Below are 144179 nucleotides of genomic sequence, written 5' to 3' on the forward strand. Positions count from 1 at the left end.
CAATTGTAATTACCCCACTGGGCCTCATTGTAATACATAGATGTAATATTCATATCAGAGTGTGCACATATAATGGAAACATCAAATAAAGAGTAGCGTATTAACTTTATAAATGTACTTAAAATATCTTGTTCAAAGCATCTTGAATATGTGTCACTTTCGATAGGTCATCTGTCCTTTGTGTCCTGGGTATGGCTGTAGGGAGACATTAGTTTGGTCGTTAGAAGTTTTGATAACATTAAGAACTATTCATTACTTACGGTATAAACTTTACGAACATTACTGTAACGGTATGAATAAATAGCTACATACGTGACTAAATCAGTTAACATATACATTATATTGCGCAGTGTGCCATATACAGATCGAAACACTGACTGGTCCCCAGGTCAGCGAAATGAGACTATAAATAGAAGCGTTCTTTGTGGACTCTACTCCATCTTGTTTTATCCATCTTTCGTCGGTAAAGGGAAACGACAACCTTCCGTATGAATCCCAATGATACCCATCAAAATGGAAAGGGTCTAGAGCAGCAGGTATATTGTGTGGACATATTTTGTCGAATCTTTTACAAAATTATTTTGTTAAAACGCGATATTTACCTAAATTAGTGTCGTTCTGTTTTGTGCTCTGAAATGGCATGGCGATCTCGCAGACCACGTGAAGAGAGCGTGAACAGGGATTTCGCTGGGCCTAGATATTTCACCACCATTGTTTTGTCTATCCATTTGAAAAGCTTTTTATTTGTTTTCAAATCATAAATTCATCGACAATAAGACTTTTTCGATGTGAATATGCCGTCTCACGATTCTTGTTTCGGTTGGAACAAATTCCTTTGAACAAAATTTTCCATGGTTCGCGGATGGGGTCGCGTGGCCCTTGACTGAAGACGAGACCGCATGGTATCGGACAATGTGGATTTCATGTTCTTATGGACTTCCTTGATCTATGATAATCTGTAAAAAATCTGTGTGATTTCAAATAGATTTATCCGATTTATGAATAGTTTATATTCATACTTTAAATTCTACCATTTTCCTTAAGTGCAGGAGGCATTCTTACAGAACCATGTTAAAGATCCCTGAGAAGAACAGTTTCAAGTTAAACATGAAGCTTAATTTGAAAAAAAGTTAATTCTTGTGAATTCAAAAGTTACTACTGAAGTCAGAATTTGCTGTGTTCAAAACCATGCTTGAATCAAGGGTAAATTTCCTTATGACATCCTTTCCTCCCTCTCTTTTTGTTAAAAATAACTCTGATTCACAATAAATTAGTGGCAAGTTGATAACATGTGTGGCTAGTTTTTTTAGGTAATCTTTCTTTTGTTATGTTGAAGCCCATTTCTGGTGTCCCCTGGCGTGATATTGCTAAAAGTGGCGTAAAAAAGATACTCGATTACTCTTTTGTTATGACCACTTTTTACATTTCTGTATCTGTTTAGATTAGTGCCCAGAGAGAGGCATTTCATATTATTAACTAGTGTAATTATCTGCATTTAGGTTAATATAAAAAAAGTGTAAGTTCATGAGCAAGCAGTATTCTCGTTATGGGTTTATAGATGATTATTAATCATTGTCATTTAACATCGTACTAGCTAATACCGGCTATATTATCTTAATCACAAGCCATCATCCGAGTATTTACAGTGCCACCATACCTCGTTATTGAGCAATATATAACTGCCACCTGAAAACACATGTCCACAGACCCATAATCCAGCAACAATTTCATTTTCTGGGGGGCGGTGAGGAGATAGCCTAGTGGTTAAAGTGTTTACTCATCTGAGAACCCGGGTTTGATTCCCCCACATGAGTACAATGTGTGAAACCCATTTCCAGTGTCCCCTGCTGTGATGTTGCTGGAACATTGCTAAAAACAAACTCACTCCTCACTATTTCATATTCCGCAATCACTGATGAGTAAGATGTGATCTTGCACATTTGAACACATAGGGCTTCAATGTGGTAGAGAGTAATCCAGCAAATTCCCAGACCAGAGGAAACTGGTTACAGTTAACAAGAAAAATATTTCTCTTGACATTTGCTAAATAGAATTGTTATCAGGGCTTGATTTAACAGATGTTAACGTAATTTCACCAGGTGCAACTTTAGATAAAACATACTTGCACCAGCCAAATTCCATCTGCACTTCTCTTATTGCAATATGTAATGAAAGAAATATGCTATTGAATTGTTCAGAGTTTAGAAGAAACTTTGGGCTGACATAATTATGCTTATCATGTTATATTTATTGTTGATTTATTTCTCAAAAATTGACTTGCACCTGGTGCAAGTTAGACAAATAATTGGTTGCAGTTTGTAACACTGGGTTGCACCAGTGCAAGGAACAAAACACTAAATTGAGCCCTGGTTATCTTCAGCATTTTACATTGCTTCAATATCTGGCAGTGTTTGTGCTTAAGCGAAGTGAATACAAAAACTGGTGTTCTTGGGAAGTAATGTTAAAAACCTCAGAATGTAATACGCTATGAATTTTAATACATTTGATAGACAGATTCTTCCAGATTGCATGCCAAAGGCACTTACATTGACTTAGTTGAAAACATAGTTAAACATAAGTTGTACATAAATAAATCTAGAGAGGGCACGAAAACTTATTTTGATGGGATATTTTGATTTCCAGAAGTTATATTGTCTGGTTTTATTCACTCACAAAAAATATATGCATCTAGTCGACTGCAAAGCATAATGCAAAAGTGTGTTCTTGGCTGATGGAAAAATGCACCGCAGAACTATGACAAACCAGTGATATGTTGATATGTTGAACTTGTTACAAAATGACAAGTGCGGCCTTAGATACTATAGACCATGAGAAGCTTGTCACTCGTTTGTGTGTGTGGATCAGCCCTGAATTGGATAAAGTCGTATCTGACAGATAAGACTCAGCAAGTTTCAGTAAATGGGGTATCTTCATCAGCTACTCATCTACACTGGCGTACCCCAAGGGTCTGTCCTCGGACCGATTCTGTTTACCCTGTATACCAAGCCCATCGGCGGTATTACTGAGAGACACAAACTGTCACACCATATGTATGCTGTACAGGTTGTGAATTCATTCAAATGAAGCCCCTCTGTTGCCCATGAATCAGCCAAACAAACCTCTACTTCTTGTCAAGATATCAAGTCATGGATGACTCAGAACAAACTTCACCTCAACGATGAGAAGACTGAGTCGGTGCTCATAGGCCCAGCTAGTAGACGCAGCAAATGTCGGCTTGATACCATCCAAAAAGGAGAGGCGTTAGTTCCTATCTTCACCAGCGTGAAGGACCTTGGCATAGTTATAGACTCAAATCTTGATTTGAACAAACAAGTTAGCCAGTTGTCTCGATCTTGTCACCTACAGCTAAGAAACATTGGGAAAATTAGAGCATGTCTGACCAAGGATGCTACAAAAACACTGACCCTTTCATTAATAATTTCAAGGATAGATTATTGCAACAGCCTCCTAGCTGGTTCTCCAAAAACTGTCATCAGATGATTACAATCAATCCAGAACAAAGCAGCCAGACTTGTTTCACTCTCCCCAAAATCAGACCATATCACCCCGATCCTCAAAGAGCTTCATTGGCTTCCTGTTCAACAGTCAATTTTGAAACTTCTCTAGCTTTTCAGTGTCATTCTCATATTGCTCCATCTTATCTCTGTGACCTCCTCCAGCCCTACATTCCATCCAGATCGCTCCGCTCAGAATCTCAACAGCTATTCATTGTGCCTAAAGTCTGTGCAGTTATGGACAACGGGCATTTTCCCATTCAGCAGCTTGTCAGTGGAACATTCTCCCTCAAGAACTACGAACTTTTCCAACCTATTCTTCCTTCCGGACATCTCAAGACTCGCTTGTTCCGTCAAGCATTTGCCTGAACACTCCTTTTCCTTCTTAGCGCTTTGAGCAAGATATTCATCCTGGAATGTCGCTATATAAGTGGACTATTATTATTATTATTATAATAATATTTTTAATGTCTATTCTTTTTTATCCTTGACCAATTTGAAAACTTGACCCAGAGCTCTGGATAAGTTTCTTCCAGTTGGGTATTTTACACATGGCTTCTGTTATAAATGGGTACTACTGATCTTCAATGGGTACTCAAATTTTCTGATACCCACTCTTCTTTTCAAATGTATGTATTTTCTGCATCTGTAATTTAAAAAATGTTTAGAAAGATCTCTATAGCCAATTGTTTGTACATTAGACACTTACATAGTCGTTTAAAGAGAAATACATGTTATGTCTGATCAGGTTAGACAACTGAATACTTGGCGTACCATCACTCGCCCACAGTGACAAATGGTGACAAATGCCGAAATCTTACTTTTAGATGATGTTTTAGGTGATGAATGCACACATTAAAATGAGTGTAATGAACATAACGAGCTGCGTTTGTTTCTTTCTGTAGTTCATAAAGTGTACAGTCACATAGCGAAATATAATGAATAATCTACCTGACCCACTCGTAACATTTGACAGTTAGCTACTTTCTGTTATGCATTTGTTTTTACCTTTAAATCAGGGTAAGCAAGTCAACAACTAACCAAAATGTTTCTGTAATTGCCTTTGCATATTTAGGACACTACAGGTATATTTCAGTGGGTATTTTGAAAATTTCAAAGCATATTTTACGCTGATACGCAGCTCGTCTAGATGGTCTACTCCCAGTTGTGAGAACTCCCAGTTGTGAGACTCCCAGTTGAGACAGTGGAGTAGGTAATTAGCAAAGAAAACACACCTTACTCCCCTATCTGATAGAATGGATTAACCCCAGCTAATTATGGATTAACTGAATCTTGTGGAGGTAACTTAACGAAACTTTAAAAGATAAAGTAATTAACCTACTCAGATAAATGGCTTTAAAAACTAAACACTTTGTGTAGGTAACTTCGTGATCATTTGAAAGAGAAATTAATTTACCTACTCAGATTTATGTGTTTGAAAAATCTAGCAATAACTGTTGTAACTAGAATTAATCCAAATGTATTTATTAACCTTTGACTGCTCTTTCCGATCACCATTAAGGCAGGCCTTCAACAAGTAGAATATATCACCAGTTCACGATAATCTTTTTCAGTATTTCAGTATCTATTGAAAACAATAAATGCTCTTCAACGAACAATGTCTTCTGTGTTAATTAACTCATTAATAAACTATGCCTCCTGCGGGTACTCTTCAGCAACAGGGCTGTTCCCACTGTCATCATAGGGATGGGGAAGCACCATCTGTGTGCACTGAACCATTAATTAATGTGTCTCACAACTGGGAATTCTCACAAATGGGAGGACACTGTCTAGACGTCTGTTGACCAATTGGAGCACATTCAAATTAACAAAACTTGCCACAAAGTACTTCTGGACCATGAAAACTGAACAGATTGCTTTGGTTGATATTGAGTAATTAAAGTCAGACATGCACCTTCTGTTTAAGAGATGTTAGCCTGATGCCAAAATCAGCAATGATTTGGTAACGGGATAAAGCTTTAAGCCAGTCTGCCCACAAGCATTTAAGTATGCTTGCCCAAATCTGACACTGGATCAAGAATATCATTTAGGAAATAATCAAATGCTATTGTATTTGGGATTATACTTCCTCTGTAAAGTACAGATTCTATTATTTGTTAGGGTTTAACCCCCATCAAGGATATGAACCCACAGTCAGTGATTTGACATAAGCAAATATGACATTGCTGAATCTATGCAGTTGTATATCTGGTTTTATGTTAACAGTTTGCTGGGCTAGACTTGAACGGCGCTAGCCGAGGCCGTGGTCGCGGTGACTGGACTGCCCAGGCTTTCCCTGCTGGGCCACCTAACAGTGAGTAGTTGTTGTCGCAGGTTGGCAACAGGTATTTCCGGGTAGCACCACCTGCTCAGCTGTATTTTGAAATGTTGGTTGGGAGATTTGGTTTTATTTCTACAGGCCTGCCATTGATCTTTGCTATGTACAATATAACAAAAAGTACCACATGTAACAGGAAATTACTTTTCATAATTTCTTTTCAATGAGGTTCTCATTTGGATCTTAATTAAGAAACATTTCATCTTCATGATATAGTATTTTCTGAGCCATTTTGTGAAAAAATATTAGTGAAATATTAGTTTGATGGTCGACCTGTGATCTTAGTGCTGTATAGAAATGTTTACAAGTGCATGCTTTCATAATATAAGGGATACACTACATACCGTAGATACTATGTAAAAGCAAAATTAGAATTCTCTGTACCTGCATTGGGAAGGGTGTGAGGGAAACAGAAATGTCATTTGAATGTGTTAAAAATATCTCCTTTGTGATACTTTACTATTCAGACTATTAGATTACATATTTTCATCAAGCTTCTTTCTGCCAAATGTCTGATTCCAGTCATCTTGTCTTGGGTTATTGCAATGTTGGTAATGGTATTACCATTAACTTGTGAGGATATTAGTAGTGATTCTCAGGTGGGTCCGTCTTGAAAATCAGTGCCTTATGGAAGTGTAGGAAATAGACAAAATACCATTTGATAGAAATATTTTGAAATGTATTTTTGCAGCTGAAATAGAACCTGCGTTGTATCAGTTATGGAAGAAGTCAGTCTTAGTAAACTTATGCTGTTTTTAGGAGAAGTGGAATGTATTTCTTTCCATTTTGAGTATTTTACGACTTACTGAGGTGCATGTGAGCTCCCGCTTGACCAGTTAACGTTGACTTGTGCGTTCCTCGCCTCTTGTCATTACCATCACTCTGTGTCGCTGTAAATGCTGGTGGTATTTATTGTTTTGATTTGAAATAAAACTTACACTACACCTGTTTGTCTTAATTTAAGATTTATTGTGAAGTGGAGGTATATATTTTTGCTGTGAATATAAATTTTTTCTTCACGTTTAGCTGTTGAATAATATTAAATGCTTTTAACAAGTTGATACTGTACATCAAATTGCAATGATTGTGGAAGTGATCTTGCACTTACTTCTGTTTTATATGATCCACAAGAAGTGTCAATTTGTCGACCGTGTTTTGAGACAAGATTGAAGTCTGGGCTCACATTCTTTTCCTGATCTTCAAGTGTGAATGATTTACTTGTCTTGGGTTTCACTTGGGAAATTGTTTGTATACAGACTACAGTAAACAATGCATTCTTATTCAAATGTCATGTAGTGATCAAGAGCAGCTTTTGAATTAATTTGATGGTGATCTGGAAAGTTGTGTTTCTTAGAGTTTGCTAATAACTAGTATCCAAATGTGCAAGAGCACTTCCATTTACTGCTTGTTACTGTGTTTTGTAGATGGCCAATTCCGACCAAACAACCGATATCCACCTGAGCAAATCGTATTCTACGGGCAAGGTTTTGTATCATATTTGATACTCATGCTCTGTGCTATCATTTAATAATTAGCCCAAGCTTGTATTTTGCTTTTGTTATCTTTCCTCAATATTTTAAGTTAGATTACGTAGTATTTCTCATCTTTTGAATGATGTAGTGAGCTATTGTTTTCAAACAGACAGAATATGTCCAGTATTACTGTTTTGGGATTGGTGCATGACATTTGACATTTCAGACTTTAGAGTGTAGATGTTTTGGTTTTTTTACTTCTATCTAAAATATGAAGTTAGTTCAGCATGCTTTTTTGTAAGGATGTGTGACGAGTTTGAATAAATAGTGCAACACTTACTGTTGGTCAGCATGCCAGTGTTGGTGAAGATAGCCAAGTGTGGATATGATCTTGCTATATATATATTTTTTTTCGTTTTCCCTTCTTCTTTTTTTGGTGAACACTGTTTCTTTATCCTCAAGGATTAGGCGAGGAAACCATTTTTTAATCTATTCAACAATTTGAAGCAAGCCAGTTCAGTTTCTGAATTTTTATAAAATATATTATTTTGTTTATTTTAAGGAATGTTAAGCTAGCCAAGTGCAAGTGAATTTTTTTTCTCATTTTGGTTAAGGTCATATCCATTCTGGGAGTAAACAAAAGGCATTTTAAAGATGTTTGAAAGATTACAAAATATACCTATATGATGGCTTGAAATTGCGTTTCATGTGTGATGGACCTCTTCTGTATTTGTATTTATTTTTGTCAAAAGTATCAACCTTTATTGATGGAAAGCAGTGTGAACAGTTTTGAAAAATCTGTTTGTTTTCCATCACAGTTTGATAGTTCATGGCTGTTATTCTTTGACAGTCCATTTGGCCGCTTGAACACTTGGGACATGAGGGCAACAGGCTGATTCCTACTAAAGTAGTCGGAAATAGAAAAAAAAACTGTTCTTTCGCATTGATATCTACAATTTATGTAGTTAGTATGTGTAAGTTTGAAATATCTGTTAAACTAAGTTCAGCCTAACTACAGTCTCAGTGGTAGGGAGATAGGAAACGTAGGAAAAGGACATTACTGAAGAGAGATTAGTGCAGAAATGAGCAATGCAGGGTTTTTTAAAGTCCAAAGCGACTTATTTGGAACAGGCCATGGCTTTATGCAAATTAGTGTGCGATGATATATTACAAAGGGCAATTTTTAAATGTCCATTTTGAAATTAAACTTAGCTTCATTATAGACGATAGCTGGCGTAAAAAATAATAACTTTAATACTGAAACTATGAAGGATGGAGCTGCCATGGAGTCTCACTATCACTATAAAAAGAAACAGGTAGGAGGGGTTGTCTCAAAAGCAAATCCAGGAAGGGTGTCGCTGATGGTGGTTTAGGTCGGGCTGGGGGGGTAGAGATATAAGCTGAGATAAAATTATCCTTTAGGGGAATTAAACTGGGAAGCGAACAGCATGTCATAACAATTTACAAATAATATCCAGTCCTGTCGATCTTCGGATGGTCATGCCATCTATATATTTTGAGACATTTAATACGATGGCTGATTTAAGCTTTTCCATGGGTATCATACCCTTTTATGTATCTCAACATAAACTTTATGATGAATAGATGAGACATATTCAACACACATGAAAAAGCATAAAATATCTTTGAGATGACCCATTGGGCTTGTAGGCAGGACGTGCATTTCATGCCAGGTGAGTCGACGGTCAGTCGTCAAACCTGGCTGAGCGACCTAGTTGCCATCTATAGTCCGATCTATTGTTTTGAGCACCTACTCGTATTTTTTTTTATAAGTTTTGCCCGATTTTATGAGTATACATGCTTTTCTGGATATACTTTTACGCATCCCACTGAATGCCCAGTTAAGCAGATGTTGGTAATTTCAGTATATGCTATTCGTAAATTTGTCAATTTTAAAGATACAGAGTAACAGCCTAAAACAGTTTTTTCTATTTCCGACAGTACTTTAGTGTAGTCAGGAGGAGGCTATATTTGAACACTCCATTGACCATTATTTTTGCAAGAGTAATAATCCAACTCAACAGTGCCTTGTTGGTGTTACTGCAGAGATGTTATGCAACTAGAACATTCATTATCCCATTTTAACTAACAAAGTTCTGACAAGTTCTGTTGGCTCAGAATGTCACACTAAGCCAACTTTTAGCAAGTAGGGCCTGTATTCTCAAGAGTATATATATTCATGTACTACCTGTTGACATATCGGTTGTTTCAGATTTAACAATAACTGTAACATAGTTCTTGTTTCTTGTTGCATTTGTGGGTAGTCCTATAGACATTGTCTCTTTATTAGCATGTGTGAAGGTACTTCTGAAAGTTGGAATTGAAGCAAACCAGCATTCCTTTTGTAAAACTCGTCTCAAGGTACTTATATATTCCAGAAATGTGATATATATACGTGGCCTTAAAGCATGAAGAATTAAATTTCTACCATGTCAGTATTTTGACCGTGACGGTGGTAAGTCAGCCAGAAATTTATATCTTGGAAGTTATTCGGAGTCATAGACATCCTTTCATAGACTTCTGAATTCTAAAATTTTGTATAGAGCAAAGGTTGACACATCAGGTCTTTTACCATGAAAACATTTAACACGCAAGTTAGTTTGTACCCTTGTCAGCCTGGGGAAAAAAATGTTCAAAGGCATCAAATCTGTTTTGGTCTTCGAGTCGGAGTACATTTAGATCTGACTTAGTGTGGTTATCTTGTAGTGTAGCAGTGATGATGGTGTTTCCATGATTTCAGCCAGTTTTATGCCAACAGCTCTCAACTTGATTACTGAAAATTTCATCTGGACATTTTGTGTGTTAGTTGCTAATTGTTTCTAGGAAAATGAACTCATCTGAAAAAAACTGAACTAGCATATGAATGAGAACATATGGGTGTCCCTAACAAGTGACATATTGTAGTCCTTTTGGTAAATTAAGTTATATGTTTATTGTCCTTAACCTATTTAATCCACTGATGGAAGCAGTCTTGTGTGTATCTGTCTGTGAACAAGATGAACTTGTATCTACCAGCATGACGAACAAGTGAATCTAGAAACACGAACTATGTTGTGGTTGTGTAAACATTGTATTCCTTTTCTGTATTAATAAGCATTATATTCTTAGACAAATGTTAAACTTGTTTGGTTTACTTTTGCACCTATCACAATTTTTTGGTTTCTTTTTGCTATATCAATATTGTTTGTGTGCACTGTCCAATATTTGTCACCTTGAGACAGCAAATATGCTTTTTATACCGTGAATTAAAATGATCAACATCCACATGTCCAGTTTGACTATTTGACCAATTGGTTTACCATCCCTACATATCAGGTTTTGATCCATCTGGCTTCAACTGTCTTTTATCAGTAATATCTGTGAAAAAGCAAATATTTTGTTAAAAATGTTTTTTGTATATTTTGTGGGATGGAAGATTTTTTTTCACTAAACTTTACTTCAAAATTTACTAAGTAATGTGTAAGCGAAATCCTATAATCATCTTGAACATGTGTTTGCTCCCTCTTGTGACAAATTGGTTTATCTCTTGCAGGTGCCCCTCCTCAGGCTGGGCGCTATGTGCCTCCTCATATGCGAGGGGGACCCCAAGGGATAATGACGACTCCCCAGGTTCCCCCACCAATGCCACCCCCACAACCACAACAGCAGAGAGGTTGGGGTGGCGGTCGAGAATATGGTCAGCAAGGGGGTGATGGAAGAGGTTAGTTGTCTTTTGTTAAGCATGGTCTTAATTACTAACCTGGATGTGTTGATTATTGCCATGTCAATTTGGGACTAGTAATTTAACTGTCAGACATCATGTGACCTGAATTTCAGTGTGGAAATATCATAATACTGATTTGAATGGGGAGGCATTTCTAAGTTTAATCATATCTTTCATTCTGTAGTATAATGTTTTGTAAAACCATAAACCAAATAGAATTTGTAAATGGCTAGTTCAGAGATAATAGTGGTCTCAATATCTATTTCACTGTAATGATAAAAAAGTCTAGGCTGTCTGCAATGCTTATACCATCTCTCAGAATGACCTGTTAGGTGTGTAAATGTCACATTGAATCCATTTACGGTGTTGACAAATAGTGGGAGGTCACTCTAACATTTTTAACTGTTCTCTGAAAGCAGGCAGAAGACAACATGGTTTTTGTGTACCGTGTATATTTTTAATATACGTTTGTTGAAACTATTGCCAGTGGATTGGTATTTGATCCGTTGTAGCTGCACATGAATGATTGTTTATAGTTTTGACACTGCAACATTGGTGATATTACTTTTCAGACGGTAGCTATCGTGGAGGTTACAACAGCAGCCCGGGAGGTTACCGAGGAGGTTACAGTGCTCCCATGCCTGGCCCCCAGGGTATATGATTCCCTTGTGCTTTATTTTCAGTCTATAGGTACAATGTGTGAAGCTCATTTCTGGAGTCCACTGCCGTGGTATTGCTGGAATATTGCTAAAAGCGGCATAATACTAAAGTCATTAACACACACATGTTCAGTCTAAGTCAAGCTGATAAACCAAACAGCAACACTAAAATCTGTCAAAGTTATGCTTGTTGGTCCAAATTGGATGTTCGGGCTAGTAAGCACAAAAGTATATCACAGCAGTCAGAATATCGGTGCCTGCCAGTGCGGATTCATTGGAAGTCTTGAGATAATTGTTAGGGAAAACTTTTGAAAATTGGATCAAGCTATTGTCATAGTCAATGTTTTTAGAAAGATTTCATTGATTATGAAAAGTTTGCAACAACAATGGTCATGATTGAAACTGTAACATGTTTGCTACATATTGAGGCCTTGATGTCAAATCTGACCCTCAAGGTTAAGGCCCATCGGTTGCAACTTAATTTATTGTAAATATCCTTTGGTCTGTCCAGACTTATTTCACCTACGCTCCCCCATTCCCCTCTTCCTTCCCCTCCATGTGTATGCAGGTTAAATAAATATTCCAGTTTTGATTTCTGGTTTTACTTTCAGGAATGCCGGACCAGGGAGGCTACAACACCTTCAACAGAGGCGGAAGACAGGGTGGCAACTTCAGCAACTTCAGTAACCGACGAGGAAGTGGTGGAAACTTCCCAAGGAATGACAGGTAGCACCCTTGTACTTCATGCACTTCTAAAAGTCAAGCTTTCTGAATAGTTACATTTTGTAAATATGTGAAGTATAACTATTTTGTACAGTATTGAGAATTTGGAAACAGAAACATACCATTTTATTATGAGTAAGTCATTTTGTTTATACAGACCAGACAACAGATGGGGTGGTGATCAGTATGACCGCCAGGGGAGCCTCCCCCCACAGCCCGTGGGAAGCAGCAGATGGGATGCCCTGGCCGAGGATCGCACCCCACGTAAACGAGAGTGGGGACACAACAAGTGGGACAACAGAACTGACGGAGACGCATGGGCTGGCCGTAATGGGAACCAGGATATCCGCAATGAAGACTGGTCTATCCCTTTGCCGAAAAACGAGAGACTTGAACAGTGAGTACATCTGTCAGATTTCAGTTAACATTTCACATGTTGAGAGAACTGTAAATTACATCGAACACAAAAATGCTTTACATAGTTAATGTACCAGTGATGTAGTTCCAAGATAAAACTGGACATTAATTGTAATAACTTTCTTTCAGGGAGCTGTTTGGATCAAGCAGCACCGGTATCAACTTTGAGAAATACGATGATATTCCTGTTGATGCTAGTGGTGAGAACATTCCAAGAGCTGCTGACAGTGTAAGATTTCTTTACTATCATACAAGAAAATATCATCTATGTAAGTTGTTGCTGGTTCATGATTACACCTTAATTTACCATTTCGTCTCATTTTGGTAATCACTATGATGCAGTGGAAAATAGATTCCTAATATTCAATGCCTTTCAGCATTTTAAGTCAATATTGGGTGGTTTGTAGACAACTAATGTTTAATTTAGTACCCATCCTATCCCTTGATCATCTTTTAACATCTTGCCATTAATATTTTTTTAGTTGCATTTCACAAGCTGTATGTTTATATATCTAAATCGCCAAATTGGAAGGCCTTGGAACCTTTGGGGTGAATGATATATTTGCAACTATCCCTAACATTATTGTTAAATGGTTTCAGTTTGAAGACTGTGAACTTGGTGAGATCATCAGGAACAACATTGCCCTGAGCAAGTACACAAAGCCGACACCTGTCCAGAAGTACTCAATCCCAATTGTGCTAGGCCACAGAGACTTGATGGCATGTGCACAAACAGGCTCTGGCAAAACTGCTGCTTTCCTTGTGCCCATCCTTAACCAGATCTATGATAAAGGACAAGGTCAAGTCCCTCAACAGGTATTGTTGGAATTATTGTTAAATTTGTTTCTTCAGTATAAAGTCGTAAGTGTCCAGGCAACTAAGACAAACTATATATGATAATTGTCCATATTTTCTTATGTATTTTGCACACTTATTACAGACAAGTGTGATATATGTAGTAGTTATATCATAGCCTAATAACTGCAGTAAAGTTACTCTAACATTTGAACAAATTTTAACAACTGCTCATTCTCTGCAAACTGTATGGGGAGGTGGGGTAGCCTAGTGGTTAAAGTGTTTGCTCGTCATGCTGAAGACTCGGGTTCGATTCCCCACGTATGTACTCTGTGTGAAGCCCATTTCTGGTGTCCCCGCTGTGATATTGCTGGAATATCGCTAAAAGCAGCGTAAAACTAAACTCGCTCGCTCACTGCAAACAGTATATGGTTTAAATTATACCATCACACCTCGTCACACAAAAGACACACACACATTGTCAATGTGGCCATGGAAATTAGATGATTTGTGAGGTCCTTACATAAAATAAACAGTGTTGTCAAATCTTTAATTCCACAACAGTTAGTAGATGACTTGCCAATACTGGGGTCTACGAGGATGACCATTGTGATCTGTTTGTGAGTAATACTGTTTTGTGTTTCACCCTGTAGCAAAGGCAGTATGGAAAGCGTACTAAGCAGTACCCGATTGCCTTGGTTCTTGCCCCCACAAGAGAACTGGCCTCTCAGATCTATGATGAAGCAAGAAAGGTAAGCTTATAATACAATGATGGTTCAAAATTAAATTGTGCTTTTTAAGCACAGGACACTACCAAGCATTAACCTGTGCAGATCCACTTTAGAATTGGTCTTGAGCAGCCTGTTCTATTCCCCAGGTGGAGGGTGGATGCATACTGTTGTATCCTGTTTGTATAGATTAATTCCCATGTCAATCACTGGATTGTCTGATCCAGATTTGAATATTTACAGACTGATGTATTACACCTAGAATATTGCTGAGTGTGTCTTTTAACTTAAAATTATCAAACAATTTCCAAAATGTAATCGACATACTAAGCTCATTTACAGGCCGACGGAAGATTTTAATGGCTATTACCAATGCCAAACACTGTAAAGAAATAGAAATCTCTAAAGAAATCAGAAGAATTTCAATCACATGCAAGGAGGCACTAGTCGTCATTGTTCAGAAGTGTCCATTAGTGATAAATTTATGATGGTGGGTTTGAAAGTTCTTCAGAGTTGTTTCTAGGCTGTGCTTGTATAAAGCTGATTTGCCATGATATGACTGCAATACTGTGGCATTGACCGCAACTCACTGTCGCTCGCATACAGCTGACCGTTAATATTGGTCTTTGTTTAGTTTGCTTACAGATCCCGAGTTCGGCCATGTGTGGTGTATGGAGGTGCAGATATTGGTGCACAGATGAGAGATCTAGATCGTGGATGCCACATGCTCGTGGCCACCCCTGGTCGTCTTGTCGACATGGTGGAGAGAGGCAAGATTGGGCTTGACTACTGCAAGTAAGTGCATTTACAGTTATGTTGAGGTTTGATTTGTTATAGTTCGGAAGTATAGGAAAACTGACTGATCTACAAATTGAGACTGCAAGGCTATTTTCCTTAACTGATTAACACAAAGTCCTAGCCCAAGTGATGTTTGAATTCCTCGTATTGAAATCCTCTTTGGAATTGAAACGATTTTCATTGTCTGATGGGCGTGTCAATATGAATTCTGATAGTGAGGTTTGGGCCTACTTATCATTCCTATTAGATCACAGCAACAAAATGCAACTCATAAAAGACATGACACAATATCCAGTTGCCTGTGTTCATTTAGGATGTGTGAATGTTGTAATCTGGTTTGCTATGTTGGTAGGTTGACCGACACTGTACAGTTTTTGTTTGTTGTTTTTTTATATATATTTTTTATTCCATTTCAAGTCTCACATTAAATACATATGGCAAAGAGGACAACATCCAAATATATATATGTATATAGCTTCAGTGATGTTTTGCAAGGTTATATATGACATAAGACAGTATTGCATACATATACGCACACACACACACACACACGCGCACACACATACATATATGCACATGCATATATACATATACATACATATGCACATACATACACACATGTATACATATATATAAATATAACGTGATTACAACAATTATATAGACACATAAGATGTCATTAAAGATTCTGTGGAGGGAATATGAAATTGGAGGGGTAAGGTTGAATAGTATGGTTGTAGTGAGTAGGGTCTGGAAGTCTCAGCTGATATTATAAGTAGAATTTAATGTTTAGCACATAGTAAGGTATATAAATGTTTCCATTTCCTTATAAAGGGATCTAAGATATTGTTTTTCCTAGCTATATATTTGTCAGTTGTATATTTATCTTTTAATAACTTAAGAAATCCCTCAAGGGAAAGTGTTTGTTGTTTTATACTTGAAACATAAATGAATCTTTTGGCAAGAAGTATAATATGGTTTAGTATTTTATTGTTTGAGAACATTCCAAACATGATAGTGAATTTTGTAAATGTGACATCACACTGGAGGTGGGCATTTAGAAATTGTTCTACATTTCGCCAAAAGTTTTTTAACTAAATGACAGTAAAAAAACAAACATGCAATATGTCTTCTGAGGTATTTTTACAAAAAGTACAAGTATCATTATCAACTAGCTTCATCTTCAATAGTTCTTTCTTTGTATAGATTATTCTGTAAATAAATCTGTACTGAAAATCTAACAGCTTACAATCATTTGTGCATTTCCTGTAATATCTGAATACATTACTCCACATTATATCCTGCTGAAAGACAGTTTTCCAATACTCTAGTACTTTAGGGGTATCGTTGTTCTTAATCAATTTATCATAGAATATCCTTGAACCTTTAATATTTGAGATCATATCTAGGTAAACTCTATTAATGTTAATTGATTTAAGCAGAGAGTTCTGTTTCCTACAAGTTGTCTTCAGTTCATTGGAATGTTATTTAACAAATGATGATAGTCTAAGAAGGTTCTGCTTATTTTGTACCTCTGTTTTACATCTTCAAAACTGAGAAATCCATTTTCATTACAAACATCGCTGACATAATGTATACCGCACTTAAACCAATTTCTTATGTATGAAGATTTAAAGAAATGGTTTAACCAGAGTGGCTGAGCTAAGATTTGGTCTAAGTCATCGCTGTCAAAGGTGTGTTTCTCATAAATTATTCTCCAAGCAGATAAAACATCTCTCCAATAGGGATTATCTTTGCCAGATAAGCAATCAACAGCATTAGAACATAGAAAGTACAGTTGACTTAAGGGAAAAATGCTATTAAAATTTGAAGGTTTTTTTAAGTGACATTTCAGTGATGATAATTTCGAAGCGTTAATGAAACATTCAATGACAATCATTCTGAGGCCTCCATCTTCGTAAGTTCTACTGATATTAGACCTTTTAATCTTATCATTTTTATTATTCCATATGAATCTATAGATTATTTTATTGAGTTCATCGATGAATGTTTTTGGCGGGTTAGGAAGTGCTGAGAAAATATGTACTAGAGTGGAAATTGCTAGAGTTTTGATAACAGTGATTTTCCCAATTAGAGTCAGGTTTCTTCTTCGCCAACTAGCAAGTAATCTATTAATATGTTCTAGGCATTTTCTTGTGTTAATTACCCAGAGGTCTTTAAGAGAAGCATTAAGTGTTATTCCTAAGATTTCAAAGTCTCCACTGTGCCAGTCAAGATAAGTCATTGACTAAAGTTATATTACTACCTGTCATTGAGCCTATCCAGATAGCTTTTGTCTTGTTTATGTTCATTTTGAGTCCAGACATTTGATAGAATTTATTCAGTGTTTCAATTGCAACATTGAGACTTGTTTCAGAACCATCTAGAAATAGCATATTGTCCGAGTTTCTGTTCTGTATCATTAAGTGTTATACCCTTTATACTAGGATTCGACCTTATCATAAAACCTAATATTTCAACAGCAAGAATAAATAAATACGGTGAGACTGGATCTCCCTGTCTACACCCTCGTTCCTGGTGGAAAAAGGAAGAGATGTGCCCGTTTTGTATCACAGCTGCTGTATTATTACCAGTTGGAATTTGAATCCATTTGATAATATTGGGCCCAAACCCAAACGCTTTCATTACCTGTATTATAAATGTTTTGGAGATAGTGTCAAAGGCATTTTCAAAATCTATTAGTAATAATAGGCGGGGTTTATTTAACCTTCTTGTTTCAAAGACAATATCATATAGAAGTCTTATATTTTCACTCATACATCTCCCAAGTATAAAACCTGTTTGATTTTCATGTACAATTGTATCTAATATTGATTTAAACCTGTTTGCAATATATATGCTTATTATTTTGTAAAGGGAATTTAGTAATGAAATAGGTTGCCAGTTCTTTAAGAATTTTCTGTCTCTATTTGGTTTAGGTAAACAAGTAATAATTCCCCTGTCAATTGTAATAGTTAATTCATTATTTGTAAAGGCTATTTTCCTTAACTGATTAACACAAAATCCTAGCCCAAGTGATGTTTGAATTCCTCGTATTGAAATCCTCTTTGGAATTGAAACGATTTTCATTGTCTGATGGGCGTCAATATGAATTCTGATAGTGAGGTTTGGGCCTACTTATCATTCCTATTAGATCACAGCAACAAAATGCAACTCATAAAAGACATGACACAATATCCAGTTGCCTGTGTCAGAGGTACAATTAAGGTGCGTATCGGCGTAAATTACGCAAACATTTATGTGAAAACCCAATTCCTATTAAGTCTATTGCGTACAAGTACGCTTGAAGTTTTGTAAATACTCAATAAATGTGATCTTACATGCGTACACACAAAAAATGTCAAGTAGTAGCTTGCGTACCGGTGGTTACATAAAATAGCTGACGTATATTGAGAGGCTCTATTTTAGGACATGAACTTGACATCTTGCAATCTTTCTTATCGTTTCTCATATTAGAGATCAAAGGTAAATCACAAACACTAACATTTAAGCTATATTATATTTTTAAAATTAATGGAAAATGGCAAAATACCCAAATGAGTTTGATTGAGGTGAGTACAATTTATTTGGTTACTCAAAGGAATATTAGGATACCCAATTGAGATGAACACAAGGGAGTACATAACTCAATGACCCAAAAAGTTATCTGTAGCTCTGCTGTGTTCATTTAGGATGTGTGAATGTTGTAATCTGGTTTGCTATGTTGGTATGTTGACGGACACTGTACAGTTGCTATATTAGATAATAGAGTTAGACTGATCAGACTTTGGTTTTGATCTTACTAAGAGTAACATAACTTCTCAAAGGTTTCAGTAGGTAAGTTAACTTCGACTGAAATTGGTGTTGATGTTCTTTTCCGGAGCTGAGCTTTAAAACTGTTCAATGTTTCTTCAAACTTAGCACACCGATAGGTCTGGTGGTGAAACCTTTCAATTCTCTCCTTCCACTTTGTGGGTATTCAAGAACCAACTAGTCGGCATATTCATGAAGAGTATTTTACCATTGGGGGGGGGAGGATATTGATGACTTTGTCTTGTTGAAATGGACACAAATTTCATTGGCTGAGTTACTAAGGAAATTTTTGTCAGTTTCATCCACTTCAGAAGTTTATTGAGGATGAAAATGTCTTTCAGGTTCTTGGTTCTTGATGAAGCTGATCGTATGTTGGACATGGGTTTTGAGCCCCAGATTCGTCTGATTGTGGAGAAAAATGGCATGCCTGCATCAGGAGAACGACAGACTCTCATGTTCAGTGCCACCTTCCCCAAGGAGATCCAGGTGGGTGTGGCCTTGCAAAAGCCAAGATAACTTTAGAAAGAATATTTCTTGATCAGATTTGTATGTTTGTAAAGCATGTTACATTTTAAAGTAGTGCCTGCATTTATATTATCTTCAACCTTTCTTCTGATGCAGACTCATCTACTTTCTATGGTTGATTCAGATCGAACTAATGATTGTGATTTGATTAAATTAATGTGGGTCAGGGAACCGTGAAGACCTACTTCAGCTCCCTTCAAAACAATCAGCTTTTTAGTGTCCCCTGTGGTGTTGATTGGATCATTACTAAAAGTGTTGCTGCACTAAGTACTCATTAATCTTCCATACAAAACTACAAAAACAAACTTTACATAAGTCTTTTCCTTTCAGATCCTAGCACGTGATTTCCTGGAGAACTATGTGTTCTTGGCTGTGGGCCGTGTCGGCAGTACCAGCGAGAACATCACACAGAAAGTGGTATGGGTGGAGGAGAATGAGAAGAGATCCTTCCTCCTTGACCTTATCAACGCATCAGGTAGCCTTGCAGAACACCACCATACTTCAACTGTGCTTTGTTTGTCGGAGCATGGCATCAATCATTTGTTTGTTCATGACTGGGGTTATGGGTAATTGATTGGTTATTGGCTTTTGTGTTGTCAATGTCTGCAAATAATTAGCTCAGTTCTGTTTTTAACTCTATCGACGGGTAAAAATCCTTTCGCTTGGTTGGTTATTGGCTTTTGGGTTATATGCAAACAAATCTGTCAAGTATGTTTTTAACTGTGTATTTAAGTTTCAGAATGCTTGAGCCTATTAATCACCAAACAAGCTCCTCTGTATTTCTTTTGGTGTATTTGCCATTATATTAGTGTTATGTTAAACTACTTGAACATTGTGTTATACATAAGTGAGATAAATTGTCCAAGAAGAGTAATCTCTTGTAGAAAACTATTTTAAGAACTGTAATGTTATACTCTAGTGTTGCAGGTATATGCCTTTCATGTCCACTGGGTGTATGTGATTCGTTTGCCAAACAATCTTGTGATTTATCCTAACCGTCATGCCTACTGTCAGCAAATACTGGTTATGAACTAATTTAAGAAATTTATTTTCTTGATAACCATTATCATGGCTCAACCTCATAAAGGTTTAGGGTATGTAGTTATAGCAAGGAATTCTGTCTGTACAAGGACATTTTTGTTCTATCAATAACGTATGAGATAGTTTGAATTTGGCATTTTGATTATTTAAGAATCGTAATTTAAAAATCTGTTCAACCAATAACATTAAAACTATTGGTAGGGTTGTTCTGAAGTTTGGGCATAACCTTGTCTAACGGGAAGGTGCAGTGCGAAGGATGAGCCTTTACCTGTGACACTATCGTACATAATTCTCCTTGAAACTTGCTGCCTCCTTTATAAACGCCTATTATTACCTACTCCTGCTGTTGGGCTTTGGCAACACAACTTAAATCCCTTTGGCTTTTTTCTGCAAACTTTTCCCTTTCTCATATATATTTTAATAACATCTCTGGTAAGTAATTCTAAACTGGAAATACAGTGGTGAAAAATGGCTTTCAGGTATTAGCCCAAATGATGTGTGAATTCCTCGTATTGAAATCCCTTGTGGATTTGAAACAATTTTCATTGTCTGATGGGCTTATATGTGCATGCTGACACTGGAGTGAGGTCACCCAGGGGTATCTTTCATACTTAAGCAGAAGTCTAATGTCCTCTCCATGTCTGAAAGGCATGTTTTCTTCAGGTCCAGAATCATTGACCTTGACCTTCGTGGAGACAAAGAAGGGTGCTGATGCTCTGGAAGAGTTCTTGCAGAAGGAAGGTTATCCTGCAACCAGTATCCATGGTGATCGGTCACAGCGTGAGAGAGAAGATGCACTGAAGGTGTTCCGTTCAGGAGACCGACCTATCCTTGTAGCAACTGCAGTATGTATTGGTTCTGTTTGTTTTTTTAAAGTAATATTTGAAAGCTGTTACTGTCAAAGATTGTTTATCCATGGAGTAGTTTTTTTATAGCAGCAATAGTGTCTGCCTTTGTTGGTCATGTTCAGAATTGTCCTACATTGTACAGTGCAGTTTTAAGCCATGTGTTATGAGTTCATAGTAACTGCTACTTGTTCAATACTTTCAGGTTGCTGCAAGAGGTCTTGATATTCCTAATGTTCGTCACGTCATCAACTTTGATCTGCCAAGTGACATTGAAGAGTATGTCCATAGAATTGGGCGTACTGGACGTGTTGGCAATCTTGGTGAGTTTAATCTTCTTGAGGATGGCAGTAATATTTGAGTGAATATGTTCATAATTGGTAAATAGTATTCTGGGATACAGGGAAGGCGGGCTAGTCAGAAACTGCAGCCTTGGAGATATGGTTTTTTTTTTTTTTTTTTAATAGCACTGTTGAAACAATTTTTCAGTTGTCTGTAACTAGTCCTGCTTGAACAAGACACTATTACTGTGTTATTCAATTCCTATTTATACAAATGGAAATATTGAAAACTGTTTCAGAATCATAAGTTCCTTGAATATAAAACATTCAAAGTCCCAATGTTTGATCTGTGCTGCTTCTCTGCACAATTTAGTTGTCTCTGGGAAGCATGAATTTAGGAGGCTGTGTTACGATGAGTGCAATGTTACGATGAGTGCAATGTTACGATAGATTCTTTTGTTGTTCCTGCTTGACAACGGTACAAGAATATGTATTATCGCTCACAAAATAAAAAGTATTTATCCATAAAGTTAGTTATTGTATGTTCCAACTTCTAAAATCAATTGTGATAAAACTTGATTCACACATCTATGCCACAGCCACTCTGGTATAAATATTTGACAACTGATGTGATGTTTTTTTATAGTCCAAATTATAATTGAATTCCAGAAATTGAATGCTTTTAACATTTTTAGCACTTCATTTAACAAGTTTCATGAACTTGATAAGACTTACTTTGTTACTTCTTGTGTGTATGGTTATAACTATATTTCTATGTTTCCAGGTCTTGCCACGTCTTTCTTCAATGAGAAGAATAAAAACATTATCCGTGATCTGCTGGACTTGCTAGTGGAAGCCAATCAGGAAGTTCCAACTTGGCTCGAGTCCATGGCTCACGAGGCTCGTTCATCTGGCGGAACAAGCAGACGTGGTGGTGGAAGACGGTATGTTGTTGAATGTACTCATCGTTACTGTTTGAAATGAATGAAACCCAACCAGACAAAATTAATGCATACAACAATATGGAGCCACAAGGGCAGTTTTATGTCCACTGCAGATGTTCTTTCAGACTTTCTCTTACATTTCATTAGAGGCGTTGGGGTAGCCTAGTGGTTACAGCGTTCGCTTGCCATGCCGAAAACACGGGTTTGATTCCCTATATGGTACTATGTGTGAAGCCCATTTTTGGTGTCCCTGCCGTGATATTGCTGAAAGCTGCATTAAACCAAACTCACTAACTGACTCACATTTCATTATTAATGTTTGAACCTGAGGCCATGAGTCACTGTCAAGGTGGCAGAGTAGTGTTGCAAGTCTAGCCATGATCCTGCAAGCATTAGGTTTGAATACTGTTATTCCTTGGTCAGCTTTCTTGGCTTCACTGTTAACGCATGATTTTCCTTTGCTCAGGGCTTTCTGACTCTTAATCTGTGTGAAGGTGTGTAATTTGTCGTACATTACTGTGTGCGAATGGTACAATTCTTGATTGTTTACATCATAATAGCGAGTATGGAGATGCTTTATAATCATTACTATATATCCCATATTGAAAGACTCCTTCATTAATTCTTATTTGGGGTCAAGTCAACATATATTCAGTTTACTGATTTCCCTTGCAGCTATGGATCTGGTGGATTTGGAGCCCGTGATTATCGTCAACAGAATAAGCAGAGTAAATCAGGTGGTTTTGCAACCCCTGGGTTCCAGCAGCAAGGCTTCAACCACTACAATCAGTACAACCAGTACAGCAACTACGGAGGAGCGTACAACCAACAACCAGCTGCTAACGACTGGTGGGGCAACTAAATCACTGCTGACCTCCATGTGCTGGAATAGGAGACAAATGCTGCAGTTGTCTCCCTTAAACACCAGTTTGGCTTTGTCAGTGCAGTTACCTCCCCTTCTCACATATTGCTTGGAAACGGTGCACTTTGTTATTTTGACTGGCAAACAGTTGATGGAACCAGTAACAATTATTTGACTGTATATTTTGCATGATCAAGACTCTTGTGTGGTCTTGACTCGTGCCTACATAAACCTTGCAAGGCATGATACCGCCTTGCACTGTTCAACAGTATCACAACGTACCTCTGTGACAGGATTCTGTTACACACTGAAGTTACAGATGAAGAAAAAAAACAGTCGATTTTTTTTGCAAATTTTACGTGAAAATGGCTGGATTTGTTCAGCCTCAGTTTAGACAGTTGTGCTGTCTTTCAAAATATCACTTGTTGGGTGACATGTCTTCACTCACATAACACAGATGAGCAAATTGTATTATTTTATAATGCAGAAATACTGACTGTTGATGGAACGATGTGTCCATCCAACAATACTGGAAGACTTTTATGAACCTTGTTTTAAATGTAATCGTTCATCTGTTACAACTGATAAATTATCGAAACAATTTGTAACCCTAACATGTTTATACTGGTTCTTCACCTGTTTCCATCTAAAGAGCCAGGCTTTTTATTATCATCATTTTTAAAACAATTTTCTTGGTGTTATATTTTAGATTAGTTTTTGTGTATAAGATGCCGTCCTGTGATAAATTCAGATTTGGTCGTGTATGTGCAAATCCAAGTCCACTGACAGATCACTAATGAGGAAAGTATTAGTGATACTTAGATAGATGATTGGTTGTAATGTGGTACAATGTTATGGCTGATCATAGTTAGTTGACTGTGTTCGACAGAGGGATGATTTCCTGAGCCTCATAGCACATACGAACAGAAAACAGAAGCACAGGGTTTTATATGTATTGCAACTCCCTACCAGAATAGGGCATTGTCAAACTGAAGTGCCATATTTCTACAAAAATGTAATTGTACTTGTCTTGTTCATCTCTTAATCTGTGTGAAGGTGCGTACTGAGTTGTACCTTACTGCGTGTGACCAGTACATTTCACACTTGTCGGCACTTCTTGGAGACTCTATATGTTAACACGTCTTACCCTCAATGCCCGGCCTGATGAACATCTTGTTCATCCTCAAGAAATGCATTTATTCAAGAAGTGTTAACATATTTGTTTGAATCAAAACATTTGCCAAATTTTGTCAGACGGTGTAACAAAGACATGTTCTGGAACTGTGCAGGCCAGGTTAGGCTGTTCTGATTTCCAGAGGTCTCGAGGTCACTGAGCATCATTGAAATTGAGAATGGTCCCTCTTTGCATGTTCACTACTTAAACCCTGTGCGTCGATTGTGAAACTCTTTCCTTTAGCTTTAAAAGTTGCGTATAAGTAATCTATGAACTATATTATATGTATTTAATATGGTGTTAGGAAAATACAAGTATCCATTATTAAATCGGGGGATAGCTCGAAATATCTGCTCCCAAATTTTCAGCTAATGCACCAAAGCATGATTACAGGGATAGGTTACGAGATCAGTTGAGTAGTTTAATATGTGGGACCATTTTTGCTGACACAGCTAAATGATCTTCAAGAATGTTCAATATTTCTTTAATGTTTCACAACAAATATATGCCGTACATTTATTCACTTATAAAGGAACCGTCAGTTGAAATATTATGCTTTGTTATAGTTAGAACTTAACATGACACTCATTTGTCGTTCTCCATTGTCATGCGATGTATATAGTATAACTGTCTGATTTAACTTTGAAATTCCACTACCCATTTTACGAATGATCGAAGCCTATTTATTTGCATTTCAAGTGCCAACTTCCTGTACTCCAAAGTTAGTGCAATGTTAAGAAGTGATGATGACTAGTGTTTTGTCATGTATGGTAGAATATGGTACACTATACAACAGTATTTATGTCTATAGAGGATCAATCTGTATCTATAGGCTGGTCCCATTTAGCTGCAGAGAAACCCTATAGCTAGTGATAGGACGTTTCAAGTCCGCTACAGTCAAATTGATCATGACATGATAATACAACATTCCATGTTATGTACAACCTCATAATACAGCATAAGTGATTTTCATCCAGTATCATGTTATTTTAATCAGCCTCCATTCAAACTCTTGCCCATATAGTCATTGAAGTTCTTACATATAGAACCGAGACCATCTAGCACATATAGGTGCCTCGATCTGTGCGACATCTCAGGCTTGCCTTGGTGAACCTTTTTCATTCAGAATGGTTCAAATATCACATATTTCATAGCCCAATATCTGTGATAGATCTTGTTCATGACATGAGATAGCCTTGTGTTTAGTTCCCTGTATAAAGATCCATCAGTTAATTGGCCTTGCTACAAGCAGATATGGGGAGTTTTGGCATGAGTTTAGGGTATGGTATGTTCGTTCATTAGGCAAGCCTGATTAGTGGAACTTAATGTCTCGGAGACTTTGGTGCTTACGTCTTTTCCCTACCCACTGACTTGTGAAGAATGCTCCCATATTTGTGAGAGTGGGTGCCTGCCTGCCTGCCTGCCTGCCTGCCTGCCTGCCTGAAGTGTGCGTGTGTGAACGCGTGTGCGAGAGAGGCTGCAATTGACTTGTTGGCAGCTGGCAAGTCTGTCTGGTCCTGCTCAGGGTCGAGCATTGTTGATGTCTGAAGTACTTGCATACTTGTGTTGATATCGCCAGGGACCACATTGAACAATCTGTGATGACTATGAGGGCGTATTGCGTCATTCATTTCTAGCCAACTGCAGATTATGGGGTATTGTGCATTTTGAAGAGGTACCCATTCTTTTATGTGAGCATTTTACTTGTTGGTATGATCTTGATATGCTGTTAATGTTAACTTATGATCACATAGTGAAAAGATTCACTGTTCCTTCCACTCAAATTTGGACTGTGTAACAGTCGCCCATCGTGTAGATGAAACTCGCTGGCATTGGTGAGCCTAACATATCATGTCTTTTTATCAATACTCGACATTACTTACTTTACAGGGACGTAGTCTCCACTGTTTGACATGATCAGAGTACTTACTTGAAGGATCTCTGAATTTTCTTTCTGATCATGTATCATAAAAGTTATCATGGATTTTATGATAATCAAACTACATTATTTTTTTTTACATGTTATTTTTTAAAATAATGTTGCCCTCTTAACTGCGCAAAGATATAACATGTTGATCCATATGTAAAGTTTAAGCTCAGGGAAGCCCTGACCGGGAGATAGAGCAGGGATTTTATTATTGATTAGTATTATTTGTATTGTCCTGAACTAGTCATGTACAAATGACATGTATTCCTCCCAACTTAGATCTGACTGTTACACAGCTCTTGATTTGCAATTAGGCTGTTGGTTGCTATGTGATCAGCCCCTTTTGAAACCAGTATAATCCAGTGGCATTCAGTCTCCAAGCCAGACCTGTGGTTGATAGCACAAGGTAGGAGGTTAGACCTTGGCAAAACACAGGTCTTGATTCTTGGGCAGCCATGTCAGTCCTGCGGAATATCTGATCAAGCTGAATGAACAACGGAAACTGAACAAGCTTTCTCCAATTTTTTTTGTAACTATTTCTTGCCCACCTTTTGTTGATCCAAAACATGGTTATTTGCCCAAGAACTCCCAAGAATGTTTTGCCATGTATGTGAACAAAGGGTTCTCTGCACAAACAATGGGATTGCAGGTTGTTTTTTTTCTATACAGCAATACTCTGTAGTATTTGTTTTGCATTGTTTTGTGATACTTCAGCTATTATATTATACATGTACCATTTCATGGTTTTAAAGGGTTGAATTAAGAACCACGAGGCATATTTCTAAAGCACTAAGGAGAGAGTTGATTTTTATATGGGACGGCATTTTTCTCATATTGACAAACTTATTTAGTTGTGTAAAAGTCTGGCTAACCGAGATGTTACATTTGGTCACCTCCGTGCAAAATGGAGTGATGTGTCGACTTAACGTATGCCATGATGTTTGTGCTGTATGTCATTCTACACAAACTCTTTGACTCCATTGTACTGGTGAGTCCAGATTTTGTGTTTCAATCTGTTTGTCAAAATAATTACTGAACTTGTCAGAATGGACTTGCATGACAGGTTCAGTTTTTGAAGATTTTTTAAACAGCACAAAATGTTTGTGGTTTGACACCTGAGGTCAGAGATATGAGAATGATTGAAGAGTTGTGGAATGAGTTGTGAAGCACAGTTCAATGTTTGTTCACATGAACATTTTGTTATTGATAGATCTGAGGTGCAGTATTTTTATGATGTCCTCAAGAAGTGTCTTGAGGTCGGTCAGTCCACATGAATATCAAAATGTGATATCATTAGAAAACAATTTATTTCATCTACTTTAGATCTTAGATATGTATAGAGCCATTTTGAAGGCCTTCATATTTTTTATTGCTTGCCATCATTCAAAGAGGATGGTACTAAGATTTTGTTGTAATGATTAAAGAGGCTAATTGCCTTCTTGAACAGTGCCTACATGCTAGTCACTTCCAGGGTATGTGAAGATACTTAGTCCTGAGAGTATTCCTACTATGAGAGGGGTGCTGTATCGGCACAGTCACAGATGTCTTTCACAGCATAAGCATATGAACCATTTTGATAGTTTCTGATACATATGCTATGTAATTTATTTCCAAAAATAAGTTCGATTAGTGAATAATATGTGTGCAACTATTGCCATGGATATTCCAAATGCCTAAGTATAAATCACTCATATTGAGATGGTTCATGTTTTGTGTAATGAGTATAATGTACAGCATTGGGGGTATTCATGGTGATGACTGCACACTCCTAGTATTACCTTCAAATGGCTCTTCCATGGTGAATATCTGTTAAGTGAGCAAACTACATTACCATGACCTATTCTCTCTGGAGCAAGCCAAAGTTGTCTACATGACCAAGTGTTACATCTGGGCATTTTGAACGTTTATAGTTGAATGCAATAAAGATGATAAAAACAATTCACTTATCTTTTGTTTTAAGTTGGAATAGGATTGATTTCTTGTGGATTTCTTCCTGCAATGTCTGGATTGAAGCGGACATTAAATTAAGGGGACAGATGAAGTGATAGCCGCCTGGATGTTTGGCACCTTCTCTATGGAATATTGTAGTATTTACTATCTGCATCAAATCTGTTATTTTGCACTCCATTAAAATCAGTTGTTTAAAGGCTGGACCATTCAACAATGAGAAACAATCGATGTTCCTAAAGTTCACATATGAAACTACATAAGCGATTGGCAATAAGTCACATGTTTTGTTATTAAACTAAACACGTGCAATAACATAGTAACAATGTCAACTGTATTAGCCGACTTGATGTTCTATGTAAGTGGGCGGTGGGGTAGCCTAGTGGTCAAAGCGTTCGCTCCTCACGTCAAAGACCCGGGTTCGATCCCCAAAAATGGGTACAATGTGTGAAGCCCATTTCTGGTGTCCACCTGTGATATTGCTGGAATATTGCTAAAAGCAGCGTAAAACCATACTCAATCCTCTATGGTTTAAATGTGTTTGGAAATAAGTCGGGATGTGAATTTTGGTTTAGGAAATGTAAATTCACTCCGATAAATGATCACTCAAATAATGCACGAACTATCACTCAGCGTGCTATCTGTGCTGCTCCCTGCGAGTTATGTATATAACTTTCTAGTTTATGAAAACGTTTTACTGCTGAGAATTTTACAGAAGTATATTTAAATGTTTGATTGAGATCTGTGTGTAATCTCCAATTCGAAGCTTAAGAAATGAACGTGTTGGTACCCAGGATTATCCAGATTGTGCAACACAAACAAAACGTGTTATAACTGGCAACGTGTATGCTACAGGGGTCACTTGTGGATTGATATTTTATATATACAACATCACTATGTGCCAGGTCAGCATAGTAACCCACGAGTTCCGGGTATGGTTTTCGTACATATCCCTGCTTTAAGTGTGATCGAAATCGCAAGTAAGCACATCTTCTAAATTGGTCTTAACGTGAAAGCATGATATCTCGACAGGATTCCAAGGAAGATTTTACGTGTGATTACATCGATAGGGCAAATTATCTAGACTTCAAGTAAGGGCTGAACTCGATTACGGATAGGACATATTACCAAAGACTTAGCAAGGGCTGAAGTACTTTTGCACGTTTTCAATGTTCTGGGATTACACTTTCTACTAAAGTACCTTCTAGTTATGTCCAATGTGCCCACGAATTCCTTTGTTTAGTTAGACAAATACATAGATAGACATATATCCCCTATTGGCATACTCGGGCTTCTGCTAATAATAATGGCATCAAAACTAATCTTACCTTATTAACACTATCACACACCCTCTCCCGATCCCTGCTTAATTTCATATAGTCCTAAATTACTAAGGGACCGTTCATAATTTATGGCTAGGGGGGTGATGATAATTTTAAGGGGGGGTACATAAAAATATTTAAAAATTATGCTTTAAAAAATATTGGAAGGGGTGGTGGGTGGGCGGGTGTCATTGATTTTGTACATGACATACAGGGTGGGGTGGGAGGGTTAACTTACTTTGTACATAAATTTTAGGGGGGTCATTCACATTGTACATGCTTCTCCATAAAAATCATCATCACCCCACCTGGCCATAAATTATGAACGGTCCCTAATTCCGCCTCCCTATACGCACACTCGCCGTCTACTAAGGTGACCAAAATGTCAAACGTTTATCCCACTTCTGTCCGAATTTCGCTCGCGATGGTGTCAAACCGACATTAAAGTTGAAGTTCAAACACATAATAACCATCCGCATCCACTTTCCAAAATGGTGCGCAAATTTGTATTCCGCGAAAAAGCAATTGATCACTATTTCGACGCTTTCAAAGTTGGAGTTTTGTTTCTGCGTTCAGAACATCCCAAACTATACCGGTTGAAACAACAGGGGATACCATTAAATGAAAGCAAATGCTCACTTTGTCAATTGTGGACATAGACAATGAATTTCAGTATCTGTTTAGGCGCCTTTCAACTGAAAGAGGGAAAACAACTCATTCATAAATACCAGTACATTGACCCCCAACATGTATATGTAATGTAGAGGTCTCGTTCATTTCTGTCAGTGAGACATTGCTTGTGAGTTTCGCCATATAGTATGTATGCAGTATAGTATATAATGTCTATATAGATTAACGTATATGTTAACGTATGTCTGCTGTACTGCATACAACAGGTACGACCTGGTGAATCTCACGAACACTGTCTTACCAGGGAGACTATATAACGTAGATTATCCCTGGTCTTACAGACCGAAATGAACGAGACCTAGTTCATTATGTACAAACAAAATGAGTATATAATTCAATAGCTGAGTAGGAACATTAAGAAAAGTATATGTAGGTTATGAAAAATAATCATGATAAAGTTCACACCTGGAAAAAATATTTTATAAACGTACATTAATCCTCATATCGGTTCTGGACCTGAAAGTGTTTTGTACTGCTCGGGAGAAGTATTTACAACCCTGTAATATTGTTTTCATCTACATACCATTTTGCACAATGTACTTGAATTGAAATTTACTTGTAGCTATCGACCTGAGTGTAATAAACTTCAGTTCTGGGACTGCGAGACGATAATCACATTTGATTCGAATATTCAACTTTTAAGAAAAATGTATATATAACGATGTACAATTGCCTTTATTTTGAATGCACAGTGCCATTCAGAAAGCTGTCGGATATAGCGTAGACTGTAATTTCTCAGTAAAATACAGATTCCAAGTGAAATACATTCTAGTGCTGTTTGGGGGGGTTCAGTCCCATCCCCGATTCGAACCCATGCACACTCTCAGAGCCAGGCACCAAATCGCCCGTAAGTTTACAAGCCAGCGAGCTAAGTGACCGTTCATAATTTATGCCCCCGAGATGATTTTCATGGCGAAGCATGTACAATGTGAATGACCCCCACTAAAATTTATGTACAAGGTTAGTGACCCCGACCTGCATGTTATGTACTAATCAATGAACCCCCACCCCCACCCCTTTCCACTTTTTTAAGCATAACTTTTTAATATTTCTATGTACATAGTTGCTGACCTCCCTAGTACATGTGTACAAAATTGATGAACCCCTCTGCCTCCCAAGAACAAAATGGGTGAAACCCTCCCCCTTAAAATCATCATCACCCCCCTAGCCATAAATTATGAACGATCCCTAACCTTTCACTTTAGCGTATACGATTTCGCACTAGATTCTATCAGTACACTTTTTACGTTGATCTGCATGAGGTTGCAGAGCTCATCGTTTAGATGTTGCATTACAGCGTAGATGTAGATGTAGTTGCAATGGGAGAAACACAATTTGGATCGATCTATGTTTTTTTTTCCCTGTGCTATTCACTGCATCTAACAATAATCTACGAAGCAGGGAAATACAGCAAAAATTTTATTTCTTAACGCACAGTTTGCATGTAGTTTCAAACTTTCAAAATCTCAAACTGTGCGCTGTTTTTGTACAAACGTAAGATGTTTCGTGACTCGTGCGACGTTTTGTGTCCTTTATGTACTGTCATACACAGTAACAAAACCAGTTTGAGAAATGTCGCAATAGTTATATGATATTTCATTAGCTATTATTACACGAATATGTTTATGATTGAATGAAGTATACAACTTCACAGAAGCCGTATTTGTAAATTTTTACAAAGGATTCGGATGTTTGCAAATAGCACATCGATGTCGTAAAGTTAACATCCGGGCACTGTCTCTTACCCCTTTACGGCCTTATAGGTGAGGACGTGAGCCATATTCATCTTGTGTGAATCCACGAAAATCGTAATAAATATACGAACATCAATTATATTTATACAGAAAAATAAATATTCTTTAGTCTGATTTGTAATTTGGGAGTAATATTTTTATGGATGGCATCATGGATATTGAAGTTCAACTGGTTAATATGATATCATCCCTGTTTACCTCACATGTACACACTTGGCAGCAGTACACTATGAACTGTGCTTGAATATTACTTGCGTCAGTGGGTGAAGTTGTATTTGAGACCAGGTCTGATTATATCTTCAACATACATATCTGATTTACAGGAAAAGTAACTGGGTGAAAATAGTGTAATGGATTGATATTGATAACACTTCAGATGTTTTGCTTCAGCATAGAATCCCAGAAGCTCATAACAAATGGTGTTTCTTATACGGGACTATTAAATGTGTCAGTTTAAGTTTGATATAAACATTATATGATACTTGATTGTTGTATGCTTTTATAATTTTGTCACTAGGTGAATGTAAAGAACCCATTTTTGGGGAGCCATAATCCTCATTTAGTTATCCATCTTGCTAGTTGTTTGTTGTTCTTACATGTAGATATATATGCTCTCTGCCTCTCTTGTATTATTCATTCACCTGATGAAGGAGTAAGGATATACAGTCAAACCCCGATGAGTCGAAACTCTGGGGACCAAGTAATAAATTCGACTTATCGATGTATTCGAGACATAGGTATGTCTATGAGGGTTGAAAAAAATATGATCCAGTCCTAATTCCTCCGCCTAAGCATGTGTTTATCTAATGATTTCCCTATCACTAATAGGGGCACCTTATCAGTTCAGTTTGATTACCACAGACAGTGATTTCCGTAAAATCACTAATCTGTCTTTTGAACTCACCCGTCAAAAGCGGAAAGGTGTGAGCCGCGCGCTGGTTTGTTAATTTGATCAGTTTGCTACACCAATCAACTTCTCATTGACTGACTTCGGCTTATGTATACAAGATTGCTGTTGTTTAAATCTCATGGGACCAAATTTCCTTCTCGAGTCATCGTGTGTATTTATGAGACGAATTCGTGTAACCGGAAATCAAATGATGACAACTATAACAGGGAATGGTCGGGACCAACAGGTACTTCGAGTTATGCATAATATTCGAGACACCGGCATTCGACTCATCGGGATTTGACTGTACTTAGAAACGTCATGTTCATCATAATAAAGAAGTTGATATCCATAAAAAACAACACAAAACTCTCCATTATGTCTATCACTTCTAAATGCCATTCAAAGACCTTCCAGTTTGTGTAATGCTTTGTCACAGGATACGTAGTTACATGTTAAATAATTGGTGAAGTCACTATAGTCATTATGTTATTTTCTGTGAATATCGTAACATGTTTACATTTGGTTTGTTGAAATTGCTTTACATCACGTTTGACTTCAAGATCAATCATGAAGCTGCCTATCTATCGATAACGTGTATAGTTGTATTATTGTGACTCTTCACTTTGGTTGGGCAGAAGAGCATATTTGTCTTGCTGGAGAAAAAGCAATAATGAATTTTTCTTCTGTATTTCTTGCAGTCATCATGGGACGTGTTATCCGTTCCCAGAGAAAGGGTCCAGGAAGTGTGTTCAAGGCCCACACAAAACACAGGAAAGGGGCGGCCAAACTTCGAGCCGTTGACTATGCTGAAAGACATGGCTACATCAAGGGCATCATTAAGGTGGGTTTGCCATTGTCTCTTGCTGCAGTATCATGTCATACACAGTAACAAAACATTGAGGTTAAATCAGCAGCTGGAGACGACCGACACCAAAATGGTTGTGTACGTTTGTCTAGTTTTCATTGCAGAACTGTGTTATGGAGGAATTTCATAGTTAATTAAAAATTGAGAGATGTTTCAAATGGCATATTTTTGGGTATTGTCAAATTTGAAGTTAAAATGTCCACCTCACATTTGGGGACTGTGGGTTAAGTCAGATGTTGGAGTGTCAATTTGAATTGTGGGATATATTTTTGTAAATATTTTACATCAGTGTCCTTTACATTTATGCAAGTTGCATATGTTACACAGGCATTGAAATTGTATTGCACCTCTTCCTACTGAGCAAATATTTCGTGAACTAATGAAGCAATTTTAGTGTTTAGTTACAGAACAAAGTTCGCTATTCTGATCACTGGTGACAAAGGTTCATTGATAAGCATCATAAATAATGTGAGAGATTTCAAGCTATGTTGTTGTTACAACATAAGTACAATGTGATTAAATGTATACTAGGCACATGAAGAAACTGTGCATACAAAAATTTAAAATCTAAATTTATCAAACCTTTGTAGACACATAAGGATTTAAACTCAGAGATTAGTGACATGTATCCAACATGCATGCACGTGCCACATTCCGTTACGTCAGTGGGTTCGTCCTTGAGACGTGCAATACGTTGTTGCACATGCATTCCCGGAAAGAGAAACAGCAAATGAATGCCACACAATACTGTCACTTTGGAAAGCTCAACCCCTGACCTTGCGATCGTTCAAAAAATTAAATGGCTATTGAAATGCATAGCATGCCAAGGCTCACGTCTGCACAACGGCATGAGGCCATAGGGATGGTCCGTGGGGGGAATGTCTCAACGACAAGTGGCTGCACATTTCCACTGCCACCGGAACACCATTTCTGCACTGGTGAGACGCTACCAGAACACAAATGACGTCATTGATCGGCCACGTTCTGGACGTCCACGTGTAACAACGCCAAGACAGGACAGATGGATAAGGGTGACCCATCTGCGCCACAGGTGTCAGACTGCAGCGATGACTGCCCGAACCATCCCAGAAATGCGCCGTATCCACCCCAACACAGTTCGACAACGTTTACGTCATCACGGGATCAGACCACGATGTCCCGCCATACGGCCTATCCTGACACAACGTCATCGACAAGCTCGCTGACGGCAAGGGTTGCTATGGATTTCTTTGCAACACAACGTTGACTTACTGCCTTGGCCTGCAAATTCACCGGATCTCTCCCCGATAGAGCATGTTTGGGACGAGATGGATCTTCCTCATCCGCCAGATAACGTCCTTGACCTTGCAACAGAACTTGAGAGAATCTGGCGTGACATCCCACAAGCCTTCCTTGCACGTTTGATAGGCTCTATGCATCGTCTATGCACTGCTGTTCTCAATGCCGATGGTGGACATAGCCGTTATTGAGCTTGTGACATGGTTGTTTGACCCCTGTCCTGCTTGTGGACTCGTGACGTCATTGTGATTGACTTTTCAATTGAAATTCTCCCGACTTGTTATGGTCTCATGATCCCTCCATTAAAGTTGATATGTACCTTTGACATTGTTATTGTACTTATCAACTGGGATAATATTTTGTCAATGCAGTTTTTTTATGTGGCTAGTATATATTGCTGTCAAGTGGCACATGTGTGTACTTGAGGTTCCCAAAATATACTTGATAATATATTCCCAAGTTGATTAATTGTCTTTCACATGTTACATGCACCAGGTGAGACTTTCCCCTCCTCAGGCTAACAGGCTGTGAAATATTAAATTGAAAATTTAGGTTTCGTCCATCTTGCTCACGAATTACCTCCTTTGCAACAGGATATCATCCATGACCCTGGCCGTGGAGCCCCCCTGTGCAAAGTTGTATTCCGTGATCCATACAGATACAAGATGAAGAATGAGACCTTCATTGCTGCCGAGGGCATGTATACCGGACAGTTTGTATACTGCGGAAAGAAAGGTGAGTTTCAGTCATAAGCTTTTACAGACATGACAATGTCAAGTATTGAATCAGCTGCTCGTCTGAAGGATGAGGTATAATCACATAACTTCTGCTGTGTGTGATAGTTTTGATACCATTTGATAACAGATTATGACTTAAGGCCTAATGTCGAGCTCACACTGTGTACAGTATTGTATTGAAGGTAGCACTCCTTCACAAACAAGATTGTTTGTTTTCTGAAATTCTGAGCTTATATGTATATTAGTTTTATAACACAGAACAGACTGTCTTGAACACGGCACTTTATCCATAGCTATTATGATAAAAATGGTAACATCGATGATGAGCTAAAAATCATTCTTCACTTTGACCTGAATAATTATGTTGAGAATTTGAGCTCTGAGCTGTTAACATGGTAAAGATTGCTGTTAACCCCCTTTCTAAATGGGTGTAGTATTTCAGTCACATGGAATTATTTGATGATCAGTCACTGTCGTCCTGAGTCCAACGAGGTATGGATGATAATTCTTCTGATATTTTAGGATGTTTAGGAAAGACTTGCCCATGCACCTGTTTCCCATTACAGGGGTGGAAATAACCCATTGCCGGATGTCCGAGTCCAGTGTTTTTTTCTGTCGGGCAAGCAAATTTGTATATCACACTGTTCCGGTGTCCAGTTGACTTTCCAATGCTTATTATGCTGTTTATTTAAAAAATCAACAAGAAAACGGCCGGTATAGTGGAAAAATTACCAGGGCAAGTGATTTTACATGTGCCACTGAACCGGAGTACACTAGCAATTTTAAAGTTATTTCCACCCCTGCATTAGAGAGATCAGTACAAACTAGAAATTAGTGGAGACAAGCACAGAGGCCGACATTTGTAAAAAACTTCCCAAATAGGCAAGGGAAGTGTCTAAATTCATGTGAAGATAATTATTATGATGTACATAAATGTTTTGGCTTTGTCAAGGTAACTTGTGTTTTCCTGATACCAGGGCCAATAGGGGAACACGTCTTACTGCTTAGTGTTAAATTAATGGATTTAAATGTTGATTTCATAACCTGAAAGGGGTGCGGTCAAGTAGCCAAGTGGTTAAAGTGTTCGCTTGTCGATTCCCCACATTGGTACAACGTGTGAAGCCCATTTCTGGTGTCTCTAGGGTAGCCTAGTGGTGAAAGCATTTTTTGGTCACGCCGACGACCCAGGTTCGATTCCCCATATGGGGACAAAGTGTGAAGCCCATTTCTGGAATGCTGGAATATTGCTAAAAGCCATTACACTAAATCTGAAAAATGATCTGAGGGCCTGATCATATTCAAATAATATTACCTCATATCTGACATTATATCCATTGGAATACACAGAGACACACATTAGCAATAGTAGGTGTGTAAAATAGACACAGTAACAACGATGATGAGCTAAACAATAATTCTTCACTTTGACCTGAATAATTATGTTGAGAATTTGAGCTCTGAGCTGTTCTGATTCCAATTGTCCTCCAATTTTCCTGGCTGCAGTTATACCTGGTGGCCATCTGTGAAAATACTCAAAACGTGGACCATCATGTCATTTGATGTGTTTATGAAGATTTCTTATAGCTTTGTGTAGGTGATCGGGGTAGATTTAATTAAGGTGAATACAGTATGTGATGGCAGCATGTAAATAGTACACTGTAGAGATGAAATGTTTTAATTATGTTGCCACATGGCTAAAACATTAGGGATATGATGTCGACAAACCTTATAACATTACCAGGGCTTATCGGCAATACAAATTTGCATTGAGTTTGTTATATAACAACACTTTACACTACTAATTTTGGGTAATTCTGGTGAATATGTTAGCTGCCATATTGAGTAGTGCTGATCCTATACAACAAAAAAAAACAATCTGTGACCGCTTCCAACATGTTTCAGCCAACCTCCAAGTTGGCAATGTGCTGCCAGTTGGCTCCATGCCTGAAGGTACCATCATCTGCAGTCTGGAGGAGAAGACCGGGGACCGTGGCAAGCTTGCACGTGCCTCAGGCAACTATGCCACAGTCATCTCCCATAACCCAGACACACGCAGGACACGTGTGAAGCTTCCATCTGGTTCCAAGAAAGCCATTCCCTCAACAAACAGGGCTATGGTTGGTGAGTAATGAAGACATTGTTTGGCATCTTTAAAAACGCTTGACAGATTATCAGTGCTTATTCAAAATTTCAGTTCTAACTTGCCCAAAAATATTTCAGTGTTTTGACCATCTTATGTCGATGTTCAAGTATGAGAGTTAAGTCACTGTTGAACGATTTCAGATTTTGTGTCTTGAAATGTCTGTATATGTGCAGTGTTGAAGTTGTATCCATATTGAAAACAACCGAAAAAGGCTCTAGCCATCTTACATAAAGTGTGTGTACTTGTAGACTGAATTGTGGACATGTCCAATGTGATGTTTCAAATATTTTATCAAAATTAACAAAACATCTGCAACCTTTAGGTTCTTGACAGAGAACTAAAGCTGACTTTCGCTTGTTGATGATCTTGTGTAACGAGTTGGGCATCGACTGTTTACACGCCTGAAAGTTCACCAAATGTACTTGTAGGTATTGTTGCTGGTGGTGGTCGTATTGACAAACCCATGCTGAAGGCTGGACGTGCCTACCACAAGTACAAGGCCAAGAGAAACTGCTGGCCTAAAGTCAGAGGTGTTGCCATGAACGTGAGTATAGCACCCAACTTTCTTCTGCTGATGCGATTGGAAACATTTGTGTTCAGTATCTCTAACCAAATATAGTATAATCAATTATTTATCTAATATTCCATCTTTACACTTCAAGAATCCATAAATATGTGTCCCATAGGTTTGGATTGAAAACAGTTGTCAGTTACTGTTTGGTGTTGTGTTTTGCTGTCCCCGACTACACAGTCACAATGATAGATATGAATGAGGGGCAGACTCATATGACTGTGGAGGCTTATGGTTAAGGGTTGTCCTGACTAACTGGGCTTTGATACCTTACACATGCTTCTTAGTGCCTGGCTGTGACGTGACATGCCCCTTGCTCTGACGTGACATGTCCCTTGCTGTGAGACGTGACATGCCCCTTGCTGTGAGACGTGACATGCCCCTTGCTGTGAGACGTGACATGCCCCTTGCTGTGAGACGTGACATGTCCCTTGCTGTGACGTGACATGCCCCTTGATGTGACGTGTGACATGCCCCTTTCTGTGATGTGACATGCCCCTTGCTGTGACGTGACATGCCCCTTGCTGTGACGTGACATGCCCCTTGCTGTGAGACGTGACATGCCCCTTGCTGTGAGACGTGACATGCCCCTTGCTGTGAGACGTGACATGTCCCTTGCTGTGACGTGACATGCCCCTTGATGTGACGTGTGACATGCCCCTTGCTGTGACGTGACATGCCCCTTGCTGTGACGTGACATGCCCCTTGCTGTGATCTCACTGGAATAGTGCTTTACACACGGATGTAAAGTTTCAGGCACCAAAAGTGACAGATTCACTGTTGATATTTGTTTGCTCCTCCGGTGTCTCTGAAGTATGTTCGTGCCTCACGGTCCATGTTGTTTTTCAGCCCGTTGAGCATCCCCACGGTGGTGGTAACCATCAACATATTGGAAAGGCTTCGACCGTCAGGAGGGACACCTCTGCTGGTAGAAAGGTAGGCTGGTGTTATTTAGTCTTTCATCGAGTTTGTAGAATGTATGCTTGTTTTCTGATAATACAAATAGTTCTTTTTGTAACCTATTCACATGCTAAATCCATGTTCACACTGAACTTCTGTTAGGTTGTAGGAAGCTTTGAAAAATTCAAAGTTACAACATTGTAAATATTTGTAATGAAGTATGAGAAAACAGTAATGTTTAGAGGAGGACTTTTTGTTGTTGTTGTTGAAGTCTTGTATTCCTCTTCTAGGTCGGTCTTATCGCTGCCAGACGTACCGGTCGTCTTCGTGGTACAAAGCAGCTCACAGGAAAGTCGGACAAAGAGTAAATGCAGTTGTACAAACAAGAATAAAACATGTCCAGGGAATACTTTCTTTTTGTATTTTATTTAACCAGACATACTCCATTTATATGATGGTCTTGACAAAATTGGGACACCATGAGCAGTGATCTAGGCAATTAGGATACAATGATGTCTGCAAGTCTGACCAGCCTGACCTGGTATGTTGCTGCATGGTATCTGAACACTGGGATCTTCCAGTGAATAATCAGCATGTGCTTGTGAAACATAGGCTCTCTGGAATGGACATAAATGCTAGTCGGCAGTTTTTTGTGCGAGGTATTATTTTATGGAACAAGTGGATATGAATACATTATGGCAGGTTTGAAGGTATCTCCTACAAAAAAGTTAATACATCAGCAAGTGATTTGAGGTCCTGGAGATCATTTCATATGTGTGCATGCACATGAGTGATAGCCTGGACTTGACAGGTTAATGCTGCTTGACAACTGAGATAACATACCACAGATAGCAAACACGTGCTGAAGGTCAAGAGTACCGTCCATTTTGGTATGACTGTCAAAAGCTGCAATCCCATTATCGAGGCAGATGCTGTATCCATGAAACTAGAGGTTGTCTTTGGACTAAGTGAATAGTAATGCCAAACTAGCTGGTACTTGGTGGGAAGTATTGTTTGAGAGTGAATAATTGTGCGCTAGGAGATTCATCCCAGCTTAGACAACTGCCAACTTCATGGATTATTCATATTTATCGAGTGCATGAAACAACTTCTGACCACAAAATGCAAACATTTGAATCACGGATCTGGGGAAACGTGTAGACTCTTGACACTTGTCACATAGGTGATCTCCAGTTACAACCGAACTGAGTACACAGTCCACCGATATGTTCAACCCAACACTTCTCTGAATGCCCAGAACTTCCTGCAGATCAGCCCTGCCACCAAGACAACGGTTATATCATTTGCTTTCTTTTAAATACCACTATGGGCCTAGGATGAATAAGAGCTACAGTCAAGAAATAGGAAATCCTGAACTAAATAATTATTAATGAACATAGCTGCATGTGTGCTCGTACTTAAAAATTAAAGAAAAGTCATTTTGTCAATGAAGAACAGGAATAAGCATACAATAAAGCTGGAATGGATTGTTTTTAATTATTAGGACACGTTATGAAATATATATGCAGGTATCTTTGTTAAACATTAATAACAATATTTCATGATTGTTTAAGTGGCAAGGTCTCTTTGTAGGTTTGTCAGCAACATGCGTGCACAGAGCGTGGTCCGAGACCTGCATCACTTCCAGCATCTACTCCAACATTCCGCTGACTCAGGCTTCACTTTCCAGTTATATCACTCAACTCTCACTCACATTACAAGTCATATTGTTTTTTGTTTTGTGCATTCATCTGTAAATAGTAAATTTGGCATCTTTAAAAAGAAATAGTCTAAACTAACCCCACGAGCAGTGAAACCCGTGAAGGTCCTGGTTAGAATGAACCTTCAGTAACCCATGCTTGTCGTAAGAGGCGACTAACAGGATCGGGTGGTCAGGCTTGCTGGCTTGGTTGACACGTCATCGGTTCCCAATTCCGCAGGTCGATGCTCATGCTGTTGATCACTGGATTGTCTGGTCCAGACTCGATTATTTACAGACCACCGCCATATAGCTGGAAAGTGCGGCTTAAATATAAACTCACTCACTGAAATAAAGTACAGTCTTTGTCCTGAACTATTATATTAATAAAGTTAAAACTACTTTATTACACTGTACATGGGGCTAGAGCAAACTATTTCTTGAATACAAGATTTTGAGGTACCACAGAGAGCAGGGATGAGGTCTTTTAAAACAAGTAGCAACAGAACACTAAAAATGATTTCAGTGAGAAGCCCAATCAGGCTTTGCATAATTCACAAGATTGCTGCAGAATCCCGGGTTTACCCTTTGCATTATCTAGTTTCTAAATATTTTTCATTTCAATCCCTAATCACTTATTTCAGACACCATAAAAAGGGAGTAGAATTGACAGTGCTTGGACCACATGGGTTCATGTCTTTACATTTCCTGTTGTAAAGCAGTATTCATAAATACCGATCCTGTCTGAAGGAGTTTCCTCCCCTTCATTACACTGACTGACTGACTGACTGAGTTTAGTTTTACGCCGCTTTTAGCAATATTCCAGCAATATCACGGCGGGGGACACCAGAAATGGGCTTAACACATTGTGCCCATGTGGGGAATCGAACCCGGGTCTTCGGCGTGACGAACCAACGCTTTAACCACTAGGCTACCCCTCCCCAAGTTTGGGAGGGTTATAATGAAACTGCAAGATCAGATTCTAATGTGTGTGTGATTTGATAACAAGAAGTTTCCTTTTTATCCCACCGGCATGTAATGCGGTGGGATATAGTCGTCGCCTCGTCCCTCTGTCCGTCCGTCCGTCCGTCCGTAATCATTTTGTTTCCGGAGCATAACTCAAAGACCGTTCGATATTTTTCAACCAAAATTGGTAGATATGTCAAACATAACCTAAGGTGGTGCCTTTTGCTATTTACAGATTATTGTCATTTTTATTTTTCTCGGTTTCCATGGAAACGTTTTGGACTTAGTCTTAAAGAAGGGTAGGCTTCGTTTCCGGAGCATAACTCAAGAACCGTTCAGTATATTTCAACAAAACTTGGTAGATGTATGAAACAGAACCTTAAGTGGTGCCTTTTGCTATTTGCAGATTTTTGGCATTTTTATTTTTTCCGGTTTCCATGGAAACATTTTGAACTTAGTCTCAAAAAGTAAGGATTGCTTTCGTTTCCGGAGCACAACTCAAGAACCATTCAATATTTTTCAACAAAACTTGGTAGATATATCAAACAGATCCTAAAGTTGTGCCTTTTGCTATTTGCAGATTTTGGGCATTTTAATTTTTCCCGGTTTCCATGGAAACGATTCGGACTTAGTCCCAAAAGTGAGGGGTGGGCTTCGTTTCCGGAGCATAACTCAAGAACCGTTCAGTATTTTTCAACAAAACTTGGTAGATGTATGAAACAGAACCTTAAGTGGTGCCTTTTGCTATTTGCAGATTTTTGGCATTTTTATTTTTACCGGTTTCCCCGGAAACATTTTGAACTTAGTCTAAAAAAGTAAGGATTGCTTTCGTTTCCGGAGCACAACTCAAAAACCATATAATATTTTTCAACAAAACCTGGTCGATATATCAAACAGATCCTAAAGTTGTGCCTTTTGCTATTTGCAGATTTTTGGCATTTTTATTTTTCCCGGTTTCCATGGAAACGATTCAGACTTAATCCCAAAAGTGAGGGGTGGGCTTTGTTTCCGGAGCACAACTCAAAAACCTCTCTATATCTTTCAGCAAAACTTGGCAGATATGTGAGGCAGATGCCAAAGTGGTGCCTTTTGCTATTTGCAGATATTTGTGATTTATTATTTTCTCAGTTTCCATGGAAACAATTTGGACTTAGTCTCAAAAGGGAGGGGTAGGTTTTGTTTCCGGAGCACAACGCGAAAACTTCTTAATATCTTTCAGCAAAACTTGGCAGATATGTGAGGCAGATCCCAAAGTGGTGCCTTTTGCTATTTGCAGATATTTGTGATTTATTATTTTCTCAGTTTCCATGGAAACAATTTGGACTTAGTCTCAAAAGGGAGGGTAGGTTTTGTTTCGAACTGTAGAAAAAACTTCTTAATATCTTTCAGCAAAACTTGGCAGATATGTGAGGCAGATCCCAAAGTGGTGCCTTTGCTATTTGCAGATATTTGTGATTTATTATTTTCTCAGTTTCCATGGAAACAATTTGGACTTAGTCTCAAAAGGGAGGGGTAGGTTTTGTTTCCGGAGCACAACGCGAAAACTTCTTAATATCTTTCAGCAAAACTTGGCAGATATGTGAGGCAGATCCCAAAGTGGTGCCTTTTGCTATTTGCAGATTTTTGTCATTTATTTTTTTCATGATTTCCATGGAAACGATTTGCACTAAGTCTAAAATCAAGCTGGATTTTAAGTAACTGTCAGACGATTTGTTCTTTCAAAGATGTGGGGGCCGGGGGGATATGTCATCTTCTGATGACTCTTGTCCTTGAAATGAAATAACATGAAAAACAAATTGCACGTATGTGGTAGGTAATCTTGTATATTTGCTCTCTCCAATGGACATATATCTGAAAACTTTGGAAGTTCCATCATATTCTCTTCATGGCCAAGTTTGTGACTTAAAGTGTAGAAACACCCTGCTCATGTTTCCAATGCTTTCTCCACACTCCTCTCGTCACACTCATCATGACCATTGCAGTTTTCATCTTGGGCAGTTCCTCAACTTTGACAACACGGTTTTCTAGTCTGGAAACTTGGAAGACAACCTGAGTTTACTGACAATGTTTATCTGTGTTAACAGTTCTCCCTATCAACCGTTGACTGTCGGCTCCACAACAATAATCTCAGCCGCTAACCACACACCCTCCTCCACATATGTCCATATTGGTAATGCCAAGCTGTGGTTGATGGGAAGTTGTCAGTCCAGCACAGACTTGGTAATGAAAATACTGTCCCCTTCCTTTCAGTCACTTGCATCCATCTCAACCTCATCTATTGCTAGGCTGGTGTCCGCTAGACTGTCGTTAGGGGGTGTGGCAGTTGGTGACGTGTCTTCGGCAACAGACATTGCTGTAGGTGTGGCCACCAGTTTGAATTTTGGGTTGTCAAACTTTGGCACTTCCTCTTCACTACCTGAAATGAAACAATTTTAAGATAAAGTGACTTATTGATGGCTTAAATAGAGATGAGACCCCAGTTAGTAACATTTGGGTTGAAATATCAAATAGCAGCATAAGTATGATTGATTTTACTGTTGATATATATCAAAATTGTTTTGCACTGCTTTGCCCAAACTCTTCAAAATGTTTTTTAATTTGCTAAAAATATGTGTTTATGTTAATTTCCATACACTATTATGAAAGAAAAAAAGTATCATATCCATGTCATTGAACTGTTTTCAGGAACTAACATGATTTCTACAGACGCTTTAACAACCTTGGCTGCCTCTAACTCAGTAACCAGCAACATCATCTGCAATGTCTTATAAATGTGCCATATAAATCACAAATGTCATGCAACAAATATTAAATTTCTGTGCATAACATACTGAACACAACCAATATTGGCCACACTGAGTTACCTTCACACGGTGACATATCCATCATCAGGGCCTCGATCACATGACCCAGCATGGTGGTGGAGAATGCATCGTCTCTGCGGATCCCGAGTGCGCGGTGGAAGCAGTCGACGGCCTTCATGTTGTCGCCCATGAGGGAGTAGACGTAGCCAATGGCTGAGTACGTGGAGGGGTTCTGTGGACAGATCATCTCTGCTTGCTTGTGGTATTCTAGGGCGTCTTCGTACTTCCTGTTAATAGACAAGAAAACAACAACATTTAGGAGGTGGTCGTGTGTTCGAAGGAGTACTGTGTGCAGAGCTGCACATTATGAATCTTAGTGACACGCTGACGGACAACTTCATCAACTGAATCATCGAGGAGAAAAAGGAAGAGTGACCTACTTCCTCTTGCGGCAGACATGGCCGAGGTTGTTGAGGAGTGGTTCCCACTTCTCCGCCATGGTCTGTTTGCTGATGGCCTTCACCTTCTTCAGCGCCTCCATGAAATACTGCTCTGCCTCCACCAGGCTGCAGGGGAGACAACCACATGTCAGGGGAGTTAACTGCATGTCAGTATATAGTATATAACTACATGACAGTAGATTACTGTATTTTAGGTTTTAGGAAAGCTGCAAGTTTACTTCAAGAAATTGATGTGTTAACACACATGCACACACGCACACACATGGAATTAAGACATTAAGGATATAAATACTTGCCATTTTTTGGGCAAAAAAGAACTTTTTTTCTACTGTGACTGTCAGTTAAGAATCCTAGATAAATCTGTTGACTTTATGAGCATACAGTACTATCATTCATTATTGATATTTATATAGCGCACATATACTCCCACTAGTGCATGCTCAAGGCGCTTGTATTTTTTCCCTCAATCTCAACGGCACATCTTATTATCTATCTTAGGTCCCTGGGGAACAAACAACTCTTGCTGCCACAAGGCGCACTGAGTTTTGCGGCTTTCCCATCCTTACGAGGTACCCATTCACAGCTGGGTGGACTGGGACACATTGCCACAGTTCTTTGTCCAAGTTTACTGCGCGTTGCTGTACCCGCAACTAGGTGTTTGCACATATTCATGTGGCCACCATCTGGTCATATACCAACTGATTCGTGGGTTCATTCAAGTGCACAGGGTTGTGTACTGTACACTAGGGGTTGTGACAACACTGAAAGAGTTTGCACACAAAGTTGACTCCAAGGTTTTTTACACCTGGTCACAGGTGGGCTCGATCCCGGTACCTCATGCTCGCTGGATCACTAGCCTGGCGCCTTAGCCAGTTCGCCCACCACGCACGCACTATGGTATCATTCTGTATGTGTGTGTGAACTGACTCACTCGTTGTTCTGGTAGGCTATGACGCCCATCTCATGAAGGACAAAAGGATCCTCGGGTGCGATACTGAGAGCCTGGCTGAAGAACTTCTCGGCCAGCTTGGCATTGTTGGTGAGTCCGTACTCCAGGCCAATATACAACACTGGCAGGTGACACCTTCAAGCAACAGACATGTAAATAGTGTAATCATCATTTTGTTTTATTTCTTGTTTAACACCACACTCAGCAATATTCCAGCTATAGTATGACCAGAAATTATTGAGAATTGTAGGAATATGTTTAATTGGATTTCTAGTATAAACAACCTTGACCAGCTATCAAGTGCTTGGTTTCATTCAAGAGAGACAACTCCGTTAATCCTTTTTCATTAGTTTGTGAAGAGTTATCCCCATCTGTTTACTTGCTAGCAGACGACATTTTCAGTGATTTAGAGAAGAGGAAGTTGATTTTAGAGTATTATAACAAGGATATCTGATCAGCTTAAGTGATTTCAAGTAGAACAGGCATCCCTTTCTCCACTGTTTATCGTGTTTTGAAAAAATATTGCAAATGGATATGGCATTGAGCACCAGGGAGGCGCAGGTAGGCCCAGAAAATTGACTGTCGGTGACAGGAGGCGGCTTGGTATTCTTGTTTCTAAAAACAAACGAAGGAGTTTAGAAAACTTAAGGCTGGATATGATTGATAGAGGAACTGTGGCTGTCTGTAAGGAGACAATTAGAACTGAACTGCATGCAATGGGTTGGCAGAAAAGTCGAGGAATTCTGTCTTCGATCATGAAACCTGAACAAAAAGAGCGAAGGTTGAACTGGTGCTTACAGCATAGAAATTTTAACTGGGACAATGTGATTTTCTCAGATGAAAGTTCGGTGTGGCTGTTTCCTAATACACTAAAATTCTGGACCAAACAAACTGAAAAACCTTTGTATCAGCGCCCAAAGTACAGTCCGAAATTGAACGTGTGGGGTGGCATATCTGTGTTTGGGGCAACGCCCCTGTGTGTATTTGAAGGGAATATGAACAGTGAGCGGTACACAGATATCCTCGAGGGACATTTACTTCCATCTGCTCACGTGTTCTATGGAAATTTTTGGATTTTCCAGCAGGACAACGACCCAAAACATCGTTCAAAGCATTCACAGGCCTGGTGTCGGACCCAAAATATGACATTATTAGATTGGCCAAGCTATAGCCCTGACCTAAATCCAATAGAAAATGTTTGGGGACTTATGAAGGAAAGTGTCAATAAGATAAATGTGACAAATATTGCTGAAATGAAAGAAGAGGTGGGTCCGATATTGGGACAGCATGGACCACGACTTTCTAACTTCTTTGATCAGTAGTATGCCCCGCTGCATTGAAGCCTGCATTGCTGCCCATGGTGACTTGACAAAATACTAACTGTCCACCTGTCTTTGAATCTGGAATTATGTTCTGCTAATATTCACATTTAATACGTGAGTAATGAGTGAAAATTTAAAAAAAAATTACAATCTTAAATTCTCAATAATTTCTGGTTGTACTATATATCTGTTTCTTGTTGAACAAAACTTCACTTCGGACTTTGGATTTACTTCTATAGAACTAAAATTACTACAGAAATTGAGACTAAACCTTTCCTACAAATTCTGAATTAAATGAAAGCTAAACTTCACTAAAGGACTGATATTGATCAATGTTTACCAAGCCATATTCCACAGAGCAAACTTAGAGCTTAAATTATTATAGTTCCAGTCCCATAACAAAGGCTGACTATCTTGTCGTAAGAGGCGACTAACGGGATCGGGTGGTCAGTTTCGCTGACTTGGTTGACAAATGTAATCGGTTCCCAATTGCGCAGATCGATGCTCATGCTGTTGATCACTGGATTGTCTGGTCCAGACTCGATTATTTACAGACGGCCGCCATATAGCTGGAATATTGCTGAGTGCGGCGTAAAACTAAACTCACTCACTCACTCTTAGAGCGAAGACAGTCGTAAGTTAATGTTGATGTATGGCACTTACGGCCATCTTAACACCAGGAGACCTTAAAAAATAGGGTGAGAAACTGTAGAGGGAGATAACTCTGCTCACCCTTTCATGATCTGAGAGGCAGTGAAGTAAGCAGCCATGGCTTGATCATGCTCGTTGTCTGCCTCAAACGAATGTCCGAACGCCAGCCACGCAGGTCCATATGCTCGATCTAATGTTGTGGCTTTAATGTTGTGGCTTGAATACTCCTGCCCAACATTGAAACATTTTGTGTGGCACAGTGTTGTCTTCTTAGGCAATAAAGAAGTTGTTCATCCATAAATTGTTATTCTTCCTTACTGCTCCAACTTCTAAGTGCCTCTGAAAGAAGTCCTCCTTCGGCAAGTGACATTTATATGCCTCTGTTCTCCCAGCAGTAAATGGGTACCAGGTAGGAAGAGATGGTAATCTGCCTGTTCACCTGGTAGTGCATCACAATCAGATTTAGTTGTATACTCCCCAGCCTACAGCCAAACCAGGCCACCTGTAGAACACACAGAGATGGGTGTTAGGCTATCATCTTATGTAGTATGCTGTTGCAGATGAGGATATGTACAATCACAAGAAAGTTGGGATGCACATTCCAAAATATACCTGCTTCAAGATCGATAGCAATTGTCTGTGCACTTTGAGCTAGACACATTATATTCATTAGGCTGACTGACTGAAATATTTAGTTTGGTTTCTACGCTTTAGACCATTGAGCAAATATTCCAGGAACATCATGGGGTTAAATGGATGAGTTTTAAATGTTAAATTACCCAGCAGGGCTTCATAATATTCATTAGGGGTGGGTATTGCAGAGAATTTTCATATTGCGATGCGAAAGCATATATTGCGATATGAATTGCAATTTATTGCAAGAAGTATTTTTAAACATAAAACTACTTATAGTCGAGTTAATGCTTGATTTATAAAGCAAAAACAGAACAAAATAACTATGCTTGATTAAGCTTTAACAACAACCGTTAATCATGACAAAATAAAAATTTAAATAATATTAGGCACAAATGAAACAAGGAAATATCTGAAGATTTTCGAGTGTTACGAAGTTTTTCGAATGCAAGTCGAAATACCGCTTTTTGATCAGCGTATCGCAATATGTATCGTTTTCATGTCAGAACCAGTAAATACCGGTAAACCGGTTATATTGCACAGCCCTAATATTCATCATGGAAAAGTGGAGTTCAGTCAGAGTTTCATTGCTATTACTTACTCTGAAGTTATTGAGAAACATTCTCTGAAATCACAGTTGTAGTAGTGGCGTTCAGACAGGTTGACGACCATGTCAAGGTTGTCGTTGAGACATGCTAGAGAGGAAGGTAGGTTAATATCGCCCGGCTTGTTGTACTGAAACAAGACAGATCGTGGTGAGAGGCATCAAAGTCACAACATTTAGGACACAAGAACATGTCCTATCTCGCAGACAGCAATATTCCAGCTATTGTACCCATGTGAGGAATCTAACACGGGGCTTCAGCGTGACATGCGGACACTTTACCCATTAGGCTACCCCTAAATAAAGTCAGCCCCATAATAAATGTAGCTGTCAGTGTAATATTTTCTGTATACACTGAGGACTTAAGTAAGGGATTGCCCATGGCTCCCAAATATGGGAGTCATCTCGACTCCGTCTCTGTCTTCAAGGGAGTCACACACACACAACTGGGGGACATTTCTTAAATAAGAGTGAGTGAGTGAGTGAGTGAGTTTAGTTTTACACCGCACTCAGCAATATTCCAGCTATATGGTGGCGGTCTGTAAATAATCGAGCCTGGACCAGACAATCCAGTGATCATCATCATGAGCATCATTCTACGCAATTGGCCATGGGATACGATGACATGTGTCAGCCAAGTCAGGTGAACACTCAAACAGTTCTAGTATCGAGAACAGCCACCATACATGTGGATCGGGCTGGGTTCCACTACAGCTTAGAAGTGATGTTTTATTGTCCTCTGACAAACAGGATATGTGCTACAAAAGAGAAATTATAAAGTATTTTTTCATATGTTATAGTTAATCTGTCTAGGATGGTGGGTATTACAACACAGTCTGGCTTCCCGAACACAGTGACTTCCCCTTGCACACAGAAACTAGGCAGCCATATCCTCACCTTCTTCAGCTTGTTCTCATACAGGAACTTCACCAGATCCACCTCTTCCTCTGGACACTGGGACTGGAAGGGGAGACAATCCAGTAGGCTTCGCTCTGGAAACACACACAAAAAATTCAGTTGTTCATAGTAGAATAGTAGTCCAGACAAGTGACACAGCTGACAGTTACTGCTAAAGAGTCCCAGGCACAGTAACAACAAGTACCATATTCTAACGTCGTTTGGTACGATGTGGGTGGGGGTTCAACCACCATCCTCCCTAGGTCATTGCTGAGACTAGACCAAAAATGTTGGTCCAGAGAGAATCTAGGATTCCTGATGTGTGGATCCTTGCAACACTAAGATATGCAAAACTGAGTGTACATGACATTAACAGCGCTATTCTGTTGAAAAAGACTGACTGACTGACTGAGTTTGGTTTTACGCCGCTTTTAGCAATATTCCAGCAACATCACGGCGGGGGACACCAGAAATGGGCTTCACACAATGTACCCATGTGGGGATTCAAACCTGGGTCTTCGGCGTGACGAGCCAACGCTTTAACCCTTAGGCTACCCCACCGCCCCTGTTGAAAAAGAAACCTAGTTACACATCCCAATGAGTGGAAACTTAAATGTTGCTGATGGTAACGAATTAAAACAGTTTTCTAGAATGGCTGTCTGAAGTGAATACATCGATTCTGACACAAATCGCTGTAAACTGCCATTGCTTAATGTTTCAAAATATTCCATTTCTAAGCCATAGAAGTTGCTATATGCCTGAAATAAAGCTGATGCAACATAAAATCTTAACTCTCTAAGCTGCACAATAACCATAAGATATATCACATGAAGAGCCTCCACAAACTTGAAAAAAACATTTTGAATATGGAAAAGTTACCTTCCACAAGACATGAGGACCTTTGCAGTTGCCATATTTACCATAGTTATTGTTATACACAATCAAGCAGGCTTTAGGTTTTGTTTTTAACAAAATTCAGGAATCTTTACATATCATGGCTCATCTGACAACAATGATATTGTTATTGCATTAACTAAACTGCCGTCAAATATGTACTGCGACAATTACTGCCTCCATCATCGTCATGATCATGACTGGAAGATATTATATATCAATTATAAATATATATGTAAATTATTACAAATATGATAAATATCCTCAACAAGCATAGTTTACAGGATTGGAGATCACAAATAGCGCGTTAACAATTCAATGTTAAAGGTTCAAAAAGATTCCCAGGAAGGCACTCTTAGACTTTCTATTTCAACAAACAAACCTTGAGGAAATGTTTATAATGTAAAAAACACAAACACACATGACAAACACTTTGAAAATGATTAACATGTGAAAATTGATACACAATTATAAATTTAGGTATAATCTCGATGAATTCCTTGAGATTAATGGCAAGTTTTACTTATTCTATCGCTTTATTACCAAAGAGCACACCTAAACATTTCTATGAATGCCCTGTGACATGCTTGAAAACCCTCCGCAGTTCCACATTTGTTATAAACCATTGTATTGTTTTACTGTGAAAGATCATATGTTGATCAACTCCTTAAAACACAGATATAACATCACATCTGCAGATATAAATGAAATCATACACCAGGCATTAATTCTGAGCACATGTTTTACAAATGTATTGGCTACCATGATCAACACAACATGCATGTTCAGTAGGAATGTAACGGGTTCAAAGGCTGCAGACAGTGAAGCTCGGACACAGTTATGTCGTGTACTCCACCAAATTTCTGAAACTATCTTTCATTTTAACTTTCAGGTTGTCTTACAAATCTGATTATGAAGTAATCCCTTACATTGATGCTGTATTTTGATGTACATCAACTGTAGGAAATGTCACCTGGATGTGACGATACAGTAAGTGATCAAACGCTGATCAAAGTTGATCCTAATCTGCAGCTTGAACATCCCAATTATCCGGGACGGTGGGGTAGCCTAGTGGTATGCAAGCAATGTTGATAATCCATCCATAATAAGCCCAAGTAGAGAGGTCAGACAGTGCAGATTAGCAGTGCTTATATCTGATAGCTATTACACATCAAGCATGAGAATATCTGGATATCTTGGAATCATTTAGCGGTTTCTTAACACTAATGTCTTGAGCTCCCTCTAATAACATTCTCGCCTGATGGGAACTGTGAGACCATGATTCTCTCACCTGATTCGAGCTGTGAGACCATGATTCTCTCACCTGATGGGAACTGTGAGACCATGATTCTCTCACCTGATTCGAGCTGTGAGACCATGATTCTCTCACCTGATGGGAGCTGTGAGACCATCATTCTCTCACCTGATGGGAGCTGTGAGACCATGATTCTCTCACCTGATGGGAACTGTGAGACTATGATTCTCTCACCTGATTCGAGCTGTGAGACCATGATTCTCTCACCTGATGGGAGCTGTGAGACCATCATTCTCTCACCTGATGGGAGCTGTGAGACCATGATTCTCTCACCTGATGGGAGCTGTGAGACCATCATTCTCTCACCTGATGGGAGCTGTGAGACCATGATTCTCTCACCTGATGGGAGCTGTGAGACCATGATTCTCTCACCTGATGGGAACTGTGAGACCATGATTCTCTCACCTGATTCGAGCTGTGAGACCATGATTCTCTCACCTGATGGGAGCTGTGAGACCATCATTCTCTCACCTGATGGGAGCTGTGAGACCATGATTCTCTCACCTGATGGGAACTGTGAGACCATCATTCTCTCACCTGATGGGAGCTGTGAGACCATGATTCTCTCACCTGATGGGAACTGTGAGACCATCATTCTCTCACCTGATGGGAACTGTGAGACCATGATTCTCTCACCTGATGGGAGCTGTGAGACCATGATTCTCTCACCTGATGGGAACTGTGAGACCATCATTCTCTTACCTGATGGGAGCTGTGAGACCATGATTCTCTCACCTGAGGGAAACTGTGAGAGCATGATTCTCTCACCTGATGGGAGCTGTGAGACCATCATTCTCTCACCTGATGGGAGCTGTGAGACCATGATTCTCTCACCTGATGGGAATTCTGACACCATGATTCTCTCACCTGATGGGAACTGTGAGACCATGATTCTCTCACTGATGGGAGCTGTGAGACCATGGTTATCTCACCTGATGGGAACTGTGAGACCATGATTCTCTCACCTGATGGGAGCTGTGAGACCATGGTTATCTCACCTGATGGGAGCTGTGAGACCATGATTCTCTCACTGATGGGAACTGTGAGACCATCATTCTCTCACCTGATGGGAACTGTGAGACCATCATTCTCTCACCTGATTGGAACTATGAGACCATGATTCTCTCACCTGATGGGAGCTGTGAGACCATGGTTCTCTCACCTGATGGGAGCTGTGAGACCATGGTTATCTCACCTGATGGGAGCTGTGAGACCATGATTCTCTCACCTGATGGGAGCTGTGAGACCATGGTTATCTCACCTGATGGGAGCTGTGAGACCATGATTCTCTCACTGATGGGAACTCTGAGACCATGATTCTCTCACCTCATGGGAACTGTGAGACCATCATTCTCTCACCTGATGGGAACTGTGAGACCATCATTCTCTTACCTGATGGGAACTGTGAGACCATCATTCTCTCACCACATGGAAGCTGTGAGACCATCATTCTCTCACCTGCATGTCCAGGTTTCCCTACACTGTTCTGTTAAAGTCATTTCATAAAAACTGGTAGTTTGGTCACTGACGGTCCTCAATAACCCATGGTAGCTTGTCAAAACACAAGTCAGACATTTATGAGAGACCTACTGAACTCCATTGGAACACAAGTCAAACATTTATGTGAGACCTTCTGAACTCCATGGGAACACAAGTCAAACATTTATGTGAGACCAACTGAACTCCATTGGAACACAAGTCAAACATTAATGTGGGACCTACTGAACTCAATTGGAACACAAGTCAAACATTTATGAAGGACCTACACAAACCCACTGGACAAGTGTATCAAACCTGAATTTAACATAAACATCAGGTTAAAATGAGGGTCCTTTAGACAACTATTATGGCAAATTTCAAAGTTTATTATATATATCTTTTCTTTAATACCCCAAAATATGAAAACAAATCACCAAAATAACTGTAACATATTCTTAATCAGTCTATACAGGAATATATGTCATCAAATGAGACTTGGCAGGCAGCCCCAGGTTGCCCAAACAACAAATATACCGTTCAAAAACATTCTGACAGCTGACCTAAGTGTTATTTACATTAGGAAGTATTCCATATCTCATGTCCGAAACATGTTTCAAAAGTATAACCTCCCATAAATCTGATTTATTCAACACAATCTTGTAACATGCAGTTTGATGAATTATAAAGCTCTGGTTTGTTCTGACGGACTGCAATGAAGGAAGGAATCAGATAAGACTGCTTGGGGAAGTGCCATTCTACCAGAAAATGTCGACAGCTGACCTTGTTTGTGAACAAATCATCAAGCTGTTTCTGACAAGGATACTGGCTTCTTGTTGGGAAACAAGGCTGAGTAGAGTCTTAAAACAAGTGCAGGGTATATATGCAGTGATGTAGACTTGATTATTAATACCACCTACAGCAGCTAAAACAAGCACCTTGTAGATGGTCGGACACAGTTCTAATACTCTTTCTACATCAAAGGGCAAGGAAATGTTCATGTGTGGGTGGATGTGAATGAGCTGAGCTGAGCTGAGTTGAGCTGAGTGAGTGAGTTGTTAGTGAGTGAGTGACTGAGTGAGTGAGTGAGTGAGTGAGCAGGGTGGAGTGGAGCGGGGTGAGTGAGCTGAGCTCAGCTGAGCTGAGCTGAGTGAGTGAGTTGTTAGTGAGTGAGTGAGTGAGTGAATGGGTGGCTAAGTGGAGTGGAATGGAGTTGCTGAGTTTGGTTTTACGCCGCTTTTAGCAATATTCCAGTAACATCACGGTGGGGAACACCAGAAATGGGCTTCACACATTGTACCCATGTAGGGATTCGAACCCGGGTCTTCGGCGTGACGAGCCAACACTTTAACCACTAGGCTACCCCACCACCACTGGAGATAAGTGGAGTGGAACAAGTGTGTGAGTGTATGATAGTGAATAAGTGAGTGAGTGAGTATGGTTTTACGCTGCTTTTAGCAATATTCCAGCAATATCACATGGGAGACACCAGTAATGGGTTTCACACATATACCCATGTGGGGAAACGAATCTGGGTCTTCAGCGTGATGAGTCGATGCTTTAACCACTAGGCTTCCCCACCGTCCCCCAGTGAGTGATACTGTATGACAATGAGTGAGTGAAAATGTGGGTGGGCGAGTGAGTGAGTGAGTGAGTGAGTGAGTGACACTAATTTGCCCTAGCAGCCATATGACTTGGCCTATATTTTATATATTGGGGGCATATGCACCCACTTCAGCTTCCTATTGATGCAATAAAAGACTTATTGTCCCTTACGACTTGCCTGAAATGGATAATTGAAACTTCGAGGCAAAGAGCTTCCAACCAGATAACACCTTCCATACATGGAAAGTAAACGATTGCTCTGTACATCGAAAACTGTCGCATGCGGTGTTGTCGGTGTTTGCTGAACTGGCCTCAATTACATGTTTCAACCTTTCGAACATCGCTAAAGACCCACCTTTTCCAAAAAGCCTTTTCGTCCTGACATCAACGCTTTGAGCATGCATTGAGCATGGAAATATGCGCTTTATAAATGAACTATTATTATTATTATTATGTTGCGTTATAGGATATTCGTAAAGAGCGCTCCAAGGGACATAACTCTATGGGGATCGCTTGAAGTAATGTTCGTCTGGTAGATGGCGCAAGAGTCGATTTAATGCAACTTTGCATTAATTCATTCAAACTTTATAAATTTAATATTGTAATCTAAATACGTAATTATTTTTGGAATAAACTATAAGTTAGCTTCCCTAATGGCTGATAGTTAGTATTATTGAGAAAATGCATTATGTATTTTTAGAGAAGTGTGGTGTGACATTGTGCCTTTAGGCTGAAGTACCATATATATACCAGCTATAACTGGGTCAGTATAATAATGAAATAACATGGCCTCTTGTACAGAGCACTAACCTTCACACCTAAATATACTCAGAGCTTACCAAAGTCAGTACACATAAACATTTTATATTTCAACTATACTGGTCTTTAATTAATTATGATGAGATACACAGAGAAGAAAAGCAAATACGTTCAACGGAAATTAGTTCAGAACTGGAGAAAGGCAGCATTTGTGTTTAGTTTCAAAATGTGTTCTATACTCACAGCATTTCAGGGAAAACGTTTTCAGCCAGGCTACAGATCAAACAATCACCCACAAATCAAACTATGGAAAAATACTTGCTAGTTTCATCGTCGTTCTTTAAATAAGCTTTCCATGAAAGTGCTTAATGCCAGTTGTCAAACTGCCCCCATTCCCACTGTGAGGATTTATTACATATACTATTGGAGTGGCATATCTTGAAACTACCTATAACAAATTAAGAATTGATGTAGCAAGACTAATTTCCTAACAACAAGTTGGGAAAAATCCACCTGCGGCTGATGGCAACAAGCTGAGTGATGCTCCACAGGCAGCAGGCTGCTTCTGAATCTCAATGAGAATAAGTCCTCCTGACGCTAGTATCAGCCAGAATGTACTGGCTGGCATACAACTAGTTTCCACCTGACCATACGGCAGGTAATGAAAGGATATTACCAAGCAGGAACGAGACATGTTTTGCATTCCATCTGTCTACCTGTGTTCTAGCTGCTTGGTGAAATATCTAATTCATTCACCATATGTCCAATCAAAACTTCCTACATAACTACAGGGGATATAGAGAGTGTACATGATTCAACATTAAGATACTATCACCTTCTCAGAATGTATCAAGATGTGCCAATGACATTATTACTGTGTCATATATGTAATATCCTCTTCTGTTTGAAACAGTGGAGCTATGAACTGTTCATAATGTCTTTCAGAAACCATTACATTCAAGAACACGGCCTACATAGTACTTGGGATATGTTGTAGGAATATAGAAGGAATGTGCACATTAAAATGTATTTTGGGTTCTCTTGAACAACTTGTCAAATGTCTTTGGAATATATTATATGATAATTATATAGCGCACATTTCCGCGTAACTAGTACATGCTCAAGGCGCTGGTATTTCCCTCGATCACTGGATGCCAATCTCAACGGCACATCGTATTATCAATCTCAACTCCCCAGCGAGTATACAACTCTTGCAGCCACTAGACGCGCACCGAGTTTTACGGCTTTCTCATCCTAACGAGGTTCCCATTCACAGCTGGGTGGACTGGGACACATGGTCACAGTACTTTGTCCAAGTCTACTGCATGTTGTTGTACCCATTTATTGGGAATACAGTCAACAGAAAACACACCAAAATATTCTGATTGACAACTCTGTACATGTGCCGAACTCACATGATTGACATATTAGTGTAAAATACTGAAGGTGTAATTTTAGCTGTACCCAGTGTACAAATATGGAAGAAAATATTAAAAAACTACATAATATAACAACATCGCCTTGCTAACCATCGACCACAGTGTGGCAGTTCCATCTTGTCTGCTTCTTATAACACCTGTATTTTCTGACTGAATTATGGCATCCGTTACATCACAACTCAGCTGCAGTGTCTGATGTGCAGAAGTGTGACTATTGATTATCTTGCGGATCACATTAAATATCACTGTTGTGAGCAGATACACAGTTTAGTGAGTGAGTGAGTGAGTTGTGTTTTACACCGCTTTTAGCAATAGTCCAGCAATATCACGGCAGGGGACACCAGAAATGGGCTTCACATAGTACCCGTGTGGGGAATTGAACCTGGGTCTTCAGCATGACGAGTCAACGCTTTAACCACAAGGCTACTTCACTGCCCCAGATACACAGTTTAAGATTCACCTGCAACAGCACTAAATAGCGATTTATTGGGTTAAAGAGACCCTACACACTAGACCCCGGAGGTAAAATAGATATTCAATACTAAAAGTTAAATACTCAGTGAGAACAATTCCTGTGGGTGAAAACTCAAAACTATCTGTAGCAGTCTGTGTGTATTACTTACCACTGAAAATAACCCCTGTAATGAGAGATTTATATTGTCCTCTGAAGACATCCAACATATTTTACATATTTTGCAAGTCGATTTCAAAGAGCTTGCACATAGCTGTAGATAAAGCAGGTTTGTGTTCACATCAACACTATGAAGTTATACAATATCCTGGGGCCTATATAACACAAAGCACAACGATCATAAAAGGTTTCAGAGAATTTGAATAATGACATAAATGTGTGTAAGTAGACTGTTTGGTTAACTCCCCCTGTGTAGGTCTTTTAATGATGTTGTCTTAAACAAGTATTTAGTGTTGCTGGAACAAAGGACTCAGTGTGTTGCCTTCCCATAGCGAGTAGGTAACATACCGCCACAAGAAGCTTGTTGTCACAGAAAACACTGACCTTTCTCTCACCCTCCACTCAGCCTTTAACATTCAGTACTTGCTGGGTAGCATCTCTATACAGTATTCGGGTTGGAGAAGTCAGACAGGAAATATTGTTGTCAAGTATTCTGTATTTCTTGGTAATATTCGCGACTTGAAATAGTTGAACAGTATACACTGTAGAGAACTATTGTAGTCTTACCTTTCATTGCAGTCGAACCTGATTAATCTGGGCAGTAGTGAAACCAGACAGTACTGATCACACTGAACCAGCCAGAACCAACCACACTGAACCAACCAGTACTGACTACACTGAACTGGCCAGTAACGACCATATTGAACCGGCCAGTACCGACCACACTGAACTGGACAGTACTGACCACACTGAACCAGCCAGTATCGACCACACTGAACTGGCCAGTACCGACCGCACTGAACAAACCAGTACTGACTACACTGAACTGGCCAGTACCGACCATATTGAACAGGCCAGTACCGACCACACTGAACCGGACAGTACTGACCACACTGAACCGGACAGTATTGACCACACTGAACCAGCCAGTATCAACCACACTGAACCGGACAGTACTGACCACACTGAACCAGACAGTACCGACTTGACTGAATTTGCCAGTATCAACCGCACTGAAAAGGACAGTACCGACTACAGTGAACTGGTCAGTACCGACCACACTGAACCAGCCAGTATCAACCACACTGAACCGGACAGTACTGACTACACTGAACTGGCCAGTACCGACCACACTGAACCAGCCAGTTCCCACCAAACTGATCCACAGGGCAGTACCGACCAGACTGGACTGGACATTACTGACTACTCAGATCAGGGTTAGAATTACTAGATTTTTATTAGACTATACATAGATAGATTAGTCCAGCTAAAGCAAAACCAACCATATTGACCATATTGAACCAGCCAGTACCGACCACACTGAACCGGACAGTACTCACAGACCACACTGAACCGGCCAGTATCAACCATATTGAACCGTCCAGCAGCGACCACACTGAACCGGCCAGTACTGACCACACTGAACCAGACAGTACCGACTTGACTAAATTGGCCAGTATCAACCGCACTGAAAAGGACAGTACCGATTACAGTGAACTGGTCAGTACCGACCATACTGAACCAGCCAGTATCAACCACACTGAACCGGACAGTACTGACTACACTGAACCGGCCCGTCCAGTACCGACCACACTGAACCAGCCAGTATCAACCACACTGAACCGGACAGTACTGACCACACTGAACTGGCCAGTACTGACCACACTGAACTGGCCAGTACCGACCATATTGAACCGGTCAGTAGCGATCACACTGAACCGGACAGTACTGACCACACTGAACTGGCCAGTACTGACCACACTGAACCTGACAGTACTGACCACACTGAACCGGACAGTACTGACCACACTGATCCGGACAATACTGACCACATTAAACCGGACAGTACTGACCACACTTAACCTGACAGTACTGACCACACTGAACCGGCCAGTACTGACCACACTGAACTGGACAGTACAGACCACACTGAACCGGACAGTACAGACCACACTTAACCTGACAGTACTGACCACACTGAACCGGACAGTACTGACCCCACTGAACCACCCAGTACTGACCACACTGAACCAGACAGTACTGACCACACTGAACCGGACAGTACTGACCACACTGAACCGGACAGTACTGACCACACTGAACCAGCCAGTACTGACCACACTGAACCGGACAGTACTGACCACACTGAACCTGACAGTACTGACCACACTGAACCTGACAGTACTGACGACACTAGAACCTGACAGTACCGACCACACTGAACCCTGACAGTACTGACCATATTGAACCGGCCAGTTCCGACCACACTGAACCGGACAGTACTGACCACACTGAACAGGAGAGTACTGACTACACTGAACTGGCCAGTACCGACCACTCTGAACCAGACAGTACCGACTTGACTGAATTGGTCAGTATAAACCACACTGAACTGGCCAGTACCGACCACACTGAACCAGACAGTACCGACTTGACTGAATTGGCCAGTATCAACCACACTGAACCAGACAGTACTGACCACACTGAACCGGACAGTACCGACCACACTGAACCAGCCAGTTCCCACCAAACTGATCCACAGGGCAGTACCGACAAGACTGGACTGGACATTACTGACTACTCAGATAGATCAGGGTTAGAATTACTAGATTTTGATTAGACTATACTTAGATAGATTAGTCCAGCTAAAGCAAAACCAACCATATTGACCATATTGAACCTGACAGTACCGACCACACTGAACCTGACAGTACTCACAGACCACACTGAACCGGACAGTACTGACCACACTGAACCGGACCGTACTGACCACACTGAACCCGACAGTACTGACCACACTGAACCGGACAGTACTGACCACACTGAACCTGACAGTATCAACCACACTGAACCGGACAGTACTGACCACACTGAACCGGACTGTACTGACTACACTGAACCTGACAGTACTGACCACACTGAACCGGACAGTATTGACCATATTGAACCGGCCAGTTCCGACCACACTGAACCGGACAGTACTGACCACACTGAACCGGAGAGTACTGACCACACTGAACTGGCCAGTACCGACCACTCTGAACCAAACAGTACCGACTTGACTGAATTGGCCAGTATAAACCACACTGAACCAGACAGTACCGACCACACTGAACCAGACAGTACCGACTTGACTGAATTGGCTAGTATCAACCACACTGAACCAGACAGTACTGACCACACTGAACCGGACAGTACCGACCACACTGAACCAGCCAGTTCCCACCAAACTGATCCACAGGGCAGTACCGACCAGACTGGACTGGACATTACTGACTACTCAGATCAGGGTTAGAATTACTAGATTTTGATTAGACTATACATAGATAGATTAGTCCAGCTAAAGCAAAACCAACCATATTGACCATATTGAACCGGACAGTACCAACCACACTAAACCGGACAGTACTCACAGACCACACTGAACCAGCCAGTATCAACCATATTGAACCGGCCAGTACTGACCACACTGAACCAGCCAGTATCAACCACACTAAACCGGACAGTACTGACCCCACTGAACCAGACAGTACCGACTTGACTGAATTGGCCAGTATCAACTACACTAAACCGGACAGTACTGACCACACTGAACCGGACAGTACTGACCACACTGAACCGGACAGTACTGACCACACTGAACCGGACAGTATCAACCACACTGAACCAGACTGTACTGACCACACTGAACCAGCAAGTTCCGACCACACTGAACCGGACAGTACTGACCACACTGAACTGGCCAGTACCGACCACTCTGAACCAGACAGTACCGACTTGACTGAATTGGCCAGTATAAACCACACTGAACTGGCCAGTACCGACCACACTGAACCAGACAGTACCGACTTGACTGAATTGGCCAGTATCAACCACACTGAACCAGACAGTACTGACCACACTGAACCGGACAGTACCGACCACACTGAACCAGCCAGTTCCCACCAAACTGATCCACAGGGCAGTACCGACCAGACTGGACTGGACATTACTGACTACTCAGATCAGGGTTAGAATTACTAGATTTTGATTAGACTATACATAGATAGATTAGTCCAGCTAAAGCAAAACTCAGAACAACAGAACAGTTCAATACAGGTGGAAACTTTACGTATATAGTCCGTAACGCCCTTCCTTGGGAAGATGAACTGGAGGAAATAAAAACAGTCTATCAGTACATGCAGTACATTAAACAGCCAGAGAGAGAGAGAGAAGCTTCTGATGACCACAGACAAATTTATCATGACTGAATGTTTTCAGCTTGTCCATAAACCAAGAAGCTGGAAACACAATGCCAACCACAAACGAAACTAGTCAGGATCTGATGTCTGACGCTGGACACATTTAATCCCTTGTACTGTAACTTGTGGAGGATATTATGCTCTAAACACTGGTGTTAACATTAGATCAAAGGGATGAAGCTGAGGTACAAGCTTCACAAAACACATAAAACTGACCATAAAATGCATCTTACATTTCAATCTCAAACTATAGCTGGCTAAACACAGGGACTCCCTCAGCATTGGATGTTTACAGATTATTTATTTTTAAAGGAAAAAGAAAAACAAGGTGGAATTTTTTCAAATGTGTGATTGCAGGAAGCAGAATCGAGGTATTGTAAATCAGGTGACCAGATTTTTTATTACTATCATTTTCAATTTGTTTGAAAATTAGGGATACTTGTTATTTGCATGTGTGTATTTTTCATAATAAATGACATACATAATACCAATATTGTAAAAATGCCCCTAATATAATCTCAGCTATCATGGGTATAACAATAGAACACTGGAAACATATTGAAGTTTTAATAACTGTTTTGTAATGTTTCATATCCTGTACTTAACATGGCGTGATTTGTAATAAATTGCTCTACAACTTCACAGTAAAGTTGCCGTGCTGTGACCTCCGTTATATTTTTTGTGATAACCCTGTGAAAAGGAGAATTAACATCGGTGCCATTTACAAACTCATGAATGAGACTGAACCAAATTAATTAAATATGATTATTTAATATTAATATATTCTTCATCACCATCCCTCTAACCTGATATTTTCACAATTGTTCAAAAACACATGGTTGAATTAATCAATTGTGTCTTTCAAGTTATCAGAGTTATTTATGATTTATTTCATAATTAAATAAGAAAAGAAAATTGCTTTTTGTATGAATATAACACAATAGAGAGATTTTCACCTTTGGACATCATTATTGGGGAACAGAAATGATAATTTCTGTATATTATACCAGGTGTTCCAGATATTTCCAGCAAATAACAGTAGGAGAAAATGGAACCTAATCTTCAAAATTGCAATTTTTACAAAATAAAGATCAGGATGATATTTTTTGTTGTGGTCATTCAGTTTCATGTATTATGTATACATTTTCCTGACAATAGCAAGCTGAAACAAAATATTAAGGCACACATCACTGCTCATAATCGTTGTTACACTTTGCCAATGACAACTTTCTGTCTCCAAACAGTTTAAAGGCTCTCCTTCACTTAAAGTAACAATGGCTTTCATTCTTGTTATTGTAAATTGCTATAGTATTGCAGAAAATGCTAAGAAAAGATTTAACCACCTGTTTTTGGAGTGTTCTTCAGTATAATACATGCTAAATCTGCCATGTTTGTTTGACAGTGGAGACCGCCATTGTGCAATCATTGCCTGGCTAAGTGTAACACTTGCGCAACATACACAGGGACCTAACCTCCAAGCAATCTTACATGTCCTTTAAAACAGTTTTGATGTGAACCCCCCCCCCCAATGATTTACCTCTTCTTGACCAATCATAACTATGCATTCTTCAGTGTCATGGTAGAACAGTTTTTAGTGAAAAGGTTTAAGTAAAATGTGGTGTCTGTGTGATAAAAAGCAATCATCTTCTTGACCATGTAACATATGTATATTTGGGATAACACTTTCCGTGCCTACTGTGTATTCATCTTCTTGACCAGTCAGAATCTGGCATTCTTAGATATCATTGAAGAATGTTAAAGAGCAGGAATATTGCTGAGTGCAGAATTTCACAATACAGTGGAATCTGTCAAATCCGGACTGTGTAATCCAGTTTTCTCCATAATCTGTACTACTCTCTGAGTTCCGACAAAATTGTTCTTAATTTATCATTAAAGCTTGCTTTATAATCTGGACTCTCTCAATTACGGATTACGGACTAAAATAACAGTTCCGACCATCAACTTGCTGTGAAAACAATGCTTTGTAATCCGGACTTAGCTGACTAAAATAACAGTCCTTTGAATAAACACCTCCGTTACTTCTGTTGGGATCCTAATAGTGGCCAACTCAGACCACAAGACAACTGACAGTTACTGTCTTGGTTTTCTTTTTTATATCATCACTATCACTGTCAACGAGATGGTAATTTTACTCAAAATGTTAAAAAGAATGTTTCTATTACCTGAAATGAAATCGTGTGTCCCTCAGATATTTATAACTTTGACCAACATTATTCACGGCAATCACTTTCTTATTGCGTCTACTCACATATTGCGTCTACTCACGCCTCGAAATGAAGTGTAGTTGACAGAAAATGGATACGTATACATATTGTGCTCGCTAAAAGTCGTAATTTGTGTAGCTGGACGATCACATGTCAACAAACTGTTTTCGCGATGGAAAGAGCGAGATCGCGTGAAACCACCTTGGGTGACAGGTCAAATTGTTCCATACATAAAAACTATCCGGCAATACACCAAGGTGCTGTCTCATAACCTTAGTTTTGATTATAAATATTTTACATTTATAGAGCAAAACCTGCAATTGAAATTATGCAATGCTAGAATATATTTCTCTTTATAAAACAATAGTTTCAGATACTATTTTGTTCCAATCACTGCATCAGAATTCATCTCCTTATATTATTGCGTATGTTTTAACTAAATCACCGGTAGGTCGAGGAGAAACGTGTGCATACGAGACAAATACACATGGTAATTTTAATCCCTGCATATAAGACAATGCCAGGCAAAACAAATTAGAACTGAAAAGGAAAATAATCTTCTCAGTGATGTTTAATTGCAAATTTGACGTCTTTACTGACAAAGTAGTTTTCTGTTGTTTGTTCACGTGAAGCGATACGATAATATTTTCTTACCCCCTGAAAAAAGTTTGACGAAAGTGTAACCCATTGATAAGCCGACCACCTTCTACAGACTGTTATTTTTTGGTCCTCAAAATTCAGCTTATTAACTGTAATATATGGTAACTCATCGTGGCAGTGTCTACAGTAGCAGACAAAAGGACTGCTTTACAATCCGGACAAATGAGTCGGTCCAAGGCCAGTCTATAATAGACAGATTCCACTGTAGTCTGTCTCGCGATGCCTGAACCACATTATTTTCCCTTCCACCCAGCCCTTTTTCAAATGCAAAAGCCCTAATGAAGCAAGTCTAGACTTTCCCACAGTTCCACATCTGAATCTCTCAGCTCATTGGGGCTCCTTTTCAGTTTAAATGGAGTTAACAGTTTCTATTATAATAATACACTTTGAGAGACAAAGCGTTAGTCTACATCAAACAACAGACAGCCACTGTACTGAACCTGGATGGTGTGATTAGCGCCTGCTCTATCACGGCCATCGTGTGGGAGGGAGACATCACATGCCACACAGCAGACTACTTCCTGCTGCTTCAATTAAACCTAGGAAATACTGGGCATGTCCTTCAGGTGCCCACCTATCAACATCCTACCGGACTTTCATGTTCTCTTTGTGCCCCAAAACACTTGTCACCCAGACCACTTGGCTTTCATATCTAACATGGCTTCAGTGTTTTTTCACTATACATTGAATGGCGAGGAATACAGAACTGCCTAGCCTTGCTCCCTGGCTGTACTGAATGTTAACTAAGCCCATGTCCTTTAAAGAGGCAAGTCTAGATAAGCAGACAGTACGTCTGAGGGCACATCTGTTAATTATATTTATATTCTTTAGAAATTATCATTTGAACAATTAATTATTACCTTAGAGACTTTTGCAAGTCTAAGCATAGTCTGTCTCACAGTCCCTGAACCACATTAATTTCCCTACTGCCAAGCCCTCTCTGCAGTGCTAAAGCCCTAAATAAAGCAAGTCTAGATTTCCTCAGGTTCTGAATCTCTGGTCTCCCTAGGGCTCCTTTTCAATATAAATGGGCTTGTTTGTTACTATCAAAATTATATATATTCAGAGACTAAGCCTTAGTCTAGTCTAAGCACTGCCCCGTAGGAACACTGAACAAAATGTTGTTTTTGAGTTTGCATCCTCAAAAGATTGAAGTATATAACATATTGGGTCGGTAGTTGATACAATGATAAAAAATATAATTGAAAAATGTATATTTCTTGTTGGCTGTTTTTAAAGTTTTCAGAAGTGTTATTTTTCAAAATCAGTGATGTACCTGAAACTAGATAAAAAATAATTTTTTGAAAATCACATTTTTCTTAATAAATTATCATCATACCATCACTGTCTTGGTTGTTATCAATCTTAAATATACAACCATAGCATTGTAACTCTATTTAACAGAGGATGAAGTGATTCTGAAGAGTGCGTGAGTGAGTGAGTGAGTGAACTAGCTTGGGTAAATCTGTTTTGAACAAGCTTTTAGCCATATCACAGCTGGTCAGTCTCAAGTGAGAGTCAAGTCTGAGAAATGAAGTTCAAAGCATGAACACAGGATACTGATGGCAAACCACGATTAAGCACATCAGCACAAGATGTTGATGACAAACAAAGATTACGGGTGAATCGTGGGTCATCAGAATTCTGGCATGCCTAAGGGACGAAACTCTGCATAGCAAAATGAAGCAGCGTAGATGACTGGATCACCCAAGCTCCTTATACTCTGGAGAGTTCCTTAGAAAAGAAATATGTTATTCATGTAGCCGGTCTTCATGATGCAAGAATACAAATAAGAGAAATATTTTGTTCCATTACTGTGATCGGCCATATGGACATTTTGGACTTTTACCTCAGAATGGAATCTGAACTAAATAAAACTAAAGAATTATATACACAGCATGAAAGGTTTCCTCAGCAGACGTACATAAATTCATTTATCTGTAAACAAGATGGCAGACGGCAATATGGCAACTTGTGTCTGCTGGGATCAAGAAGTCCCACACAGACTGGCAATAGCAGAGATGTTGGCATATCCATGTAATGCAGGCCACCGAGATGTGGGACACCTTTCTAAACATACGGCGGGGATGTTTTGGCAGCTGAGTTGCACATTTTTACCTAAACCACTGCCCCAATATTGTCCAACCCTTGTACTCTGCATCCTCAGCCACCAAACCATCTCTAGCAGACATGGATAAGCAGACTCTGTGGACAGTCATGACTAACAGTTAATCCATCCTCTCAATCTGTGGTCCAACAGTGAAAGATAAACCAACAATGGCTGACACCAATCCCTAGTTGGACTGGAGACTTTTGACAGAAAACTGTTGATTTTAAAATACATATAATTTCATTATACTTTATGATTATCATTTATGAACAATTTTTTCCCTGTAAAATATGTTCATTTGAGAGACTAGATGTTAGTCAAAACAATCGACTGAGGTAATATTTTATTTGTAGTTTTTATTCAAAATAGATTTTTTGTAGTATACAATACTATTGTAGAAAATAACAGTCATTAAAAGGAAAAAAAGCCAAACACCTGATGGATTGGAAATAAAACACTGACATCAACACCTGTTAAATGTATGTCAGGCCTTAACCTTAAGACTTATAAGATCTTCATCCCACCTGCTTCACTACTGAACACCCAGCTCACATCCTTCCACTGCACTCAGGTAGCAACAGACGAGGAATCATGTACATTATTCACTTTGTGGGTGTGATGATATAAACAATATGCGTAATCCAACCATCTACTCACATCTGTTGATATTTATTGCTAACATTTCCTTTGAACCAGTTCATTTTAAACAAAAATGAAAAAATATATGCCTCACATGTCACGTTATAGTATTTGGATGATAATTGTTAACATCAACAGACTAATGGTTGTTCAGGTACCAAAAAAATCTCTCTAGCAGGTATCACAGCAATCAATGATTATTTAACGGCATAGTGATAGAGTTTGAGTTTCTGAACATCAGTGAACCTCAAATTGTTTAACATAAGTTTGGTAACACTGGCCACTTTCTAACACAGCAGTATAAACCACCTACACTATGCTCCAACAAATAGCAGACCGAACACTTTTGCCCCCTCCTGTGGAGCCTCATTTCATTCAAGATGAAGAAGTGAGCTCTGAGATGTGGGAGGAGGGACCAGTGATTCTGAGTGGCTGGGCAGCTGGCGATACAGGTGAGAGGAGCTAGTTCTCGTATCACACAGCGTGATATACACCTGTATCACATGGCATTCCCTACCTTGCAACACTTCAGCTGTATCACTGTGTGTTAACTCCTACACACTTTCCAGCACTGGAAATATCAGGGATTTTACCAACTTGTTGAAAAAGTTCCCAAATGGCATTCAAAAGAGTTGTATATTTTGTCATATTGACAGTTTTTGTTATTGGTAAATCTGCTAGTGAGGAATCAGAGAAATGTGACAAGAAGCATGACTCGCAGGAAGCAACATGGTCGTTCCAGAATGGTCAGGATGTGAAGTACATGCCGGTGATGTCCATGGCCATGCCCGTGATGCGGGGACCGAAGGGAGAACCCGGCGTCTGTGACAGCAGTCAGTGTAAGTGTGACTGCAGCAACGTCATCAGCCAAACAAATTCAAGACACGAACGCAGAGCTTTACGAGCTCCTCAGGATGTACCCTATCAACGAAATCAGCCAAGTAACTACCAGCATTATCGGGGTTCAAGTCCGCAAAATGTTCAGATGCGTGGTGTAAAGGGTCCGAAGGGGTCGCAGGGGGAGATGGGTGTTCCGGGTCTGTCAGGGGTGCGTGGACCCCCCGGACCCCCTGGACCACGAGGAACAGGGGGTAAGAAGGGGGAACCAGGAAGACCAGCATCAGGGGGACCTTTTCGCAGTTCCCCTGGGACTCAGGGTCCACCAGGAATACGAGGGTTCCCAGGTCCTGTTGGGGGTCGGGGACCAGAAGGTCTCCCCGGCAAGAGAGGACCTCCGGGACCCCCGGGACCTCTGGGGCCAATGGGTATATCTGGTCAGAAAGGAGAACCTGGCTCACAAGGATTGCAGGGAGCAGACGGACTTCCTGGCAGGAACGGGGATCGGGGTGCCCCTGGTGTGCCAGGATTGCCAGGATCGCAAGGTATGATGCTTTGTTAAGTATATACAGACCCAACGTTCAATTTTCTGAAAGGGTATGAAATTTGACTTAAAATTTTTAATTATTTCCTCAGAATCATATATACTTACTTTCAAATTTACAAAATACATTTAAAATATTTACAGGAAGTTTTCCTTTTTAAGAAAGAAATAGAATGCCCTCAAAAGTGATTAAAAACCTTACTCTTTCCTGTAACAAATCCCGGACCCCTCAACTAACAGAAAATAAAATGGCTCTATCTGTAGTATATGAAGGTCTATAGGCAGCCCATCACAGTGTTTTGATATCTACAGTGTAGGGACATTCTTGTGGCTTAAAACAGATTTTATAGAGAACAAAGGGGTTTCAGGCAGTGGCCAGCAATATTATGTATTCAGAGACAAATTACTATATTAATGTGAAAAAATAAAGTAAATACTTCACTCAAGTAGAATACCACTTTGGGCCTGAACTAACAGAAATAACTCATAGAAGATCAAAAATAGGAATACATAGTAAATCGTTAGAATCTCATGAACGTAATGAACTAAACAAAATATTGCCGTTTTACAACACTCAATAAAATATATCTGTTTTTGTTCCTATGACTTGATGAGATGATATTTAACAAGAACCAGTACCCTTACAATCAGCGCTGTACAGTAGTACATGACGCTATGTTGTCATGCATCGATGACATGTATGACACTGATAACACATCTTACAATCAGCGCTGTACAGTAGTACATGACGCTATGTTGTCATGCATCGATGACATGTATGACACTGATAACACATCTTACAATCAGGGCTGTACAGTAGTACATGACGCTATGTTGTCATGACATGTATGACACTGATAACACATCTTACAATCAGCGCTGTACAGTAGTACATGACGCTATGTTGTCATGCATCAATGACATGTATGACACTGATAACACATCTTACAATCAGCGCTGTACAGTAGTACATGACGCTATGTTGTCATGCATCGATCACATGTATGACACTGATAACACATCTTACAATCAGCGCTGTACAGTAGTACATGACGCTATGTTGTCATGCATCAATGACATGTATGACACTGATAACACATCTTACAATCAGGGCTGTACAGTAGTACATGACGCTATGTTGTCATGCATCAATGACATGTATGACACTGATAACACATCTTACAATCAGGGCTGTACAGTAGTACATGACGCTATGTTGTCATGCATCGATCACATGTATGACACTGATAACACATCTTACAATCAGCGCTGTACAGTAGTACATGACGCTATGTTGTCATGCATCGATCACATGTATGACACTGATAACACATCTTACAATCAGCTGTACAGTAGTACATGACGCTATGTTGTCATGCATCGATCACATGTATGACACTGATAACACATCTTACAATCAGCTGTACAGTAGTACATGACGCTATGTTGTCATGCATCGATGACATGTATGACACTGATAACACATCTTACAATCAGCGCTGTACAGTAGTACATGACGCTATGTTGTCATGCATCGATGACATGTATGACACTGATAACACATCTTACAATCAGCGCTGTACAGTAGTACATGACGCTATGTTGTCATGCATCGATGACATGTATGACACTGATAACACATCTTACAATCAGCGCTGTACAGTAGTACATGACGCTATGTTGTCATGCATCGATGACATGTATGACACTGATAACACATCTTACAATCAGCTGTACAGTAGTACATGACGCTATGTTGTCATGCATCGATCACATGTATGACACTGATAACACATCTTACAATCAGCGCTGTACAGTAGTACATGACGCTATGTTGTCATGCATCGATCACATGTATGACACTGATAACACATCTTACAATCAGGGCAGTACAGTAGTACATGACGCTATGTTGTCATGCATCGATCACATGTATGACACTGATAACACATCTTACAATCAGCGCTGTACAGTAGTACATGACGCTATGTTGTCATGCATCGATCACATGTATGACACTGATAACACATCTTACAATCAGGGCTGTACAGTAGTACATGACGCTATGTTGTCATGCATCGATGACATGTATGACACTGATAACACATTAATGAGCAGGTTCAGTACTATTTTTCAGTGAAACAAATGATAATAAATGCAAAATAAAATATAAGAAAAGTGAAAACAATAAGTGAGTGAGTTTGGTTTTACGCCGCTTTTAGCAATATTCCAGAATATCATGGCAGGGAACACTAAGTGAAAACCCAAAAATAGTATTTGTAACAATTTAATGTTAATATACCTTCTTGAATGACAAGTCAAGACACCACAGTTGACATTGATACCCAGATATAGAAATGTGTTCAGTCTGAGACTATTGTTAGATTCTTTAAGTTATGTCAGTATTACACTGTATAAGCACTGGATTCTGGCTTTAAGGGATGGGATGATTAAAGAAAGAAAGTAATATGAATAAGTGAGTGAGTGAGTATGGTTTTACGTCGCTTTTAGCAATATTCCAGCAATATCACGGTGGGGGACACCAGAAATGGACTTCACACATTGTACTCTTGTGGGGACTTGAACCTGGGTCATCGGAGTGATGAGCAAACACTTTAACCACTAGGCTACCCCACTGCCCTATGAATAAGTGACTTACATTATGTACTAAACATTTAAACATAATAACAGTTATATTTTGTTTGAAAATCCATGCTAAGTTGCATTTAGTCCCAATTTGCTGGATTTAATAATTTGATGTCATGTTAATAGCAGGTAGTGTCATACATAGCCATTTTCCCAGCACCTATCATCCAGTACTGGTAACTCTTTTCCCAATGTCCCCATGTAAAGGGCTATATGGTATGTCAGTTGTTAGGGAACAAGTAGCGGGGACCAGGGTAAATAAACTGTGAAGGATTATGTATATATTTCATCTTCTTTTATGTAGATGTCAAGGAAATATTTTTGGTCTGTAAGCACACATATTGCTTTCCTTCCAAGTTGGTGATTTTAATGGAAATTTAAGTTGAATGTTCTCCAGATGTTGTAGTACGATTGTCGTTGGATCACGCTTCAGTGATGTATTGTGTAAGTTGTATTATTTCAAACGAAGTGGCCCTGGTGGGCCAAGTCATATGATCCCCAAGGTACAGATCAAACAGGCTCAGGACTGCTGTACATGATCACCTATTGTCTCGCACCCAGGCTGAGGTTACAGTCGGACAATATGGCCGACACATGGAATATATGGCCACCATTTCAGTCACGTTACACTGATCTTTTCATCTTTAACCTTTTTCGTTTATTGTTCTGGTTATCATATTAGGGATGTAGAAAGGTTTAGGTTTTGACATTAGTTTATAAGGTTCAAGGTACATTACTGGTCTATCAAATCTTAATGCATACCATCACATACACTTGTGAGGTATCCAACCTTTGAAAAACATGATAGTCCGCTAGCCCGAGACAACTAACTTGTGTTGAGGACAAGTAAAAATCCAATGATGGTAGTTTGTATTGACAAGCAGCATTTGAAAGCTTTACTTTTTAACAAGTTCTCAATGCTTTAATTTTCCTGTAAACAGGAATTAAGTAAATGTGACAAATATGTTAACAGAGAAACCATTTCCTTCATTCAGGCAGGACAAGCCACAAACCATGAAGGTTAAACTATCAGTTTACTTTAGTCCTCTCAACTTGTTAAAAAAAATCTAAAAAATTCTGAGACTGTGTACGGTAGTGTACAGGGTATCAGCTTAGATTGACAGGGCACAGTGTGGCTTATTGTTGTAATGAGATGAGTTGTTAAGCCTGAGTGGCCTCACAGAGATACTGTTCTCTGTAACAGCTGGGGGCGCCATTCTACATAACCACATTTTAGGCTTCTGTGATTTTTTCCCCCAGTTCTTTTTTCTTCAACATTCCTTAGATATCTGTCATTGTGATTTCTTTAACTGAAGATGGACGACTATCCACACAAACATTGGAGGCCGACACCTACTTAGTCAGTTGTAAAGAATTGCATATCTTACAGTTCATGTGACAATGTAAAAGAAATGAAAATAAAAATGAAATATTTATTATGTTTCCTGTATCAACATTTTAAGTATTACTCTGTATGATAATTTTCCTCAAATAATTGGACACTTCTAAAGATCCAGACTCCACCATGGAGTGCATACTAATTACATATTTACCTGGTCAGCCAATCATTGCTGGATATAGATATGTATTCCATTCACCCAGCAGAAAATGGGTACCCGGTGTCATAAGTCATGTGACTATTAACCTTCTAGCACCTTACAGGCAGCTTGGGTTAACCGGCGTAATAATCATTAGATTGTGTCCATGGAAAAGGCGCATTATAAATTCACACTTATTATTATTAATATTCCCAGTTCCCTGAGGAGAACTCAAGCCAAACTGACAATATCAGGCACTATCCAGCGGTGCACTGACAAGATCCTGGTTAGAATTGGTCTTTAGCAGCCCATGCTTGTAAGAGACGAATAATGGAATTGGGTGGTCAGCCTTGCTGACTTGGTTGACACATGTCATCGTATCCCAGTTGTGCAGATCGATGCACATGCTGTTGATCACTGGATTGTCTGGTCCAGACTCGATTATTTACAGACCGCCGCCATATAGCTGGAATATTCCTGAGTGCGGCGTAAAACTAAACTCACTCAGTTTCCAGTGGTGCAAAAGCATGACCATCCAATCCTACCGGGTACCCAGTCACGGCAAGGTGAAAACATTTTGGACATTTGTAGTCCATAAAGACACAAGATGCAAAAAACCTGAATTTACACAAGGCACCTGATGACAAACACACTTAGTGATTTACACAACAAACTATACAATAGAGTCTTTGAATGACATTTAGAAGCGATACACATAAATGCAAGAATGTACGGATGTCAACTAGGGCTGGGACGGGTAGGAAAAAATGGAATCGAGTACCCGCATGTACTCACCCAAATCGGAATCGAGTACCCGGAAATGTAAGGAAAACAGTGCTTCTGTCAATTTTCTGAATATTCAATCACGATGTGACAGAGATTATTATAGAAAACTTATAAGGGTGGCAATAAGACATTAAAAATGATCTCGAGCTGTATAATTTACGTCTGTTTGACCAATATAAAGAGTAACACCATTACTAACATTGCTCGTTAAAACAAACTTTTCGCTACCGCTGGTACTGTAACTTGACTACTCACTGCCCATGCGCAGATAAATTACAGTCGTTAATAATAACCTCCATTAATCGGACAATACCAATGATGTAAATGTGTGTTACGTCAATAATGAAAAAGACAAGTTATTATCTTCCCTTGTCATTACAGAGTTCTCTCCTTTCCGTGTACTCGATTCCTAGAAATAGGACTCGATTCCAGCTGTACCCGACCCGGATTCGAGTACCTGAGTACCCGTCCCCAGCCCTAATGTCAACTTCCCTGTTTTAACTGACACACAGACCAATTGCTATAGCTCTCCTTATTCAAACTGGGAGGGTAAACACATGACTGCTTACATCTTGCCTTGAAACCATACAATATTCTGCATTTGTATAGTATGTTATTTTCATGATTTTGAACAATAACAGAAGAGACTGATTATGGTAAATTTAATTGTCATGCATAAAACTTAATTCATCAGCCTATTTCTAGTGTTAAAGCAATCGTACAGATCTTATCAGGTGTGTACACGTTTATCACTTTTCAAGCTGGTATCGGTCAATGTTTCAGGTTGAAACACTTAACAAAAACAATCCCTGGTTTGTATGAACAAGAGAAATTGTTTACTGACTGAACCCCATCCTACGTTGAATCCAATCAAACATACAAACTATTTACTATTAGATATAACTTAGATATCTAAGATTAGGAGCCAGACAAGCTCAAATAGTTGGGGCTCTGGCACCAAGTAATCATCATATAATACACTAGTATTAACAGCGGTAATAGTGTACTGTATATTGTTAAAGGGATAGAACTCTTCAGAGTCCTACCCATACTGAGACAAGGTTAATCATATGTTGGTAGAATATGTTGCATGTAAGAAATCTTGAGTTAGCAATGAAAGGAAACATGACCATTTTTAATGGGCTTGGATACTTCAACCAGTAGCTATCATGTCGCTTATTTCAATTATAACAGTGTGCTCATGTAAAAAACCACCTCACAGCTATGATGGACCTCCATGTTTGTTTGATGATACTAATACAACCATCAATGGTGTTACTATTTTTAGAATGAGGCAATAAAGAAAATTTAAACTCAGAAAAGGAGTCATCAGGAAATGACATATTCCAATATTCTTATGGAATTCCTGACAGGAATTTGACTTCTTATACCCCACTTTCAGTTCACTGACAGGACACCTTCAGTTCAGTGAAGAAAATAATAATAATGCTGTTCACTGTGTTCAGTATTTCAAGGGCACCAGTTCATCACTAAACTGATCTGTGTCGCAAATTTCATCTAGAAACATTGCATGGTTTGTAGTTCTGCTCTGGACAGACAGATGGACAGACAGACAGACTAATTGCTATATCCCCCCTTATTCGAACTGGGAGCATAAAATCATGACTCTGCTTATATTTGATTTAGTATAATTAAACCTTGGAACTGAATATTCAGCAACCCATTTATAAACATTAAATATTGGGCATCTGACCTTGAAATAGTATAAGATAAATAGAAGTTCCATTATAGCAGGGAACAACCTCAAGATCTTCCTGGGCCTCATTCAAACATGTACAGGATGTATTGTAATTTTAACTTAAATTTATGCTTACTTTCAAAGCTACAAAACTGTGATACTGCCTCATTCATGATTACTTCTGCATAAGTGGGTCACTACAGTGTCTTGTAAAACCAACAAGTATGCAAGAGTGAGTGAGTATGGTTTAACGCCACTTTTAGCAATATTCCAGCAATATCACGACGGGGGACACAGAAATGGGCTTCACACATTGTACCCATGTGGGGAATCGAACCCGGGTCTTCGGCGTGACGAGCGAACGCTTTAACCACTAGGCTACCCCACTGCCCCAACTATGCAAGAAATAAGGTCACAACCACATGAGAAAGTTGAAATTACTGGAATATCCACACATTCCGTCTGATATCTCCTGTAATTACAAAGTACTTAATTCATATGTTTCAGGTCAAGGCAGCAGCTCGAACCAGAAGCGTGTTGCGTTCACCGCTGCACTTACAGAAAACGTTGGCCCAGTAAACCTGGCAACTCCACTAAAATACAGGGACATCATCCTGAACGAAGGTAACGTACACTCTTCCACAAAATGGGTAAAATCATTCTATCAAAACTGGGATTATCTAAAAACAACAACAACCCCTTTCATTTAACTGGATACAGCCTCTTGGATCATCAAGATAGTGCCCAAACAAACAATTAATCACAATCAGTGACGCTTTATTTTTAACAATCCAACTGACAATTGTTGGGACATTGCTCAACATGCTCATGATATCAGTCACTGGTTTGCCTGGTGAGGACGTGACCTACAGGTGTCTGTGATGTAATATTGTAACAGAAGTAGAAAGGCATTAAGGCTGTTCAGGTTGTTTATTGTGCGCAGCTTCGTTCAGACGTCTGTTTCCAACTATGAAAATATAAACATTGCACTAAAAATCTGCAAGAGCACTGAACCACCATTTAATTAGTTCCACTGGTCCTTCTGAAGATTTACTGGACTGGGTATCACAGGTCAGCATCAGAGTCACAACTACTTTTATCCAGTCTTCATAATTCAGTTCAAATTTGAAGTATAGTTTTTAAAAAATGTCCACAAGAATATGTAACTTTTCTGTAAACATTGTATGATATAACATTATCATAAAAATAAGTGGGCTTAAGGATGTCTTAAAACTAATAAATCTGGCAAAGTCCTGAAAACCAGTCATTTAAGGTATTAACTGTAATTTAGCATACATGTAAACCTATGGGAGTTGTGACAATTTCTGGTGAATCCTTTTCATGTAAAACAAAGTAAAAATTCCCCCAAAAGTAAACCGTGTCAAAATCATATAAATATCTTCAGGAATATAGCACATGAAGCGCATATAATTGCCTGATAACCAACTGAAAATAACAGAGTAAAATCACAGACCAAGTCCATATTTTTCACATAAAATCAAAGGTGTTTCCTTCTTGTTCACATTAAGATCAGAACCTCGTGAGGGCCACCGCATCAAACACTGCACTAAAACACCTAATTCATTTCCCACGAGATAATGTGAACAAGATGTGGAGGTGTTGGTGATGGAGGGAGAGGCTGGCTCTCTCATTGGATGCACTGGATTCTTTCATTTAGGAATATCAGAACCTCATGTTTATTTCTGTGTCAGTGAACCTGTAATATTTGAAATATTTATGCTCATTTTTATGAATGAATCCAGGTTTATATTAAGAAAAACTGACTTTTGTTTTAAAAAGATGAATACAATTAATTATCAACACTTTTTAATGGATGAATCTGAATTGTCTCAAATATGTGTAATAGATGAAAAGTATGCAATTTTATAGACATTTTAAACATTAATTAATAAAAATTGGATGATAAATGGTCATAAAATTGAAATTGGGTGCTGGGTGAGTGAGTGATAGTTGAGTTTTATGTCGCTTTTAGCTATCTTCCAGCAAGATCACAGCAGGGAACACCAGAAATGGGCTTCACACAATGTACCCATGTGGGGAATTGAACCCTGGCCTTCGCAGTGACGAGCGCAACTAGCGCTTTAACCATTAGGCAACCCCACTGTCCCTTAAGAGTTTATAGGGTTTTATCTTGCCCAACATTGAAACACTTGTAGCACAGTGTTTTATGCCACTTTTAGCAATATTTCAGCAATATCATGGGTTGGCAGAAAGTCGAGGAATTCCATCACCGGCATAGAAATTTTAATAATAATTAATTTCCCCCCTTCAAAAAATAAAATCCTAATGTTAATGTGACATAAGTGAAATATTCTTGAAATCAGTCTGAAACCTAAACTCACTCAACTTATTTTAACTGATATAAACAAACCAAATGTGTTGTTTTTTTAAGAACAAAAATCCATAAAACAAGAAATGAAATTGGTGTGGCCTAAAAAATAATTATGATGAAATGGGGACAAAGTGACAGAGCCCTTTGATTTGACACGCTGCTCAGATAAATATCTAAACTCCTCAATAAGCAAAGCAGGAATTTCTCTGGACTGATAACTACAAGCAGTAGTAGGCAAGCACTAAAATTCAGAGATGCCAACCCTAATTTAGCCCAAATAGTATTTTGGCCAAAAACTGATGCAAAAATTAGTATATTTTGGCCAAAATTAGTATGAACTTTTCCAAAGAATTTTCATATTACATAAACTATGTAAATATATTGTCTAGGACCTTGTTATTGACATTGCACTCACCTAAATCAGCAGTAGGTATGATTGATACTGAATAAAATGTGATTGAAATATATTGTGTATGGTACGTATGCTATTTGATAATTTGATTTAATGTATTATTTTAAAAAATTTGTACATTTTTAATGCTATCATAGTCGCGTATTTTGTGTTGTTTTTTCGTAACGAATACGATAAAATCGTATGGGCTGGCATCTCTGAAAATTCTTATAAAATTGCTCTCTGTTGTTTCAATGGATCAATGATAAACAACTTAGCATTGAATCCTCTCCCTCTATATTTCCCCTATTACCAGTCATATAGAAGTCACCACTAGAGCCACAGTATTCATAGTTTTCTTCACAAGAGAATTTTCTATTAATTAATAAGGAAATATATTTCAATTTTGAGACATCTGGGGACTAATCCCCTGATCAAAACCCAGGGAAAGAAACCTTTCAAAATGTCCCACTAGACCACAGGACCTGCGAGTAGACAATAATTAGTGGTCCTGTCTGTACTTCACTGGTCCAAAATAACATTCGTCGATTTACTTAACTATCAATACAAAATTCACTGGCCACCAGGACCACTGCAAACCTATCACTTAGTGGTCCTGATGAATTTTCACTAGCCATGGACCACAGGACCAGCGTAAATTTTGCAGACTGAAAACTCAATTCTAAAAGTGATCTTAGCGGTAGGACAATCATAAATCCCATACTTTAGGTATATAGGCCTTAGTGCTGTTGTATGAAGCAACCTTAACGCTATGACTGTCGAAACCCAGATAAGCCCATGCTCCATCACCTTAGCGCTAAAATGATTGTCAGAACCCAGATAAGCCCATGGTCATCACCTTAGTGCTAAGATCGTTTTGTACAAAACCCAGATAAGCCCATGCTCCATCACCTTAGCGCTAAGATAATTTGTACAGAACCCAGATAAGCCCATGCTCAATCACCTTAGTGCTAAAATAATTTTGTACAGAACTAAGATAAGCCCATGGATGCTCCATCACCTTAGCGCTAAGATAATTTGTACAGAACCCAGATAAGCCCATGGTCATCACCTTAGTGCTAAGATCGTTTTGTACAGAACCCAGATAAGCCATGGTCCATCACCAGATAGTGCTGGTCCATCACCTTAGTGCTAAGATAATTTTGTACAGAACCCAGATAAGCCCCTGGTCCATCACCTTAGTGCTAAGATAATTTTGTACAGAACCCAGATAAGCCCATGGTCCATCACCTTAGAGCTAAGATTGTTTTGTACAGAACCCAGATAAGCCCACGGTCCATCACGTTAGTGCTAAGATTGTTTTGTACAGAACCCAGATAAGCCCACGGTCCAGCCTCCCTACTAATGCTTCACCATTCTCCTCATCTCTCCAGGATCAGCCTATAACCTCATCACCGGCATCTTCACAGCTCCATACAACGGCACCTACGTCCTGTCCTACAACGCCTTATCCCAGTACGGCCGAGCCGTGGAGCTGACGATGCTCCACAACGCTAGGATAATCAGCTCTGTCCATTCCCGGGAGACGGGTGGCTACACAGGAGTTAGCAACAGCATCGCTGTTCGCCTCACAGCGCAGGATCGGCTGTGGATCGAGCTAAGTGCGGGTATTTACTATGTGTATGGAGACACTGGCAGACACTCCTTGTTTTCTGGATACCTACTGTACGCAGACTGAAGACACGACAAAACTGACGACTGATCGTCATTAATTTAATATTTTTCATTTTGGATCATGTGTTGAAATCTATATGCAAAGAATTGTGAGACATTCGATTTGACATCAACATGATCAATAACGCAACATTTAATCACCTGATACTTTAAAGCATAATTTAAGCACTGGATTATAACATATATTTTCCTATTTTTATGCATTATGTCATATACCAGTATATTTTTGAAAGTAAAGTTTGAAAGTGAAAAATGCTACTGGATGTAGGGCTGTCCATGGGAAGAAATTATGAACAATTATCAATATAAAAATTGTGTTAAAATGGCATCTTAAATAACCTACTGTGATGAAATAAAGTTGAAATTTACACATCCAATACACAAGGTTATATTTTTATTCAAGGGTGGCTTCCAAATTATGTTCAAAATGTTCTTTGCTAGAATTCATGCGTAAATGTGTCACTCTACATCATTGACGTGAAGTATGTCTTTTGGCATTTATGCTCGAACCTACTTCTCTAATATTTATTGATAATTGATTGACTAGTTTTTACAGATTATCAATCTATCAATATCATTAGCCAGCCCTTACTGGATAGGCCATGTTTTGGTCTGGACTGAGGGTATACGGTATACAGGAATCAGAATAACTGTTGACTATTGTTGTGAATGTGAAGGAAGGTCCCAGTAGTGTTTGTTCTACCATGAGGCCCCCACAACGAGTTACACACATTAGATACATTGTTTTATACTTCTTGTACTGAAGGTGACATTAAAGAGATCATTTCCTCCTAACACTTACTTTTGAAAATACAGTCATCAACATATTGTCTTTCATTTTTCATTACCAGGTAGCTGATTTACAAAAGAACGTAGCCTAAAGTTTTATGCAGGTTGTCAGAAAAACAATGATGTTTAACTTACAGCTTAGTATTACTACTAATGGTATGGCTTTCTTAACAATAACATGCTTTATAGGCCTGGATATTGCCAATTTTGTTGAAATGAAATACTTTTTGAATTTGCTCTCTTTTTTCTTCCTGTTGATGACATGGATAAGCTGACAGCATATTCATCCAAAAATGTTTTCTAAACAAGGATACAATATTTATAATTTTTAATCAATGTTTAAAACTGGACAACAATATCTTTATTTAAATGTAAAGAATCTCTTTGCTAGGATTCATTAAACTAGTGATCTAATTATACATAGTCAGATTCTCGCAGCTTGACTTGTATTCATTATTGTTTGAGACAAGGGAGCTTACTCTAATTCCATTTGCCGATCTGCTGGATGTGTTGCTGTTCAGACAGGTGGTGGGGCTGTGTGTTTTGAACATGAACTTAAACAGGCCTAAATCGCATAGAAATGGCACAAGCTAAAGCACAAGGCACTTTAGTTGGTACTCTTTATTTTTCACACCATATATAAATTCAAGATGTTTCGGTTTGCGAGAGATGTATGTGCATGTTTCTTACGATTGTGAGCACTGTGCCACTTATGTTCTGTTTGTACATGTTGCAACAAAGACCATTTCTCCAGTGTCCAAAGATTTTGAGCAAGTATACAATTTCTTCTTGGGGATTTAAAGTTATGGATAAGAGTTAATAAAAGAAAATGTATCTGCAGTCTGGAGATCAGCAGGAAAACCTGCTTGACACGGGTTGAAACGGGTTCAAGGTGTTGTTCCAAACCATATGGACAATGAATCAGGAACTGACGATGGGTCAGACCTGTGGGAGACAGCTTCCTACTGTATTTCTCTATACTTGTGAACATTATTTGTGTGCCATTCTTGTACCAGTTTCGTTTGAGATCAAACACAATATGCGATGTTGTTTGATTACTTCATATCAGCCTATTTGTCAGGTCTAGCAGAATTTATGTCTCGTGCCTTTGTACTATATGATTACTGAAGTTAAATTTGTTTATTAAACATGGGAGTCAAAATAAAGTTTTTTTGCACTTCCTTCATTGACATGACGCCTGGACGGAGAACCTTTATCACTTGATGTGGCAGGTGTTGCAGGCTCACCTCCTACCTTAAACCATATTTAGTGTAAACCATATTTAGTGTAAACCGTATTTACTGTAAACCATATTTAGTGTAAACCATATTTACTGTAAACCGTATTTACTGTTTCGTACTGGTTGAACGGAGGAGGAGAAAATTATAAACAGATGTTAGTTGCCACTTTAACACTTATTGTCAGGAGGAAAATCCATAAGTTAAAAAATGATTTTGAAAGCCACACCATTATGGAATTATGATTGTGAAACAACACCGAAAGATATTTGATTGATTTTCTTCTGTTAGAAGACAGATGTATCATCCACTGTTTTTTTAAGTACAACAGTCATAATCTTGTTTTGGTCTCATGTGAACATTTCAAAATTTCATCCGATCGTAAGAAAGGTCTTGTATTGTCTCTGTACTGCAAGAATAGCAAGGTTACCATGGTGACCGGATGAAGATAAAATACCAAGAGATAATGCCCAATTCAGGTTCTACTTGCACAAAGCTGTCTTAGTGCTTCAACGATCACACCCTTCACACTTTATCATGCTTTATCAAGGACTTATTACAGTCTAAGCGTTGAGATTATTGCAATTCCAATACTTAAACTGAGACATATGATTGTTTTAACGCTAAGATGACTGTAGCTTCCAACACAGACTTACAACAGTTGTAGCACTATGGTTGCTATGTATAACAGCAACTTTGACCGACAACGCTTTGAGCAAGCGGACCCAGGATCCTTACTGTGTGTAACTTGTGATACCATGGTTACAGCCACAGTCTTCTAGGAAGTGACCCTCCAGCTTTATTGGACAAGAGACAGCCTGGTCTTGGTTATAGGAGCAGGGGTATCAAGCCATGATCTTCATCAAAGGATCTAAGATTTGAACCCTCATCCTACTCCGATGAAGCAAGCAAACAGTGTCCTTAAGTTTGGTTGAGTGAGTGAGTTTGCTAATAAATCCAACCCCATATGATGGATGATTTCAGTATTGTGAGACTTACGAAGTGATCAACTAGGGCTTAAGTCTGCTTCTTCCAATATATGAAGTGCATAACAGGGGACATCAGCGTTGGGCCAATATTGTATTAAAGTCCTGTCCTGGCAGTATATACAAGATATTAACCACTGGTTTGTCTGTGATAATGCCTGTCTAAACAATCGCCAAGCCACTGTCAACACCTGTTTCTATATTCACGTCGGTCAGCGCGAGACTTACCCAACAGCCCCACTTTGACATGTCCATGGGAATAGATTAGCAGACAATACAATATCAAACATTCTCAAACAGAATAAACGATTCATATGCCACAGTAGTTTTCAAGAGTGAAATAAAAAGCTGTAACAAAGATAGAAGGGAGATAACTCCTACCTTCCTCTGCCGTCAGCATGTGATGGTTGACGAGGAGGTCGAATGCTTCGTAGCAGTAGACATCTTGCTTCAGTGCCTCCTGGAAGCAGACTGCTGCCTGTTGTCGGTTATCCATTGCTTCGTAAATTTTACCTCGGAGTAGGTTCACTGAGTTTTCAGACTGGCAACAATAAACGAAAACTGATAGACTGATAGATCAGACAATTATTTATATTACTTTTTTGTGATATTACAAACAGAATATGTCGGAAAATTGATTTTGGATGATACCTATAATTTCATTCTCATGTCTTGATAAAAGCTTAATATATATAATATATGATGGACAGAATGTTCGAACAGAACCAAACATGGAGAACAAACACAAACTCGTATAAGGTGTTGGATAGTCACGCGCAGCTATTCACCACCTCATACAAGTGGTGCGTTCACATGAATGTTCTCAATTTACTTCATACTAAATGACACTTAGTTGACATTCTCAATAAAACAAATATGTGTTTCCTCAATTTTTGTGACGTTGTTTAATGCCGAACTAGCAACACTGCTGTCACATGACGGTGGCTTGTAAACCGTTGAGTCTGGGTGACCGACATCATGAGCATCAATCTACACACTGGGGATACGATGACATGCCTCACCCAAGTCAGCGAGTCCAATCCTAACAGTTGCCTCTAACAACAAGTGCGATGACCAATTCAAATCTGGATCTTCACAGCTATCAGATGAATCAGCTATTACTCAAGCTTGCGAGATGATGGTAATATCATCCATACATTTTTCCTAAATAAAGAATAACTACTTATTTGCCTCTTTATATAACATTTAAGATAGAATTTGAACTTACATCTTTAATAAGAAGGTTTGTCTCAGCATCTGTGAGGTTGAACCTAGGTGGCGCTGTGTTGAGTGAGTGAGTGTTATCCACCATGTCGAGGATGTTGAGTGCTTCCTGCCACTCCCGGCACTCGTACTGAAACAACAAGAACAGAGAGTCCTCAATCTTGCACCTGGTTACTGGACCCAGATATAGCCCAGCGGATAAGTGATCAAATTGTGCACTTTGTGTTACAAGCATGAAATTTGGCATGATTGTAGCTTATACCATTCTTATTAAATAAAGATCGAGAGGCCTCGCAGATTTTGTATATTTTTGATATTTTGGGGGAAAAAAGTGAAAAATGATAATTTTTTCTACTATTTTAATCATAACTTTTTCTAATATTCTCCAATTCTCAAACATCATATATCAAATTGTAGAAAATTCATAGCTGATCATTTTCCGTATATACATGTCTTGTCTATCTTTAATGGTTAGGTCTATGGAAGTCAATTTATATCATGATAACCCGAAAAAAGGAAATTTGACGGACATTTTTCAAAATGGCCACCATATAGACTACAACAGTGAAATAAGTATGAGATCATCCCATGATCTAACATTTTTTTATCATTTCTTTGCAAATTCAAAACGAGAAGCCTCGCAGATTTTGGCCATTTTTCATTTCATGAATTTTCCGAATTTTTTTATCTCAACTCAATTTTAAATCCTAATAAATTATGTATCAAGAATATTGCGAGAACAGATGAAAGTTTATTTGAAGGGATATTTCAGAAGATTTACATTTATCATCCAAAACTGTGTTCCACAGGAGATGACCGCCTCCGTGGTGTAGTGGTTAGAGCGTCCGCCCGAAGAGTGGAACGTCGCGGGTTCGATCCCCGACCGCGTCATACCAAAAGGCATTAAAATATGGTACTTGTTGGTCCCTGCCAGGCTCGGCATTAATGGGTACAATAAGGACTGGTTGGCTTTCGAGTCAGTATAATGTGTCTGAGTGGGGTATTCATGCTTCACTGCGGCATGGTATCTCAGTGGGCTAGCACTATAAAACTAGCTTCAGTCTGGGCTAGTACAAGCAGCCGCACATACACTGCGCATGCACGTCGTCATAGGGCTGAAACATTCTCAAGCACAACGTTAAACCCAATTTCACCTCACCTCACCTCCACAGGAGATATCGGCTTGTGTGAGATCATATGATATCTCCTAGGAGATATCGTTTTGACAGTACAATGCTCTGATTTTGTACAATGCTCTGACAATGCTATGGCGTCATGAACTGATGACGTCACAATCCTATGACATCGCTGCACTGCAAGTCTATCGGTAGTAGTACAGTGTTGAAGCGATTTACAGTTTTCATTGAAAAGTTATGAAGGATGATTTTTTATGATAAATAGAATCTCACCCTCGTGTCTACTGACATCAATTATATCAACACTCGTTGATAAAGGTAAAAATAAAATTTGTACCTTTATCAAATCGTGTTGATATGATTGATATCAGTAGACACTTGGGTGAGATTCTCTATGTATAATGTACGAGTTTGGTTGCCTATAGATCACCTATAAAAAACATATCAAATTCAACGCAAACATGTTTGATTTCAACATCAATGTCAGCGTAGCTATATTGAACAATCTGTGGCAGGTTACTCAATTAGCTCTTGAGTGGAATTGTATCTAGCTTGACTGAATTAGAAAATCAATTAGTCTCTTCCACATTTGCACAATGTAGTGCACTTTAGAGCTGCTCTTACATACTTGGGCCGGTTTGAACATTTTTTACACATTATTTATTATTATTAGCATATTATAGGATATTTGTATAGCAAAAAGTTCTTTCTTGTTGGCATCACACCTCATAAAACTTGTCAGTTCTGAGGAACACATGAATTGGCTTCCACTCGTCGTCCTTTTGCACTTCCTCTTTTTTGTTCTTGCACTGGATTTTTACGTTATGTTGATATTTGTCCCAAACAACATACATTCTCTGATTGGAGTTCAGAGGTGTATGCAAGTATTTCAAGAACATATTATAAAATATCCATATTTGAGCTGCGGGTTTTAGCATGTTTATTACTGCGACTCCATCAAGGATTGATCGTCAACATCTGGTTTTGAGTCAGTTTGTGGTGAAATATCTTCAGAGCAATTGAGAAGAGCTGATTTTGTGCTTGGACGTAGAGAACCTTGATGAGATATAGATGGTACATAAGAGTGATATTCATGTCTGAAAAAGTCATTCAGGTTTCCATCCCTTGACTTCGTCTGTATATATCTTGTCTTTATGGTAGAAATTTTACATTCATACTGTTGACACAAATGTGGTTGTGTTGGCCATAGCTGCAACAGGCTCTTGACCCCTACCAATGTTTCACAGCTTCACAGGAAGTGACAGTGTGTCATCCTTGGTAGAATTGGAAAGCAGACCTCGTGGAATGGATGGAAAGCGCTTACTGAAATTTCAGGCACCTTTATTTCCCTCGCTCGTCCACCACTTGAAATCACTAATGCATAGATTCATCAGCTTGAGAGATTTGTTGTGCTGCTGACAGAGCAAGCAACCACATGGAAGTGAATGAAGCAGGAAGCATTTGTTCCCCACGATGGGAGAACATTGAACAATATACCCCCAACAGAATCAGCTTTGATCCAACATATAGAGAGCTGTATATCCGGGGGCATATGTTTTGGGGCAATCCCTGATGAAATCACAGGAGCTACAAAGCCTTCTGGATAGGGGCTGGCAAAAACCTTCTCAGGGAGAGCTTGTACCTCTATTTTCAAGTCTTCTGAAGGCATCAAAGAGCTGCCAGGAATTGCTGAAATGCATTGTGGGCGAGCTGGGGAGCATGGTGGGCGAGCTGTCTTAGGCACCAGGCTAGTGATCCAGCAAGCTTGCCGGGATCGAGGCCACCTGTAACCAGCTGTAAAAACCTAGGAGTCAACTTTCTGTGCAGACTCTTTAAGTGTTGTCACAACCCCTAGTGTACAGTACACAACCCGGTGCACTCAAAAGAACCCATGAATCTGTTGGTAAATGACAAGATGGCGGCCACATGAATACGTCCAATTACCTAGTTGCAGGTACAGCAACGTGCAGTAAACCTGTACAAGGTGCTGTGACTATGTGTCCCAGTCCACCAAGCTGTGAATGGGTCCCTCGTAAGGATCGCGAAAGCCGCAATAACTTGGTGCCAAGTGGCTGCAAGAGTTGAGATTGGTAATACAATGTGCGTTGAGATTGACATCCAATGATCAAGGGGAAAAACCAAGCCTTGAGCATGTATCAGTTTCTTGATATGTGCGTTATATAAATATCCTATAATATAATAATAATAATGATAAATACTGTGTAAAAATGTTCAAACCGGTCCAAAGCAGCTCTAAAGTGCACTGCACTGTGCAAATGTGGAGGAGACGATTTTCTAATTCAGTCAAGCTAGATACAATTCCACTCAAGACATAAATGAGTAACCTGCCACAGAATGTTGAAATAGCTACTTTGGCATTGATGTTGAAATCGAACATGTTTGGGTTGATTTTGATATGGTTTTTATAAGTGATCCATAGGCAACCAACCTCATACATTATACATGTAAGTAAATCTTCTGATATACTCATGCCAATAATGGTTGTCACCCCTTCAATTGTTTTAATTGGAGAGGGTGTGTGGGCTGGGGTGTGAGGTGTGTGTGGGGGTTGGAGTGGGGAGGGGTGACAACCATTATTGGCATGAGTATATATTCCTTCAAAACTTTCATCTGTTCTGCAATATTCTTAATACATAATTTATTAGGATTTGGAAATCTATGACTTACTTAAGGTAAAATATGTTGAAAAATTACACACACACACCCCCACACACACACTCTCCTTCCCCCATTTTTAAAAATAAAATGGCCAAAATCTGCGAGGCTTTTCGTTTTGAATTTTCAAAGAAATAATGAAAAAATGTTAGATCATTGGATGATCTCATACTTATTTTACTGTTGTAGTCGATATGGCGGCCATTTTGAAAAATGTCCGTCAATTTTCCCTTTTTCGGGTTATCATGATATAAATTAACTTCCATAGACCTAACCATTAAAGATACAGAAGACATGTATATATGGAAAATAATCAGCTATGAATTGTCTACAATTTGATATATGATGTTGGAGAATTGGAGAATTACAAAAAAATTATGATTAAAATAGTAGAACAAATTATCATTTTTCACTTTTTCCCCCAAAAATATGAAAAATATATAAAATCTGCGAGGCCTCTCGATCTTTATTTAATAAGAATGGTATAAGCTACAATCATGCCAGATTTCATGCTTGTAACACAAAGTGCACAATTCAGTGAAAAAACTGCACTTATCCGCTGGGCTAATAGTGACAAACTGCATCTCAGCAACTTCAGTTAATCAGTACACATTTTATCAGCCTTTAAAGAATGAATTATAAAACATGAACATCTTCAATTGCCTGACTTTAGACTGATTTTGTTATTTCTATATCAAACTGCTTCCCTTGTTCATCATGTTTATAGACCTACAGTATAAACCAGAGCTCCAGATAGACTGTGTATTACAAAATATTCTGTCAGTATTACAAAATTACTTTTGAGCTGCAAAATTCCAAAAAATACTCAAAAGCCCAAAACTTGAACAACGCTCTGCCTAATTATCTTGTAGTTTGTTTTTCTGTATTTCTTTACGAATCTTTATACTTATCAAATGCAGGCTTCTCATTGGTACATCTCAGTGGTATTTCGCATGTAAGCCATGTACGCTTAAATGGAAAAGGCCACATGATTTTTGAAGCGTTATTAGCTTTAGGGAATGCAGTAAGAAGCATGGACCCGAGTCTATCCAGGTGTTACTCCTTAACTGACATACCCAGTTGTTTTGCTCAAAACAACTCATTCCACACACGACATCGTCATGCTTCATTGCAAACAACAATGTAGGATGTGACATCCTTTGGGGATTGTTGAGGTGCTGGTCTGGCACCAATGGTCCGAAGCGTTGGACACATATGGTGTGGACACTGATTGGCGGAGACTGTGTCCGACTTCTAGAAACACTCTTGCATTATCAATGCCGCTGTACAGTTACAGTGAAGTGCCATAGTAGAGGCGAGTGTGCGAAGTACTGGAGGTTGACGTAGATGTAGGGGAAACCAGACCAGCCGCATTATACGCATGAATAATGGAAGTCAGTATCCAAAAAAACACTCAGGGTTTTGCTAACATGCCTCTGACGGCTTGAGTTCGCTTAATGTACAAACTGAGTACACCAGCTGAACACAAGAGGAACACACGAACGTCTTCACGCCGACAACAGACGATAAGGGCGAAATAGAGAACCATCGATCATTTCGCCCTAGCTGGCAACGGGTGTGTAGTGATGAAATCCCCATAAAATACCCAGAGGTACAGAACCATGACTGCGTCGTTTAAACTGGATCCAATTAACACCAAGCGCACCAAACGTATGACCCTTGTCGCTATCGCTGTGCAAGTCTGCAAGGGAAGTGTTCGTGAGTGACTTGTAAGACATAACGCATAGGCGGTCCAGGACCATGTTGAGAGTCCTGGCCGGTGGTCAAAACTGCAGCTTGGGTACACTGACTGACTGACTGACTGAGTTTGGTTTTACGCCGCTTTTAGCAATATTCCAGCAACATCCCGGCGGGGGACACCAGAAATGGGCTTAACACATTGTGCCCATGTGGGGATTCGAACCCGGGTCTTCGGCGTGACGAGCCAACGCTTTAACCATTAGGCTACCCCATCGCCCCGCAGCTTGGGTACACAAGTGCTAAAGAAACGAAGCATGGACGGTAACTCCTGCCAATGGGGACTGCTAAAACGAAGGGAATTGCCACTAACAGAAGTGGCAGCCATGTCCCTCCTGAAACGCCTTCCATCTAAAAATACAGCAGGGAAACTGCTAAAACAGGGTGTGTGTGTATTCAGCGGATCCTGCTTTGTGGCAACACAACTGCTCGAACGACTGCCCCTTGTTATACATGTGCCTGATGGGAGTCTAATGTTCATCAGCAATGCAGTAATAATGCTCTGGCTGAAAAGTATTTGGCGCATAATGCCGCCTGCAGATGCAGTGTGTTAATTGAACCGTTCTGGCGTGGTATGAGGATGCACTATAGGATGTTTCCCCATCTGGCTAGATGAAGAGGGGCACTGGACACTAGACTGCTTCAAATCGGAAACCAACCTCTGGTTGGTCATCTGGGACCGACTAAATATAGTCAAAGTCAAGTTGTTAAATCTTGATTGGGACGAAAACATTTGGAAGCAAGACCGGAGGACACATATTTTGCGTGTAGCTCCCCCAGGAAAGGCTTAAGCCATCCACTGCCCAGGCTGACCATCCGGAGACAGAGACACATAAACCGGTATCTCTTGGTGTAGCATTCAGTCTGTGAAAGCGACTCTGTCAGATCCCGATATAGCGTCCGCTAAGAGGTACCTGCAACCAGGAATATGCTGAGTTCTCAGACAGACATGGGTGTCGGCTATTCCTGGAAAACAGACGGAACTTCTGGAAACAGTAACTCGGTAAAACTCTTGTTAAACCACACAACAATAGAATTGCCCGGGAGATAATGGGCCCAGTGACGGATAGCGAGGAACACTGCCTAGAGCTCCAAACTGCTGATTGATCTCATGACCGAAACCCTGAGATTATCAGATATAGTAATGGGGCGCCTCAATTCTGCATGTAGGCACCGACCTAAACATAGGTACTGAGGAACTCGCTCAGTCAAGGTGACTGCAGCTATGACATCTATGGGTGAGTCCACTACAAGAAAAAAAAACCTGAGGATCTTGTCTGCTTGAAAGAGGCTTCAAATGTACGTCAGTGTGTGTGATGGTACAAGGTCTGAAACGTCCCGGTTGATAAGTCAACCCAGCTAATTAGCCCAGCTAGTATAAAGACGTATGGTGAAAACCGCCTGCTGTCCATGCTGTAATGCTGTAATTAGACCATATGGCACAGAGCACACGTGAAATCACCAACTTATCACTGTTGCTGCATTATGATATGAGTTAATAACCATGGAGCTGTTGAAGTAAAAGCGCAGGTTTGGACCCCCCAAGAAATTACCAATTACGTCAGAAGTGCAGTAGTCACCAATGTACGGGTGTTTGGATAATACAAGGGGCTCTGGAGGAGGGATTGTCCAGTCGTGTGGATCTTGAGCTTCATTTGCCCCTGCCACAGATTGGAGCCTGATTCCAAGCCCGCCTAACAGTGTGGCATCGAGGCAATAGTAAGTACTGGATTCATGTGATGAGGGATGTTGGACTTGCTGGAAGGCCGTCAACGCTATCTCCCTCTGAGGAAAGTCGCACACTGTTCGATAAACGTCCTCGATCTCGTTATTAAATATGGTAGTCAAGGATTAGGGTTGGCCAGATAGATTCCACTGAAACTTTGAATCCCAACCGGAAAAGGGGAGAGAAATCCTTGACCTCAAATAACACATGCATTGGCGAGATCTGCCCATAAGTGTTCGCCAAGGACAGTGAGGACCATCCACTACCAAGTCACCATAGAAGAGAGGTGACGATCCTGTACGGATTCATCTCAGGTCAGGTCTGGAGAGAGAGTGTTAATAGCCCGAAGCTAAGTTTGAGATAGGATGAAACATCCCTGTGAGTTCCAAATCAAGGGTCGCCATCCCTTGAGACTGACGCCTTGTAAGACGCACTGTACGAAGAAAACTGTCACGCTCTTCATTTCTTAACAAGGGATTGCGTAAACTCCACGCTTCAGCCTTAGGCGCCATAATAGTTGAAGTCTCCGAGGGCAAGGTGTGTTCGTCTCCCGACGTAGGGGCCATCGGAGACAGTGGCGCAACCAACAGCTGCCGAACCCTAGAAGATGTTGCAGGTGGTGACGCAGTATGTTAAACACCGGAGGCACTGGATATAGTGGAGGCATCATATAGGTGCTGAATCTGGTAATATCGCTGCTGGAACACAGTATTCAGAGTCCAACACTGTTCCATTGCACTGTCTGCCTGCTTGAGTGAGCATGGGTTTATAGACGCTAGATCAAGTAGAGGCGCCATACAGGTGGTTGCATCTGGTAGAAAAGCCGGACAAGACGCTGGAGTGAGTGGGTATGATTGTATAGGCGTTGGATCTCGAAGAGGCGCCGTACAGCTTGTAGCGCCATACAGGCGCTATATCTGGTAGAAAAACCGGACAGGCGCTGAGGTGAGGATCGTTTTATAGGCGCCGTACAGGCACTGGGTCTGGTAGAACCGCCGGACAGGCGCTGGAGTGAGCAAGTGAGTATGGTGTTATAGGCGCCATACAAGCGCTGGATCTTGTGGAAACGCTATACAGGCTCTGGAGTGAGTAAGTATGGTTTACAGGCACCGTACAGACGCTGGATCAGGTAGACCATACATTTGCTGTAGTCAGGAACGAAGCTGGGACAGGTAGGTGTTGCGACAGAGACGCTGACACCAGCTGCTGAACGCTGAGGTCGTAGTCGATGTGGTAGATGCGCCGTACAGGCGCTGCAGTTATGAACAGCAGTTCATAGACGAAAAAAAAGGTGTTAAGATGATATATTAAGAAAGCGCAACAAGCATATTCATTCATGTGAAAAACGAGGAAAAACACGGAAAAGTGCAATTCAAACAGTATGAATGAATGAACTTATGACATACCCCGCCTTACAAACTGTACAGCGTGTGCAGTATATAAACTGCAACATAGTAGAAACCCCAAGCAAACACAGGGTGAAAAAACATTACAATAGTAATGAGGAACACACGGGGAAACAGTATAATAGTAACGGGGTATAACAGCATAATTGAGAACAAACGTCTCACAAAATACTGACAAAAACTGGAGACCAGAATTAAGGCTTAATAATAATATACGATAATAGTATAACAAATAAGCATGAGCCAAGAACAAGCCACTGTGAACACATCGAAGCCACGTGTTCTGAATGGCGAAGTGACCGATAATAGTGATGAAAACTACCGTGTTTATCACAAACACCATCACTACAACAGTACTACAAAAAAGAAGAAACAGAAGGGTAATATGTACACTCTCTGAAGAAAAAAGGAAAACACCCGAAAGTCAGTTTATTATCAATAAACACAATTAATAGGATACAAATCAGTCGAGCTGGCAAACGACACGTCTTGTGAGGCGTGCGAAAAGCAATAATCTGAGGTGGCTGACGTCACCTTCCGGTGATGCGTGCACAGACGGATGTTTATCCGAGACCAGGAAGTGATCACAGTCTACGCTTTTAACATCAATCATCTGGCACAGCCACGTTTCGAGTCGTAAGCAATAAGTGCAGGAAGTAAGTAGGTTAGGATTAGTTAAAAATTAGAGCTCTGATAAGCATTACAAAGCAAAACCATTGTTCCAACTACTGACTGGCTGGAGTAAAACTACCATTTCCAGCTGAGTTCTGCTGTGAATACCCTTAGTGTAAAATAGCTGTGTACAAATCAAGCCATATACTTACATGACATTTAGCAGCAAGGTATCGACATGATGGATGTGTCTGCAATGAAAATGAAAACGTCAGCTTACCAAATGACATGCTGAATCAATGAGCCATTCAAAGTATTTATCAAATACAAAAGTACTATCAAACTTTTAGTAAGCATTTCTGACAAGAACATAGTACTATCAAACTTTGAATAAGCATTTCTGACAAGAACATAGTACTATCAAACTTTTAATAAGCATTTCTGACAAGAACATAGTACTATCAAACTTTTAATAAGCATTTCTGACAAGAACTTTGTACTATCAAACTTTTAATAAGCATTTCGGACAAGACCATTGTACTATCAAACTTTTAATAAGCATTTCGGACAAGAACATTGTACTATCAAATATTTTATGAGCGTTTCAGCCAAGATTACTGCTGTTTGTTTCTATCATTGCTGGCATCATCAAGCTATAAACTATAAACACCGTGATAATGTTCATGACACTGAGTTAGTGCTCCATGGTTCAAATTACTTAATGTCTGACACAATCAACATAAATATTTTCAATATTGCTATACTGCTGAATTCATTTGCCTGTGAGGCTACCGAGGTCTGTAAGTGCCTGCTGAATGATTTCTGAAGAGCTGGGTTATTGAGTTTATAGAGTATACATAGACTTCTTTGGAATGATTTTTCCCCTTATCTCCTCTTATTGTAAATATTCTTTAGCCTCTCATTCCACTTTTTTCATTGCAATTGCTATAAATTTTGCTTCTTAACCATGTTAACCTGCACAGAGTTTTGTCCCTTGGGCACGCCAGGAACCAATAATCATTGGTTTGAATCTTTATTTGCCCTAATGATATTTTCAGGTTTATTTTTACACCAACAGTTTCATGTGTCTCTCACAATCAATAAAATCCGAATTTCTTTTGATAGTGATTACATACTGTATCTCCCATTAGTGTTGGGAATTGGTTGAAATCTCATAATTGATGATTGCTTCATTACCAACGAACAATCAACGATAAAAATTGGTTAGCGTGAATTTTCAGATTTTCCTATCCAGGTTGTTATTGCAGATATGTATAACATGATGCACCTTGCTACTTTAAAGTGATGTTGATATATCATGAACATAAACCTTCTGGGGTCTTCAAGAAATACTCAGTCATGACTTTTCAGTTAGTGAAGGGAGTTTTCTAAGAATTAAACAAGTTTTCAGGCCCTGACAACCTCGAAGATATGTTCCATCGTCAAGTGTTTCAAAGACTAAAACAGCAGTTCCAAAATCGTTTGTGTTCGATTATGAGAAAATGTGATCGATTGCTTGGTCGTTTGGTCACTTCAACCAATCTTCGATTATTTCAATTAATCGGAACACCACTATCTCCCATACCACCCACTATCAAAGCTACCTGTTCAGTGTTGTCAGGGAAAGCCACTTGGACACTTGAGTCATATCTGCATGTGTCGGATATTGACAGAGAGACATATTAATCAGAGTAAAACATTTTATTTATTGACACTGACTAAGTTTTAACATAAAACTAAATAAATCATAAAGGGAGACAACCCACCTTGTCTAACTTCTTGTTTCGCAATAGATGTGAGGCACGGTGGTACTGGCCTGTGAGGTATAATGTCTGAGCATACCAATATACATCTTCCACAGAACCTGCAGGATTGAGAACAGAAAACATAAATATACTTTGAAATAGGTTTTAAGAAAACAAATCAACTTTTCAATGACAGCCTCCTCTACTGATATCTGAGATATTTGAGCATCTCCAAGGAGGTGTTACACTGAACTCAAATACAGTGAATCAGAAATTATCAGCTCTTCTGTACATGTTGAATTGTATTTAGTATTTGTTAATTTCTGATTTGAGTACTTTCGATGTTCCACAAAAATAAAAATCAACATTATTTTTTTAAATATAAGCCACATGCTCAGTTGCAATAGCCATCAATGACGGAATATAGATCAACATAACATAACACATCTATGTAACACATATTACAAAGACTACAACAGCAATCAGCTGTGCACACGTTACTCTCATGATCTACTGTTGGTTCAATTAAACCATAAGCCCATTTCTGGTGTCCCCCGTCGTGATATTGCTTGAATATTGCTAAAAGCGCAGTAAAAACCCAACTCACTCACTCAATTAAACCATACCCAATATTAGAACAGAACAGAAACAATGTTCAAGCAATAGTCAGAGGAAATTAAATAGGAAACTGCTTATTGTATCAGCAATCCTCGTATTAAACCACATTTTCCACAAAACTTTGAAGCTGATTATGTTGGATAAACAAATAAAATGTAAACAGAGGTGAGGATAGTCAACTCCAAATTAATCCTATTCCTATCTCTCAGAAAACAAAGTGTGATCAGCAGTGCCCCAACTTGTCTGTGACAAACTGCATTCACTACTATGTATTTGTCACTCCTCTTTCATGCCTGATGCTCCTTTACCTCTAACAACACTATATAACATGAGCTCGTAAATACATGGATTAACAAGATTAAGTACTAAACATGTAAAGGACGAAGAACTTTTGAGTTTATTACTTACCTCCAGACAGTGATACAAGCTTATCTGCCCAAAACAATGCTGAATCATAGTGGTGCTGAAAAGCAATATTTTCACAAGGATCAGTATGAATAAGAACTGTATGAGCAGCTTATAACTCGATAACCATCTATCAAAACTAAATAATCTACTGACTATTACAACATGATTGATCTGCCTTCTTGACGTTAGAGAGAAAAAATCACCTGGTAACGATAATAGTGTTAGAATCTACATCTGCTCTATATAATAAACAAGAAGTTGTTATCCACAAAGTCATATGCTCCATTATGAAAACATGTACTGAATCAATAGAACATACATTAAAAAATTGAAGATTAAAACGGTCTCTAAGCTGCTGTTATGCAATTAACACTCAAAGGACTATTTAACATTTACTTTCCAATTAAGGGGTCTTTTCAGAAAAAATACCATCCTTAGCTGCACTTTATTCCAGCCATATAACACTGAAAACATGTGTAGATATACAATGCCGTCCGGTAAGTCTGCGCACCTAAGCACATCAATCGCAACACGGCAACTAACGTCTCTTATTTTTTGTGGTTTACGTGAATAAACATGCTGGTATGCATCATATTTACCTAGAAATATAAGTTTTATTGACGACTACAAGATTCTAACATTGCATTATGCCATACAGTTGACCTTACCAGCGTTCTGACGACATCACCTGCTGTCCGGTAACTCTGCGCAGCAACTGATGCGCATAACATCCGGCTCAGACAATATGGCGGACGTTGGCAAAAGCGAAAACCTTTTGTCCTTAATTACGTGAATCAGTGAAGCTAGTACATACTTTATCATGTTTATTGACTGCAAAAGTTTATACATGCTATTGTGAATTTACTTCCATGAGCAATCAACATTTTGCCGTGGAGGTGTCGGGGTACTTGTATGAATATTCAACAGGTCACCATGAACTTGTCAGCGAAGTGGGTGGGCGTGACAGGTATTTACATTGATGTTTTTCATAATTCAGTCTTGTTCATAATTATTTTAATTTTTTTAAAAAAAAACATGTTATGCCTATGTACTTAGCTTTAGTGGTTAAAAGCCAGTCCCTTGTAGAAATGTCCTGATTTCAAGCGTAAACATGGTAAATGTGGTAGCAGACGATGCTTACCTTCGATACGGAAGTACGTTATTGCAGCTGCGCAGACTTACCGGATGCGCGAACTTACCAGAGTTGCTTGTATCAGAGACCATATAATAGATTATATGGTCTCTGCTTGTATACATAATTTTATCATAAACATGACGTCATATCTAAAGCAAATTTGCTACACACATTATAATAAACACATAAAAAAAAAAAATAATCTAAAAGTTGAGGAGAAAAGGAGACACAAAGGCTGTCAGAAGAGTTGGTTGAAACAGCCACTAAAGAATTCTACAGTCAAGCCATGACCCTGCATCGCGCGATGTAGATTCTTGACTTTGTGGACCTTGTCGAGTCTCACGTCACGTGAAATCAGCATGATCAGTAAAACCAGAGCCAAAGAAGGAGTTTAGCACTAATCATTCTGTGACCAGTAAACTGTCCTGATGTGCTGAATATCTGTTTTTCTATCGCCATACCATCATTTCTTTTGGAATGTAGCGTTAAACATTACATTTTCGAAAACATGATCATGCCAGTGATAGATTTGTGATCGTGTGTCAACTGTCTCCACCTCAGTCGAGCAACGTTGATGTCTTCGATAGTGGTGCATGTCTATTTCGGGTATTTGTTACCTTATCAATGTAACTCCTCACTCGTTCTCTCAACCTTACAAGGTTTATTTTGGTTTCGACAGATGCTTGTGGAGCACTTCCTTCAATTTCCCCCGCCATCTTTGAATGAAGTATATATTTAACCAATGAAAATGGATGTACTGTTCGTCATTCTAACAATTAATTTCATTGGATATTAGTAGTGACGGGTGGCCAATGTTTAACGGGTTGACTATTGCTCTTTGTACAAAGGTTTTCTATTGGTTAATCTTTGGCATGGCAACAGCATAGTGTACAAAATGGCGACTTACATGATGTAAACACAATACAGCTTAACTTGGATTTTGTAACACTTATCGTCTTGATATTGGAAATCACGATATAGGAAAGGTATGTAGTTTGATCCCACGTCCCCTCGTATCATGTCCACATGTATCTCTATGTATTTCACATGTATCACATGTATCTCTACGTCATAGAAATGCTGTAAAATCGTACTATATTGTGGGGGTCCTATAAGAATGTACCTCTCCTGTCTGTTCTGTATTCTTAAGGTGTACCTCTAAATTGTTATGGGGTGACTTGGGTGTCAGCGCCACAAGTAGCTCTTTTTCGGAGACATTATGACCTCTATGACCTCGTAGCACCTCAAATAATCACCAGGTACAGATAACAGACAATGTCAATCATTATGTCTCAGATCTGAGGAGCTGCCATAACACATTTGTCTTTCATTGAAGTACTGTTGGACTTAAGCCTTCCAGTAATTTGTTTAACAGCACTATCATGGAGCTTCCTTCCAACAAATAATCTCAGTAAATAATGATTAGTTCAATGAATATTTTCTAAAACAACAACAACAATAAAAATAACAACCACAATTCCATAAAGCAAATACAGATGTGGAGTATTCTTTAGATTTATGCACCTTTTTGTAATGATATTTGATATGCATTACATATTGTAAAGGAAGAAATATCACATACTTCAGCCCCAACCTTTATTACCATGATTACAGATGTCTGAGCCAGGTGATGAATATGCCGGTGAGGCTAAGTCTATGGTGGATGAGGTCATACAGAATGCACTCAGACGATTAGAGACAGGTGTCTTTGAGCGAGAGAAAACCAGCGACTCCCAAAAGTCTGATATGCTGCCTCCTTCACGAGAGACCACAATAATCAGAGAGGAGGATTATGAAGTTGACAATATCAAATGGCTAACAATAGAAGAATTTTCTCCTGATGCTGCAGAAAAGAAGATTAATGAATTCATTGCGGTCTGTTATGTTTGCAAAACTCTTCAATAGTATGAATACACAATGTCATTTAGAATGTGGTCAGATGTAACACTTGTTATATTTGGGATGACATTTTCTCAGTAAAGTACAGTATCTAGTGCTTTTTGAGGTTGAGTGCCACCCAGAGATTTGAACCCACAATCTCAGAGTGAGGCACCTAATCACCAGCAGACAAGGTCAGCAATCTAACCCACTCAGCCACCACACTTGCACAAAAAATGGAAGTCTGACAGCTGGTATTCTAGATCACATACTTTGTGTATCCCTCTGACAAACCTCGAGGCTCTGGGGTAGTCTAGTGGTTAAAGCATTCACTCGTCATGCCAAAGACCCAGGTTCAATTCCCAACATGGATACAATGTGTGAAGCCCATTTCTGGTGTCCCCCGCCATTGATATTGCTGCAATATTGCTAAAAGCGGTGTAAAACCATACTCACTCACTCACTCTGACAAGCCTACTTGGCATGGTTCCATGGTAAATAAGATAATAAGCTAATCAGTGTATAAAAAAATAATGCTGATATCAGCCCAAAATCATTCTTTCAAAATCAACCTCCACAAGTAGCTGTGACAGTGTGTGTCATATCTATCATCTACTACACAAAAGATGATGCCTACTTGTTTCTCAAATTTATTCTGAATCTTCTGAAAGTGGCATGAAACATTATATTACTCATTCACTGACATGATTTGAAATATGATATCCTTAGGACCAATATAATTTCAGGAAATTTGTAAGCAAAGTTTGAACACTTAGATTTATGACATGAATATTTTTGTCAACAGACCTGGGAGTATGAGAACAGCTGGCTGTACTGTGTTGACTTTATGGGTGAAGATGATCATGAGTTTGACAGACGCTTCCAGTTCCGTGTTCGATGGAGTATACCCACAAGAAGGAAACCCATTCCACGTGCAACAGCTTCAGTGTATTTCACGTTCGTCGTCTCCAAGATAAAACCCAGGGTAATCATGCTAGTCATGAAATATTTTTTAATGTAACTTACACTCTTATTAGCATATATTATCAGTGGTAGAAACGTCAATATCCTGTTAATAATTGTCAAGCAAGACAAGACTAACCATTACACTATTCTTTAAGCCTTCAGCTGATAACATTACTCATCTCAATCCTCAGGATTCTATGTCATCACTCATGTTCTCATATTTCCCTGTTTTTTTCCAGAATTACCCAGTTGAAGTTTTCTATGTTTTTGAAACAAACCGTCTTGTTCACAAGTAAGTATTGAATAAAATATCATTCAAACATATCAAGAAGAATGAAAAGAAATTTTAGATTTTCAGTAAGCTGTCATTCACGTCTTATTTAGCAGGTTCTTTATAAATACTTCATATTTGCTGAAAGAATAATGTCTAGCATTTTCATTATCATCTTCAACAGTGAGGAAACAAAGCAATCAAACTGATTACCAACATGATTTGGATTTCCTTTTGTGAACTGAGATTGAGTGATTACATGTTGGAAAACTGACATGACTGCCCAAACACTTCTTCAGAAATATTGATAAATCTTAGTGACAGGCTTCAATTTAATAAGTTCCAATCAATCCAACATTCTACAATGTCCTAAGTTTATGTGTTCAGCAGGACCGGCACTCACTACGGGATAGCATTTGTGTCCATTGTTATTTTTATGTAAACAGATTCTATGAATGAAAATTATAAATGAAGGGTTTGACCTTTGTTTTTTCCATGGATTAGAGTGTGTTTTTTGTGATATGGTAAGTGGGGAAATATGATATGAATTTGAGATTTTGTTATTCAGAGACTTATTAATACATTGCTTTCTGTATCATGCATATAAACCGATCCCATTATGTCACACTTTAAGATTAGACTATTTTTAAAGAAATGATTGATTATTTCCTATCTTAACACAGCACATTATTTTCCTACTTTTCATTTTCTTGTATCAAAATAAAGTAAACATTATCAATAGTAAACTGGTTTCATGAGTCGATGCCATACACTGCCACATATTGTTAACACAGTAGTGGATAGCTATTCAAAGAGGGGTAACTCTTACATGCTTAGTTATTCTCAGTACAGTTGAAGTCAGGAAGTAATTATTCATATATCGATATTTATATATGTATTGTCTTGTACATGCTCTTCAGATGCAGTTTTAATATTGTAAAAACAGTAACATTTAAGCCATTTCAACATATTGAAAACAAACTCAGTGAAAAGAAAACATATAAAATTTACGTGTATTTCAACTAGCGTATTCATGTGACCTGTTTAGCATGTGATGTCAGAGTGATGTTATTGTAAAAATATAACAAAACAAATTATCTTTTTTTGGGTATATCACAAAATGAAATGAAATTTGTCAGTAGATCTTTCTTTATTGATAATCAGAAACAGTTGCTCTGGCAACATAACAAACACTGTCTGTAGGTAGGCAAAGCGTACAGCCATGTGGAGTACTATTGATTTACCCCCAGGAGAGCCGAGATCGTTGTGATGTCTGGATACACACAGTCAGTTGCAGTCTATAGTGTTGACAGATAGCCACAAAGAACTTTGCCAGCAAATTTATGCTCATACTTGAATCTAGATGATTTCTCAAAGTGTTTTATGTTGTCCTATTTTGATAACATTTACAATGGATTACTCAGTCTGTTTTTTTGGGGCAAGCCTTTTTTGTGAAATAACTTGTGAGAAACACATTTACTGGTATCAGACAAATTGAATGTGTATTAATATGTTTTTGTGGAATCTTGTTATTTGTTGCCACCTTTGACCTTTTTACCTGGTTTTGAGGGGTGATGGAGTAGCCTAGTGGTTAAAGCACTGGCTCGTCACGCCGAAGACGGGGGCTTGATTCACCATATGGGTACAATATGTGAACCCATTTCTGGTGTCCCCCACTGTGATACTGCTGGAATATTGCTAAAAGCTACATAAAACTAAACTCACTCACTCACCTGGCTTTGAACTCCTTATACTTGAGTTATGGTGTGCAGAGTTATTCTTTCAGGGTGATGTATGTAATGTATTAGCAGTGTTTGAAATAAGCCAGAAACCTTAGAGCCAGACACTAGGGCTGGTGTTATGAGAGTGTGTTTTTTGTAATTTGTAATATCACATTGATTAAGTGATACTTATTTTGGGTTACAATGTTTAAAGTTTTGAGTATGGGTTGTGGCTCACATCTCGCATCATATATGTTCAATGGCAATAGTATTTGTAGTGGCACGCCATTTTGATAGCGCTTCAGAGTTGCTTCCCTAATAGGCTGGCTTGTATTTATTTTGACTTCCGGCTTTCATCATGTCATGTGTTCCACATGATTCCATAGTGTTCTGAGAGAATTATGATGCATCCTAGCTTTGTTAGAATGCTTGAGAACTGTGTAAGAGCTATATAAAGGCTGGTTGTTGAGTTATGCAATGTGGGTCTAAAACCTTTTGTCATGGCAAATTATTAACTGTAACACTGGTAACTTCAAAATGTTACCAGCCCAAATGGAATTTAACCAGACCAGACACCAAGATATGTTGAATTTACTCAGATGTATGGGACAGCTGAAAATTTTACCAGACCATTGGACTGGCTTGCTGTAAATTTTGACCGTCCGTCAGAAATCTAGCCTGTCCTGGGCGGTCGGACAAGCCTTATTTCATACACTGGTATTTGTGGTAATTTTGTTGTTGTCAATATCATTATGATTATATTATGATGGTGATCATCATCTGTGTATTTTCAGACCTGGGATGTCTCGGTTCAGGGAAAAGTGGCTGAAGGATATCATTGAAAGCAAGGTGATCATGATGTCAGCAGTCACGTTTTGAACAGCGAGCTCAGAGATCTGTGTACAATCATTAGATACACAAACACTTAATGCAGTGCAAACCAACAACAAACAGTTTTATGAGATTCAGACTGTTGTAAATTAGAAGTCTGTTACTACTCTTCCTACTGATAGCCGACCAAGAAGTAACCTAATCATGATATCCACATCTGTTGTAGGCCATGCGATATCATGACAAATTGTGATACCCGGAAATTTTCTTATTTCACTTTCTCATTTGTACAATATGTCAATTATTCACAGATATGGCCACAACAAGTTGAAATTTGTTCTCAGAATTTTCTTACCATTTTAAATTATGCTTTGTTGTTGCTTTTGTGGCAATTTTCAGACTATGATGCTTCAACTTGTCTTAAGATGTCTGGCACAAAGCTAAGTCAAAATAGTTATCATTGCAAATCAGCGAGTGTTTAGAAGATGTACAAAGAGAAATTATATCTGAGAGTAAGAGTAAAAGATGTTCATCATAATAACAGGGTTAACAAAACCTTGTTTTACTGCGGGAAGACCTGCGCTTGTTAGTCAAAATACCTGTAGAAGTCCTTGTCGTGTAAGTCAATACATTGTTAGAAGTCAGTGTTCCTCACTAAAGTCTGTGATGCTCTCAGTAAAATGATGTTTGTTCCAGAATTGAATGTTCCTGTTACAGTATATTTTGTTATGATTGTTTGTGTTATTCCACACATTAATATGCTGTGTTCCGTGGTGTGAAAATATTTCTGTATTGTTATATGTTAATCATTGTGTTGTGCAAATCAATATCTGTTATAATTCATTCTTAAACTGATTGTTTTTGTATATGATTTTTTGAGTTAATTTGTGTTAGCTAGCCATGATATTTAGAGGTGGTGGAAGAGCAGTCTGATGGAAATATCAACATGGATCTTCCAGTATATAACATGGACATTGCCTTTGGTATTATGTGAAAGAATCATGGAGTAAGCAGTAGGATTAAATTCATGAAGACAAAAGCCGACAGGGTTTCAGCTTCTTTCATGACAAGGTGTGTCATTGACAGCAATACCTATTATGCATACACAATGTTTCAAAGTTATTTCATTACCCTTTTCTAAATTCTTTGATAGCTCAGGTATATCGGTACATATCCAAAGCAAGTGGTACAGTCATAAAGTCAATAGCATCTGTACTGAAGTGTCGTGTTGAATAAACAATAAGGACGTAATCCTTAAGTCAACTGTGTCTTCATTGGTGCTGATTTTCTAAGCTGTTCCTCATCTGTCCTGAGTCTGTACCTAGCCAATAAATACTGGTATTACATGCTTATCATGTGATAAGAAGTGCTTGTTCTTGAGTTCAAATGTATTTTCCTCAGGTTTAGGTATCGTACAAGTAATGTGGGGGCTGATCGATGTTTTTGTCATTCATTGGGGCATTTACTTCCATGGTTGAAATCTTCAGGCATATCCTTTATGCTGTTACACAGGAGAACCAAGACCAGGTTGATGCTTGTCCATGTAGATACTGTATGCTAACATATAAGTAAATTATCATGATAATAATGTATTTCTATTGTGATGAAGAAAAATCTTAAACAATCAAATTGGTATTAGTCTGTCTTGGAATATCTGCAACGTGTTATGAACATATTTGGGGCACAATGACGAACATGTTGAATGGCGTACTAGTATTTGACATATTAAGTCACCTGTTGACTTGTTACACTAAGATCATTTTTTTGTTGAAGAATTCCTTCCTTAGTTTCTGTTTCCTGCCACCAGCATGTGTTTTTTACATGTTTGAGGTTGAGTAACAGACTGATGATATTTGTATAGTTTCTTAATAATCATGTGAAAATATTTTGTAAATATGACTTCTTGACCTGGGTTTCTCACTTTTATGGCTGATGGTTGAAATAAATTATTCATGGCAGCATATATACCTCTTGGACTGTAAATATTACTAAAACCCTCCTTCAAATGTCCATGTGCTTCAGTAAGTTGTGTTGTGTCCTCTGTTAGACAGGGATGATTTTGTTTTGTGATGAAATGATTATGGATTTAACATTTTAGTGACATATACTACAATATGTATTAGGATACTGTTTTATTTGAAATGTGTAAATATACATAAACAGTTTATTTCATTATTATGCTTTGTTTGTTGTGATGTGTGTTGATGACACTCCAGGTGATGACTGACCTCTACAAGGCCATGTGGTTGTTTTACCTACAGCTTGTTCAGCTTGACCTGAGCTACTCTACATATGCATGACCCAGGAGGTCAAATGGCACAAACGGCTGGTCGAGTTAACTTCATTAAATAGGGGAGCAAAGAATGTTATTAATGTTGCGTTCGTGCAAAGCATGCATACATGGAGTCGTTACAGCCCGAAACGGAAACATTAGACCATCTGTAGCTCCTTATTTGAAGAAAGTTAGGACATTGCTGACGATTTTTTGATACAAACGGTGACCTTGTCTCGGTTGTTCGGACATGTTGACAATCAACTGACAAAGGTGCACCGGTTGACAATAATAGACCGGTCACAATGCATTAGTATTCACTTGATCAGGTCAAGCTGAACAAGCTGTACATGGACTAGGTGCTTTTTGTCTTCACAAAGACCATTCTGTTGTCATCATTGTAGGTTGTTGGACCAACTTCATTTTCATAGTGGTGGCACATGGCACAGGTCACAAATCAGGTGAAGTTACTTGACGCGAGTTGTGTAAAGTAGACGGAACGGTGACTGTGTTCTGTGGCTGAGAAGATTCTGGTGCATCAGCCCTGTCCCACCTTGAAACATGCTGTGTGGCATCTCCATATATAAGTGACTTTGTTCGAAGTATGTCTCCCTTCAGAGAGCAGTGATTGTTTACATTTTAGCACCACACTAATGATAATGAACGTGAATGCACATGGATCCAGAGAGAATGAGAATGAAAGAGGTTTACTGCTGTTGTGTTTCTGTGGTATGGCCATGTGTCAGCTTGACGTGTGGAAGGAAAGACCTCATCTTTGAGGTGTATGATGAAGATCCAGCATTGTAATGATGACACTCATTACGCAGTCGTTTAGATTGGAAATGGCGAGTCTAATCTGTGAACATTTGAACCATATACGGTAGCCACATCACAATGTCCTATGGCTGGAGTGAGTGAGTGAATTGTGTTTTTTGCTGCTTTGAACAGAATGTTACGTGTATATCTCAGTATGTCAGGTCAATGTAACAGGCCAGCGTGAATAGATGCAGGTTTTTACAGAAACGCCATATTGGCACTGCACTCATGGTGGCATGGTCCAGATAACTGAGTGTTGATAACTAATGGTATATTTTTTTAGTATGGGATTTGAACCCACAATCACAGGATCCTGGCACATCTAAGGGAGTTCATCAGGATGAACTGCTGTGTCTCAGACATTGGGGCCTTTATAACACCTGATAGTTAAGCACATTCTGTCTAACTGTCCCTGAACCATATTCTAGTCTTTCTACAAGAAACTCTGATCTCACTGAGACTAACTTTTCACTTTAAATATAGTTGCTCATGTCTATCAAAGCATATATATTTTTCCTTATCCTGACTCATGCTTATTGCTTGTCTTCTTCTTCTTGCGAACATAGTGGAACACGTGTATCTCCCAATTGAAGTTCCCTTCAATTAAAAAATCACTAATTAGTACTCACCACGAGTTACCTCCCTTCCACAAGCTCGGGAACGAGGGCGCCACCTGAACCCATGTGCCTCACTCTCTCCTTCTTCGCCCAGTGAGCTGGACGTGAGAGCGCCTGTGTCTCCCAACACACTATATCCTTTATCTATATTTAGTTTAGTACCTCTTATATTCAGTTATAGAGGTGTAACTAGTATCCTTATTCAACTTGCATTGATTATTAGTCGTGTTTCTGCTGTTTTATTCACTGTTCGCCGTGTTTGTTCAGCAGTTTACGCTAATGAGAATCTGCACAGGTTGTAAACTATGTTATACCGCTACCGATCCACATTTAAAATGCCCTAGTTGCATTACTCCATGTTCTATTGTTTCTCGTTGTAAATTATGTATTAATTTACCAATTTCTGCCTTTGATAAATATTTATGTTCCGCTTTGAGACGGAAGGCAGATAAATCTCGCAAACAATCTTCAGTCATGGCTAATAGATCGAAGCTATTATACCCTGTCAACTGTTGACTGATTCACCGGCCACCGTTGGTGGCCTGCCGGAGTTTCCCTCGGGATAAGCGTGGACGAGTCCGCTATGTCCAAGAAGTTTACCTGCATCTCAAGACATTCCGCCTTCACAGTCTAAGACTAGGAAAGCGCCCATTATCATCTCAACGTGACGCTTCAACCCCCAGGTCCATAGCTTCGTCAAAGGGAAATCTACGAAAGCTACAAATAATTTTGCCTCCGATATTCTACCTGTCTCAGAATTATGTTTATATGATGATGACATTACGATTATCATTCCAGATGTACGTCATAAGAAACGTCCAGTATCTGCTACCGTCACTACAGCGCAGATCAACACGCAACCAGAGATGCCTATGCTCAGACGCCTGAGTTTATGATTGAGGGTCCCGTCACTTTCACAGAGAGGCCACCCTCAACGCCAGCGCAGACCGTCCCAGACGACCTGGTTAACCAAATTATGAGACTGATGGAGGACCGTTACGTTTTACAGGGGCCCCAGAGCCACGGGCCCCAGAGCCCAACCCATAATAAGTCATACAGGGCCCCAGAGCCCGCCCGCTTCGCCAGAGGGGCCCCAGAGCCCACAAACGCTTTTGGAAGGGCAACCCAGCCCGTGAGCGATCACTTCATAAAGGAAGTCCCAGGTCAGCCTCTGGCGAGCTAGAGCTCTCCAGTTCTGCGTAGGGACATCGCGAGAAGGAGCGCTTTCGCCGAGCCCACACCCTGTAGAACACAGAGGTCGCTTCATGAAGCAAGCCATATGTCGATTCGACACTGACTCGACACATTCGCTGCGAAGGTCGCGAAGGCTAAGTGGCTCCATATCTACCTCGCCAGAGATTTAGAAGAGCTTCGCAAGTCCCCAGCGTCTCGCCGGCATGTCTCCTCCAAGGTCTCCTTACACTAGCCACTCGCCAGTCCGCTCACCACAGTCCTCTCATAGATCTTCCTACAGATCTAGGACTCCGACATGTGACCCTACATCAGAGGAAGAAGGTATCATTTTCTCAGATGCTGAGATTAGATACTGGATGGTGAATGAGTTACAACTTGCTTCCCCATCGAAGAACGAGAATTCAACTCAGACTTACCTGATGAAGGATAATGATGTAGACAATATCACCTTACCTCCTATTGACCCGATTGCAGCGGTACCAGCTAATCTGGATACAGCCTGTTCCAAATCTTCGAAAGTCCAATCTACACATTTCCTGGTCTTCAATGCCAAGAAATTTGCTGGACACAATATGGACCCCTTTTTCAAGGCCCAGGATATTGATGACAACTTTAAATTAATCAGCGATGCCAAGTCCAGAAGTTACAAAGTAGACGATCGCAAATTCGCTCAATTCTACAGAGGAGGAAGATAGAATGATCTACTCAGCTCTACTCATGCAGAAAAGAGACCACCATTTTCTTACAGAGCACCTGTCAGCGCTTACTGAAACTACTACCATGGCTCGTCGGCAAGGCTTACTAGCCTCCTGCTCTTGGGATAAGCAATTTACAGAATCTCTATACACAGCTCCATGGTCATCGCCCTTACTGTTTGGTGGCAACATAGACAAGGTCTCCAAAGAAGTATCTAAAGACTCGAGAGAGGTACTTTTGATCAGATCCATGGATACCTTAGCGAACGTCATTAAACAGTCAACACAGAGATACTCGGGCAAGTCTAAGTTTTCGGGGCTACAGAAAGCACGGGACAAGAAATTAGCTGCAGCTAAAGATCCCAAGGATTCTTTTCGTCGCCGATACAACAAATTTAGGGGAGGATCAGCTAGAGGCAGATCATCCAGAAGTGCCCGTGGATTTAGACGATGAAATTCAGGTTCGGAACGACTGGAGTCTTCCACCCTAAGCCGTTCCAGTACAACCGTCTCAAGTGGGTGGACGCCTTCAGCTACACTGGGAAAACTGGGAAATACTACAAGATCCATATGATTCAACCGGCACAACTACCTATGTTAAGAGAAACAGTACTTACTCTACTAAACAAACAGGCCTTAGAAGTTCTGGATCAACAAAACATCGTACCAGGTTTCTACTCCCCAGTTTTCCTAGTGCCGAAGAAAAATTCCAAGGAGAAGTTTCGTCTCATATACAACATGAGCATCTTCAACAGAGAATATCTATGCAAACCACCAACGTTTCGCATGATACACTTACTGCAACTTCGGCATTTAATTCGTCCCAAAGATTACATGGCCAGCATAGATTTGCAAGACGCATATCTACACATTCCAATTCATCCCAACTCAAGGAAATATCTAAGATTTATCCTAGACGGGAAACATTACCAATGGAAGGTTCTTCCCTTCGGAATCACATCGGCCCCTTGGGTATTCACAAGAGTGACCAAGCCTATTGTCTCATACCTACATCGTCAAGGTCTTATGCAGCGCTTTTACCTAGACGACGGTATACAAGTGGATCCAGATCCACAGCGTCTCTCAGACTACAGCTGAACTTTATAATCAAGCTACTAACACAATTAGGGATGGTTAGTAAATCTACTCAAGTCGGACCTAGAACCAACGCAGGATCTGCAATTTCTAGGTATACGATTTCTAACAGCTCAGAATCGTATTGTAGTCCCGGAGGACAGATGGATCAAGATCAGATGGATCAAGATCCAACAACTTATTCCTCAAGCCCTACTCTCTCCGTTACCACTACGACAGTGGCAGAGCCTATTGGGACTACTCACATCAGCTCAAGACTTGACAGTCAGAGGCAGGCTTCAATTACGTCCGTTACAAGTCCTCATCAATGCTCATCTCGAGGACCCTCTACCATTCAGTCTACCAGATTATGTCAAACCACATCTACTCTGGTGGACCAAGAGATTGAATGTTTGCGCAGGCGTCTCCTTAGTAGAGCCGGAATCGAAAACACATCTCTACGTAGACGCGTCACTACAAGGTTGGGGAGCCCACCTTGCTGGCAGGACAGCGTCAGGCCTATGGAGCAATCAAGAGAGCAAATGTCACATAAATCTGCTAGAGATGCAAGCAGTCATAAACGCCATAAGTCACTGGAGCAACCTACTACAGAACGCTCAGTTGATGGTTCACACAGACAATTCAACAGTGGCGTTTTATGTGAACAAACAAGGTTCAACAAGGTCACAGAACCTACTGACTCGATGTTTCAGACTGTTCGATTTAATCGACAATCTAAACATACACGTCAGAGCTTGCCACATTCCAGGAGCAAAGAATGTATTAGCAGACGCTCTCTCTCGGCCACACCAACCGTCGCCGACAGAATGGATGCTCCACACAGAGATATTCAATCAAATAATCATGGAAATAGGATCTCCACTGAAAGACCTATTCGCCACTCGATTCAACAAGCAACTGACAACATTCGTGTCGCCAGTGCCAGACCCACTAGCATGGGCAACGGACGCACTAAGCATATCGTGGGAGAGACTCAACGCGTACGCTTTCCCGCCTCCAGCGTTGATCCCACAAGTCTTACAGAAAATCAGTCAAACGCAGAGCCTCCATCTGATTTTGGTCACGCCCTACTGGCCAGCGAGAACTTGGTTTCCAGATCTCATTCAAGTAATGGGAAAACCAATTCTTCAGCTCCCACAACGCGCCAATCTATTGATACATCCGCACACCAAACAAGTGCACGAAACACCAGAAGCATTCCAACTTCACGTATGGATTGTATCAAGGCATGTCTGAATAAGAGAGGTTATTTTGCCAGAGCGGCTAAAGCGGTCACGCTTGCACTACGTAACTCAACTCGTAACTTATACTGATGACAAATGGCACAGTTTTGTCAATTACGCTGCTAAGAAAGGATTTACAGCCAGATATGCTACACATCCTCAAGTGGCAGATTTCTTATGTTATCTACGGCAAACTAAGAATCTAAAAGGCTCAACCTTGTCCACTTATCTTGCAGCTATAAGTTCTGTCATAACTATGCGAACGGGCGTCAAGTTAACAAAAACACCAGAGTTACTCGCTTTGTTACGAGCGTTCCGATTGGAGGATCAGAAACGGAAGTTTCACGCTCCAGCCTGGGATCTAAATATAGTGCTCCAACACCTCACTAGTGAGGCTTATGAACCATTGCTATCTACATCGTTTGAATCACTGACCCACAAAACCTTATTCCTGTTAGCACTAGCTACGGCCGCCAGGATGTCAGAGATTCATGCATTGGATTGAGAGAACACGCTTTGATGATATTCATAACATCGCTCATCTGGGACTTCGCTGGGATTTTATAGCTTAAAACCAACTGCCAGGTCAACCAGACAGATTATTCCACGTCCCAGCTCTCTCATCCATACTTGGACCGCGTGATACGATGGATCTATCACTATGCCCAGTGAGAGCACTGAAAATATATCTCCAACGATCCAAACAGAGCAGAGGGAAATTCAAGAGATTATTTATCCCAATATCTACAGCTCACGCAGACGAAGTCTCACGCATTTCTACGATCTCTATCTGGATCAGAACTGTCATACTACGTGCCTACAAGGCTGCAGGACTCGACCCTCCAAGAGCTTCTAATCCTCACTTAAATTAGAGCTGCTAGCCTCAACTCTCAGCTCTACATGGGAATTGCTCGTTGAATACCATAATGGAGGGATGTTTCTGGAGATCCGATATGGTGTTTGCCAACCACTATCTGAGAGATATCACCACCGAGGACGTCTCAGGTATCCACCATTTCGGTCCCATGGTCCTCAAGCTCAACAGTTGACAGTTCCACGGAGAAGATAAGTCTATCTTACAGATTTTATACTTATCTGATAACAGTACTAATAGCTACATGCTATCTATATATTTTGCTTAAGTTTGATTTATTATCTTAAGCTCAGTACTATGGTTTTTATATCATACTATATATAAGCTTACAACTCCTAGGAGTTTTGCTACTATATATATGTTCAGCTTAAGTTTCATCAATCCTTAAGCTCAGTCATATGGTCATATGCATAAATGTATTAGCTAACAAACTCTAAGGAGTTGGTTACTATTATACAGCTTAAGTTATAATTATATCTTAAGCACAGTACTATACTATTATAGCTTAAATATATGCATATCTTAAGCTTAATACTTTGGTTAATTTATAAAAGTATCCACTATAAACTCACAGAAGTTTATACTATCACATTAATAGCTTCAGCTTACATTAATGTTGTATATACTTTTATCATATTCAATAAATTGTAATAACCTTTATATGGCAGCTGATAAGTTAAGGGAATTCATCAGTTCAGTGCCTTTATGAAGTTCCCATAGGGTTATTACAATCATCACAGTTCAAATCACTAATTATTAAAATCCAAAGTATATATATTCCCACCTCCTTTTCCGTCGGATTCTACAAGCAATAAGCATGAGTCAGGATAAGGAAAAATATGAAATTTTTAGAGTAAAATTAATATTTTATACTTATCCTGACTCATGAGGTAAGCCCTCCCGTCCTCCCCACTTAACACTTTGGATTTCTTCGGAAAAATAAAGTGTCGAGCTCAAAACAAAAGGAGAGAGTGAGGCACATGGGTTCAGGTGGCGCCCTCGTTCCCGCGCTTGTGGAAGGGAGGTAACTCGTGGTGAGTACTAATTAGTGATTTTTTAATTGAAGGGAACTTCAATTGGGAGATACACGTGTTCCACTATGTTCGCAAGAAGAAAAAGACAAGCAATAAGCATGAGTCAGGATAAGTATAAAATATTAATTATACTCATTTAGAGTCTAAGCTAGTGTAGGTTGAACAATGATGCAGCCATTCCACCATGGGTAATCAATCCAATCACATACACAACAAACTATATAATTAAGTACAAAATTTATTCCATAGAATGTTATTAACAGTGCAGTGAAAGAATAGACAGCAAACACTGGTGATGTCATCAACAAACAAGCTTAATGATGTAATACTGTTAAAATAATAAAGGCATATACATGTACCTAATTTGCATGAATAAATGTCTTTCCAAGACAACTAGATACTGAGTAAACAAACAAGTTTCCTCTCTACATGACTTCAACAACTCCAACAGTTTTCAAATATAAATATAACAGTGAGCTGTTATTAACACCACTTTCCCTGTAAATGTATGTCCTGTAGAGATACAATATTCACCAAGGACACATTCTGAAGCTGATCCTCAACCAGTTATGAGGTGTTTCACCACAAGATAACAAACACATGTAATACTGTAAACAACCCTTTCAAAAACAGACTTTCCGGGTTCGAACAGGAAAATTGTTTAAAGGGAGTTGTGCCAGTGTTCATTAGTTTCTTCAATGACAGAGCAGGCAGCTACGTCAATTATTTTTGGTTTATCTTTACAGGAATGTTTAGTTGGCTTTTCAGAAACCACATCCATCCTTAAAGCTTTCTTTCATTCAAAACAGATGAGGTATGACAAAACATGAAATATGTCAAGAGTAGAGAAAAGTTGGGACAGAAATTGGTGATGCTGACTTAAAAATGTGTACATAGGCATGACAACCATTTTAGTCTATAGGTGTATCTTTGTAATGAATTGATCTCCGTCATTCACATGTTTACCTATATATGTATTACGCATCTCCATTCATGCATTATTATTATCATCATAATTATTATTATCCATTATTTCCAAATATACAGAGTTAGGAATGTATAGTATCTTGAAATTTTGTACAAGGAATGACCATTAGGAATGTAATATGTAAAGAAATTTAATATTAGGAATGTATGGTATAGTGTAGTATACGTTTACCCTGAAGGTCATTGAAGATATAATCACCAAGGTCGTTGTAGAGTCGCACTGTTATCTCATAATACTGGTGGTAAGATTATATAGCATCAATGGTCATGAAGTTGTTCTGATATAAGGCATAGATACAACAATCTGGGCCGTACTGATACACTTCATGTGATAACACTGTTCAATAATCAATGTCGACTGAGTGAGTGAGCAGAGTTTTATGCCATTTTATCCAATATTTCAGTGTCATAGCAGGGACACCAGCGGTGGACTACAAGCACTGCCCATATGGGGAGTAGAACCCGGGCCTCCAATGTGGTAAGTGAATGTTTTGATTACACAATGCCATTTTAGAAAGTGGTCAAATGTAACATATGTTATATTTGGGATTACACTTTCTTAGTAAAGTACAAATTCTAGTACGTTTTTTTCCCCGTTGGGTTGAGTCCCATCTGGGAGTCGTGGTGGCTGAGCGGGTTAGGCGGCTGACTACAAACCTGAATAGTGATAACATAGACATCCTACAAAGTCTGAACTCGTAGACTCTGATTCATCTCACTCTGTCTTTGTTTATTTAAACAACAATTGGTACAAAAGCTTGTCAGTCTACTGTTAAACTGTCAGTGTTGAATATTTCATGGCTCAAAACATGAAAGTAAACAGACTCCTGACAACTCTCCTCTGTACCAACTCACAAACATGAATCAACTGAAAAGCATAATTTCAAGAGGATTTCAACAGCTACACAAGTTTAAAGGATGATTAAATTATTGATATGATGTTTGGTCTTTCAGTTAACTCCTTAACATCATACACAACACTGTGAATTATTGACATAACACTTATGTGGTAAACAGTCCGCTGCTAATGATCACTGAATAATTGATCACAACACTTAGCACTCCATTCATAGAACTAACAACCTGTGATGGATCCGGGATACTGTTTCCCTGAAGACCGACAGGGATGGGAAGATGGATGATCTGTCTCACTACCAGCTGACAAACAAGTGTAAACAAACGATGTAACCAAGCGACGTCTTCCAATGCAGTGGGTAAAAATTATAAAAATGTGGATATAACAGAATGACTTCCTGTGATGCAGTAAACATTATGTTATACACGCATGGATATAACAGAATGACTTCCTGTGATGCGGTAATAATTATGTTATACACGCATGGATATAACAAAATGACTTCCTGTGATGCGGTAATAATTGTTATACACGCATGGATATAACAGAATGACTTCCTGTGATGTAATAATTATGTTATACACGCATGGATATAACAGAATCACTTCCTGTGATGCGGTAATAATTATGTTATACACACATTGGTATAACAGAATGACTTCCTGTGATGCGGTAATAATTATGTTATACACACATGGATATAACAGAATGACTTCCTGTGATACGGTAATAATTATGTTATACACGCATGGATATAACAGAATGATTTCCTGTGATACGGTAATAATTATGTTATACACACATGGATATAACAGAATGACTGACTGACTGAGTTTAGTTTTACGCCGCTTTTAGCAATATTCCAGCAATATCACGGCGGGGGACACCAGAAATGGGCTTCACACATTGTGCCCATGTGGGGAATCGAACCCGGGTCTTCGGCGTGATATAACAGAATGACTTCCTGTGATGCGTTAATAAATATGTTATACACATATGGATATAACAGAATGACTTCCTCTGATGCGGTCAATACAAGTTATACACATGGATAAAACACATTATTCAACATCTTAAATCATCAGGAATATTTGTAATATTTTGAAATAAATACGTTTTCCTTTAAACATGATGATAGAACATTAAAAAACAATTCCCGGCCCCAAATAACTACAACAATGAGCATATAGTCCAACATACATTTTCTTCTATCACAATTGTTAAACATTCTTATAGATAATTCTTATATGCATAACTATGGTAGATGAAATCAAAGGAAAGATGTACTTAGTTATGCTTTATGCCAGTCTTTTGGCCACTAAGAAGAAAGTGCTTAGTATTATACATCTATAAGGCACACAAGAGTGTAAATATAAACACGTCCGACTGTTATATTGTTCTAGATACTGGTAGCCTATTTTCAGAGCAGGAATAATTAATTACATACAACTGATTTGTCTTGGCAATAAGAAATATTTCTCAACATATACGTGCCTCTTTATTATAGATAACAATATAAATAACTTCACACCACTAAGAAACAATTGCTAGTTCACCTTTAGTCAGACCACACCTCCCAATCTGATGTACTTGTGGTAACACTTGAATAAGTATATAATTCAAGCACAGAAGTAGCAAGGGTACAGAAATGAGCAATAATGACTAACATCGTTCTGTAACTAGATCTTAGTTTGAGCAAATAACATATATATCTAAGGCTGAATAAGACAACAGTTTCATGGGCATGTTGTCATGAAACAGGTGAGGGAGCAAGTAGCAATTTTTTTAGAATTATTTCAAAGAACAAAAGCAACAAGGTATGTACCCCGGTAAACATTTTATTTGAAATTGAAAAATTGAACTTTGGCGTTTGGTTGAGACGACCAAAAGTGAATGACTGCAGCAGGATCTGAACAGACGACCAATCGAAACACGGGATGTATGATGTGGGAAGGAACTCAAATGTTTGTAAACAGAACCTGCCAGAGTGTAGGCATTAAGACTCGCCTCTGCCTTGGAAACAGTTCCTTTCTTCAGAGTCAACTGTACACAGCCAGTTTCATGTTGCTACGTCCATTACTTGCTAGTCACTAGGATATTAACATTATGTGTTTTCAGTCTTGTTACAGAGTTTTTGCTCTGAAAATACATCTGGAATGAATGGCATCACTAGTGTGGTGTCCATTTTGAATTTTTTTTCATACTTTTCAAATTCTGGAATGCCGAAAAAAAGACGTGTACCAAGAAAAGAATCCACATGCTGTGTAAAGTCCCAACGATCTCTGAGATCAAATTGATGTTTTTCAATCAATCAGATTGCTGCATACATTCCCATTCATTTTCAAATGGTCATTCACATGAAACTTTAGCTCATATTATGCATGCTCCTTTGCGACACTGAGTTACATACACAGTCATCTCATCATCATCATCAACACGCAGCATCACCATCATCAACACGCAGCATCACCATCGCAGGTGGGGATGCCACATTATTTAACAAGGCAAACAATAAACAAATATTTTGTCATTCTCAACGAGTAGAATATAACAATTATCACAGATCAAAAGAAACAATAACAGACACACAACTCAAAACAAGTCCTTGCTACCCACGCGGACAGGTGAAGTAGGACCATCACAGATACCCATCAAGTCTAACATCCCAACGGAAGGAACATTAACCAATTCTGTCAATATCGTGGGAAAATAAAAGCAAATTATGATGCTTATGATAAGAAAGGATTTTCAGTCAAAGCAATATGACCACTGTCCCTAATTCTCAACTTCTAATTATGAAATAACACATGTACATGAGAAATCATACATCTTCCATAATACCTATTTCACCTGTATGTTGAAAAATACTATAAATGCCTTTTCATGTAAACATAAGACTGACAGCCGAATGTATCTCTGAAAATGTGCAATCTACAACAAACATTTTCTCAGTGGCAGATTGGGGCAGAATGTCAGCAATAAGCACTGATTGGGTTATAATGAGGAGAACATCATTATACAGTGTCTGCTGATCACAACTTGTGCAGCGGTCATCCAGTCCACTGAATTAAACCCCACACCCATCAGACTGAGCTAGCCAGTTTACACAACTCGAAAACACAAAAAGATGAAACATTTCAAATTCTGAGAACAAAATCACCATTAACATGATTAATTCTAATCCAAATATCAAAAAATGAAAATGAAATGTATACAAACCTTTTGCCAATAATCTGACGAAAACTTTACACAAGTGCTCACTTAGGGCTCACAGACAGAAAGATGTGGCCCTAACTGTGGTTATCATATTCTCATCACTGATCAGTAACAGTATTTACATATCTAACTTTTTCATGCTTTAACAGTTTGTTTATCTTCATCTTCAGGCTCTTCGTCCTTCTTTTCCGTTTCCTCTTCTGTCTTTCCTCCCTTTTTAGAATCTTTTGTTTCTTTCTTTGCTTCTTTTCTGTTGTTGGAGTCTTTCTTGCTTTTTGTGTTCTTAGTTTTGTCTTTATCATTATCGCTATTGGTCTTCACCGTGTCTTCATCTTCCTCCTGTGGGGAGTCACTCTTCACCGACGCGTTGTCCTTTTGACGCTGCTTCCTCTGCGACACAGCGCAACTTCTCCGACTGTTCTTCTGAAAGGTGAAAACATTTTGATGTTTTACATTAAGTACAGGAGTTGTATTTGTCATTCTGCTAAGATTGTGTTTGTGAAACATAGATTGGTCACCCAACAAAATCCCCTGCTGTGAGGTACAGTTCCCCTGCAGTCAAATACTTCAGGTGGCCCAGATGTCAGTCAGGCTACACCGACTCAACCTCTTGATTCATCTTGCCTTACCTAAAAGGTCTTAACAGCCCCCAAATTCGGGTGACCCACACACAAGACTCACCTTGTATCCTCTTGATAACTCCCATATCTCACCATGTATTCTTTACCCCATGAGATATTTCACCCCAATATTTCACCCTGTTTCTCTGGTCCCCATGAAATAACTCCCATATCTCACCCTGTTTCTCTGGTCCCCATGAAATAACTCCCATATCTCACCTTGTACTCTCTTTCCTATAAGATAACTCCCATATGTCACCCTGTTTCTCTGGTCCCCATGAAATAACTCCCATATCTCACCTTGTACTCTCTTTCCTATAAGATAACTCCCATATGTCACCCTGTTTCTCTGGTCCCCATGAAATAACTCCCATATCTCTCCTTGTACTCTGTTCCCTATATGATAAATCTCATATCTCACTCTGTTTCTCTACCCCCATGAGATAACTCCCATATCTCTCCTTGTACTCTGTTCCCTGTATGATGAATCTCATATCTCACCATGTTTTTCCGTTAACCATGAGATAACATCTATATCTCACCTTGTCCGTGTCCTTATCGTTCACCCACCAGTCCTGTGGGAAGCGGGAGATACTGTCCATGAACTTCTGGTTAGCCTTCCAGTCCCGCTGCAGTTGATCGGCGCTATACTCGGCCCCGCGGTTTGTGATACGCCGCAGTATCGACTGGTTTTCCTCAGTCACGCGCAGCAGTTCTCGCTGACGCTTCTCTCGATTCAAACTGAAAACAAACAATTTAACGTTAAATGTGAGTAACAGGGGTACTTTCACTATAGCAACAAAGTTACAATCTATGGGAATATTATGTAATGAGAACAATGTATATTTCCTGATATTATTCAACATCATAAAAAGCTTGAAAGCAAGGGCATGTAAGTCCTGAAACAATACAGTTGCGTGGTCATCATCACTGTAATTATCTAAACAGGACATATTGATCTTACGAGAAGTATCAGCTGCAACAAACGCCTCTATCACAAAACAGCTAATGCTATCGATGCAATAAACCCATCTGGTAAACTTGGTATTAAAAAAATATGCAAATGAGGCTGCCCAGTGGGAACTGCTGTCAATACATGTCATGTTGACTTTCTCACTAGTAGTCAAAAAACTGTTGACTAGCACCAAACATGGGTCAAACATGGCTGATAGTTATTGAGGAAAAATACATGTACAAATAAACGGGGTTCCAACATTGTATTCAAGTGCAGTCTTTCCAAAGCTTATAACTTCATTGAGTGAAAGGACGTCTGAAACATCTAATATTTTAGGAATGACATCATATGTTATCCCACGAAAACATCCCAAAATCGGGTCTGAGTGTTGTCGAATGTTGGCATGTTGCAGTTGGTATGCCAATATTAGGCCAACATTGTGCCAACATTGTAAATAAATTTCGATACTCTTAAAATGTATATCTACATTATTGTTATTATAATTACCATTATTTCTTCATAATACTTTCAGTAAATTATGAAAGGCCCAAACTTTGTTTGACGAAGGGCATGAACACTCTATGCATATCATATATATATTTGCCACTATTTCTTTATTCTGCATATTCTTTGCAGTGTTTTATGCAGCAAAGTTTGCGTGTGATTGGTAGACAATAATTTTGTTAGTGACTTTTGGAATTTATTCTGAGCAAATTAGTAGGTTATTTCTGATCACCTGCTTTGAAGTATTGTTAAATGTATTACCAACTGATTGGAGTTCTCCCAAATATATAAATCAAGATCTAAGCAACAGCAGCAAAAAAGAAACAGATTTTAACACAAATAACATTCAGATTGGTAAAATAATGAAATCAAATACATAGGACCTGATCAACCTTTGTAGTTAACAGTGGCATAATGTTTGTACAATTTGACAACATGCTGACAATATCGTACCAAAAAGATGTATTTATGCCTTTGATGAAAATGTTGTACAAAAAGTATGCTGAACCAAAATCATCTACATTGGACCGACATTAAGCATGAAATTGGGCCAGACATTGATCCAGTGCGATTGTGTTTGCTAGGAAAGAGTCTAGTACCCAATTGTGTCTGTATCAATCAATCTATACTCAAGTACTTCCGAGGCCACAGCCCTGTAATTATAATCCCTGTGTTGTACAGAACTTTCACCATTATTTACAAATGTGGTTCTATATCACAAAGAGTGATGTATTATATACATCGATACATGTTGTGTTGTGGACAGACCTAAACTGTTTAAAAGATGATGAAACATCACAACATATGGATCATGTAAGTTAAATATTGAAATATATTTTTTCCTCACAGTGGAGTATATTTTACATAGAAGCAACAAGTGAAATTCATCCTTGATGGCTTAGATATTGCATGTTTTACACATTTATTTTCTTGGATAGAGTTCAACAAAATTGACAAGTCAATATCTTTCAGTCTGGAGGCAGTTTCATTCCTAATGTGTGAGTCGTATATGGCAACAGACTGGGCTAATAATATCTACGTATTACAGGTACTTGAGGATGATTTGCATTGATCACAGAAGAAAATCAATGGGACGTGTGGTTCGGTGCAAGCATCCAGCTGATGTCATCAAAACATGTGTATCATGTCACAAAATACAATGGATGTTGGTCGCCATGGTGACAGGCACGCTTCTGACATGTCTGTCACATACAGTATATGTACACATATGTAGGAACCACAGCAAACATTGCAGTTTTTTGTACTCAGTGTACAACATCAACAAAAATGAAGTGCACATAAATAATGCACCTGACTCAAACTTTAGAGTGTTAAAAGTACTAAAGCACTATTTATGTACCGGGCAAACCAATGTTTCTTAGACCCCATTGTTTGTGTTACTTGCATAATGTTCTGTAGTCATACTGTCAATAGCGAATACCCAAGCCACTTTGACTATAAAAATTAATGAATGCAAATGTTTCTGTTGTGCCAGTTTCATCAGTAAGTACCCTGCGAAGAATGAGCTGGGAATTCACTGGGGTGTAGGGCAGTCAGAAATATTGACAGTGGGAAGAATCTTATTATTAACGATTATCGATATGAAAATTGTTACTGAGCTTTGATAACATTGTACATGAACCTTTTTGATGAAATATAGTTTTATTCTCCTCACACAATACACAAGGTTATTGATGAAATATAGTTTTATTCTCCTCACACAATACACAAGGTTATGTCGTTATTCACGTCTGCTTCTGACCTATGTTCAGGATGCTGCTTTATTAGTTATCCATGAATAAATATGTCAGTACTCAACAGTGATGTAAAACATGTTGATTTCTTTCAGACCTTTTGGCATTTTTATTTCTCCGATATTGATCTGTAATGGATTGATATTTATTCAACGATTATCAATCTCTGTGATCTAAATCAATAGCCAGCCCTACTTGGGTGACAATTAAAAACTTCAGCCACTAGCCCAACACCCACACGAGGATGAGTTATACTGAGGACAATCCTGATGGGAGTCAAACCTAGACCCTAGCCCAACACCCACACGAGGATGAGTTATACTGAGGACAATCCTGATGGGAGTCAAACCTAGACCCTAGCCCAACACACACACGAGGATGAGATATACTGAGGACAATCCTGATGGGAGTCAAACCTAGACCCTAGCCCAACACACACACGAGGATGAGATATACTGAGGACAATCCTGATGGGAGTCAAACCCAGACCCTACCCCAACACACACGAGGATGAGATATACTGAAGACAATCCTGATGGGAGTCAAACCCAGACCCTAGCCCAACACACAGGAGGATGAGATATACTGAGGACAATCCTGATGGGAGTCAAACCCAGACCCTAGCCCAACACACACACACGAGGAGGAGACAGAATGAGGACAATCCTGATGGGCGTCAAACCCAGACCCTAGCCCAACACCCACACGAGGAGGAGACAGATTGAGGACAATCCCAATGGAAGTCAAACCCAGACCCTAGCCCATCACCCACACGAGGAGGAGACAGATTGAGGACAATCCCGATGGGAGTCAAACCCAGACCCTAGCCCAACACCCACACGAGGAGGAGACAGACTGAGGACAATCCCGATGGGAGTCAAACCCAGACCCTAGCCCAACACACACACACGAGGGAGGGAGACAGAATGACAATCCCGATGGGAGTCAAACCCAGACCCTAGCCCATCACCCACACGAGGAGGAGACAGAATGAGGACAATCCCGATGGGAGTCAAACCCAGACCCTAGCCCAACACCACACACGAGGAGGAGACAGACTGAGGACAATCCCGATGGGAGTCAAACCCAGACCCTAGCCCAACACCCACACGAGGAGGATGAGACAGAATGAGGACAATCCTGATGGGAGTCAAACCTAGACCCTAGCCCAACACCCACACACTGAGGAGGAGACAGACTGAGGACAATCCCGATGGGAGTCAAACCCAGACCCTAGCCCATCACCCACACGAGGAGGAGACAGAATGAGGACAATCCCGATGGGAGTCAAACCCAGACCCTAGCCCAACACCCACACTAGGAGGAGACAGAATGAGGACAATCCTGATGGGAGTCAAACTCAGACCCTAGCCCAACACCCACACGAGGAGGATGAGACAGAATGAGGACAATCCTGATGGGAGTCCAACCCAGACCCATGGTGCAGCAGTACATACCTCCTGTACTCGTAGTTGTTCCTGTTGTCCACTCGTCCTCTTGTCCTCATGATGTACGACATCTTCTCCAGGAGAATACGGTTGTCTCTCTCGATGGTAGCCAGCCTCTCTTCCTCAAGCTGTGAATATAAATACCACCATGATTCAGTGGGGTATAAAGCAGATATGCAGTAAAAATGTGAAATCAAATGATTTATAAAGCAAAGACAAAGATTTTTTTCTAATTCAACATTTGTACCAAAAAATGATAAAAAAACTACTTGTGTTTCATACATGTGTTTATATTGTCATTATGAGTATATGAATGCTCTAACCTACACCACATAACCAACACATTGAATGATGCAGTGAGATAATCATGTGAGCCACGTCTATTGATTGTGTCAGTACTTCAAGCACTACAGTGGTTCTAAATTGGTTACTCAGTGTTAATCATGGAAAGTAGTATTGCTGGCACAACAAACTGATGGACTGGTATATTCTGGACATAAACTCTGTCAAAAAAGAAACGCAACCCCTGTCCTCAGATATGAAAAATTCGTTTGAATGAAGTTATTGCTTCCAAACTAAATGTTATTCGAATGTATTGAAATTATACACGTAATTAATGAAGATTACCATCCAAACAACTGCATTTGTACGCATAAGTGTATTTTATTGCTTATTCCGTCACAACGCATGAAATGACCCTCATGGTGACTTCGCACAAAAAAAACACATGCAAATCATGAAAATGGCAGTTAATGTAGGGGTGTATAAAAGCCCATGTGCTTTCGGTGATTATATTCATTCATTTGTCGCGATGAAAAGCTGTGAAAAATGCCACGATTGAGTGCTGCCGACCCGAAATATCGCCATTGGTCGGTGTTCAAGCCGGAGAAAGTTTTGGAACTGTTGCACGGCACCTAAATGTTCACAAAACAACGATATCCCCGACTTTGGAGCCGCTACAACAACTTCAATTTGACCAACGATGCCCGAGAAGTGGAAGGCCAAGAATCACGACCCTTCAAGATCGGTACATCCGGTCCATCACCTGCGTAATCGGCATGCCCTACCAACCGTGACTGCCACACAAATACCAGGTTTGAGGAGAGTGTCAGCTCAAGCGATTAGGAACCGTCTCTGAAAGAAGCGGGTTTACGTGCCTGTAGACCAGTTGTTGGGACCTGTACTACTCTCTACATCTCCGCCCGGCGACTCAGGTGGTGCAACAACGTAAGGATATGGACTTTACAAAACTGGAGGCGATCTGGTTTTCTGATGAATCCGTTTTCTTTTTCGCAACATCACGACTGAAGAAAACGTGTGTATAGGAGACGTCATGAACGTTTTTGCCCATCTGGCGTCCGACAGGGGGACAGATTTTGGTGAAAGCGTTATGGTTTGGGGATCCATCTCATACAACCAGAAATCAGACTTGGTGATCGTTGAAGGGAACCTGACAGCCCAACGTACATCAAATCCACGATTACAGCCTCACCTTCTCCGATTATTGACCAACAGACACAGATCTTTCAACCAGACAACGCCCGCCTCATACTGCACGTGCAACAATGAACTTTCTGCAGAATTCCAACCTCAATGTCTTGCCATAGCCCTCTAAATCACCAGACCTCAACCCTATTGAACACCTGTGGGATACTCTGGAGTTGACTAGCACGCCAACGTCAGCCGCGCCACAGACGCTGCAACAGCTTCGGGCGTTGCACTGCAGGAGGAGTGGAGAGCCATTCCCCAGGAAAGAATCCGGCGTCTTATCCGTTCTTGTCCAAGGAGATGCCGTGCAGTGATTGCAGCTCGTGGTGCTCATACGAGATACTGAGAAAGACGCCCCCCTGGTGACAAACTGGTGTCTGTGAGATGACTTTTGAAATGACAATTTTAAACATGCCCATCTTGGTTATTATTCTGCCAAATTTCAGACTTCTGTCTTAAATAATAAACATGCTGTGTCGTCTTAAAACTTCAGATCAAAATCTCTAAAATACAGGGGTTGCGTTTCTTTTTTGACAGAGTTTATTTACTTTGAAATCCATGAACTATTTACTTGACTTAATGATGATTATGAAGTCATTGCTCATCATTTCATTTCTTGGAAAATATAAACATAAATCACTTTTAAGATGTAGAATGATTGAAAACAATAGAAGTATGACAGTAATAGAACTTTCTTTTCATTGTTTAATGTAACTAGATGTGTTGTGTAATAATATAATGATTAAATGGAAGCCTAGTTGCACAATGAAACATGATGTAGTGCATTTGTGGTGTTTAAATGGGATGAAATAATATCATTAGGAAAAATGAGACGAAAATCTGAAAGCTTATGTAAAGTGGCTATATTGTTGATGGTTGTCACCCAAGTAGTGTTAGGAATTCAGTTTGAAACTTTGGGAGTGCCTTGTTGTAACCCATGTGTGCAGATTTATGGATTCAGGGGTTCCCTGGATTCTAACGATAGAAGTAATACCACCAACAACAACCCCCACCCTCCCTCTAATTCAAACACTACCAAGTCCTTCAACTATTCTACTAGTCGCAGATTAGCAGTCTCGTCAAATCCAGATATTAGGACCAGCACATCCATGTTGCTCCACTCTTCACCATCAGGACTTACGCTTAGTCTCTGAATGTATATGACTTTGGGCTGAGTAGGATGTAGGGAAAATAATAGGGTTCAGGGACTGTGAGACAGACTAATATTAGTATAGTAACTAATGATATTCCAATCAAATCCATGTAGACTTTGATAAAGGCAAATGGTTGTTCAAGGCTGTACATACATCTTGATGTGATCATTATGCCCACACAGGTCCTGTATGCGCCTGCTGTAGACTCCCCTCCCTAATGTATTCAGTACAAGAATACAACTGTCTAGAACGAACTGTTATCAAACTGCACAAACCAAAGCCATTTGGTATTCATGGTGAACACGAGTCCTGACAATGGAGAGCTTGACTCGCAGCCAAGGAACACATTTATCATTATAGGTTTGTAAGGAGTTAACCACCCTTTCCTTTCAATGGAAGTCCTGATTATATCTCATTTGTTGACAGAGATACCAGTTACAGGCAGTGTCATGGCTCAAAGGTGTATTGGTCATATACTAGGGACCGTATCAAATTTTCAGTCATACTTTCAAACATTTTAACTCATTATTCCATAATTATAATCATTACAAAAGTCAAGCACAAATGAAACAGCAAGAGTTTTGAGGATTACATTGCTAAATAATCCCTATTTGATACAATGAAATGTAACGACCTGTTTGAATTTCTAGAACTGTTGACATAACCCCTTTGCTGGTGGTGGCTTCTATTATGATTTTCTGTGAATTGGTATCATGACAGCAGAAAGTCAGCTTTCCATTAAGAATGGAGAAGTTTAAAAGAAGTCCCTTTCAATTGTTCTAGAAAAATTGTGCTTAGTTTACAATTTATTTTTAAAAAGTATGAAAGCTTGTTGACTAGGTTAATTGTTGAATTGATGATAACTTTGTTGACTGAATCACTGTGATAGTTACAACCTTTACAAAAATGTATGGTGAAACAAAAATGAAAATTCTGTTGTCACACTGAAAGTCTGATATCTCCAAAGCTAACAAAAACATTCGAAAGTAAAAAAAAAACCCAGCCAAAACCAAACTCAAAAACAGTTGTGCATGTTGATTATTATTACCAATGAGGGGTAAAAAGTCCGACATTTGCACATGCCCATATTTGTGATCCTCAATGCTGATTGGTCAGAAGAAGTCACATAATGTGACAGTACATCATTGCTAAGAATTATGTCATAACATCACATAGTGATGTCACAAATGATGAAGATTCTCTGTATGGATGACATCTTGTTTGCACTTTTCGCCTTCATCTTCCCTTTTAATTTGTAAACCCATAATACAGTATGACCTACTTGGAATTAAAGATTATCTGTCGCTGCCTTAGGCTCGAGGCTTACATTTATTTACTGAGGCCAGATAATCTGTACTTCCTCGCAGCTCATTGGTTATTCTCTAAACTTAACATGGCATGGCCTAGTAGACCTAGACTAGAATTTGGATAAGACACAGACAGCCATTTCAGTCAGTGCATTCAGGCAATGTCTCTGTTGCTATGTTGCGATGTAGTGGTATGTTGTTACCACCCAAGTGGGAGATAACGACACTGTCATTGTCTGTATACTCTCTAATCCCGGTAGTTACGAGAGATATCATCTAAACCTGATTGAAAGCAAGTCTCGCCACATTTACTTGTTAAGTCAAGTGTCATCTTCATCCTATAAAATCGAGGTTTTTGGTCATTTTTTCACGTCATGAAAATCTATTTTCTGGGCCAGTACATGTGCCTGATTGAAACAGATTATTGATTTTTCAAAGAAATCAATGTTCAGCTCATCCTGTTTTAGTGCAATACTTCGTCATGTTGTGTATCTTGTCATCCTTACAAGGAAGATCACTTTCCAGTCATGTACGTGCACTTGTGCAGTCAACAGTTAACTTTGGGGGGTGAAGTCTGTGTTAACATTGTCACCTTTAAGATATATTGCAGTTGCTTAGCAACGTGTATGTGTGTGTCTGCGCTCTTTGAGCTAAAGCTGTTCTTTCAGTGTTAGTATTGTGAGATACAATGTCACAGTTTAAGGTGTATGTAGGTGTAGTGTTGACTAAGACAAACCAAGAGACACAAGCTTGAATTAGCTGTACGAACATTGTGTATATTTATGTTTGATGTATGTAAAAAAGTTTAACCTATGCCCAGTGGTTAAAGTTTGCTCATTAAGCCAGGTACAATATGTGAAGCTGATATTGCAGGAACATTGCTAAAAGCGGCGTAAAACCCAAGTCACCCACTCACCGACTAATCTTTACTTGTGCTTACAAAACGGAACTCTGAGCACAGAGCATACCACTAGAGTTTACATCACTTGTCCCTGAATCCCTTGTAATAATCATACAGGGCGAAGGCTCAATCTGGTTTTGTTTGGTGTAGTTTTGTTCACATGTCCCAAGTCAAGTAAAGCCAGCCTGCTTTTCCAAATTTGTTCGATTGATTAAATACAATAAAAATTAAGCTGACATCAAATCAATGTTTCAAATTGCTTGATCTTGTGGTTTCTAAATTTCTTCTACTTTGAAAGTTAACTTACTGATAGATGACATGCCATACCAACAGCATTTGGTGTCAGACACTGACGAGGTTTTTCTGTTGGCAAAATACCCACAATCCATTGAAAACAATGGAAATCAGTACTTGAACCTTTGACTTAGAGTGTAACCGTGAGGTAAGTGACCCCCATTTCCTGGCGAATGACGAGTACTTGAAGCACATAGTTGTGTTAAGGCAGCTACAGTTCCCCTTAATCTCAACCCTTAAGGAGAATCCATTGTAGTCTCTTGAAAAACAACAAAGTCATATCTTATTTTGTCAGAATTTGGTACACGTGTGAGGAGACAGACATGTCAAAACAATCCCTAACATTCTGCCATTAAATTAAACATGTCAAACTTATACATCAAAACTTCCAAATTTGCAATTATTGATAAAGGTTCATGAGTGTCCTTAGGTCTTACATAAAAGTACCCAGGGGTCAGATTCTATTCATTCCAAAATATTTTCACCAACGTTTTCCAGTTGTAAACAGTAAATGAATTATAACAGCTTACCAACTTTAGTGGCAGAGTGTTATGTCATTCGATTGTCATGCCACTGTGAATCTAATGTGCTACAATTTCCCAGCAGCAATACTGCCCCTAAACGCCAGGGTGATAACTTTGTTATCCTTCCAGTACCCAGGACTTCAGATGTGGGTTGATTAGTAGATAATGTGGTGTTTTCCACATTCGTATTTTATACTCCACATTCATTATGAACAATGCAATACACATCCATCATATATTTGTAAAATGGCTTTTAAATCAAACTGCTTTTAGGCCAGACCAATTTTATTTCTTGTTTTATGGATTTTGCCCTCAGAAAGCCTAAAGGCAGGAGGGAAAAAAATAAAAAATAACATCACCTGTCAAACTAATATTCCTTCTAAATACTCAAAGTATGTTACTTTTGGCAATTTATGAAGTGCATATGGGGCAAAAAACAATCTAAAAACAAAATTTCTTGTATGTTTAAATTTTTAGCCAATGAAAACATCAGGATTTTTTTTATCGAGCAGGGAAAATTAGTTTTCATGTTTTTTTTTATTCTTAAAAAAATACGAAAGGCGGATCCGTAAAACAAGAAATAAACTTGGTCTGGCCTTTACTTGTATAAAAAGAACAGTTACTGATCTCCTATTATGATTTGCACTTTTTATCTAAACACACAATCATTTATTCCTCCCCACCATCACCACGTAATCACAGTGTACACAACAATCCACAGACTTAGCAGGTAGTCCTACTGGTAAAGGATCTTAGCCCTCAATGACTCTAGCCGTAGATGCTCTCCAGCATAAGATCTTGTGTAAATTCTAAAGGCTGTATGTATACAAGATGTCATTTTGTTGGATTCTTGTTTGTGTCTTTTATCCTGCACTGAGCAGTCTTCCAGCTTGAAACAGGCAGTCTGTAAAAACACTGCGCCAGACAATCCAATGATTCACACCATAGGCCTAGATTTACACAGCTGGGAGATAATCACGAAGTCAGTGAGCCTGACCATCAGTCACCTCTCACAATGCATACTTGCTGCTTTAAACATGCATGGGTTGCTGAAAACCAGTTTTTACCATGGGCTGCTAGGGGTGAGACAAGCATGGGGTGCTATTCTGAATTCTGGCCAGGAGCTGCTAGGGGTGAGACAAGCATTGGGAGCTTATTCTGAATTCTGGCCAGGAGCTGCTAGGGGTGAGACAAGCATGGGGTGCTTATTCTGAATTCTGGCCAGGAGCTGCTAGGGGTGAGACAAGCATTCTGAAATCTGGGTGCTTATTCTGAATTCTGGCCAGGAGCTGCTAGAATTCTGGCCAGGAGCTGAGGGTGAGACAAGCATGGGGTGCTTATTCTGAATTCTGGCCAGGAGCTGCTAGGGGTGAGACAAGCATGGGGTGCTTATTCTGATTCTGGCCAGGAGCTGCTAGGTGAGACAAGCATTGGGGAGCTTATTCTGAATTCTGGCCAGGAGCTGCTAGGGGTGAGACAAGCATGGGGTGCTTATTCTGAATTCTGGCCAGGAGCTGCTAGGGGTGAGACAAGCATGGGGTGCTTATTCTGAATTCTGGCCAGGAGCTGCTAGGGGTGAGACAAGCATGGGGTGCTTATTCTGAATTCTGGCCAGGAGCTGCTGGGGCACAGGCAAAACAAGGGTCAGTGAAGATGAATTTTAACCAGGAGCTGCTAAGGGTGAGACAATCATGGGTTGCTGAAGACCAGTTCTTATTTGAGCAAGTGCTTGGTGTCAACTCACCTGCAGCTTCTTCAGCTTCAGATGCAGGTGCATGTATGTTGGAGGAGCCTTCGTATCCACCATCGGTGCTGCATCTTTCACCTGAATCAAAATTAAATGTCAAATTCCTGCAAACAGATTCTTTATTGAGATGCTAACAAGAACTGCAGCTCAGATAATGTCTCCAGCCACCGAGTATCTGCTCACGTCATCATTGGGTATTGATTGTTTCCTTTGAGTATTCAATTATTTTAGCTTTCTTCGATCCTGTCTATTGGCTTTTTAAACTGGTTCGTGGAATTTTAGAAAGAAAACCTACTTGTTTTCTTGTTACTTCATGTGATGCCAAGCAAATTACGGGTTGTTTAACTTTACAACAATGAGACATATCCAGTGAGGTGTTGTGCATCTGTGTGCTGGTCACTGAGGAAGTGTGTGCACACTTGATGAACAAGCTTCATAATGTACAGTTGCACTGTACTGTTTAGGAATTCATACTTCTTCAAGCTTTATAATTGCCACACAAACAACTCGATATCAACTTGGTAATTGTTGTTTTGTTTTCTTGTGGAGTTTGTCTTCAGAAGAATAATGATTCAGAGACACCAGTGACTGAAACAACTTGCTGCACTCATCTGCCCGACAAGCTGTGTTGGAGTCTTGGTAGATGCCAATCTCTGAAATAGCTGCTAGGGGTGAGACAAGCATGGGGTGCTTATTCTGAATTCCTGGCCAGGAGCTGCTAGGGAGTGAGACAAGCATGGGGTGCTTATTCTGAATTCTGGCCAGGAGCTGCTAGGGGTGAGACAAGCATTGGGGTGCTTATTCTGAATTCTGGCCAGGAGCTGCTAGGGGTGAGACAAGCATGGGGTGCTTATTCTGAATTCTGGCCAGGAGCTGCTAGGGGTGAGACAAGCATGGGGTGCTTATTCTGAATTCTGGCCAGGAGCTGCTAGGGGTGAGACAAGCATGGGGTGCTTATTCTGAATTCTGGCCTAGGGGTGAGCTGCTTATTCTGGGGTGAGGAGCTGCTAGGGTGAGACAAGCATGGGGTGCTTATTCTGAATTCTGGCCAGGAGCTGCTAGGGGTGAGACAAGCATGGGGTGCTTATTCTGAATTCTGGCCAGGAGCTGCTGGGGCACAGGCAAAACAAGGGTCAGTGAAGATGAATTTTAACCAGGAGCTGCTAAGGGTGAGACAATCATGGGTTGCTGAAGACCAGTTCTTATTTGAGCAAGTGCTTGGTGTCAACTCACCTGCAGCTTCTTCAGCTTCAGATGCAGGTGCATGTATGTTGGAGGAGCCTTCGTATCCACCATCGGTGCTGCATCTTTCACCTGAATCAAAATTAAATGTCAAATTCCTGCAAACAGATTCTTTATTGAGATGCTAACAAGAACTGCAGCTCCAGATAATGTCTCCAGCCACCGAGTATCTGCTCACGTCATCATTGGGTATTGATTGTTTCCTTTGAGTATTCAATTATTTTAGCTTTCTTCGATCCTGTCTATTGGCTTTTTTAAACTGGTTCGTGGAATTTTAGAAAGAAAACCTACTTGTTTTTCTTGTTACTTCATGTGATGCCAAGCAAATTACGGGTTGTTTAACTTTACAACAATGAGACATATCCAGTGAGGTGTTGTGCATCTGTGTGCTGGTCACTGAGGAAGTGTGTGCACACTTGATGAACAAGCTTCATAATGTACAGTTGCACTGTACTGTTTAGGAATTCATACTTCTTCAAGCTTTATAATTGCCACACAAACAACTCGATATCAACTTGGTAATTGTTGTTTTGTTTTCTTGTGGAGTTTGTCTTCAGAAGAATAATGATTCAGAGACACCAGTGACTGAAACAACTTGCTGCACTCATCTGCCCGACAAGCTGTGTTGGAGTCTTGGTAGATGCCAATCTCTGAAATACTGAATCCCAATGGAAAGGCTGTTCTTGTTGTTTGTGACGAATTATTGACAAGTGTTTAAAGTCAAACATCCCACAAACTAGTACCATATATCCGGGGGGAACAATAGTTATTATTAATTATAAATAAAACAAGGGTTCTGACATAATAATTTCTGATATTGTACTGTTGAAAGTAATCTGATGTAATATATTGTTATACCATGATGGTTCTAGCATATTGTACAGAGGTTTTACAGTCAGAAATCTTAAATTGTTTATTGTACATGTATTTAGATGAGTTACTTATTTGAAAACAATAACTACTGCCTCATCCATGAAACTCGCACGAAAATACTTTGGGAATGTTTAACAAAACTGTTGAATCAAATACCTAGGAATGAGTCGTGTAAAACCCTATAGATGGTTGACGGATTTGAAACTAGACTGATACTAAAATCTCCACTGAGAGCTGAACCGACTTTAACCAGATGAACCACAGCTAAACTAGCTTTCATGTATGTTTGAGTCAATCAAAGGTTATCTGACTTTCTTATCTGTAAGTAACTGTTCAGAGAGAAGTGTTCTCTTTGTCTTACGACCTCAAATCTTCTGAAGTCACAGATTTGCTTGTTGACATTAGAGGTTATTTCTTCAGAGGCCTATTCAAGCATTTACGACATTACAACTTTGTTCTCCAGTTGTTTTAGATTATAGAGATGGAAAAAACAATGTATGTTCTTAAGTTATACTAAAGGAACATAATGCCTGTGTTTCAGGTAGCAAGCCTTTATAGACTAGCGATGTTTCAGGTAGCAAGCCTTTATAGACTAACGATGTTTCAGGTAGAAAGCCTTTATAGACTAGTGATGTTTCAGGTAGAAAGCCTTTATAGACTAGTGATGTTTCAGGTAGAAAGCCTTTATAGACTAGCGATGTTTCAGGTAGAAAGCCTTAATAGACTAGTGATGTTTCAGGTAGAAAGCCTTTATAGACTAGCGATGTTTCAGGTAGCAAGCCTTTATAGACTAACGATGTTTCAGGTAGCAAGCCTTTATAGACTAGTGATGTTTCAGGTAGCAAGCCTTTATAGACTAGTGATGTTTTAGGTAGCAAGCCTTTATAGACTAGTGATGTTTTAGGTAGCAAGCCTTTATAGACTAGTGATGTTTCAGGTAGAAAGCCTTAATAGACTAGTGATGTTTCAGGTAGAAAGCCTTTATAGACTAGTGATGTTTCAGGTAGCAAGCCTTTATAGACTAGTGATGTTTCAGGTAGAAAGCCTTTATAGACTAGCGATGTTTCAGGTAGCAAGCCTTTATAGACTAGTGATGTTTCAGGTAGAAAGCCTTTATAGACTAGTGATGTTTCAGGTAGAAAGCCTTTATAGACTAGTGATGTTTCAGGTAGAAAGCCTTTATAGACTAACGATGTTTCAGGTAGCAAGCCTTTATAGACTAGCGATGTTTCAGGTAGCAAGCCTTTATAGACTAACGATGTTTCAGGTAGCAAGCCTTTATAGACTAGTGATGTTTCAGGTAGCAAGCCTTTATAGACTAGTGATGTTTTAGGTAGCAAGCCTTTATAGACTAGTGATGTTTCAGGTAGCAAGCCTTTATAGACTAACGATGTTTCAGGTAGCAAGCCTTTATAGACTAACGATGTTTCAGATAGCAAGCCTTTATAGACTAACGATGAAGTCAGTGAAAGACAAACATCAATATACAAGATCTGCTGAGAAACCCTTCATGTTCTGTAAAACAATTACCAAAAAGTATCATGACTGACTGACTGAGTTTAGTTTTACACCGCTTTTAGCAATATTCCAGCAATATCACGGCGGGGGACACCAGAAATGGGCTTCACTCATTGTACCCACGTGGGGATTCGAACCCGGGTTTTCTTCGTGACGAGCCAACGCTTTAACCACTAGACTTCCCCACCGCCCCAAAAGTATCATGAACAAGTCTTAAAACTTTGTGAGAAAATCAAATGCCTTTTTCACTGCCCTGAATAAAACATTTTCAGATTTAGGGGTCCTTAAGTTTAAACACTATGGAAGCAAACCTCAACAACTGGAGGGCCTTCCTTAATTTCAGAAACATTACTCTCATGATTACTTTCCATAGTTTCTCATTAACAATGACAGTGAAGTATTTTCTGGTTTCATTCACTTTCTAACTACAAACCTTGTGAAAAAAAGAAACATAAAAAACAACCCTGATAATTGTTTTCGATATAGAAATCTGACTAACCACCAATGACAAGATAAATAAATATTGGTTGTTGGGACGTGGTTTCCGTTCACATTGATTTGTATAGATAGCAAGACCAGATGACAATCTTTCTGTGTTCACTATCAGGATCATAAATGTGTATCATATCATCACGGTTTGGGATATAGACAGAAAAGACAGATTATTGTTCACATGCATTAGGGATACAGATCAGATATAAAAGAGTCAATTACAGACAGACATAAACCAAGTGAGGGTCTTAATGTGGGGGTCACAAGTCAGGGAATAATCAAACATACTGAATACTAAAATACTAAATACTAATGTGTGCAGAGTTGGAATCTGGATAACAAAACATTATATTTGAGAAAATCATTTCTTACCAATGCTGAAAATATTAAAAACATTTAGGCAGGGCCAATTCCCAGATGGATGGATCATAACAAGAAACAAGGATGTATTTGAACAGGCCTTAGTACACAACACATTGTTACACACTTAAACATTTGTGTATACCACAACACTGTATTGACTCCTGGCAGTACTCTGTCACACAATATAACACTGAACACAAGATTACATATGTTCATATGACAGTTATACCACCTCTATAAATCCCAATATGACTTATCAATAAACATTACTATATAAACATTTCACAACTACAAACATTCTCACATAATAAATCAAATATTGATTTATGAATATCTAACAAAACAGTTCATCACATTTACAAAGCGTTCATGTTCTCGAAAAAGGTAATAAATTCTCTTCCCACTTAATTCTCTAAAGCCCAGTAGCTGTAAATCTGTGTATTGTAAACAGTTATCGTTTAACGAGTGGTAGCCAAGATTGTTCACCCACCTTCCGTCTGTGCTCATTGTAGTATGTGGAGTCCCACCGCTGTTGTAATAACTTGTTGGACGTGGGTAATATGGATGTGTATGACCTGTGCATCCTGGCGAGTTCTCGATGTTACAATATTCTGATCTACAGACAGAGGCTACACTGTTCCGCTTCTCAACACACGTTCCGAACAAGTGCCATATATCCGCTACTGGCGAGGTTGCTGGTCACGTGATCAAACCTTGTCGCCCTAGCAACACCGACCGGAAGTACACAAATGGCGCGGGCACCTGCCGTCAAGATAATAGTTTTATTAACTAGAAAAATTGGGTACAATAAACTCGGCCTCCACTTGATAACAAAGCAAACTTTCGGAGTGGGAGATCGATTTACAGCAAATAAAATAGGTTCTGCTCTCTGGGGCTGAACTAATGTTCATTGTAATTTACCTCTGCATGGGTCTCGAGACGTTTAGCGCCCTGTGTCGCAGTTCGCCTGTGAGAAGGCAACCAGAGACTGTAGGGCAGTGCATTCGATAGATATACGTTATCATCTTAATAGATCGGATTAACAATATATAGTCGTACCTTGTAACATGCGATTATTCTACATACGCTAATCAATGACAACAAAAGGACTTATGAGGGAACGTACGAAATTCCTTTTTGACTTGAAAACAGGCAAACGTATTTCTTCGTGCTTATTAAGCGTAGCCTATGTATATTGTTTGTTAAAGAGAATAAATGTAAACATTCTCCTAATAAATTAAATACCATGGGATAAAATGTTTTATTCATAGTGTCGTGTTAACTTCATGTAGGTAATATATTAAGCAATATATCCGACGGGAGTATTGAGAGTTGAAAATGTTATGATTTATTTGTTATTAGTATTTTTACTGAGAGACAATGTTTTTGTTGCCATCTTCAAGGAACCCGTGAAGATCCGGGTTAGAATTGGTCTTCAGTAACCCATGCTGAGGCGACTGACGGGATCGGGTGGTCAGGCTCGCTGATTTGGTTGACGCACGTCATTGTATCTATATTGCGTAGATCGATGCTTATGCTGTTGATCACTGGATTGCCTGGTCCAGACTGGATTATTTACAGACCATATAGCTGGAATATTGCTGAATGCGGCGTTAAACAACAATCAATCAATCATTCATCTTCAATTAAGGTGTATCCCTTGAAAGTATATGTTTCTAACAGAAACAAGTAACTCCATTTAAACTGGAGAAGGAGCCCCAGTGAGATGGAAGATCATGAACCTGAGCTTATCTGGACTTGTTTCATAAAGTGTTCTGCAATACAGACAGGGCTAGGCGGAATGGAAGTAATAGAGTGTGAGACAGGCTAGTCAGCTTCCTGCCTGGATGTGTGGAGGTTGTTATTGGTGTGAGACAGGCTAGTCAGCTTCCTGCCTGGATGTGTGGAGGTTGTTATTGATGTGAGACAGGCTAGTCAGCTTCCTGCCTGGATGTGTGGAGGTTGTTATTGGTGTGAGACAGGCTAGTCAGCTTCCTGCCTGGATGTGTGGAGGTTGTTATTGGTGTGAGACAGGCTAGTCAGCTTCCTGCCTGGATGTGTGGAGGTTGTTATTGATGTGAGACAGGCTAGTCAGCTTCCTGCCTGGATGTGTGGAGGTTGTTATTGGTGTGTGAGACAGGCTAGTCAGCTTCCTGCCTGGATGTGTGGAGGTTGTTTTGGTGTGAGACAGGCTAGTCAGCTTCCTGCCTGGATGTGTGGAGGTTGTTATTGGTGTGAGACAGGCTAGTCAGCTTCCTGCCTGGATGTGTGGAGGTTGTTTTGGTGTGAGACAGGCTAGTCAGCTTCCTGCCTGGATGTGTGGAGGTTGTTATTGATGTGAGACAGGCTAGTCAGCTTCCTGCCTGGATGTGTGGAGGTTGTTATTGGTGTGAGACAGGCTGGTCAGCTTCCCTGCCTGGATGTGTGGAGGTTGTTATTGGTGTGAGACAGGCTAGTCAGCTTCCTGCCTGGATGTGTGGAGGTTGTTATTGATGTGAGACAGGCTAGTCAGCTTCCTGCCTGGATGTGTGGAGGTTGTTATTGGTGTGAGACAGGCTAGTCAGCTTCCTGCCTGGATGTGTGGAGGTTGTTATTGGTGTGAGACAGGCTAGTCAGCTTCCTGCCTGGATGTGTGGAGGTTGTTTTGGTGTGAGACAGGTTAGTCAGCTTCCTGCCTGGATGTGTGGAGGTTGTTATTGGTGTGAGACAGGCTAGTCAGCTTCCTGCCCGGATGTGTGGAGGTTGTTTTGGTGTGAGACAGGCTAGTCAGCTTCCTGCCTGGATGTGTGGAGGTTGTTATTGATGTGAGACAGGCTAGTCAGCTTCCTGCCTGGATGTGTGGAGGTTGTTATTGGTGTGAGACAGGCTAGTCAGCTTCCTGCCTGGATGTGTGGAGGTTGTTTTGGTGTGAGACAGGCTAGTCAGCTTCCTGCCTGGATGTGTGGAGGTTGTTATTGGTGTGAGACAGGCTAGTCAGCTTCCTGCCTGGATGTGTGGAGAGGTTGTTATTGGTGTGAGACAGGCTAGTCAGCTTCCTGCCTGGATGTGTGGAGGTTGTTATTGGTGTGAGACAGGCTAGTCAGCTTCCTGCCAGGATGTGTGGAGGTTGTTATTGATGTGAGACAGGCTAGTCAGCTTCCTGCCTGGATGTGTGGAGGTTGTTGTTGGTGGTGTGAGACAGGGTAGTCAGCTTCCTGCCTGGATGTGTGGAGGTTGTTATTGATGTGAGACAGGCTAGTCAGCTTCCTGCCTGGATGTGTGGAGGTTGTTATTGATGTGAGACAGGCTAGTCAGCTTCCTGCCTGGATGTGTGGAGGTTGTTATTGATGTGAGACAGACTAGTCAGCTTCCTGCCTGGATGTGTGAAGCTTGTTATTGATGTGAGACAGGCTAGTCAGCTTCCTGCCTGGATGTGTGGAGGTTGTTATTGGTGTGAGACAGGCTAGTCAGCTTCCTGCCTGGATGTGTGGAGGTTGTTATTGATGTGAGACAGGCTAGTCAGCTTCCTGCCTGGATGTGTGGAGGTTGTTATTGGTGTGAGACAGGCTAGTCAGCTTCCTGCCTGGATGTGTGGAGGTTGTTATTGGTGTGAGACAGGCTAGTCAGCTTCCTGCCTGGATGTGTGGGAGGTTGTTATTGATGTGAGACAGGCTAGTCAGCTTCCTGCCTGGATGTGTGGAGGTTGTTATTGGTGTGAGACAGGCTAGTCAGCTTCCTGCCTGGATGTGTGGAGGTTGTTATTGATGTGAGACAGGCTAGTCAGCTTCCTGCCTGGATGTGTGGAGGTTGTTATTGGTGTGAGACAGGCTAGTCAGCTTCCTGCCTGGATGTGTGAAGGTTGTTATTGGTGTGAGACAGGCTAGTCAGCTTCCTGCCTGGATGTGTGGCCAAGAGGTTGTTATTGATGTGAGACAGGGTAGTCAGCTTCCTGCCTGGATGTGAAGCTTGTTATTGATGTGAGACAGGCTAGTCAGCTTCCTGCCTGGATGTGTGGAGGTTGTTATTGATGTGAGACAGGGTAGTCAGCTTCCTGCCTGGATGTGTGAAGCTTGTTATTGATGTGAGACAGGCTAGTCAGCTTCCTGCCTGGATGTGTGAAGGTTGTTATTGATGTGAGACAGGCTAGTCAGCTTCCTGCCTGGATGTGTGAAGGTTGTTATTGGTGTGAGACAGGCTAGTCAGCTTCCTGCCTGGATGTGTGGAGGTTGTTATTGGTGTGAGACAGGCTAGTCAGCTTCCTGCCTGGATGTGTGAAGGTTGTTATTGGTGTGAGACAGGCTAGTCAGCTTCCTGCCTGGATGTGTGAAGGTTGTTATTGATGTGAGACAGGCTAGTCAGCTTCCTGCCTGGATGTGTGAAGGTTGTTATTGATGTGAGACAGGCTAGTCAGCTTCCTGCCTGGATGTGTGAAGGTTGTTATTGGTGTGAGACAGGCTAGTCAGCTTCCTGCCTGGATGTGTGAAGGTTGTTATTGGTGTGAGACAGGCTAGTCAGCTTCCTGCCTGGATGTGTGAAGGTTGTTATTGGTGTGAGACAGGCTAGTCAGCTTCCTGCCTGGATGTGTGGAGGTTGTTATTGATGTGAGACAGGCTAGTCAGCTTCCTGCCTGGATGTGTGGAGGTTGTTATTGGTGTGAGACAGGCTAGTCAGCTTCCTGCCTGGATGTGTGGAGGTTGTTATTGGTGTGAGACAGGCTAGTCAGCTTCCTGCCTGTGATGTGTGAAGGTTGTTATTGATGTGAGACAGGCTAGTCAGCTTCCTGCCTGGATGTGTGAAGGTTGTTATTGGTGTGAGACAGGCTAGTCAGCTTCCTGCCCTGGATGTGTGGAGGTTGTTATTGATGTGAGACAGGCTAGTCAGCTTCCTGCCTGGATGTGTGGAGGTTGTTATTGGTGTGAGACAGGCTAGTCAGCTTCCTGCCTGGATGTGTGGAGGTTGTTATTGATGTGAGACAGGCTAGTCAGCTTCCTGCCTGGATGTGTGGAGGTTGTTATTGGTGTGAGACAGGCTAGTCAGCTTCCTGCCTGGATGTGTGGAGGTTGTTATTGGTGTGAGACAGGCTAGTCAGCTTCCTGCCTGGATGTGTGGAGGTTGTTATTGGTGTGAGACAGGCTAGTCAGCTTCCTGCCTGGATGTGTGGAGGTTGTTATTGGTGTGAGACAGGCTAGTCAGCTTCCTGCCTGGATGTGTGAAGGTTGTTGTTATTGGTGTGAGACAGGCTAGTCAGCTTCCTGCCTGGATGTGTGGAGGTTGTTATTGGTGTGAGACAGGCTAGTCAGCTTCCTGCCTGGATGTGTGGAGGTTGTTATTGATGTGAGACAGGCTAGTCAGCTTCCTGCCTGGATGTGTGAAGGTTGTTATTGGTGTGAGACAGGCTAGTCAGCTTCCTGCCTGGATGTGTGGAGGTTGTTATTGGTGTGAGACAGGCTAGTCAGCTTCCTGCCTGGATGTGTGGAGGTTGTTATTGATGTGAGACAGGGTAGTCAGCTTCCTGCCTGGATGTGTGGAGGTTGTTATTGGTGTGAGACAGGCTAGTCAGCTTCCTGCCTGGATGTGTGGAGGTTGTTATTGGTGTGAGACAGGCTAGTCAGCTTCCTGCCTAGATGTGTGAAGGTTGTTATTGATGTGAGACAGGCTAGTCAGCTTCCTGCCTGGATGTGTGGAGGTTGTTATTGGTGTGAGACAGGGTAGTCAGCTTCCTGCCTGGATGTGTGGAGGTTGTTATTGATGGAGACAGGCTAGTCAGCTTCCTGCCTGGATGTGTGAAGGTTGTTATTGGTGTGAGACAGGCTAGTCAGCTTCCTGCCTGGATGTGTGAAGGTTGTCATTGGTGCAGCACAACAAATGACCTGTGTTGGCGACGGGTTTATTGCTGTGATGATGACGCACAGTAGCGCCGACTGATGACACACACCACTCCGCGAGCAGACGCTGATAGCTACCCTTGTCTTAACGGACTTTGTAATTGTTTGCATGGAGTAAGTGAGTCACAATAATTCGTCGCCTTGGCGTTATTTCAGCCATATAGTGACGAGATCAAGTTTATACCTGTACACAAGTATATAAAGAGTTTTATTTAAGTGAGTGAGAGAGTTTAGTTTTACGCCAAACTCAACAATATTTAAGCTATATGGCGGTGATCTGTAAATAATCGAGCCTGGAGCAAACAAACCAGTGATCAACAGCATGAGCGTCGACCTACGCAATTGGGATATGATGACATGTGTCAACCGAATGTATCTGCGAGCCTGACCACCCGATCCCGTCAGTCGCCTCTTACGACAAGAATGAGTTACTGAAGATCAGTTCTAGATTATTTTTATTTAAAAAGCGTATTTGTTGCATGTGTTTCACACAGATGGTCACATGAAGCATGATAGGAATCACATACCACACAGGGGGGTGGGCGGTCATTTTATTGTACTTCAACCTATGGACGGTGAATTCAGTCATCTCTGTTGATGACAGCATCATACCAAAGTCAAACAAACAAACAATTAGATACTCACATCCTTGCTTATAATTGACGATTCAGAAAAAATACGGACATATTCCTAAACATTCGTTCACATGTCACAACTACCCTGCCTCGTATACCCTGTACCATGTTTTCTCCCCCGACCCTCAGTGTAATGTCATAGCAGCACATGAAGCAAGGCTATATTTACACAAGTTCAGACCCCGAATATGAAATCTCAATATAAACGTAGGACAAACTACCCATTTACAGAGCTTAAGGTTTAGTGCAATCAGCAGTGTAGGAAAGATGTAGAAAATCTAGCCTGTCCACAGGACTGGCTGGTCAAATTTTTTACCAGTCCTGCCAAAATCTAGCCTGTCCTCCAAATATAAATAAAACACCATTTCAAGACTTAAAACTGGTTTGTTTTATTGTAAGATATCATTTACATGCGCAATTTATCTGTTTTATTATTCTAGTATCCCTCGGCAGTAAATATTCAAAAAGGCTATAATCATTATATATGTCATTGGTTTGCTAAAACTGACCCGACATGAGGACGGACTAGATTTATTTTTAACCCGTCCTCCACAAAATTCACCCGTCTCGGACGTTGGGACGGGCTATCTTTCCTACACTGCAATCAGCATGATGTTTTGAAACTGACATTGAAGTCAGATACTGATGTACATTTGCGTTTAACAATAAAAGATATATCATACGTTTGGTCTTCTATTAATTCATTGTATCGTACTTCTACTTTCGCTTGTACTTATAATTTTTCCTCATTATGGCGTATAAAGGGGAACATGTGGTCAGACTCACTGACTTGGTTGACACATGTCATCGTATCCCAATTGTGCAGATCGACGCTCGTGATGTTGATCACTGGATTGTCTGATCCAGACTTGATTTTTTACAGACCGAAGAAATATAGCTGGAATATTGCGGAGTTCGGCTTTGAACAACGAGCAAGCGAACCAACTCCATTGTGCTGAAAGCTTTCGTTTCTTATGTGCACCTACATATTCTATAGGTGCACACTTGCTTTTATTATTGGTGTTCAAAGATTCAACAGCTGGTAATGCTGTCTAACAAGTCTACAACCTGTCCATCAGTTTGTGTCACAGCGCCTCAACAATATCGTTTACTCTTCCACCTAGCCCTAAATGCAGCAAGTCTATGATCGTTTACTCTTCCACCTAGCCCTAAATGCAGCAAGTCTATGATCGTTTACTCTTCCACCTAGCCCTAAATGCAGCAAGTCTATGATCGTTTACTCTTCCACCTAGCCCTAAATGCAGCAAGTCTATGATCGTTTACTCTTCCACCTAGCCCTAAATGCAGCAAGTCTATGATCGTTTACTCTTCCACCTAGCCCTA

At 39.7% G+C, this 144179-nt stretch overlaps 6 protein-coding genes across 11 annotated transcripts; 4 read left to right on the forward strand and 2 right to left on the reverse strand.

Moving 5' to 3' along the window:
• Positions 1 to 406: 406 nt before the first annotated feature.
• LOC124253441 (ATP-dependent RNA helicase DDX3X-like) lies at positions 407 to 28519 on the forward strand. Of its 3 annotated transcripts, none has more exons than XM_046687213.1 (17): positions 407 to 536; positions 5742 to 5829; positions 7278 to 7337; positions 10879 to 11046; positions 11622 to 11702; positions 12320 to 12434; positions 12589 to 12828; positions 12978 to 13077; positions 13449 to 13664; positions 14297 to 14395; positions 15006 to 15166; positions 19324 to 19468; positions 19838 to 19982; positions 21197 to 21393; positions 21599 to 21716; positions 22459 to 22618; positions 23294 to 28519. In XM_046687213.1, exons 1-17 carry the CDS (start codon positions 489 to 491, stop codon positions 23478 to 23480), a joined length of 2328 nt encoding a protein of 775 aa, XP_046543169.1. In that variant the 5' UTR covers positions 407 to 488; the 3' UTR covers positions 23481 to 28519. The 3 variants fall into 3 exon arrangements, with proteins under 3 accessions (XP_046543169.1, XP_046543170.1, XP_046543171.1); XM_046687214.1 differs by having other exon boundaries at positions 21212 to 21393; XM_046687215.1 differs by lacking the exon at positions 7278 to 7337.
• Positions 28520 to 32279: 3760 nt separating this feature from the next.
• On the forward strand, positions 32280 to 40087 carry LOC124253452 (60S ribosomal protein L8). 2 transcript variants are annotated; one of them, XM_046687227.1, is made up of 7 exons: positions 32280 to 32303; positions 33885 to 34027; positions 35923 to 36064; positions 37969 to 38187; positions 38638 to 38753; positions 39630 to 39716; positions 39971 to 40087. In XM_046687227.1, exons 2-7 carry the CDS (start codon positions 33890 to 33892, stop codon positions 40046 to 40048), a joined length of 780 nt encoding a protein of 259 aa, XP_046543183.1. In that variant the 5' UTR covers positions 32280 to 32303; positions 33885 to 33889; the 3' UTR covers positions 40049 to 40087. The 2 variants fall into 2 exon arrangements, with proteins under 2 accessions (XP_046543183.1, XP_046543182.1); XM_046687226.1 differs by lacking the exon at positions 32280 to 32303 and adding an exon at positions 32723 to 32741.
• Positions 40088 to 44150: 4063 nt separating this feature from the next.
• On the reverse strand, positions 44151 to 99322 carry LOC124253465 (cell division cycle protein 16 homolog). Its single transcript, XM_046687246.1, has 14 exons — positions 99224 to 99322; positions 97472 to 97526; positions 96467 to 96564; positions 94913 to 94951; positions 85391 to 85516; positions 84544 to 84703; positions 50667 to 50761; positions 49767 to 49900; positions 49019 to 49034; positions 48614 to 48759; positions 46542 to 46694; positions 45590 to 45715; positions 45210 to 45436; positions 44151 to 44761 (listed from the first exon to the last, which is right to left on the reverse strand). The coding sequence occupies exons 1-14, from the start codon at positions 99320 to 99322 to the stop codon at positions 44592 to 44594; spliced, it is 1644 nt and encodes a 547-aa protein (XP_046543202.1). The 3' UTR covers positions 44151 to 44591.
• Positions 69025 to 83100, forward strand: LOC124253448 (collagen alpha-1(X) chain-like). The gene is made up of 3 exons (XM_046687222.1): positions 69025 to 70042; positions 77218 to 77334; positions 80849 to 83100. Exons 1-3 carry the CDS (start codon positions 69277 to 69279, stop codon positions 81151 to 81153), a joined length of 1188 nt encoding a protein of 395 aa, XP_046543178.1. The 5' UTR covers positions 69025 to 69276; the 3' UTR covers positions 81154 to 83100.
• Positions 99323 to 99482: 160 nt separating the features above from the next.
• Positions 99483 to 106449, forward strand: LOC124253458 (A-kinase anchor protein 14-like). The gene is made up of 5 exons (XM_046687234.1): positions 99483 to 99592; positions 100221 to 100481; positions 101290 to 101469; positions 101690 to 101742; positions 104237 to 106449. Exons 2-5 carry the CDS (start codon positions 100221 to 100223, stop codon positions 104319 to 104321), a joined length of 579 nt encoding a protein of 192 aa, XP_046543190.1. The 5' UTR covers positions 99483 to 99592; the 3' UTR covers positions 104322 to 106449.
• A 7869-nt stretch (positions 106450 to 114318) lies between these two features.
• Positions 114319 to 137045, reverse strand: LOC124253439 (sperm axonemal maintenance protein CFAP97D1-like). Of its 3 annotated transcripts, XM_046687209.1 has the most exons (6): positions 136827 to 137043; positions 133082 to 133162; positions 124443 to 124561; positions 120315 to 120513; positions 120073 to 120078; positions 114319 to 119575 (listed from the first exon to the last, which is right to left on the reverse strand). In XM_046687209.1, the coding sequence occupies exons 1-6, from the start codon at positions 136917 to 136919 to the stop codon at positions 119288 to 119290; spliced, it is 786 nt and encodes a 261-aa protein (XP_046543165.1). In that variant the 5' UTR covers positions 136920 to 137043; the 3' UTR covers positions 114319 to 119287. The 3 variants fall into 3 exon arrangements, with proteins under 3 accessions (XP_046543165.1, XP_046543166.1, XP_046543167.1); XM_046687210.1 differs by lacking the exon at positions 120073 to 120078 and having other exon boundaries at positions 136827 to 137045; XM_046687211.1 differs by lacking the exons at positions 133082 to 133162; positions 136827 to 137043 and adding an exon at positions 131846 to 131922.
• Positions 137046 to 144179: the final 7134 nt, after the last annotated feature.

The sequence above is a fragment of the Haliotis rubra genome, unplaced genomic scaffold, assembly GCF_003918875.1.
Source record: "Haliotis rubra isolate DU_JTF1 unplaced genomic scaffold, ASM391887v1 Scf540, whole genome shotgun sequence".
Classification (NCBI taxonomy): domain Eukaryota; kingdom Metazoa; phylum Mollusca; class Gastropoda; order Lepetellida; family Haliotidae; genus Haliotis; species Haliotis rubra.

Excerpts from the sequence above, each read along its gene's own strand:
- LOC124253441 (XM_046687213.1), top strand. The coding sequence starts at position 489 with ATGAATCCCAATGATACCCATCAAAATGGAAAGGGTCTAGAGCAGCAG. Across the intron at positions 7,338-10,878 it reads AATCGTATTCTACGGGCAAG|GTGCCCCTCCTCAGGCTGGG; the intron begins GTTTTGTATCAT and ends TATCTCTTGCAG. Across the intron at positions 21,394-21,598 it reads CTATCCTTGTAGCAACTGCA|GTTGCTGCAAGAGGTCTTGA; the intron begins GTATGTATTGGT and ends CAATACTTTCAG.
- LOC124253452 (XM_046687226.1), top strand. Across the intron at positions 34,028-35,922 it reads ACATCAAGGGCATCATTAAG|GATATCATCCATGACCCTGG; the intron begins GTGGGTTTGCCA and ends CCTTTGCAACAG. Across the intron at positions 38,188-38,637 it reads AACAAACAGGGCTATGGTTG|GTATTGTTGCTGGTGGTGGT; the intron begins GTGAGTAATGAA and ends ATGTACTTGTAG.
- LOC124253448 (XM_046687222.1), top strand. The coding sequence starts at position 69,277 with ATGGCATTCAAAAGAGTTGTATATTTTGTCATATTGACAGTTTTTGTT. Across the intron at positions 70,043-77,217 it reads AGGATTGCCAGGATCGCAAG|GTCAAGGCAGCAGCTCGAAC; the intron begins GTATGATGCTTT and ends CATATGTTTCAG. Across the intron at positions 77,335-80,848 it reads GGACATCATCCTGAACGAAG|GATCAGCCTATAACCTCATC; the intron begins GTAACGTACACT and ends TCATCTCTCCAG.
- LOC124253465 (XM_046687246.1), bottom strand. The coding sequence starts at position 99,322 with ATGGCGGGGGAAATTGAAGGAAGTGCTCCACAAGCATCTGTCGAAACC. Across the intron at positions 96,565-97,471 it reads GCTTGTATCACTGTCTGGAG|GTTCTGTGGAAGATGTATAT; the intron begins GTAAGTAATAAA and ends TCAATCCTGCAG. Across the intron at positions 94,952-96,466 it reads GAAACAAGAAGTTAGACAAG|ACACATCCATCATGTCGATA; the intron begins GTGGGTTGTCTC and ends TTTTCATTGCAG.
- LOC124253458 (XM_046687234.1), top strand. The coding sequence starts at position 100,221 with ATGTCTGAGCCAGGTGATGAATATGCCGGTGAGGCTAAGTCTATGGTG. Across the intron at positions 101,470-101,689 it reads TCTCCAAGATAAAACCCAGG|AATTACCCAGTTGAAGTTTT; the intron begins GTAATCATGCTA and ends GTTTTTTTCCAG. Across the intron at positions 101,743-104,236 it reads ACAAACCGTCTTGTTCACAA|ACCTGGGATGTCTCGGTTCA; the intron begins GTAAGTATTGAA and ends GTGTATTTTCAG.
- LOC124253439 (XM_046687209.1), bottom strand. The coding sequence starts at position 136,919 with ATGCACAGGTCATACACATCCATATTACCCACGTCCAACAAGTTATTA. Across the intron at positions 133,163-136,826 it reads ACAATGAGCACAGACGGAAG|GTGAAAGATGCAGCACCGAT; the intron begins GTGGGTGAACAA and ends ATTTTGATTCAG. Across the intron at positions 120,514-124,442 it reads AACAACTACGAGTACAGGAG|TTTGAATCGAGAGAAGCGTC; the intron begins GTATGTACTGCT and ends GTTTGTTTTCAG.